The sequence below is a fragment of the Bidens hawaiensis genome, unplaced genomic scaffold (assembly GCF_021521415.1).
Source record: "Bidens hawaiensis isolate Kalapana, Puna unplaced genomic scaffold, B.hawaiensis_p1.1 tig00013980_1, whole genome shotgun sequence".
Lineage (NCBI taxonomy): Eukaryota > Viridiplantae > Streptophyta > Magnoliopsida > Asterales > Asteraceae > Bidens > Bidens hawaiensis.
Window position 1 is genome coordinate 389,309 of NW_027492196.1, and position 144,179 is coordinate 533,487.

The window sequence follows — 144,179 nt, forward strand, 5'->3', positions numbered from 1 at the left end:
GTGCGCATGACTCATTTCGAGTTCATGTGCAAATCACAGCGCGAGGAGCCCACTCCTCGGCGCTTTCAATTTTTTTACAAGCCCAAGATCCAAGATTCTTGGATCTCCTTTATTCCTCGCAGTCAGAAGGTTAAGTGCAGCACCGTGTCATTCAAGAGCCTTCATGACTGGTCTGAGAGGTTCTTCTACATCAGGGCTGGTGTAATCCCCATCCGCATGACGATGCGCGCGATCGATTCTGCGCCCGCGGATGCGGATGTTATTAAGAACCCAACCGGCGCCTGGGTTAAGAAATTGACCGCCGAACCATCCCCCGCCAAGAAAATTCGCGAGGAGGCGCTGGTGGGGGTCGGCATGTATGTTTTGGGCTAAGGCCCTGACGTTTTAGAGTTAAGACTCGTTAACGCGTTTGAGCTAAGGCTTGCGCATGTATGTTTTACTTCGTTTTATTTTGTTTTGAAGTCAATATAGTGTTGTCATATTGCTCCAAATTAATAAAGGAAGTGTGAAACATGTATGCAAAGGTAATAGAACAAATATTGAAAGATAGCGCGAATCATCATTCATGATGGCTTAAAAGCCTTGATTACATATTTGAATTTTTACATGAAGCATTTTCTAAGCTGTGCTGCGTTCCACGCGCGCGGTATCTTTTTTCCATTCAAATCTTTTAAAGTGTACGCGCATTTCCCCAATTCTTCTGAGATTTGATAAGGTCCTTCCCAATTGGGGGACATTTTTCCTTGGGGTATTGCGCGGCTAGCTTCATTGTTTCGAATGTCAAAATCATTTTTCTTGAAGTGGCATTCTTTAACGCGCTGATTATAATATTTTTCCAGCTTTTTCTTGTATTTGGCTTCATTGATGATAGCCGCTTCTCTGCGCCCTTCAAGCAAGTTGAGGTCCAATCTTTTTTCGCGCTCGTTATCAGTCTTGCTCATCATGAGTACCCTATGGGATGGGCATCCAATTTCTGCTGGGATCATAGCCTCTGTCCCATAGGTTATGCTGAACGGGGATTCCCCATTGCTAGTTTTGCTTAATGTCCTGTGCGCCCACAGGACATTAGGTAACTCTTCGACCCAAGAATGGGATTCTCCCTCCAACCTTTTCTTCAGCCCATTTAACAAACTTTGATTCGCGCGCTCCACTTGGCCATTCCCCTGAGGGTGGTAAACCGAAGTGAAGATTTGGTTGATGTGCAATTCTTTGAGCCAGCTGGATATCTTCCTGTCAGTGAATTGTTTGCCATTGTCGCTCACAATTTCCATAGGAAGGCCAAAACGGCAAATGATGTGGCTCCAGATAAATTGCTTCATCGCCTCAGCTGTGATTTTTGCTAGTGGCTTGGCCTCAACCCATTTTGTGAAATAGTCTACCGCCACTACCAAAAATTTCACTCGCCCTTGCGCTTGCGGCAGGGGCCCCACAATATCAATGGCCCATTTGCGGAAAGGCCATGCGGAGGTCACTGGAATCAAGTTGTTCTTTGGCCGCATGGTGTTTGGCGCGTAGCTCTGACATGCCTTGCATTTTTGGATTTCTTTTAGCGCATCCAAGTACTGGCCAATAGTAGCCTGGGCTCATTGCCTTGGCAACCACCATGCGCGGGCCAGCGTGTATTCCGCAGATTCCTTCGTGAATCTCCCTAATCACATAGCTTGCTTCTTCAGCATCCAGGCATTTCATGAGCGATCCAAGATAAGAGCGTCGATATAATATACCATCAAGTAGTTCATAGTTCTGCGCCTTGTGTCTTATCTTTCTCGCCTGTGCGCGATCGTCCGGTAACTTCCCCTCCTTCAGGAATTCCATTATTGGAGTTATCCAGGATGAAGGGGTTGTATGAATTACAAGGACAGATTGCGTTTGCACTGACGGGTTGCTCATCACTTCCACCCTGACATCTTTGCCAAAGTGATCAAAATTAGTTGATGCCATCTTACTCAACGCGTCAGCGGACTTGTTTTCGCTGCGCGAGATGTGTATGATTTTGAAGAAGTCAAACTGCTCAACGAGCTTTTTTGCCTGCTCTAGATATAGAGGCATGGTGTTCTCCTTGGCATCATAAAGGCCATTGACCTGTGCAGCTACCAAGTAAGAATCAACATGGGCCTCTAGCCTTTTAACTCCAAACTTGCGCGCAATGCGCAGACCAGCCAGCAGGGCTTCATACTCAGCCTCATTGTTGGTACTCTTGAAGTCCAACCTAATAGCATAAGTATATTCATGATTATCAGGGTCCACCAGTTTGAGGCCTGCGCCGGACCCTTCGCTGTTGGAGGCTCCATCAGTGAATAGCCTCCAAACATCTTCTTCATCATTTGCTCGCGGAGGGTCTACCTCGCGCTGAGCTTCTTCAATCTTTCCCTCTGGGATTTCCGTGATGAAATCCGCTAAAACTTGACCCTTTATTGCTGGACGTGGCTTATAGGTGATCGTGTGTTCACCTAATTCCAGCGCCCACTTTGTCAGCCTTCCGGAGAGCGCGGGGCGTCGCAAGACTTGCTGGATGTTGTAACCTGTCAGAACTTCAATAGGATGACCATTGAAGTATCTATGAAGCTTGCGCGACGCGTGTGTTAGTGACAAAACTAACTTTTCCATGATGGAATAGCGCGTCTCAGGGTCTGTCAGCACCCGACTCACATAGTATATTGGCGTTTGGATCCCCTTGCGATCCACCAATAATACTGCGCCGATGGCGCGGTCTCCAGCTGACAAGTACAATGTAAGGGTTTCGCCAGGAAGTGGAGCTGTGAGCGCGGGCAGCTTTATGAGACATTCTTTTATCTCACTGAAAGCTTGCTCAGCCTCAGGCGTCCACTTGAATTGGCTCTTCTTCAAGCAGTTCCTCAAAGTGTTAACGAATGGAGTAGATTTGCTGGCGTGGTTCGCTAGGAACCTATTGATTGACACCAATCTACCATTCAGCTTCTGAACCTCTTTCATGGTGGATGGTGAAGGCATGTCAAGGATGGCTTCCACCTTTTCAGGGTTCACCTTGAAACCATCCTTAGTGACCATTACACCAAGAAATTTCCCCTCTTCCGCGCCGAAAGTACATTTGCTTGGGTTGAGCTTCATGTTGACTTCCGTTAAGCGCTGAAGAGTTTCCTCGATGTCTTTGAGCATTTGTCTCTCCTCCCTGCTCTTGATCACCAAATCATCAACGTAGACTTCTAGATTTCTTCCGATTTGTTCACTGAAAACCGAATCCATAAGTCTCTGATAAGTGGCGCCCGCATTCTTTAAACCAAAGGGCATTTTTGTGTAACAAAAAACACCCTTGTCGGTTCTGAAGGCAGTCTTGTCTTCGTCTTGTGGTGCCATTTGAATCTGGTGATAGCCTTTGTAGGCATCCAGGAAACATTTGAGCTTGAATGGCGCCACGGAGTCCACCTTTGCGTCGATGTTTGGGAGGGGGTAACAGTCTTTCGGACATGCTTTGTTGAGGTCCTTGAAGTCAATACACATCCTCCATGACCCGTTGCTTTTCTTTACCATCACAGGATTGGCTACCCACGTCTGGTATCGAATCGGGCGGATGATGTTTGCGCGCAACAGGTCCTCAACTTGCTCATTCATGGCCTTCGCCTTTTCATCCCCCATGATTCTCTTTTTCTGAGCAATTGGCTCCACCGACTTGAACGTGTTAAGAGAATGTTGCGCCAAGTCTCGAGGGACCCCAGTCATATCGGAGTGTTGCCACGCGAAGACCGACGTGTATTTTGTGAGCAACCTTTTCATTCTCAATCTCGTTTCGTCTGAAATGGTAGGGCCAATTGTGACCGTTTGCTCTGGGAATTTTGGGTTTAAAATCCACTTCTCTGGCGCATTGTCCGCCATTGGAAGTTTCATTCTCCCTTCCCGCGGCGTACTTGTCACTGCGCACAAATGATCGCGGTAAACAAATGTTACGCCTGTTGGTGTAGAAAACCCCAATGCGCCGTGCGCTGGCGACGGTATAGCATTAAATTGGGCAATCGTTCCCCTACCCAGGATCATATTGTGGCATGACGTGGTGGGCAAGACCAAGAAGTTGACAACTTCGGCTCGCTTGTGCTCATCATCCCCTATAGTTAGTTCAAACTGAATTTGACCTAGGGGATGGATGATTTCATTTGAAACACCACAGATTGGTGCGTTCACCATCTCGAGCCGCGCTTGGTCTGCCGGGTCTAACTTTCTGAAACATTGCTCATACATAATGTCAGATTCGCTTCCAGTGTCCACCAGGACCTTTGACACTTCGTAATGAGCAATGTGTGTGGTGATGACGAGAGGGCTGCTGATTGAAGGGCATCCCCTGATTCTTGGGAAGATAACTTGCTGCTCGCGCCAATCTCCGTGGATTTGCGCGCTTCTCTTTTTTGACGTCTGCCCTTGTCGTCCCCCCTCAGCCACACAGATTCTTTTGTATTTCTTGCTGGCAGAGGCTCCTTCCGGTTGCTCATCTTTTATTCTTGGGTTTTTCACCAAGTGAGCCAGCCTGCCTGATTTTACATCCTTCTCGATCGCATCCTTTAAATGATGGCATGCGTCGGTGTTGTGGCCCGGGGACCTGTGAAATTCATAATATTTGCCACTGTTTTGCGGTCCCTTGTAGTGTAGTTGCTTGGGGGGCTTGAATTGGACATTCTCAGTACTTAACACCTGTGAAGGTGTTTTAGTGAGGGGAGTCCATATTCTTGGCAGAGGTCTGCTAGGATCTCTGCCGCCCTCCCTCTTGTCACCCTCCCCGCGATTACAAACATCTTTTTGGGGCTGGGGTGAGCTTGGTTGCGTTTGCTTTTCTGCGGAAGAAAAACTTGTTGGTTGCAACCTGGACCATACAGAGTTCTGTTTGGCCCTCTTCTCTTTGCTGCGCGGTGATTCAGCCTGATGCGCTCTTTCTCTTGCCCTATCTTGGGCAATCTGTTTTTCATTTCTCGCGAAGACTCGCGATGCTTCCATTAGTTTTGCCCAAGTGGTGGGCATACCATCTCTGCTTACGAGAGCTCGGCGGAGTTGTTCACTGCGCGCGCCTTGTATAAAAGCCACGCGCAGGAGTTGCTCAGTTATACCCCCGATTGCCAGAGACTCCTGATTGAAACGAGTGATGTAGTCCTCAATCGTTTCATCATTCCTGCGCACGCAGTGCATGATGTCATCAGGATCGCGCGTGTGTCTGCGCTGCTGTACGAAGTGGGCTTGGAACTTTTCCAATAGTTCCTCGAACCCATCAATTTGCCCAGTCGGCAAGCTCTCGAACCAGACACGCGCCGCGCCCGTAAGGCAGCGGGCAAACATGTGACACCATGTTGGCATCGTCCAGCTCTCTAGGTTTCCCGTGTTATAGAAACCTTGCAAAAAGTCATCTGGATCTGTTGTGCCATCATATTTGCCCAGACCACTTGGCATCTTGGTCTTGTGCTGGATGGGGGCCTTAGCGATGCGCTCAGTAAATTTTGAGTGCTTCACTAAGATGGCCGGCCTGTACGGCGTGGTTACGTCCACTTGCCCCCTCACTGGCGGGCTGTACGGCATGTGCAGATCCAGATCTGCTCTGGCTCCAGGCGCCATGTTCACAGGCGCGCGGAGTTGTGAGCCTCCTGCATGAGTATCTCGCGTCTTCCTCATGCTATGCACTTCTTCATCACTGAACTCAGTGTGTGCAGTGTGAACAGAAAGTCCGTCTTCCGGCGCGCGCGGCCTTTTTGTAGTCTGCTTATCAAACGCTTGCCTTTGTGTTTGGTCGGCTAGCTTTTTCTGTTTGACCATTTCATTGTACTTTTCCATTAGACGCCGCTGCTCGTTTATGAGCCATTCATTCGGATCATTTGTTTCTTCTTCTGGACCCATTGGTCCTTTCAGTTTCGCGCCGGCAAGATTTTGTAACGTGAGATCGTTTGGAGGAGTTTCAGTCTGGCCGTGAGGGGTTGTGATGAAGGGACGGTTACTGGTGGTGCGCGTAGAATCACGCGGCACCCTCAGAAACTGCTGTCCCTCATTGACACCCTCACGTTCAATATCCTCCAGAGCTTGATCAGCGTTACGAACGCCAGAAACCATAGTGATTGATTTTTTTTATGTAGATCTGATGAGATCTGATTGCCGTTTGTATCAGTGGATGGCGCCAATGAAGAAACGTGGATCTACTCACTGGTAGCAGATCTACTTCCCTCGGGTTTTGATTGTACTATTTCACCGATGGTTCTTCTGGATCTGTGTTCTTCCACCTACAAAATGAACAACGCCGTTAACTTACCCCTCAGAAAGGGACAGAGGGGTCCTCTTTGGGGTAACCCTCCGGCGTGAGAATAAGTATATGTAGGAGAAGATAATAATGTGAGAGTAAGGGAATCTGGAGAGTATTGCTTAATAGCTGAATACTGTATGATTGTGTGACTGTGTTTTTGTATATCTTTCCTTGTGGAGTTGATGGTGTATTTATAGTGCTAGGGTTTCCACTGATTGAGCTGAGACCAAATTAGGGTTTTGTTGGCCTCCTTCAATCGATTTGCGCCACGTGTCCTTGGAGACACCTGGTGCTTTTTCATTGGTTATAATCACGTGGTAACCCATGAGTCATGCTGAGCTGTCCACCTTTCATTTAGCAGCTGTCAACATCAGCATATCCTTATTCCTTAAAAAGATGCCTTCTGGAAGGTTGTCTGACGTGCACAATCAAGGTTGCCCTAATCCTGATTTGGATAAGGACGAGGTTGATTATGTGCATGTGTGATATGCGCCCATCCTGAGGATGCGCGAGGTCTTCTCTTTATTCTCACGCGCAGATATTTCATGCGCAGATGTGATACGCACAAGCATGTAATACACGTCACGCGCGGATGCCCCACGCGCAGCTGCGATATGGGTGGGCATGTATGATGCGCGAGTATGTGATATGCGCCGCGCGCGGATGCGCCACGCACGATGTGATATGCATAAGCATATATGATGCGTGAGCATGTGATACGCGCGAGCATATGTGATGCATGAGCATATGTGATGCGTGAGCATATGTGATGCTTGAGCATATGTGATATGTGCAAGCATGTGATGCTTGAGCATATGCGATATGCGCTGTGCGCATAAGTTTTGGCTTTGTGCCTTGATAATATCTTTGATTTCTAATGTCTTGTATATATCTTGTGGGTTGACCCGCCCCGCTCGATGTTGAGGCGGGTACATACCTCTTCATGCTCTTTTCTCCCTCTTTGTATATAGGTACATATTTTATTTTCTTTATTCAATGAATATTTGTGCATTAAAATTCTATGTTTGTGTAACACCAGAGGTTAAAACCATTGTATCCAACTAATTCATGATAATATTCATGTTTCATTTATTACTCATAGATATTGTTTTGCCTCAAACTCGAATTGACATCTTCAACGGTGGATATAAGTGTTGTAAAAATTATGAATGTATATTGTGGAAACATTTTACAGGTTAATTGGTGAAAAGAAGCACCGTATTCTCAAGGCTAAACATCATTCTGGTTTATCTGCTCATAGAGGATTCTTAGGCTGCCGGTTTTGTTTTTTGCTGTCTGTTTTATTTTATAAAACCATGTAATGCAGCATAGTTATTATTTTTTACCTATACGTGCAACTTGAAACTTCTAATACAATATACTTAATATATATTTTTCGTAATATATAAACTAGAGACCATGGTGAGTCAACCGTTAGACTATTTTAATATGTGCTTTGATTCTGTTCACTCCGGGTTGCATTTACCAACGGGTCATAATTATGAATTCTTAACTGGCCAAGTTAAGTTTTAACTAACGGACCAAAACAAGTTATTTATTTATTTATTTATTTTGTAATGGGTCACATCAGTTTTTTATTAACAGGTTTTTATAAGTTTTTTTGTTATTTTTATATGATTTATTTTACTAACGGGTCAAATTAGGTTTTTAACTAACGTGTTTTTTTTCTTTTTTATAATTGGCCATATTAGTTTTTTTTTAAAATATTAACAGATAGTTTAATGTTAATGGGTCAAAGTTTAGTAATTAAAACAGGATACAGGTTATAATCTGGTAAAATAATATGAATATTAATCGATGGTTTCCTGTTAACGGCCTACAGGTTAAAAACTTAGTTATGGTATCCTCTTTAACAGGTTAATGGTTAAAAACTTATACGGATGGTCCTCTGTTAACAGAGTATGGGTTACGTGTTTTAATCTGATAAAGTTAATGGATGGTTTCCGTTAACGGATTGATGCAACTTCAAACTATGTTCTTACTAAACTTAAACTGGACCATTTTACCCCTGTGACAGCAAATGACCAAAAAGATTTGTATGTTGCTAAGATCTACATATATGGAACTTGAAACGGATTCTTCATTAGCTCTGACATCACCCATTCAATGGTTATTGCAGAACTATCCGAGCATGCTGCAAACATATCACATGCATAAGTTTTCAAGATCATCGCAAAAATGTTATCAAGTCCTTGTGGTTTGTTGTTAATTATTTGTAAGTGTTATAAGTTCTTACAATATTACTCAGTTCAGTTTATAAGCATCCAACCGTTCTGTAACTTCAACCATATTGCAAACTACAAAGAGCACACTGCATTACTATTTAGTTTAATAGAAACATTGGTTACTTTTAACGAGTCAAAATTAGTTTAGATTAACAATTCAACTATTTCAAAGAATACCAAAAAAGAAATCACAATGAACTTATTATATACATAAATTGCATCATGTTGGAACCACATATGTCAAACATTGATATGCTAAGAACTATCTGATGGAAATTGAATCCTACATTTGGTTGGTGTAGTAGGTCAGTTCACATATTAAATGTGTTGTGCTTTTATCTTTAACAAATACTAATTTGATTTAGAATGCAAATTGCTTTCGTTTGCTGCATTGAAACATGCAATTTATTGTTTAATTTATGACGGTTAGGGTTTAAAGTTTAGGAAAACCTTTCGGGGATGTATCATGAGATAAACCCTCGAAAGTAGTCTTTACAAAGTGATCTATGCCGGGTTTGTGATCTTTATAAAATTTCCTTAAATAAAAAGAAGATTTATTTGCTAAACCCCTCTTAATGTCTTTTTGAGCAAGAGCTAAAGTAGCTCCGAAAAAAACTGTTATTATCCCTATCAAAGAGATAAAATTCATTATGTGGGGTATGACTATGAAAAGAGGCATAAGTCGAGCTACAAGAAAAATTCCCGCAGCTACCATCGTAGCAGCATGTATAAGGGCCGAAATAGGAGTCGGCCCTTCCATTGCATCAGGTAACCATACATGAAGGGGACGCTTTATATTTCCAGTCAATGCACATGGCAATGATGTTGGATGAGATTATCAATTATGTTTAATATTTGCAGACCAAGTGGAGGACCGCAAGCATCGCATATTCACTCTTATGTAATGCATACAGGGTTAGTGGTATAGTCAAGTTCTAGATGTTTTTTATTTATTTTTCTCTCATTTTTAGTGTTAATTTAAATGTTCTCTTGCATGGTGAAGCTATTGTCTTAAAAAAGACTGTTAAAGCATCATATTATGCCTTAAAATTTCATCCGCAGGGTTCGTCATATGTTGTCAGTTGTTCGTCATATTCTTGGGAGGGGGAGTCTGCAAGTTTTTTTGATTTCTCAATTTCGTTCGAGTTCAATGTATCCAGATTTGACTTCATGACTCAAAATCTAATTTTGATTGTAAACAATCTTATGGTTTTAGGGGAAAAAACTTATAGAAAGTGTATAATTTGACTTCTGAGTTGTGTTTCAACTTCAGGTAGGGCAAGGCGTGAACTCTTCAATTTTGATCATATCTATGATAAATTTGTTGTCATACCTAAAATGCGTGTACAATACACTTCACAACTTAAATTGTTCAATTGGTGGATCATTTTCCAACCATATTTGATGATTTACCTTTATGAATGCATGTCAAACATAATTAATAATTAATGATGTTAAGTTGAGTTTTTTTACCCAGTCCCGTGTAGTACACGGGTTTATAACCTAGTTTAAAAAATAAAATAATAAAGTAAACAATAACGATACTCTCGTTAGTAATGGGAAACATTCTAGTACGATACCGTTTACAAAACTAAACAAATACAAACTTTTATATTCAAAATTGATATGATCCAAAGTCTTTAGCAGGCAGTTTAACAGGTCTTCATGTAGTATCTTTGTCTTGTGTCTTCATCACATTTGGTCTTCGACTAAGCGCCTTGACTACAACAAAAAGCAAACAAAATGTTGACAGTTGAGGCTGAGGCACGTGTTCAACACGCCTCCCTTAAAAACGGATTTCACGCCTCTACATAAGAGAACGCGTCTGTTTCCCAGGGTACAAAAGCCGAAGCAGTATGTACTGCCGGGAAAGGCCACACGCCCGATGTTGCACCGATAGTTTAGTGTGTGAGAACTTGGAAGTATGAAGATGAACTTTAAAGAGTAATCCTTTGCAATATGTTTGGGAAAAGAAATATACTAAGGTTTCTTTTGGATGATCATCCTTTTGTTTAGGACTTCCCTTCTTTTTCTTGTATCTAACCAAGGCACAAAGCCTCTATTTATACATAACCATTAGGACTCATGAAGAGTCTAACAATAAGTACATTCATTGTAACTTAATTCTCATTATGGCATAGTTAAGAAAAGTTTCACAAGATGTACATGAAGAGCCTTACATTGATCTCACATTCATTAAAATTTTTCCAACAGTTAGTAGAGTTATTGAAGACGGATATTGTGTACGGAAACGAAATACCCTGTGATAGGAGAACGTCAACCGCTAGCCTGCTAGGGACGGACGGGCCTCCTAGGCAGTTAACTGGTCAACAACCAACATATCTGTCTAAAACTAACACACAGAGTGATAAAGCGTGTGTTGCATAATGTTTAAGTTGATATGTTCCACCTCAATCTTCAAGAACTATCAAAAGCCAACATATATAAGTTTTTAATCCAACAAAAATATATTTCTAAAACTAACACATATACGAGTGAAAGCGAGTGTAGTTCTTGAGTGACCATAGAGAGATTGGGAGTTTAGCTTTGATTTTCGGATGAAATCGAGAAAAAGTCTTCCTCAACTAAAAAGTCTTCAGCGTACAGTACGTGACCAATACTTTCAAGGTAATCATGAACATTGTCGTGAACAGTAATCGATGTAGTGTGTTCTAGAACAGGAACAACACCACGGCGATGACTCGGCAAGATTTGTGTTTGCCTAGCAAGAGCCCTAGCTCTAATGCCATGAAAGATTGAAGGTGAGATCCAATGTATTCCAATAGAGGAATTCAGGAAACCATCAATACACAAAAGAAACCCTAGAGAAGCCTAACTTAGGCTATGGGCTATATTCAAATAAATAGAGTATATACAATTAACAATATGCAAAATTATATTTGAGAGAGAAACATATAAGAAATGAACGACGCAGTCACGCGGGTACATAGATTACAACTTACAAGCAAATGGGCATGCACAAAAATTTGAACACCTTTTTAAACAAACATCTTTGATGATGATTTGTTGCTAAAAAGTTATGCCATTGAATTCTTGTCAGCTTACTATGCAGTAACAGCATTTTGTAGTACCTCTTCCAAGTCTTTTAATCTGAATAAGGAAACAAGTTAATTGCATAAAACAAACTAAACAAAAACTAGTTTAGACAGAAATGAGTCAAGGTGTACTTTTTACGCATAAAACCTTCTAAAATCATTGTATTCAAATTACTGAATTGTTATTGAGACCATACCTTACGTCACTTAAATCAGGGAATTTCGCTATTGCATCTGTAAAGTCCTGGTTTGCGGTTGAAGATGTGTAGGTAATCACACAAGACATTCCAGCTTTTGTTGCCGCCTATAGAGTTTATTCGGTTTGGTTTGATTCCATTATCAACTGACATAATTAATAAATGAAAAGATTAAATAAAACAGAGGTCAACCTGTAGACCAATAACACTATCCTCCACCACCAAACAAGCTTTCTCTGAAACACCTAGTATCTGCAAAGGTAAGAAAAATATCCAATCACATGAAAGCACAAATATTTGTAATTATATTTCAAATATGTCCCTACAAACTTGGAAAATATATATATACCCATGCAACACTAAAAATAATATATGCCCTTACATAGAAATTAAAATATCAAATATAATTATATATCCAATTCATTAAAAACAATTTAAGAAATGACCATTTTACCCTTATTTTTCTAAAACATAAAAATTTCATATATGCCATTTTTATATAGATGCGGTATACCGTAATAATAGTCCCTAATACAATAATACAACGTGATAAATAGATGGAGATAGATACGATGATACCTAGTTCGACCATGAGATTCGAGTTAGATTGCTTATCATTCGAGTATCATGTGAAAATACCTGATTCGAACATACAAATTCGATTCTTCGATTATCTGCCGTCAAGAGAACAAAAGAGCAGAGATGACAGTTTGGTTTGCTTACTTATCGTCGATGTCGATCAAAATTTATTTCCAAAATAGAGTTTAAACAAATATAGTGGAAAGGGGTAGAATGGTCATTAAGTAAAAACTCATTAGAGTCAGGTATATATGATTTTTTTTTTTAATTTTTGGTTGGGTATATATGAAATTAAACCAATTATTACCTTAGAGGCGGTGATATATATCGAAGGGTCAGGTTTCTTTTCCTTTACATCATCACCTACAAAATGTTATGTTCTTAAAACAAAATTAACAAATGCGTTTATACGCATTATATATATTCAATTAGTCAATTGCTTATATATATTAGTATTAATTATGATATATAGTTACCAGCAAGAAAGCAATCAAGGCTTTGGAAACGGTCCTGAATGAATAAAAAATGTTGTTGTTGTGTGAATACTAAATACATTGAAATAATGTAGTATAGAGGGTTTACCAGTCCAATAAGGTTTTCTAGACAGAGGATAACTGAGCTTTTAGTTGCTGCAGAACATACAGCAAGTTTTTTACCCTGTGATTAAATAAAACAATAAATGACCTACAAGGTGTAGATAATGAGTTATGTGTTATAAAATGGATATCTTACAGAAGCTTTTGCTTCATCCATCAATCTTAGTACCCCTGGTCTGGGCTCAACCTGTCAAATACGCACCAACCAAACCACATATACAAAACACGTCTCAGTAAGTTACTGAAAAGTTAGGGTTCTGTTATCTATATTCCACCCTTGAAAGTGTCGACTAGCTAGCCTATCACGCCACACGGGTTGTACGACTTTCTTTGCCCTATTACATGGGCTGGATGATGTCATAGGGCCATATGACCTTTTTCCGACCTATTATACGGGTGCATGATGTTATGCAGGCTGTATCTTAGGGCCAGAAAATGGACCTTATGGCTATGTCAGTGAGTCAAATCAGTAAATTTTTTAAGTCAAACACATCATACGGGGCCGTTGACCATTTTCACCCAATCATACAACCCGCATGACAAACAAAATGGCCCGTTTGACCACTTTTCATCCTATCACACGGGACATATGATAGGCCAAAAAATGTCATACAGGCCATATGATCTTCTCCCCTCATCATACAGGCTGTAAGATAATACAGGTCATATGATACAGTGCAAAAATTCCGTACTGGCCGTATGATCTTTTTAGCCGTAAGGCTATATCAGTGCTCATATCCGTCATTTATTTTTCATTCAAACGCATAATACGAGTCGTATGATTTGGCCTACATACGTCCCTTATGACTAATTTCGCCCTGTTATACAGCCCATATTAATATTAAAAAAAATAGCCAGTCTGACCATAGTATATCATAGTAGTGGTTTGTAAAAGTTACTTCTTACAGTTCCTGACTTGATTATATCCTTGTACTTCTCAGTCTTCCAATCCTAACAACATCAACATTACAACTTATTCACCTTAAATTCATCAACCATTTAACCAATTTCAACCTCAATTCCTTATCAATCTCAATTACAATACCTGAAGAACATCAATCAGTTTCGCCCTATCTTCATCACTCTCCGGAGGCGTTTCAAACAATGTCGAAGTCGGCCATCCATTCTCCTTAAAATACCTAAAACAACCACATTCAACCAAACTCCAATCACAATTCCACAACAAACAATCACAAAACAAGCATCTATAAAAACGAACTGAACCGAACCGAACCATCGCATTTTAGGTTTACCGCCACCGACTTGATTCTGAAGCACCTCGTAGAACTCAATTCCCCAATCCAGAGGCTCAGAGAACGGGGGACACCTAACATTGAAGTGAGCGAAGGCCAGGTTGTAAGCTTGCCGGTGTAAGTCTTCGGATTCGAGAATGACTCCGTCGCAGTCGAATATTAAGGCTTCCATTGCTCGGGAAGTAGCTGAAACGGAAATTGAGCATGATGAGGATGGTGATCGGGTTGAGAAGGTGTATGAGGGGACTTGAGGGATACGATGGAGAGTGGTGGTGGTGGTTTTGAACAGAGGGGTGTGGTGGCGAGTGGCGGTGGGAGGATAGAGGAACATGGTGGTAGATGCCATTGAATTGATGCAGCAGAGGTTATGTTTTGGGTGGACTGGAGAAGAAGAAGAAGAAGAAGAAGAAGAAGAAAAGTTTGTTATCCAATATTCAGTTTATTGTGGCGGGTTACGTTCTTGTGGTTCCCATCTAATCTAACGGATTTAATTTAAAACGTCATCAGTAAAACCAATATGATAATCCGGTAAGTAGATGCGAATTCGATACGTGACGTACGTTATTGCATTGAAATTAAAACCAAATATAAAACAAAATAAAACTATAAAATTTTAGGTGGACCAATGGGTGGTGGCGTCGGTCGGTTAAAATCGAGCGTTGGTAAAACCCAGCTGTTGTCGATCACGGACGTTGAAACAGTGAGTCTATGAGAATTCGGTCGGTTTTCGTCTCGTTCGTTATAATACTGAAACTTAACTTGCTAGTTGAGGCATTATCTATTTTAATTACAATGCAATTAGAAAACATGTTGTAATTAGGAAACATAACCAACTATGATCAACTCGTCAATATTGGTCCTTTAAATTCACCGACCGGTGACTTAGAATCCGAAATTACCATGTATCACGTTGAGGGACTCCTCTTTTAATCAAGAACTCTTTGTTGGGGAGCCATTGACCAGGACCAAAGTTCTAGTTGATTTTAGAATCCCCAACATCCAATCGCACCATAAGGTCGGGAAATCGTGTCGTGCAAAGGTCACAATTTAATGTGTTGAAAGGCTTTTCAGAGTCTAAAAATTATACACCTTTTTTGTTGTTGTTCAAGAGATGATTTCATTATTAATTAGGGGACCATATACATAATACTTCTCCAAGGAGTGTATGTCGACTGGGGACTCGACATGATTCCCGTCACAACCAAGCTTAAGTTTGTTGGCTAAGAGTTTAGATATTACATATGAAATGCAACGAATTAGGCTAATTGGTATAAAGTTATTGAGGGCCGCATAGTGTTTTTTTGCTTCTGAATAAGTGTGTAATATAAAGAAAGAATTGCAACCTCGGTTCATGGTACCTTTCAAGTGCAATCAATCCATAATAACCACAAAGTCAGTTTGAAGGTCTCAATACTTTTTGAAGAAAATCAAAGACGCTTGGACAATAAATTATTTATTATGATAACATTAAGAACATGTGATGGGAATGTTATATAAAAGGTATTGTAATATGATTATTCTTGATGTCAACTACAAAGGGTTACATGTCTTTATAAAGGCTAATTTACAATATGGAAGGAGTAATTCCCGAAGTAATACAAGCCTCTAAGTTAGGTAAGACATTGAATATATTAAATTAAAATACACATTCTAATTATATAGATGATTAAGTTCCTTGATTGTTGTTATTCCTTATACGCCCCCGCAAGATGGAGGATCCATCGGATACACCAATCTTGGAGCGGTTACGTAGAAACGATGCTCTTGACAACGGTTTAGTGAGCATGTCGGCTAGTTGATCTTGAGAACTAATGTGAAGAACACGTAGATGACCAGCAGATAGTTGTTCCCGTACGAAGTGATAGTCAAAAGCAACATGCTTCATGCGTGAATGGTACACTGGGTTAGCACATTAATACGTGGCACCCGTATTGTCACAAAATAGTGTTGGCACCTGTTGTATATGAATGCCTAGTTCTTTGAGTAAGTTCTTGAGCCACGTGATTTCTGCTGAAGCATTTGCCAATGCCTTGTACTCGGCCTCTGTAGAAGACCGAGAGACTGACTTCTGGCGTGCAGATTTCCATGAGACAATGTTGGTGCCAAGATAAAGTATGTAAGCAGTAGTGGACCGACCGGCATCATTGACGCCACCCCAATCAGAGTCAGAAAAGGCCGACATGGTGAGAGGAGAGTTACGGTTTAGACAAAGGCCATGATGAATGGTTCCTTTGAGGTAGCGAAGGACCCGTTTAAGAGCTTGCCAATGGGCTTGTCTCGGAGCATGCATGAATTGGGAGAGTTTGTTAATAGCGAACGAAATATCTGGACGAGTGAAGGCCAGATATTGTAGTGAGCCGACTAGTTTGCGGTAAGGAGTGGCATCTACCGATGGAGACGGGTCAGTAGTGTTGGGTTTTATACAAGATTATCAAAGTTCAAGTTAACCATATTTAACTAGAAAACGCAACGGAAGCTTAGATTTTATAACTTGTTATGAACATACCATTATGTTAAAACTAAAACCCAAAGAACAAGGATCAATATTACAAGAACAAGATGCTCACAAAAGTAAATTGTACCTTCTTATACCTTATGAGAAGATGTAGGTGGATGAAGAAGATAATGTCTTCAAATGGCAAGGTTGCAAAGGAGAAACCCTCAAGCTTTGTATACCCCAAGCTTTGAATCAACAACACCAATTGATGCTAGGATTTGAACACTTTAATCAAGCTCACAAAAAACCCAAAATGGCCAAAGTGGCCGTGAGTTTTTTGAGAGAGAGAAAGAGAGGATGTTTTGTTTACTTGAAATTCAAAAAAAAGACAAGAACCAAATTGCATGTGTTGTGAATGGAGAAGTATAAAGGAGGTCAACACTAGAAGACAAAACCTTGATTGGACAAACCTTCCACCCACATGGGGTGGCCGGTTTTGTTATTGTTTTTTTTTTTTTTTTTTTTTTTTTTTTTTTTTTTTTTTAACCATTTAAAACATCTCCAATTATTTTATAAAACTCATTTTTATAAAATGCACATACATTTATGTAATTATTTAACCAATTAAATAATTAATTTATATAAACAAATTATCCAGATAATTTATTTAAATCCTCAAGTGTGTTTGTTTAGAAAACCAATTTTCTAAACACGTAGTGTTCGGTATTCGTTTAAATGATCAAATCATTAAAAGAATACATTTGGTGTCGTCTAGCTTGTTATTGGGTATGACCCGACTTGGATCAAACACAGTTAGCCACATTAGTATAAGTATGTGTCTCGGGCATACGTAATTCCAACAATCTCCCACTTGCACGAGATACATAGAAAATTAATGCAAGTGGTGAATACCGCCTAACAACAGTTCACCACCCCTAACGTGTTTGACGAAGTGCCATTCAATAACATCATCCCTTCAAGTTCCTTACTTGATATGATTTAGGTGAATCTATCATTATATCCCTTTGTTACTAGATGTCATGTTGGATCTAAGAGACATAGGCGATCATTCTCTTTACAATTCAACTTTATCAGGCCTTAGACATCTAAACTCTCAACACATAAGAGGAACAAATTCCGTCTTGACTGTATATGCCTCTCACTATCACTTTATACTCCACCCGAGCTCATCCTTATGTACCATCTTTTACGAATAGCGAAGGGGAGAGTCAAAGTGTAATACTCGGTGAAAATCAAGGCCCAGTATACATCTCAGGTCTAAGGATAATATGAAATTCTCCTTTACTCAAAATTACTAATGATCAGGTCCATCGACTCCATGTAGTAATATTGAGAGCGGGTCAGTCCAATATTTGTATCCCGCAAATATCTATGAACCTTGGCAGCAAACCTATTCTCCATATTCATTCCTTATGAATATCCACCAATCCTAGTTCATAATAGTCTTGCTTCATATTTGTTCCCACAAATGTGATCGACTACGGACTTTTAGAATAAGATAACTTATTCATGGATTAAACATGCAAAATTAGAATTTAACTCAAGATTCCATAATCATATAAAAGTTAAATTACAAAAGTCTTTTAAACGTAAATACAAAATAGATCAAATCCAATTACTAGAATATCGAAGTCCTAAGCCACTCGCATGACGCTCATGTTTCGGTCTTTCTAGGAGCTTCGTGAATGGATCCGCAAGATTTTGATCAGTTCCAACTTTGCGAATACATATCTTTCCTTTTTCAACTTCATCCCTTATGTAGTTGAATCTCCGCTCTATGTGCCTTGTCTTTTGGTGCGAACGAGGTTCCTTGATTTGTGCAATCGCACCCTCGTTGTCACAAAAGATTTCTAGGGGGTCTTGAATGGAAGAGACCACCCCTAGATCAGTAATGAATTTCTTCAACCATGCAGCTTCCTGAGCTGCCAATGAAGCGGCGATGTATTCTGATTCTGTAGTGGACAATGCTACCACTTCCTGTTTTGAGCTCTTCCAAGAGACAGCTCCTCCATTAAGAGTGAACACATACCCAGACTGTGATCGAGAATCATCTCGATCAGTTTGGAAGCTCGCATCCGTGTAACCTTTTATAGCGAGTTCCTCCTCACCAGATCCATATATTAGAAACATATCCTTAGTTCTCCTAAGGTATTTCAATATGCTCTTAATAGCCATCCAATGACTGTTTCCTGGATTCTGTTGGTATCTGCTTGTCATGCTCAAAGCGCATGACACATCCGGTCTAGTACATATCATCGCATACATAATGGATCCTATAGCAGAAGCATATGGGATTTGTTTCATCATCTCTTGCTCATCCTTTGAGCTTGGACATTGAGCTAAACTCAATATGGTCCCTCTTTGAATAGGTACAAAACCTTTCTTGGAGTTTTCCATCTTGAACCTTTTCAAGATCTTATCAATGTATGTACTTTGGTTCAAACCTATCAAGCGCCTTGACCTATCCCTATAGATCTTTATTCCCAAAATATAGGCAGCTTCACCAAGATCCTTGATGGAAAATCTACTTCCAAGCCAAGCCTTAACGCTTTCCATGGTTGGAATGTCATTTCCAAATAGTAGAATGTCATCGACATACAATACTAAGAAGGTAATTATACTCCCACTAGCTTTCTTATACACACAAGCCTCATCAGCATTCTTGATGAATCCAAAATTTTTGATTTCTTCATCAAAACGATGATTCCAAGTTCTAGATGCTTGTTTCAATCCATAGATTGATTTCTTTAACTTGCATACTTTATTAGGATGTTTCGGATCGACAAAACCTTCAGGCTGAACCATATAGACATCTTCCTCAAGATATCCATTTAGGAAAGCGGTCTTGACATCCATTTGCCAAATTTCATAATCATAATGTGCAGCTATGGCAAATAATATCCTAATAGACTTTAGCATTGCCACAGGCGAAAAAGTTTCATCATAATCAACCCCTTGAGTTTGAGTGAAACCCTTAGCTACAAATCTTGCTTTATAAGTATCCAAGTTTCCATGCATATCAGTTTTTCTTTTGAAAACCCACTTACTTCCAACAGCTTTGGAGTTGAGTGGTAGTTCAACCAATTCCCAAACTTGGTTGTCATACATGGATTGCATCTCAACGTTCATGGCTTCAAGCCATTTGTCACAATCATTCTTGGACATTGCATCACGGTATGTGGTTGGTTCATCCGAATCTACCACGTAGCAACCTTCTATAAAAAATCCATATCTTTCAGGTGGATTGCTAACTCTACCAGATCTGCGAACGTTTTGTGTGTTTTGATCAACCACTTGATCACTTTCAACAACCTCTTGTTGAGTGCTAGTATCAACCAATTGTGTATCATCTTGTGGTTCTTGATCCTCATCAAGTTTCACTGTTCTACTATTAGTTCCTTCCTTAAGGAACTTAGTTTCCAAGAACTTACCCTTTCGAGCAATAATAACATTTTGCTCACTAGGATCATAAAAGTAATATCCTAAATCATCTTTAGGATAACCTATAAAGATACACTTAGTGGATCGGACTTCTAATTTGTTTGGGGTGTATTGCTTTACATAAGCTACACAACCCCAAACTCTTAAGATTGATAGCGATGGAGCCTTTCCATGCCATATTTCAAAAGGTGTCTTCTCCACTTTCTTGGTTGGAGCCATATTCAATATGCGAACAGCGGAAAGTAAAGCATAGCCCCAAAATGATAGAGGTAAAGTGCTTCTAGCCATCATCGATCGAACCATATCTAATAGGGTACGATTTCTCCTTTCAGACACACCATTATGTTGTGGTGTTCCAGGTGGAGTAAGTTGTGAAATAATTCCACAACTCTTAAGATGATCTTGAAAAACACCACTTAGGTATTCACCTCCTCTATCACTACGAAGTACTTTGATTGTGGTCTTGAGTTGTCTTTCTACTTCAGTTTTGAAGTCTTTGAACATTTCAAAAGCTTCATCTTTGTGTTTCATTAAGTACACATAACCATATCGACTATAATCGTCAATAAAGGTAATGAAGTATCTTTCACCATTCCTAGTCATTGGTCTAAAAGGACCACATACATCCGAATGTATGATACCCAATAATTCTTTTGACCTTTCAAAAGTTTTATTAAAGGGTTGCTTTGTCATTTTGCCTTGTAAACAAGATTCACATACATCAAATGAATCATACTCATTTGTTTCTAGAATACCACTCTTGCGAAGAGTTTGCATGCGATTCTTGCTTATATGTCCAAGGCGACAATGCCAAAGATAGGAATCACCCAAGTCCTTCTTGAGTTTCTTGGTGCTGACATTGTACATTGAACTACTATGTGACATACCACTTTGATCTATTTCATATATACCATTCATGGGTATAGCTTTAAAATAAAACATGCCATTCATCAAAACATGAATATCATAATCTATAAATTTAAGATCAAAGCCACATTGTTTTAAAAGGGACACGGAAATAATGTTTCTCCTTAACTTAGGAGCATACAAAACATTCTTCAAAATTACTTCCAAACCACTTGGAAGCTTTAACAAGTAGTCTCCTTGGGCTTGGACTTCAACTCTTGCTCCATTGCCCATAAAGAGACTAATGTCCCCTTTGTTGAGTTGTTTACTTCTTTTGAACCCCTGCAACAAATTGCAAATGTGAGTTCCACATCCGGTATCAAGTACCCATGTATTTGAAGAAATAACATTTAGTTCAATATGTATAGTAAAGATAATACCTGAGGTATGCCCCGCATCCCTCTTATCTTTTAACGCATTGAGATAGGTCGGACAATTCCTTTTCCAATGACCTATCTCTCCACACTCAAAGCATGGATCTTGCGCCGCAACCTTTTGCTTCTTTTCCTTCGGTTTGGTGGGCGTGATGGCTTTCCTCTTTCCCTTTCCTTGGACGTGGCCCTTGCCCTTAGCAACACTTGCTTTGGGGTTGGAGTTATGTCCCCTTTTTCCTTCATTGAATGTTAGAACGGGTAAAACCTTTTTACCCATTCCCGCTTCGGCCGTTCTTAGCATTGCGTGAAGCTCACCAATGCTTTTGTCCCATCCATTCATGTTATAATTCATGACAAAGGTTTCAAACCTTTTGGTCAAAGAGTTGAGGATCAAATCCGTAGCCAACTCATTAGATACGGGACAATTCAACCTACGAAGCTTTTCGATGTAGCTTTTCATCTTTAGGACATAAGATGAGACGCTTTGGGTTTCCTCCATACGACATGCATGAAACGCTCGAACCGTTTCGAAACGTTCCGCTCTAGCTTGTTGAAGGAACATTTCCTTCAATTGAGTTATCATGTCGTATGCCCCATGATGCTCGAAATCCTTTTGGATTTCGGGAATCATAGTCCCTAACATGAGGCAAGAGGCTTGCACCGAATCTTTGGTGTACTTGACCCAATAGTTATAAGCCTCCTCATCTTCCACGTTAGGCTCATCGGGAATGGGATCGTCTAAGACATATGATATCTCTTCTTGTTTGAGAACTATTCTCAAGTTGCGATACCAATCCATAAAGTTATTATGGTTTAGACGATCCTTTTCAAGGATGGTTCTTAAGGATAGGTTACGGGTGTTATGGGTAGAGGTGTTTGCATTGTTAGCGGCCATCTACAAAATTTAACAAAGTTCTATTTAGTATTATAATCAATTTAATTATTAATACCCTTTTTTTTTCAGATTTTAAAATAATAATTAAATTCTAGAATCCAATGATAAATCAAATTTCGGTTAGGTGACCTTTATCCCGTTATTTGATTTAACAAGGTAGTCAATCTTTGACAATTGCAACCCTTTGCAACTTCTAGAGGTATGGGACCATTCGAAATCCTTATTTCGTGTTGGCATGTTTATCCCATCAACACCATTAGATCCCATGCTTAGGTGACCTTTATCACATGGTTTCTAATTCAAGTCGTCCTACTTGTATAAACATGTAAGATTAACATACAAGTGGTTAGGTGACCTTTATCCCACAAATATGTTAATATTACCCTAAGTATATTAGTTTGCTCAAAATGGTTAGGTGACCTTTATCCCATTAAAAGTTTCCTAATACGTTAAGTGTCATACAAAAGGATGGTGTTAGACTTGTTTCTTTGGTAATTATGAAAAAAGGGATTTTAAATTTTTCAAATATTCTAGTTGAAAAACATTATGCCATATCCTAACATGCATTTAGAAATATGGCGATTTTGAAAACCAATTTTCAAGGTTCTAGTTATAATAAAACCAATTTTATTATAGGTGAGTGATCGCTTAGTTTTAATAAACCCATTTAATTAAACTAATTGACGCGATATTACCAAATATATATTAGAACCCGTTTTATGCTTGTTGTCGTTCCTATGTGACGGTTTGGATATCCTAATATCTATCAACCACACATTACATTAAGTAAAACAAACAACCAAGCATACACATGCAAAATATAGTCATAACCGAAAACCGCTAAATTTGACCATACTTGTTAGCCGAAACAAGTATAGGTCATAAGTCACACCTAAGGGACAAAACATGACACAAGGATGGAATGTTGACTCCCACTTGACCTTGCATCCAAATGCTTCAAGTATCCTCTCCAAGTTGTTGTGTTCTTGTTGGGCTTGTTAATGGGCTCCAAACTTCCAAAAGTCTTCTTGGGCCCAAGAGTGAAATTTATGGGCCTAATGGGCTTGAATCCCATGATGGGCCGGTGAGGCCCAACAAGCCCAAAATTTCGGTCCAAGGCCCAAATCCACCAATTCTTGCATCTTCAATTTTTACAAAATGTATCCTAATACATATTTTTCTAAAAAAAGGAAAATGCAACTAATCTATTTATTACATACCAATTTATGAATAAATAAATTACACAAGCCTAAGATTATGAATTATTACAACCATATTGAATAATAAACATAATCAACATACACAAACAACAATCAACACATCCAAGGTCTAGGTTTCGGTTATGACACAATCAAACATACCAAATGTTCTAAGCATGCAACCTAAGCAACCAATGCCCAAATACCCCCAAAAAAGAATCGGCCCCCCCCCCAAAAGGCTACGGCCAATTTTTTTTTTTTTTTTTATATTCAACATCCAAATGTTAATAATGGTTTCCTAAGATCTTTCCATGCATGTCAAGATCTTACAAAACCATGAGGGGTAAAATCCACCAAATTTTCGGACTTCCCTTTTCACCCATGAAAAAAAAATCCGAAATTTATGAATACAAAAGAAGCATAAGTCCTTGTAACCGGCTCTTGATGCCATTGTTGGGTTTTATACAAGATTATCAAAGTTCAAGTTAACCATATTTAACTAGAAAACGCAACGGAAGCTTAGATTTTATAACTTGTTATGAACATACCATTATGTTAAAACTAAAACCCAAAGAACAAGGATCAATATTACAAGAACAAGATGCTCACAAAAGTAAATTGTACCTTCTTATACCTTATGAGAAGATGTAGGTGGATGAAGAAGATAATGTCTTCAAATGGCAAGGTTGCAAAGGAGAAACCCTCAAGCTTTGTATACCCCAAGCTTTGAATCAACAACACCAATTGATGCTAGGATTTGAACACTTTAATCAAGCTCACAAAAAACCCAAAATGGCCAAAGTGGCCGTGAGTTTTTTGAGAGAGAGAAAGAGAGGATGTTTTGTTTACTTGAAATTCAAAAAAAAGACAAGAACCAAATTGCATGTGTTGTGAATGGAGAAGTATAAAGGAGGTCAACACTAGAAGACAAAACCTTGATTGGACAAACCTTCCACCCACATGGGGTGGCCGGTTTTGTTATTGTTTTTTTTTTTTTTTTTTTTTTTTTTTTTTTTTTTTGTTTTAACCATTTAAAACATCTCCAATTATTTTATAAAACTCATTTTTATAAAATGCACATACATTTATGTAATTATTTAACCAATTAAATAATTAATTTATATAAACAAATTATCCAGATAATTTATTTAAATCCTCAAGTGTGTTTGTTTAGAAAACCAATTTTCTAAACACGTAGTGTTCGGTATTCGTTTAAATGATCAAATCATTAAAAGAATACATTTGGTGTCGTCTAGCTTGTTATTGGGTATGACCCGACTTGGATCAAACACAGTTAGCCACATTAGTATAAGTATGTGTCTCGGGCATACGTAATTCCAACAAGTAGGAGATAGAGGATCAATGGCACTAAGTGGAGTAACCACATCTTTTGCACCGTCCATGTGAAATTGATTTAGTATGTCTTGTATGTGACGGTGTTGAGATAAGAAGAGACCAGTTGTGGTTAGTATTACTTCAACACCTAGGAAGTGATGAAGCATGCCAAGATCCTTGACAGAGAATTTGTTGCTTAAGGCTTTGATGAAGTTTTCAAGGAATTGGGTATTGTTGCCTGTGAGAACAATATCATCAACATAGACCATAAAGTAACAATTCACGTTTTTTTGTTGGTAAATGAATAGGGAAGCATCAGCTAAGGACTTGGTGAATCCAAAACTGAGGAGGAAGTTGGTGAGCTCATTGTACCAAGCTCGAGGAGCTTGTTTGAGACCTTATAATGACTTTTTGAGTTTGCAAACATGATTAGGGAATTGAGAATTGACATAACCTGGTGGTTGAGTCATAAACACATCCTCGTGAAGGGTGCCGTGAAGGAATGCGTTGTTAACATCGAGTTGCCGTAGCGGCCAATTTTTGGAAAGAGCTACCTAAAGAATTGTGCGGATGGTGATGGGTTTTGTTATGGGGCTGAATGTATCAAAGTAATCTTTCCCATATTGTTGGAGATACCCTTTTGCCACAAGACGGGCCTTGTACTTGTCAATGGAGCCATTAGGATTACGTTTGATCCGAAAGACCCATTTGCAACCAATTGGCGTGTGAGAGGTGGAAGGCACAAGGTCCCACGTTTGATTTTTGAGTAGGGCGTTAAACTCGAGATCCATAGCATGCCGCCATTTAGGATCTTTGGAAGCTTGAGAATGAGTTGTGGGTTCAAGAGTGGGAGGTAGGGGGTGGAGGGTGGTTGTGTTGACGAGGTTTTGGTTAAAGTATTTCTTATTTGGTTTTCGTGTTCGTTGTGGTCGAGCGGTTGGGTTAGCGGTGGAGGGGGTTGTAGGCGGTGTTATTTCGGGTGTTGTTATGGTAGTATGTTGGGTTGGAGAGGAAGTAGGGGAATGTGGTGAAGAGTTATTAGAAGTAGTGGAAGTGTTCGGTGAAGGCGGGACAGAAGAGTTTGTATAAATGGATTGTGATGTGATTAGAGAAGTGAGGTTTGGATGTTGATGTCTGTTGGTATTAATTGGGGATGTGGGTGGAGGAATAGGTATTGGGTGGGGTTGTATGAGAGTTGTGAGAGACGTAGGTTTTACGGATGCATGGGTGGAAAGGTTGTGAGTATGAGTAATGGAAGGTGGGGTAGGTTGCATAGTTGATGTGAAGATAAAGTCATGGGCAGTGGGTAGGGGAGAAATGGACATATTATCCATTTTGAGGGGAAAAATGTGTTCCACAAATTCAACGTGTCTAGAGTAATAGAGTCGGTGAGACACGGGATCGTAACATTTATATGCGGCTTTTTAGGAGGAGTAGCCGAGGAAGATGCATTTGACGGATCGAGGGTGAAGTTTTGATGAGGCATACGGACGTAGCCATGGGAAACACAAGCAACCAAAAGGTTTTAGTTTTGTGTAACTTGGCGTTGTATTGTATAACCGGTAAAAAGGTGATTTGAAGTCAAGAATTTGTGTTGGAAGACGATTTATGAGATGGACCGCAGTTTGAAAAGCATGAGTCCAAAAGGTGATTGGTAAGTTAGCATGATGTAGGAGGGTTAAACCAGTTTCAACAATATGTCTATGGCGTCTTTCGGCGACACCATTTTGCTCCGGGGTGTGAGGGGGAGTGGTAAAATGAGATATTCCATTTTGTTGAAGGTATGGAATAAGACCGACATATTCACCCCCATTGTCGGAAAAAAGTGAGACGAGTGGAGTGTTAAATAATTTTTCAACCAACTTTTTAAACTGTGGAAATAGAATGGAGACATCCGACTTTTTTTTCATTGGATAGAGCCATGTGTATTTTGAGTAAAAGTCAACAAAAATGACATAGTAAGTATATCCATCGTTTGAGGTTTGAACGGGCCCCCAAACATCTGAATAAACGAGTTCCAATGATTTAGACACTTTAAAAGAGTTTTCACCGAAAGGTTATTTATGACTTTTATTTATTGAGCACGCATCACAATGAAATAAAGTATTGGACATTTTATTGTAATCACGTCCTAAATCCTTAAGTAAAAATTTCAAGACTTTGATTGATGGGTGTCCAAGCTTGTGATGCCATGCGAGAAGCGACTCTTTAGATCTGGTGATAAAGTTGATTTGGGAAAGACGACGAAGCGAGTTGGTTGCTGCATAGTAGACATCGTTAACGTTCACTCCCCGCATTAGATGCGCCCCCATGCGAAGATCCTTAACAATAAAATGATAAGGAAAAAATTCCACCGAAACATGGTTAGATTTACAAAGTTTAGCAACAGAAATAAGATTATTACGTAAGTGAGGAACGAGAAAAACATTTTGTAAGTTTAAAGAACGAGAAGAGGTAGGAAGAGATGTGTGACAAGTATGAGAAATGGGAAGACTTTTACCATTTCCTAACACAATCTCATCGGGCCCGCCATATTCTGATAGGGTGTGCAAGGATGATCGGTCAGATGTCACATGATGAGATGCCCCACTATCAAACATCCATGGTGGGGTGGGTACTGACGAGCTTGCCATCGATGAGTTCACCACCGGATTGTTTGATGGTGTCGAGGATATAGCAATGTTGTTTTCCTGTAAAAGGCGTGCTAACTTCCTGCAATCTTTGATGTCATGACCTGGAATATTACAAAATTGGCAAAAAAGAGAGTTACGGTTAACACGTGAATTGTTTTGAGGCCCACTGTTGTGATTCGGAAATTTAGGCCTATTATGATTGGGCTTGTTATGATTTCGGCCATCATATCCATTCCGTGAGGAAAACCGCCCCCCTTGTCTCTGCGTGTTATTCACAGTAGCAATTACGGCTGGAGTTTGTGTTTCTTATATCGATCGCTCGTAGTCCACTAGCTTGTTGAACACATCAGAGAAAGTAAGCTGGTTGTCACGAAATTGCAGAGCAACAGAGACATATTTGTAATCGTCACCTAATTGGGTGAGAATGTGGACTATTAGGTCCTCTTCTTTAATTGGTTCTTGCGCCAAGGCTAAGTCATCAGCAATTGCTTTTATCTCATGGAGGAATTCGGTCATTGTTTTTGTACCCTTGGTGGTTCTGGCAAGTCTTGATTTCAGCGAGATAATTCTAGATCTGGAATCACTTGCATAGCTTTCGGTCAAGCGTTGAAACAGTTGACGGGATGTTTCAGCCGAGGAAACGATTGGTTGAATAGTGTCAGAGCAGCTTCCGAGGAGAGCTCCGAGAAGAATTTGGTCTTGTCGGTACCAGGGGCGATAGGCTGGATTTGGCTTACCTTCAAGAATGCGGGGTGGTGGTTCGGTAATGCCATCGACATATTGATCCAGATCAAGCCCAATTAGAGTAGCCATGACTTGTTTCCTCCAAGATGGAAAGTTACTGGTTGTGAGCTTGGTAGGAAAATGGGTGTGGGTGGTGACTTCAACTATGGTGTTGTTCATATTGGGAGATAGAAAGGTGAGGGAAAGAAAAAAAAAGATGAAGGGAAGGTGGTTTGGATCGCGGATGCTCAATGGAGCTATAGTGCTCTGATTACCATATAAAAGGTTTTGTAATATGATTATTCTTGATGTCAATTACAAAGGGTTACATGCCTTTATAAAGGCTAATTTACAATATGGAAGGAGTAATTCCTGGAGTAATACAAGCCTCTAGGTTAGGTAAGAAATTGAATATATTGAATTAAAATACACATTCTAATTATACAGATGATTGAGTTCCTTGATTGTTGTTATTCCTTATATGTTATTCGCATATTATTGTTCACAATATAACCTCGAGGCTTAAAGTCATATGAAAACAACTAAGAGATTGATAAATAGTTACACATGAAGTCTTTGTTCAATTCACAAATTAATTAATCATCGATATATCATCGTTTGAACTTAAAATTATCATAATTATGCTTAGTAAAGAAGCATTGTTGATAGATAGTTCTATCGTGAATTGACCGTTCATGACACACAATCAATGAGCTTAAAAGAAGATCTCATGAAAGTTGGCATAATCCCCATGACCGATAAGTTGTTCGACCTCATTGTGTATAGCTGTTTAGATGACTAACATGGATTTTACGATTTTCCTAATAGCAATTCAAGAATCATGATGTCATTATTAACTCATTAAGTAAATTGTTTAATATTAAGAAAGTTAATTTATTAAGTAAAATAAATTACTGTACTATTCTACGAGATATTCCCTAAAATAAACTTATTTATTAAAAAAACTACTTATTTATGATTAAATTTATTATTAATTATTTACTATTTCTTACAATTTACAAAATGTTTAGCACAATATGTGAGTACGTTACCACCCTCCAAAACCTATTCACGCGGTGGAAACTTCATGCACGTGAACCATGTCATAGGAGCAACGTGTATGTACCACGTCACCACCACACCACACAATCTTACAAAGGAGTACCGAAGAAGAATGGACTCACATTAACCAATGGGCCCTTTAAATCTGCATTGTTATACGTACTTTTTTAATGCTGTGTGAAGGCAGCCCCAGCCAATTTGTCACGTGTGGCACAAAAGGTGAGATCTAGCAATTTATTTAAGGAATTAAGGCGCTGTTTTCTTGTGTGTGTATGGGGAGCAAAACCAGACGAGGTGAGGTGGTGTTTTACGAAAATAGCCTTTTGAATACCTTTTGAAATAATTCAACCATCCATCACTTAAAAGTTTTTCCAAGTGGTGATATGTATTTAAAACAGAATTACTACTTTTAGACTTCATGAGGCCAAAAAGAGAAATTATGTCACATATTTATAAAATTCACATCTTTAAGACTTTTTGACACACACAATAAAGAAAGAAGAAAAAAAGTACTGCACGGCCAAGGAATCAAGGATGGATAATGGATTGTGAAGTATTTTAACACAACACAAAAATTTGGTATTGGTAAATTTGAAAAGGACAAAATAAAAGTTCAACAAAAGTTAATGATGAATTGATAGGTGAGGAGTAATAAATCAATGGGGTATATTTACTGAGAATGGATGACGCTAAACGTATTGAATGCAACCTTTGTGACTAAAACTAGAGAAATGATGTGACGGATGAGGTCCATTCAATAAAAACTATAAGAAGGATATTTTTAACACATAACTCTTTAAATTCTCTTGATATATAATTATATAATATTATGTTTTCTCTCTTTATTATATATGTTTGAACCCTCAGGTGGGCAAAAGTGAAATTGCACTAATTTTGACGTTATTTTACTAATCTCGTTAAAATAACGTTAAAAGTGGCGGAAGGTTAATCAGGCATCATGTGATGGCGTTGATAGCAGAAAGACAATGGTACATGCACCAATCGGCCGGTGTCCTGATGGTTGAGTGTTATGTGTCTTATGTCCAAGACTTGATGCAAAACTACTATCGAGCCGGGGGTCTCACCGGAAGCAGCCTCTCTATCCCTATGGGGTAGAGGTAAAGCTGTCTACATCTTACCCTCCTCGGACCCTATCATAGCTTTGCTATTGATGGGATATACTGAGTACGATGATGATGTTGTTTTCTCCCTTTATAGTATTAGCTCAATAATATTCACACATGTAAAGGAAGTATAGAATGTGATTAATTTAGGGGAAATATACAACATTCACTAAAGATGGGCGCCTATCATTTATTTCATTGTAAACCAACAGTTAAATCAAAATAAAAATCTCTCACATAAACTAAATGCAAAATGGAAGGTAACATTACAAAGAAAATAAATATGTACTTCCAATCACTTCAACTAAACTTGAAATAAAAATTAATTATTTAGGTAATCGAACAACTAATTAATCAAGGATTATACAAGTGCCCCCCACATCTGCATTTCCAACCAAGTGGTTTATAATTTGAGTACCTGTTACTACCTTCTGCCGGCGGTTGCTCGTAATACTCTGTCAGCTTGACTCGGTCCTCACCCGGTTTCACTCGGTTGTGACCCGGCATTGTCGGCACCTGCACGGCCATGCATGGGTGGCAGAGGTTACACTTGTTGTGGCAGCTCGGTAGCGTTGAACCCAGTCTTGTTTTCTCTTCATATAATAAACCCTAACGACCAAAAAAACCAAACACATTAAGTAGCATTCCACCTAGAAAACCAAAATAACCAAATTGTAAGCTAGCTAGCTAACCAAACCCAACTAGAAAACCAGTTATTCGGCTTTCTTTTCAATCTAGAAAATGCCGATTTCTCAGATCAGTTTAGGTTTTGCTACCACCATAAAAGAAAAAAAGAAAAAACCGAAACGAACCAAACCAAAACAAAAAATCAAATATTAGATACAATAATTAAATAACATTAACAATTATTTTTCTTTTTTTTTTGAACAGCCTTAGTGAGGGGCACCTTCCCCGAGTTCGAATCCTAAACAGTGTTCTACGCTATTAGGGGACCCGGGGTGGTTCATTTCTCATCACACACCACCACCGATGTTGATGTGTCACCAACCCCAAATCCATCACATGCATGTGATGGATTTTACAAGGGGTGGTGTTCATTTCTCATCACACACCTCCCAACGGCTCCCTCCCATTTCCAAAGGATACATTTCCTCGATAAACACCCATCACTTGCGTGATGGCCATCACGCAACACTCCCCCTCACGCTTGACAAAAGGACTGGCGGCGGTGTGCTAAGAGCCATCACGCAGTGCCCCGTCCCCCTTAGTGACATACACTTGTTAAAATCTAACCAGGATCCCAGAAGTTCCCACAAAATTCTTACAACTAACCCCAAAGTTTCAAATCCAATTTATTATCGTATGTTCAAATTCAATTTATTATCTTAAGCCTAAATATGACCCATAAAAAATGGATTTTTAAGTCAAATGTGTAAAATTTAATGAATAACTAATTAAGAAAAAAAGTTAACCCAAAGTTTTAAGCCCAAATTTATTATTTTGAGATTAAAGCCATCAAAATTGACTCATATGAAAAAACAAATTCTAAGTCAAATGTGTAATAATTAAATAATAACTAAATAAAAAGAATTAAAACCAAAGTTTGAGGCCAAATTCATTACTATTTGAAATCTAAGACTGACTCATGCATGCACCAACAACCAAATTTCACAAATAATAATAATAATAATAATAATTACCCGGAAGCTGGTGGTTGTTGACGGAATGTTGGGAAGATGTAAGCAATAACAAGTTAGAGAGAGAAAGTGAAGAACAATGAGAAGAGAGAGAGTGAATGACTGCTGCAGTGAATTCATGGCCATGGAAGCATTTTATAAGGTGTGTGTGTGTCACCACCACCGGCGGCGGCGGCGCCAGTGAATTATATATAAAGAAAAAGAAAAGTAGATTGTTAGTTGTTACAAACACCAAATATAGGTAATCAGAGTGAACATAGAATGAGTTCTTGCTTTCTTTCTCTCTCTCTCTCTCTTTCTACAGAAAGTTTTAATTGTAATTGTATACTTGTATGTATATGTAAATAAGAGAGAGAGAGAGAGAGAGAGAGAGAGAGAGAGGTTGATAATAACAAGACAGGAAGGGAAAGAGGAAGAAGTTAGAAGATATATGGTCCTGATATATGGTCCTGCTTTTGCTCAGTCGTCTTTTTCTTATTTGTACAACCTATACCATTTTCTTTCATTTTTTTTTATCTTTTTATGTAAAAAATAAAAACTTAGATTTAAATAATAATTTAATTAAATTGATGTAACATTTGAAAGTTTGACTATTTGGAACTAAAGAAAAGCAGTAATTTTTTTAGTGTAATCTGTAAGTAAATTTATACTACATAAATTATGTAAGAAATGATTTGTAGAACTTTAGTGTCTTTATAATTTTAAAAAATTTAATATGTCAAAATTGAAGTAACAAACTTTTTTGTTGAGAATAAAAAGTATTTTGGATTTTATGATATTTAAGAATGTTTTTTTAACGCACAGGTAAGGGATCCGTAGATGAGGTGGCAAATTTGTGGGAAGGGCATGAGTTGGTGATATATATAACCATTGCCCGTGGGGAGAAGGCCCTTTTACAAGGTTGACATGCTCAAGTGGAGCTAGTTGGATGGATTTATTTATTTTTATTTTTATTTTTTATATGTATGCAAAGTGTATTAGTAAGTCGTAAATTAGAGCACCCACAACGCAAATGTTGTGGGTGTAGTATGTCCTAGGAGGCAGCTCATAAACAGGGATGCAACAAACTTCATGCGTTGTGGGCACAAATTCCATGCCCACAGACTGTGACGGACGAAGAGGTAGGCCACCCTACTTGCACACACATATATTTATTAGTTTTAATAATTTTTAATGAGATTTATGGATGATTTGTGTTATGAAAGAAAATAAGGATTTTTAAGAAAAAAATAAAATTTAATGTGGCGGTTTATTAACATCCAACATTATGAATTATGAATGCTCTCTTAGACCATATGTAATGGGCGTCACCCACTACTATAGTACTATATCACCTTGTATCAGCGCCACACACCACTACGCGGAGAGGGAGAGAGCGACGCAAAATAACTTTAAAACTCAGTCAATTAGTTAGTGACCTATACAATATATTCATTTAAAGTTTAAAACATTATACCTATGGTAATCGAGAAAATAACACATATATATGTAATGCGTTATTTTAAACGATTATTTTATAATAGTTTATTGCTCTATTTTTTATGTCTTTTATATAATACTTTAACTTGTATATACATATTATTGTACTAACAAATACATATTTTTTTGAAATTTTAATTGGAATCTGAGTTGGCAATCGATAAAACACGTTTATTGGTGTGACGCAACTATTGATATAATATTTCTAGAAATAAAAGAAAGAATAGCAAATATACTGGTTTTGTATGGTATGTTTATTATTAAATAAGGTTAAAATAAGTTAAAAGTTCATACTCTATAAAACACAAAAATATAGTTATCAAAAATATAATAATAAGGTTAAAACACATATATATGGCATGTAGGTGGTATTTAATTAAATAGGCGTAGGTGTTGATCTATATTTTGACTGATGTAGCTAGTGATGGGAGAGTAGTAGGTGTAGTAGATGTGGGTTGGTGCATTCATGTCAGCATAGACATCATAATGAGGCAACGTAGATTGACATTGTAGTACGTACAACTTCACACACCATATCCATATGGGTAAAGTGTAACCCCTGTTGTACTCTCATTTCCTTACTATTGTGTATTCAAGGTAGAGGTGCACAAACCGGTTTTTTTAAGAAAACCGGTTCGGTTATTAACCGGACCGGTTTTTTTGGCCTGAAAAAAAACCGGTTCGGTTAATAACCGGACCGGTTAATAACCGGTTTTTTGCTGTCAAAACCCTACCCGGTCTAACCGGTTAGAACCGGTTAATAAACCGGTTTTTTTTATTAACCGGTTTTTTTATTAACCGGTTTTTTTTTTTTTTTAAATTTCGCAGTTTCAAATACGAATATTTGTTTTTTATATTTTGTACTTAATGAAGACCATTATTTTTTCACAGTATAAACAAACCGGTATCTACAAGGCAAAACGGACCGACCGAAAACTAACAATAACGAAATAATTAAAACACCAAATCAAGTGTAAAACGAGCACCAACGGCTCAGATACCACTTGTTGGACCCCGTATCAATAATCACGAACAATAACAAATCTCAGATCTATGAATATCCGATTAGTACTATTAAGGATCTCGCTCATAATTAACCGATTCAGTGTTATAAGTACGTGTATATATTATCAATATATTAGATGAATAATGTTAAGGTGAAGCTTCAGAGAGAGCAATTGGTTAATTAGCACTCAAAAGCTCTTTTTCAAAGACTTACATTAAAGTGAACAGGTATTCACTCTATATTGAAGGGGATCTGGTTCGCAAACATCCCCTAGCGAACCAGCTTCCCCTTCGTTACATAAATTAACATAACGAACCATCCCCTGATTCGTTAACATCCCCAAACGAATCAGGAGGGAATACATTATAATGTTTTAGTTCGCTAACATCCCTAGCGAACTAGACTTAACATTAACGAACTAGTTAATAATAAACATTAATTATTACATTAAGTAATAAATAAAACATTAACGATAAATACAAAGACTTTAGACGCAAAACCGTGCACTAACAAATGAGAATATTGAAAGTAGCTTAAACGATCCGATTCTCCTTATTACATACATACTAAGTAAACAATGAAATAACCAACTATATACACCACTAACTTTTTTTTCACTCAATACATAATAATTAGAACATTGAATCTCTAACTTCTTTGCGTTTCGATCACGTTTAACCCATCTTGCATGGCCAAGTTGATAATATGTGCAATGCATCGGCTATGAAAAAACGCTCAATCACAAATAGGTTTATACTTTAATTTTAAATGGCCAACCGCGGCCGTATTGTTGGACGCGTTATCAAACGAAATTGAAAAGATTTTATGTTCAATCTTGTATTGTCGAATGACTTTATCCAAGATTTGAAAAATATTTCTACCCGTGTGCGGGTAATCAAACAATTGAAACGCAACGGTTCGTTTCATCATTTGCCACGACTCGGGGTCAACCCAATGAGCCGTCACACAAATGTATGAGTCGGGCGAACCATGAGGTACCGACCACACATCCGTTGTTAAGTTTACACCAGTTTGTAAGTTTGAAAAGTATGAAATTAGTTCGGATTTAGCGTTTTTCCATGCTTTAAGACAATCTCTTCTAAGGGTCGAACGACTTACGTGTTGGTAGCGTGGTTGAACATAGTTTTGCATCATCTCAGTGAATTGAGGGTTGTCGAAGTGGTTGAAAGGAAGTGTTTGTTGAATCACAAAGTTTGAAAACTGTTGACGTACCGCTTCAACGTCGTACGTAAACACCGCTCCTTGATTCGTCATCTCCGGCTGCGAACTACTTCCCGATTCGTCCTTCAAAGCCTTGCAAAAGGGCCTTTGTACATGCGCTTTTAAAGTGGAGTTTGCATCTTTGCCATAAAACTTCAAACAATGTTTGCATCGAGCTTTTTGGCTACCGTTAGACATTTCGCATAGGTCGAAATGTTGCCAAACATCATGGTTTCGTTTCGTGGGGATGACCCGAACGACCGTTTCTCCCGTGTTCGAGGCACCCATGTTGACGGATGAAGCAACACTTTGGGAGGCCATGATAATCGACTACGAAATAAGAGTGGTATACTCGAGTATGAAATAAACGACTACGAAATAAGAGCGTATGGAGTGGTAATGTGGTATAATTGAGCATGAGATAACAAAATAATCGCGTATGAAATAAACGTTTAGAGCGTTTGGAGTTGTATAATCGAGTGTGATCTAACCAATACCCAACCTAAACTATATATAGATGTTTATGGGGGTAAAATGGTAAAAAAAAAAAAACGGTCCAAAAACAAAAAAAACGGTCATATAGCCGTTATAAACCGGTTTTTTTATAAACCGGTTAACCGGTTTTTCCATAACCGGTTAATAAAAAAACCGGTTTTTCCATTAACCGGTTCGTTAACCGGTTTTGGATCTAGAACTTGTAACCGAAAGACGAACCGGCGGTTTCTAACCGGTCAAACCGGTTTTTAAAAAACCGGTTTTCGTAAAAACCGGTTTCCGGTTTAAACCGGTAAACCAACCGGTTTTTTTGGCCATCTCTAATTCAAGGTATATTTAAATAAAAGTTGTGTAAGGGGTGATGGTAGTCTCGGGTAAACCCATGCATGTACCCTCGGTAACTCGAGCACACTATTGTCGCCCTCTGTTCTTTTGAATTTGGGTAGCTGGAACCAGTTTGAGATTGAAACATGATTGTTTGTGATGAAAGTTATATAAGTGATTAAAAGATTTGGGTAATTCGGGCTTTCCGAGTTATACCCCCACCTCCATAACATATCATGTGTTAGGGTATATTTACTTTTTACACAATTATAAGAGTAATGTTAATAGAATAAATTTATAAAAACTTTATTTTTAATGTATGTAGTTTATTTTGAATTCTTACAACAACTTTTGGTAAAATTTCTCTTAAACTAAGATCATGCGTAATCAAAACTAGTCACATTCGAACATTTTACGTCATGAGGCGTCTAGTTAGCTTTTGAACATTTGGTAAAAAGTGGGTATAGTGATCAAATGCCCCCAAAACACCTCTCTCTCCTCCCCCTCTCTCTCACAAGATCCTCAAAATTCGTGTCTTCCTAGCATTTTTTACAAAATGCTTTGTCGAAAACGCCGAAGGAAAAAAGCCGGGGGGGGGGGGGGGTACCCCGGGCGTTTTGGAGCCACAACGACACAATTTGGCAGAGTATGTTTGGTCTAATATAAAATGATTAATATATATTTTCTATATTAAAAATAAAAATAATAAAATCCAAGTTATAATAATTATTTAGAGTGCTAAAAAATTGAAATTTATGTTTTTGTCAACACAAATTTATAAAGATGTTGGATTAAATTACGAAATTTAGTGTCTAGTTATATCGTTAAGAATGACTGATTAATGTATTGTTTAGCATGTAAACCCTAAATAAGTTCAGGACCGCACCAATAATACCCTTGCCAGACCTTGACTAAATGATATATAGTTAAAACCTCAATGAAGCCTGCAAAAGTGATCAACGTATGATTAATAAGAACTTACGTAGTGGTATAGACTCTAGGACGTTAGGAGCATAATTTGTGTTGAAGCTACTGATTATAGATAGAGATTTATGTATCATATTAACCTCAAACTAGTTAATGCAAGTACGATGTCGAACCACGAAGAGTCTATGGTTAGTGGTTGTAATTAACTGATTCTTAGTTACAAAGATTACTAGTTTTGTGTTTTACTTTAATATTTAATGATTAATTGAACTAAGACAAGCTCATATTGCAGTGAAAAAGTAATACACAACTAAAATCGGATTTGTAAGCAAATGATGATGAAATAGTCACACATGGGTTCAAGCAAGTAATCAATCAGATATTACCACGTTAACAGTGGAACTGCCACAAATGTTTGATAAATTAGGTTTTCAATATTATCCTAACAAAAAAAATTCAGCGATAGTCCATCAATCGCAATTGTCATAGAAAGTCATTCACAAATTGATTAACAAGTTTATGTAATACGGACTTAAAACAAGATATTAACCTTACACAAACAAGTATTGACGCAACATTCAAACAAATGGATGCAAAACAACCTTCAACCGAATGATTAGAGGACAATACTAAAAATCACATTCATGTAGATGATTAGATAATTACAAAAAGTATTGTTTCAAATAGTCAACATGAATAAAATCCCTAAAATATTACAAACGTTACATCGGGAATTACCACAGGTGGATTTGCCTCTCATGGTTATGGATTGCATCTTCGGTTTTTCATTTTTCGGGTTAAGATCTTTAATCAGATGATCAGACTAGTTCCTCTTAGGTCTAGGATGCTCCAAAATCATCCAAATATTTAGTGTATCGATGGATCATTTCTTTATGATGGGCAACTTCAATTCATACAAGATTTTTGCTGATGTGTTGTCTCAAAACTATTCTCTTAGGACACATGCTTACATAGAGTGTCAATCTTATGGAGATCAAATTCTTGGCCCATTTCTTACTAAATATATGATGCCATTTTGGAACGGAACTAAACTTTAGTAGCACCTCCACCCATAATAGGATGGTCAAACGTACATGATTAATAGTATACCAGGTTATATGATCCATTATTTGTGAGGGCGCAAGCCAAATATGTTGGACACAATACTTGCACAAGCCGATTTTTCCTATAAAATTGTGACATTCGTCAAATTCAGGTTTCAATTGTATTTGATTTTGTATTCGTTTAACATGTAACCCGACCTGTTTTGTAAACCGAAACTTATGATATAATCAAAATAATGGTTTTTATGTTACAATATTGTTTTATAATTGTTGGGTCTTGAAAACATCATTTTCGGTCCTTAAAACGCGTTAAAATCACTTAAAACGAACTCCGGGGGCAAAACTGTCATTTTTGAAACTTGAAAAATCATCCAGCCACCACTCCATCGCGCCACGCAATGGGGGAGACCCATTAGGGTCGCGGATCGCGATGCACAGCAGACCAAAACCTGCATGTTGTGTTTTCTTGTTTGTGTTATTATTCAAAATCCGGTTTTTACCCTCTAAATCACTTGTTTAACCCCATTTAAGCATTTCATATAAATACAAGACCCTTTCCTTCATAAATCCCTGCTCATAAACTCTTTCCTCACTCAAATTCAAAAATCATTCAAGGTTATTTTCATGTTTATGTCGAGTTTGACTTTCAAAGTCAAACTGATGTAGTTTATTATTTTTATGAAGTTTACTTAGTCCAAATTAATACTTGAAGCATATGGCACAACATATATAATATACACCCCTTGTTACCTTTGGTGGTTACTTATCCGGCCCCGGTTGGTTATGTTTCGGGCCTCGTAAGGCAAGGCTACATGAAGGACTTCGTGTCCTTGATATATATATATATATATATATATATATATATATATATATATATATATATATATTATATAACTTGTTTATACATACTAATCATGACTGACTTCTTCTCATTTAGTTTGTTTATCATATTTATGAAGTTTCATGGTTATGTGTTTGAAGAGACTAGCCTCAGTTTAACCTTAAATAGCTCCAAACCGTAAACCGAACTTGTTTACTAGTTTTGTTAAATAATTGTTTAAACATGTTTTATGTTAGATTTAAGTTTCTAAAATCATTTTTATAAGTTCTATGGTTATGGGTTTGTGAAATCTAACCTCGGTTTTAACCCAAAACAAGATCCGAACCGAAAACCGAACTTTCATTTAAAGACTTTATTGTTAACTTTTTGGTTGTAAAACTTAAGCATCTTCATTTATAAATTATCATACAAGTCCTTTGATATTGGGCATGTGGAAACCATCTATGAACTATATGTGAGATGGAAACCGAACCAAACCGAACTAAACCGATTTTCACTCGCTTAAGACACACAAATGTGTTTTTAGCTATCAAGACTTGTATAAATATTTAAAAATACTTTATAAATTGATTTGAAAGTACTTGTAATGTTAAATCCAACTTGATCTTATAACAAAGTTGGACCGACAAAACCGAACACTCGCTTAACATACGTTGTTAGTTCTAAAGCAATAGAACTACATACTTGGTTAAGTCTTACTAGATTTTTATGAGTTATCTCATAACATTTAATATTTTGGAATGTTGACTTTGGGTTTGACCAATTATCAAGACCCGAACCAATAACCCGAACACTCGTTAAAACCCGTTTTAGTATCTTTATTATAAAGGGACCTGCATTCTTGCATTTTTACCCACCTTATTACTTAACATATGCTGAGTAAATATTAAGGTTAGATACTTTAACCCGGTTTCGAGCAAACTTACATTTTTAAGGGGTATTATTATAATTTCTTAAATAGTTACTTTTTAAACCTTAAACTTTAAATGCTTACATTTCTTATCTTTATTTTAAAGTTTTTACAAAACAACCTTTCTAATTCAAGGCTTTTCCTTTTATTTAGGCTTTGCTCGTTAAACTCCGCTCGTCCGATTTCTCGTCTTTTTCCGATCAAGTTTTATACTTGAACGTGAGTACTTTCATACCCTGTTTCCATCTTTCATTTTGGGGGTGATATTGCATACTTATTCAAACTAAATGTTTTATACTTGAGTCTTAAACCACAAACTTTATTGTATACTTTACTTAAATAAATGCTCGATTTGGTGTTCTATGCTTACATGCTTAATTGCTAATGTGTTTACCGCTTTTGGTTGGTTGATTCATAAATCCTAGTATATTTGGCAACCCCTTATAGCAAGGTGTCGTTAATGTATTCTTATTAACGGTTTCTCATAAATCTTAGTCTATTTGGCATCCCCTTATAGCAAGGTGTCGTTAATGTATTCTTATTAAACGATTTCATTATCCAAATTATTTCTATTATTTATTGTTTCGTATACAAGTTGTGGAATTTCCTATTATATACATATTTGTTCAAAACTATGAATTGCTCACTAACCTTTGTGTTGATAAACTTTATTTTATGCAATGTTACATGTTTAACTTTTGGTTGACTCGAGACTTGGAGAAAACGCTATCAAAGACCGCTAGGATATTAGTGAAAATGAACAATATATATTATTTGCTATTTTTTGTTATGATTATCTATGAATATTGTTATGTGACATTTTGATGTTGTGAAATTAAATGAGTTGTTAAATATTGTCGCTTTAAATAGTGTCATGTGCTTATGGGCAATCTGTCGCATCCCGGCATGTTCCGCCTCCTTTGGTCGGGATGTGACATTAAGTTTTTTTTTTTCTTATTACAAATTTTGAACTCATGACCTATACTTTAGTAACAACCAAGCTACCACCACTGACCACACCAATACATTACTTTGAGTTTCATTACCCATTATAATATATCTATATCACTGACGAAGGTTAGTTACCGGTTTTTTGTGTAGTTGTGTAAATTTACCCGTTTTCGTCAGAAAGTGTTTATATGTAGTGTAAATTTAGCCGTTTTTGGCCGAAAATTTGAGTCCGCCCCCTCCGTTTGTGAAATTATGTATACAAGGGGTATATATTATATATATGTTGCAACAACAAGCTTTAATTACTAAGAAGTTAGTTAGAATGTAAGAAAGATTAAAGTTAGTTTGACTTTAGAAAGTCAAACTGCCAAGAACTTAAATAATAACCTTAGAAATCTTAGATTGAGAGAGAGGGATTTGATTAAATGAGTAGGGAAAAATGAAGGGAATAAGCTTGTATTTATAAGGTAAGTTGAATGAGTCATTATAGGGTTTAATTCAAGTGTTTGCATGCAAATGAGTGGAGAAAAAGGAGTCAAACAAACACAAAACAACAAAAATCGTCACTGGTGCTGCAGAGCCCTTTAGCACGGCGCTAAGTGTCACAAAGGGAAATCTGATTTTTCAACTTTAGCAGTTTTAGTCCATGAAGTTCGTTTTGAGCGTTTTAGGGGCATTTTAAGGGTTGTAAAAGATGTTTTTAAGATCCGACAACCATAAAACAAATATGTAACATAAAATTCATCATTTTTATATTACTGAAAGGTTCGGGATACAAAACGGGTCGGATTTATCGTACAAAAACAAATACAAATTAAACCAAAAATGACGAATGTCTCACTTAACAATTGTCATAAAAATGTCACAAAATCTTATTTCGATTTAGGTCTCCACATTTGTTGAGCCGACCCTGATGATAACTTATGAGAAGCTGTTCAAAGAGTTAGCAACTCTTACCTGGACAGTTTGATATGAGAAGCCCACACTTTAAAATGCATAATTTGGCTTACGAGTAAAATTATAGGACCCAATGCACGGAATGGTCTCCACTAGCAATATCATTCGATTATCTCACAACCAGTCTTTGGTGGTGTCTCAACTGTAAGACTCAATTTTCAGTAATAAGAATTCTGATTTACGCCAATAGTAAAGAAAAATTCTCTTGAATTTTACAATCTTCAAATCTTCCTGATGTATGTTGCTTCCGCTCTACTGTATGATAAATTTAAAAAAAAAAACATAATGCCTTTAAACTATGCCACAATGTAAGTATTATATTTTAATTTCAATTTTCAAAAATAGTATTCCCTAACTCGAATTATGATCTAAAAGTAGCTTTTAAGAAGTAGTGTCTATTTTTAGACTATGCTACTTATATAAAACTTTGTATGTGGTAATAACATTGTTTTGAAGAACTGAACATATCAATTCATTCTTAAAATTACGTCATAAATTATAATTAATTTAAAAATGATTAAAAGTATATAATAGGTCGAACAAAGTGAGAAAAAAAAACCTTTTCATAATTCATACAAAAAGAAAAAAAAACGTTATTCCTAAACCCTTGAACTCATTAAAAAGGTTTCGAGCTAAGAATCCAATTCTGCCATTGAACTTCGTTTCCTGGTTCGATCAACCAGAACCAATTAAAACCGCGTGAAGCAAAATCCACCCGGGCACGAAATGGCGATGTGTGGCTCCGGATCTCCAGTTGCTGTGGTCCGATTATGAAAATATTGGCAAGAAGTAATTTCTTATTTTCTTATTAAACATTAATGGCGAGTAAATAATACTTTTCATAAAAAAACAATTGCATATTAGATTGTTAATTAGTTTAATAAATTGGTGGTTGAAAAAGTCAAAATTAATTAAAAGCCGTATCCTATGGCGGTGTAGGAGATTATTGATAATTGTGCGGTTGAAAAACATCTCTGGGATAATGTGGTAAGTGATGAATGGATTGATGATTTTCAGGGTGTTGTTAAGGAGTGTCATACGTCAGGTGACAACACAAAGGAGATTGAAGCTACGATTAAGTTGGCTCGTGATTTGGGACGAATTTCGAGGGCATAGAAGTTAGAAGATCTTGTTTGTAAGGTTATAGAAGAAGAAATATATAAATCCCTAGATTGAGTTTTAGTTAACAAAGTCACTTTGTTTTGATGGTTTTTTAAGGTATTCCCTATTAAGTTTCTTAAAGGTTTATTATGGTCTTTAGTCTATCTTATTTTTCTTTTGTTGGTTGTTTGTTTTTTGGGTTTTTTTTTGCTAGTTTCCTGCTAGCTTTTTTTGTTTTTTATATAAAATTTTCGTTTAAAATAAAAATTTGTCTAATAGAACATTTAATTTAATGATTGACATCGCTTTATATTGTGGTGGTTGAAGAGTTTATAAGGATGGGTGTAGATTTTCTTTTTGGCCGACACACATCTTAACTTAAGGGGAGGTCATATGGTGAATGGAAGATCAAATGATTGGAAATCAATAACTCGACCCTATGTGTTAACTGTTAAGTGGGTACATTTTCCTTTTCAAACCTATATTTTATATTTTATTTTTCATGAATATGGGATAATCCCTAGTAATTCAGTAGACCGGAAGGCCAGACCAGGCAAGGTCCGACTCAAAACGGAAGCCGGCCACCAACACAAACATATCAAACCAAAGTTTGCATAAATGCTCAAGGTCTTGCGTCGTGTCAAACAGTAGTGTCTGTCATGTGAACTAAATAAATATGAAAGTTATAGATATCATTCCAGATTAAACATTTTCATTATATTTGGACTATAAAGTCCAGAATAGTAAAGAAAGTTTCCGAGTATGAAAGTTCAGGTTACGAAAGGGAACTCCTTGCACTTGTAAAGGTGCCAACGGTAATCCTGCACGCAATAAATGGTTGACACATAGTATCCGTTAGGTATATAGACCAACTTATTAAACATCGCCTCAGAGTTTTTTCCCAAAAGAGTGTTGGTGGAAAAAGTATTTACAAAAATAGTGTTAGTTGAGAAATATTTACTAAACTAGTGTTTTACTTAAATGCTAGCTTGTCACTCCTAATCTCATTAAATTACTTCAATAGATTAAATAGTTATTGACTTAATAATATTAAGTACCATACTAAAAATATATTTTATTTATTTATTTATTTACAATACAAAATATATATCAAATTATGATTTATAAAATAACTTTTATCTTATCTTCATATTAAAGATAATCTTGACTGAAAGAATATTTACATTCATAAATCAGTATTATTTATTCCATTTTCATATACTTCTTTACATGCACTTGTAATTAAAAAACTAAATAAAAGTCTAAAACGAGTTATAAGTTATTAAATAAATAAAAACTATGAATTAAACCATTATTACGTTCTAGTTTTACTTGTGTGATGGTTATTAAAGAATTTTTTTATCCAATTACCATGTACAATAAAAGTTTAGATTTAAGTTTATTATATTTTAATTTTTTTTGCGTAACTGCATCTTCGACAGATATTCAAACTACAACAATGGATGACACAAGTGACAATTTAGATATCAAATTTGAAAGCCTGATAATTAGAAGGGAACACCTTATTAGAAGTATGTATTTCTAACACGATATAAATTTTATATGATTTTTTCAGGTTTGTTTAAGTATTAGCCGATTGTTAGTTTAAAATCAAGCTCATACACGTGGGTTTATATTTATAACCTGACGGGGACCCATTTAACCAGTTAAGTTTATGTTAAAAAAAGGATTTTTTTTTCCTAGTTAAGCCCAAAAGAAGAATTCGAATCGTATATTGTAGTTTAAACATAATTACTTAGACTTATTTATATAGAATTTAGGTTCAATCTAAAAAATACTAATAAATTTAAGAAACTGAAAAAGTTATAATGATTTAGTAATCTGTTAGCATATTTAAGAATTTTATTTTAGTTGTTAAAATTATATGGGTAAAAACATCGAACTGTATGAAATAATAAACCACTTAAATAAATAAAATTTCTTTTTTTTAAATATAAAGAAAGAACAGCGACAAAAAAAATTTTAATTGTATTATATATAATAATCTTTTTTTAATATATATAAATTACTAGAAATGGTTTGATCACCATTAAATAAAAGAAACTAAAATGGCTGGAAATTTATATGGTAATTAATATGATCAAGTCAATAACTATTTAATCTATTGTTTTTACCATATAAATAAAAGTCAATAACTAAAATGGCTGGAAATTTATATGGTAATTAATTTATATGGTTTAATTCATAGTTTTTATTTATTTAATAACTTATAACTCGTTTTAGACTTTTATTTAGTTTTTTAATTACAAGTGCATGTAAAGAAGTATATGAAAATGGAATAAATAATACTGATTTATGAATATAAATATTCTTTCAGTCAAGATTATCTTTAATATGAAGATAAGATAAGAGTTATTTTATAAATCACAATTTGATATATATTTTGTATTGTAAATAAATAAATAAATAAAATATATTTTTAGTATGGTACTTAATATTATTAAGTCAATAACTATTTAATCTATTGAAGTAATTTAATGAGATTAGGAGTGACAAGCTAGCATTTAAGTAAAACACTAGTTTAGTAAATATTTCTCAACTAACACTATTTTGGTAAATACTTTTTCCACCAACACTCTTTTGGGAAAAAACTCCATCGCCTCACATATTATTATGTCACGAAGGAACTTCATGATGAAAAACATGAAATGCTTCGAAGTCTCAAAGACATCTCTTGAAAAGTATTTAACTTTATGTTAAACAAGAACAAACTATTAAAGTTAAACAAAATATTAGTTATATTATAAACTATAGGGGTCTATATTTATTAGTTTAAAGTATGTTTAGGTTAAAAAGTGTCATTGTAAATAGGTTAGGGTCAGTATTGTAAATAGATTAAAACAGTTTCTAATGAAACGTTGCGTCGATTGGTAGGGTTTATATACCCACACCATCGATAACTTTGTTGTGTTAGACAAAATCATCTATTCCATATATTATTCTGTTTGCATATCAATTCTTGTTCTTATTCATATCAATTTGGATATTCAATTGAATTGTTTGATCACCAATATTCCAACACAAACATTCAATCCACTCTCAACTAATCACTATATTTCTCAGTAAGTAGTACTCTCCTCTTAACGAAAACCCCCCGCCACTACATGTATCGAGACTAATGAGCGTGAATTTTTTTTGGATAAACTCGACTTTTGGAAACGAAGTATATAAGTACCCTGCATAATGGTGGTTCAAATATAAATTTTAAGATACATAACCGTAATATTCTTTTGCACATATTACATATGATAAATTAACTTCACCAGAATATTAAGAGCATTTTATTGCGTCACCTAAACGTTATACACCACCAACATGACAAAAAATCATGACATTTGCTAAAATAATAACATAAAATGTAACACAACCACATACACCTTCCACGTATTAATCCCACACCTACCCCACTAACATCCTCCTTTCACACCTCTTTTCATTCTCTTATTTAAGTGCACCAATAACCTTTGTTTTATATATTCAACCAAAAAACAACAATTCTATAACTAATCCAACAACATACACTCCAATGGCATTCAAGACATCTTTTCTCTTTGCACATTTGATGATTGTTTACTTGTTGGCTACAAGAACCTTGATCACAAATGTTAATGCCGCTGGCGAATGTGGTAAAACGCCCATTCGCTCAGCCGCCCTTAGCTTGAGCCCCTGTTTGGGTGCTGGCGGGAATGCTAAAGCTAAGGTACCGCCCATGTGTTGTACCAAAGTTAACGCGTTAATCACTACCGCACCTAAGTGTCTATGCGCGGTATTGCTTTCACCGTTGGCTATTAAGGCAGGAATAAAGCCTGCGATCGCAATAACAATCCCTAAGCGATGCAACATCAAAAAGAGGCCAGTTGGAAAGAAGTGTGGGAGTAAGTTGTTCATTTTAAAAAAAGTACAATAAAATTTCGGAACGCAAAGATATCGAACTATTTATTATGAAAGTTTAACCGAGTTTATAATGTTCGACTTGCATTATTCATAACTTATTGTAATCTCGTTGCATGCAGGATACATTGTGCCGTGAATATGATACCTTGGAGGAAAACTATAGAGCTATGGATGTTAAGATGGCATACTACGAATAAGTTATATGAATAATAGTTTTTATATACTTATATGTACTTTTCATAGCATATATATATATATATATACATGTGCTTTCTGATATACTGGAGTGCCCTTGTGGAATTTGAATAAAATGTTTCATGTTTTGTTTTAATTCTTCATCTTTTTTTAAGAAATTTTAGTCAAGTGAAGAACGATAATATTTAGTGTCTTTTGATATATTCTTTTCTGGCATGATTCAGTCACCCATGCATGTCTAACTAATTAAAGTTGTTCCCACGTAAGAACGATCTATGCTATCTTGATGTGCACTTTTTGAGAAAAGTCAACTCGAAGTTCGTTATGATTTTTTTTGTTAGTTGCCCCCCCCCCCCAATTAAAAGACTGAAATACCATTAACTTAATGTAGAAATTTAACGGAGTTAGTAAAATAGATTTAGAAATGTTAAAACACTGAAATGGTAACTTTGTATCAGAAACCTCAAGGATTTAGCTGCCAAAAAAATAAAAAAATTTTGTACTAAAGTTATTTAATTAATCAAATCTTATGAACGAAAATGACACTTGCTTGCCTTTTATTGATCTTCAGCATCAACAATACAAATATGTTATAGTGGGAATACATGCACCCCCCACATATAATTTGTTATGATATATATATATATATATAAGACAAGTCCTACTTATTTGTTAGTATTTTGATTCGTAGGCATTAGTTTTATAATCTTTACCTGTAAAATTTCAGTCGAAATTAGCAACATTTTTTCGAGTGACCATCTTTTCATCATTTACCATTTGTTGATCTTGTAATTCATTGCTTAATATTTACCAACACACACCTACCAATCGAACCTTAACTAGTCATATAGTTGAATGAAGCATCAGCTTAAAGCATTGATACCAAAATCTTTCTAATCCACTTCAAACGCCACGAGTGGATCCTTGGGACGTGTTGTGACAAACTGACAATAGGTTGTCGGTCGTTGGCAAGGGTTAGGGCAGGATAGGGATTGAGGCGACTAGATTTGACATTTACACACTAAACAATTTTTTTAACAGGCACCCACGTCAGGAAGAGAAAATCATAAAATTAGCTTTCTTCTGGCCTCTTACATGATCAAAACTTTAACTAATTTTTCTATGTTGGTTATTATTAGTACTCCACCGGTGTCAAATCTAAAAATGTACTAAGAATATATTTTCAAGTCAACTAGACTCTAGTACCAACCAGGCACATCTTACCCGATGGCGCATTGTCATTCTTTTAAAAGTTTCGTGAATCACTTGTTTGATACATAAATAACACATAAAACAAGTGCCGGATACTATATAACATAAATAAGTGTTCTATATGTGGGTCCCCCTCTAATTCTAGCTACTTGTTGCATGGGTATAGTAGAATACACGGGACCATATATATTACAATGCTTCACTTTTAACCACACTGCAAATCACTTTATTGCACAACAAACAAACAGTGGAAAGAAACCCCAACATGTGATCGTCCGGTTATGGAGCTCGGGCAAAAGAGAGCGTACTAGGTGAGTCGATTCTAACAATATGTTCATCCTCACCACCAGACTCATCACTTGAGTAATCCATTTCATGACTATCATTTGTGTCATCTGGACCTATAAGAGATTCACTTCCCACGTTCACTTTTTTTCTAACGCTAGTGGATCCTTCCGATCTCACAGAAATCAGGCCCCGCCTCTCGGTTGGTGGTACCCATGGATAAGACTTACTATGTGATGACTTTGTAGACGGCTTCGCTTCATCGAGTGGACTATGCCGTTCTTTGGATATCTAATCATTTATAAAAGGATTAGTTTCATACTTACCATTACAAACTTGAAAATTTCCTCATATACCCAACTTTGTTAAATTTTTACTTAATGGTCATTCTACTCATTTCCATTATATTTGTTTAAACCATGTTCTTTTAGTTTAATTTTTATCTACATCAACGATAAGCAAGATGGGCATATATCAAAATTTTAAGTTTCAGAAAGAACGTGGTAAAAAGAAGAAAATTTAAGCTAAAAATAGGTAAATAAAAAAATTTAAGTTTAAGATGGGCATATATGAAAGTTTAAAGTTTCAGAAAAATAAGGATAAGATAGTCATTTATTAAATGTTTTTAATGATTAGGGTATATTTGATATTTTAACTACTTTGTTAGGGTATATATGATATTTTTAGTTTTACATTGGTATATATGATATTTTCCAAGTCTATACTGGTATATATGAAAGGGGAGATGATGTAGTTTCAGTCCCGTTCTCAATTATAAAAACCGTGCCCTGTAATCGTCAGGTACCAGTCACTCATTACTCATCGGGTTTGCAGATATCCGGTACACTGTTATGGTCTTTTGTACTTAAAGTTTACCCGTTACCCAGAATCTTAAACTCGTTTCAAAAACTAATTAACGTGACATAAACTTCAGTTACAAGAATTTTATAATTTTAACAAGAACGAGTTACATGAATGGTCGATGTGGTTTACATGCATTATGCATATACATACAAACTACACTTAAATTATAAAAGAGGTGGGTCTCAAGATGAATTTTTGTTAACCTAGGAGATTTTTGTTATTTTTAGAAAAACTAACTGGAAAATTAACCTCGTCCAAAGAGCCAGGGCTAATTTTTAAATATCAATGGATTAAAGGTGCGTTTTTTTTTCCGAAAATAATGTATCGAATCCGTTAAATAGGTAAACCATAGGGACCATCCGTGTAATTCCTTCTTTTAATAACTCCAATTTCTAAACCATTTCAGCATTGTACTAATTATATTCCTTTTAAGATTATATAATATACGGGTAAACGGGTTCAGGTAATCGAGCGGGTAATTTTAAAGATGAAGAATATTGAACTTACCATACTACCATACATGCTTAGTTGCATTGCTCGTGCAGAAAAGTTGTTACCGTGGTGATCAAGTGCACTAGAATGTTTCCTCGATTTAAAAGAACCCTGAGGCCAACTCATTAGACCACTATGTTCTCTGGTCGGGGAAGGGTTATCCCCGGGCCCACCATGTGATATTAACGAAGATGTCCTCCTTTGAAGGCTTCCGCTTCCTTCAAATCCACTAATCTCATACATAATCACTCGTGTCCTCGTTTCAGCTATGTACGAGGATGCATGGTGACAAAAGCTTCCGCCTTGTTATAAAAAAAGCAATAATCACATTATGCTTTGTTTTTATGTTGTTACAAACAAAAGTTAGGGGTCTCAGCGGGAGCAGACTCTCTATATTCTGAGATAGAGGAAAGATTTGCCCCCTAGGATTTTAAACAAATCATATGTCAATAAACTGTACAAGAGCCTTTTGGCAAAAAGTAGGGGTGTGCATTGGCTGGTTTTGGGCTAAAACCAAAATTTCGGTTTTCGAGTTTTTTGAAAACCGTTCAGTTTCTTTTTTTTCGGTTTTGTCATTTCAGCTTGATTTTTTTTTTCGGTTTGGTCGTCTGGGCTTTAAATTTTTTAACCGAATTTTTTTTTGGCCAATTGATGCATTTAGGCCTAAATGTTTTTGTAATGTAATAATTAATGATTATTATACACTTGAGCTAAAATATTTGGTTATACTCTTTATTATATTTCTAAAAATTATTTAAAATTTATATAAATAATAAAAATTATATAAATTCGGTTCTAAAAAAGGTTTTTATTACATGCAAAACCAAAACCAGACTAAAAGTAATATATAACCAAACCATCGGTTTTTCAGTTTGGTTTATTCGGTTGCATGCACACCCCTAGCAGAAAGTTCGTTTATTTAATTAATGAACAGAAACGAACAACTTTGTTCATTTAGTTAAACAAACAGAAATGTATGTTCGTGAGCGTTCGCTCATTTTAATTTGTTTATGTTTGTTCATTTACATATTTTTACAAAAATTTTAGGTCCATTACATTTTAGTCTAGTTTTACAAAATTAATAAATTAGCACGTCACAATTTAGTCTGGATTAATTAATTTTTAGGCCGTTGATTGATGCGCACCTGTACGTTAAATTGGTTATTGTTCAGTTACGTTTGGTCAACTATGTTCGTTCGGTTACGTTCGTGAACCACGTTTATACTGTTAATGCACAAACATAAACGAACACGAACGTGTTTGATTAAGTTCGTGAACCACGTTTGTCCTGTTCGGTCATCTATGTTCAATTATTTCCGTTAATTTACATTCGTGAACCGTTTGCTTATATTGAACACGAACATGTTCATTTTCTTAACTAAAAGAGAACCCATTCATTCAATTGTTCTTGTTTGTTCAGTTTGTTTTAACTGGGTACATATTGTTTTTTATTGTTTAAAACAAAAAAGGTGATTATATATGTACCTGTGGTTACTTCCGACACACGGAAACTGCGATCACTGTAAGAAGGGAATAATGCAGCGGGTGCAGTGATAAGTTCTAAAGTACCCTGAGTTTTTATAAATCCTTCTAATAATAAACCAATCATATTTGGCGGCAACTCGAAACTCTCTCCGCTTATATACGTGCTCATAGTTGACCTTTCTGTCACAAGCGTCCGTAAGTCATGCATCGTCATTTTCTCAAAGATTTGTGGGACCAACAGTTTTGAGAGTATGATTGAGCTTTCCTTTTAAAACAATATTGAAATAGTATCATATACACATATCAAATATATAGGTATAGTAATCATATTTAAAAAGTGTGCTTTTAACTTACTTGCCACAAAAAGTCATCAACTGCATCATTGGTTCCTAGCACCGAGAGTATCTTTTCGGCTTCGATGAAGAAACCGAGAACCACGGAATCAGTAATGATGTCACATATGTAACGTTTTCCCGTTAGTACCTCGTATAAGCCTAGAGTGCTTCCATGTGCAAATGTTGGATGCAATGAGTACCTTTTCTTAATTTTCTTGCTATCCCACTGCGGAAAGAATAGATAATCTGTTAAACCTGAACCCTGCAACTAGGACTCATATGAGCCGGGCCTAGTCCGGGTTGGCCCACACTAGGCTCTTTTATCTTAACGGTCTGAAATGTTGAACTCATGCTAGCTCGTTTACTTTTATACTTTTTTTATATATAATCGATATTTTTTTTCTCTTTTGCACATGAAAATATATGTTTATAATGATGGCTCGTTTGTTTGTATATTTTTGTTAAAAATCATATATATTTTTTTATCTTTTGCACATTAAATACACAATGCAGAAGTTACAAACTAGAAAACTCATGAATTATATATATAAAATTTTGGGGTGTAATTTAAATATATATTAAATTGGGTATTTAATTTAAAATGAGCCAACTAGATTTAACAAATTTCATCCGGATTTAAGTTACAAACACACACACACACATACATACATATATTAGGGTGTGATCCAGAACAAATAAAATTAAGCGTGCGAAGTGTAAGAATTACTAGAGTAATTATTACTCTAGTGTTAGCATAAATACTCTAGTGCTTCACACTTTTGCAGGTTAAAAGCTGTTTATATATAGGGGAAGGTCAACGTACAAATGAAATTAACGTGCTAAACGTGAGAATCAAGTAGAGTAATTATATATACAAGTAGAGTAATCATGTAATTACTCTATGATAATTACACTACGATGTAATTACATAATTACAGTATTACTCTACTTGATTCTCACGTTTAGCACGTTAATTTCATTTGTATTTGATCCAAACCCTATATATATATATATATATATATAAGCAAGCCACGAGCTGAGCCGACCTTGGTTCGGCTCGCATACTAAAGAGCCGATTTCGAGGGAGCTTTCTGAACTGTTAAACTTAACACAATAAAGTACCTTGACCACACCATTAGAAATTAACCAAACACCATTTGCTTTGGATTCTTCCCGATAAAGAGTCACAGCGCGTAGTTTCATTGTCTCCTTGGTGGACCCCGCAATTTTCTCACGCACAGCAGATGGAAGAGCCCCCAATAACGGATTGGCACTTATCAGATCATGTGCTTTAGGAATCTTAACTAAAGGAGGATTTCTTAAAAGTTTCTTCAAGTCAGTCTGCATTAAATTTAAAATCAATATTATTTATCACCAAAGGGTAAACTATAAGATATATATGTGACAAATACCTGAACAGCATCATGAAGATGAACCAATTCCTTCTCTTCTAATAATCCAGATTTCTCAAGACCTTGAACATATTCAATTAGATGATTGAGCACCGAATAAGTCACTTGCCTTGTTTTCAAAACACGCAAAACCTATACAAAACCAGTCATTATAATATACAAATTTAACTGCTCTTGCAAATAGCAAGTCATTTCATAGATAAATGCTGGATTGGATGTACCATGTACTAATGCTGTAAATGAGACGAGCTGAGCCAAGGTCAGCGAGGGCTCAACACGTTTACACCGAGTAGAGCTGGTTCGGCTCATTCATCTTAACGAGCAGAAATATTGAGCTCAATCTTGGCCCGTTCGGCTCGATAACATCGAGCCGCCTCGTTTATTTTTTAAATTTTAAACTTGTTATATTTTACACATATTAATATATATATAAAGTAAACATAATATTTGTAACATACACCATAATGCAGATTTTATAAACTATAGAATTCATAATTTATATATATTATAATATAGCGTGGGCTTTACTAGTAAACAAACAAAATGGCAATTTTCATTATCTTTATTTGTTTCATTAAAAAATGACATAAGGCTTTTAAGTCACACGCAAGTGCACGCGGACACACACATATCTATATATATAAATTTGGACACTAAATTTAATGATCCAGCCACATGGTGAGCCAACCTTGGCTCAGGTTCGGCTTGTTTACAAACTGAGCCGGCTCGGGCTCATCTCATTTACAAATTGATCCAAAATTATAATGGTACTTGTAGAAGCTTAATACATTAATGATGAAATATAAATATAACCAACCTAAACAAATTTTTTAACTAACCTGTGGAAAAGTAGTGCGAACGTCTTCCAGGAACTTTTTTGCTTCCTCTCCTTCTGTCTCACTCTCATTAATAATTGCCAAAGCAATTTCACTATCCCCTATGTACTTGTGAAGTTTAATATTTATGATGATGATGATGCAAATACATATAATTAATCCAAACATGTTTTTTCTCATTAAATTATATGCATTATAATTTATTTATTTCTTCTTAAACATCTAGGCCTGTAAAACGAACCAAATGTTCAGCGAACCATTTGTGAACCGTTCGGCTGGAATTTCGTTTATGTAATAAATAAACAAGCATGAACAAAATTTTTGTCCATTTAGTTAGACGAACGAACATGAACACGTCTCGCTCGTGATTCATTTATTTTCATCCGTTACGTTCATTTGTTTACCTTCATTTATGTATGTTAGTTTATGTTTGTTTACTTTTGTTCCTTTATATATACATTTAAATTGTTAGGTCCATTGGACCATTACACTTTAGTCTAGTTTGATTAAATTAAAATATCACGCTTACAATTTAGTCTAGTTTTATTAATTTTTTTAGGCCCAACAGATTGATATTCACGTTTACTTTATTGGTGTTTGCTCAGTTATGTTCGTTTATCTACACTCAGCTATATCCGTTCGTTTATGTTCGTCACGTTCGTTTATACTATTAACAAACGAACATAAATAAACATGAACACGTTCAGTTTCTTAACGAACAGGCACGAACAAGATGACCACGTTAGTTTAACTCTTCGTGTTCAATCGTCTGTTCCGTTAAAGTTAAACAAACTAATACGAACATGCCATGCTCGTATACGTTCAATTGATTTACAGAACTATAAACATCTATAGAAACACTAATTTCTTTACAAATATACTGTATTTAAATGAAAGCCGATCTTTGTACATAGATATATGATATGCATTATAACATATATGATGAAAAGTGAATGTTACCTATAAAGTCATGTAATTGTTGTCGCGCGATCCTATGTGCACGAAGAAATGCAGCCGATATGTAACACGCAGATTCCAACCGTTCAACTGTAAAGTAGGTTACAAGCTTGCGTGGAAACTTGGTTGCTTGCAGAAACTTATAATAATTAGGGAAATGTACATTAGCTTTCAACCCGTTCCAATCGCATAACGGCCATGATGACACGAAATCGAGTGCTTCATCCACCGATTGCATCAGAATGTTTGCTGTGAACTGAGTAATCCTACCTTCTTCTAACATCACCCAATAAGCAGCTTGCACACCTAATAGCATCATAGAACATAATCCAGTATTCAAAATGGGAGCATAGAGAAATTACCGCAACTAGTTCCTTTGGTTTGACCAAATTGCAAGTTTGGTCCCCAGATCTTTATAAATTGCAAACTTGGTTCAAACATCTATGAGAGGGTTGCCGTTTACTCCCCACCGTTAATCCCAGGTAGATTTTAACAAAAATGTTCGTTGAATGTGATGGTCAGCGCCAAATCGAAGGTATTGTTTATAAAATCGAAGGTGATGAATTCGACTCGGGAGTTCTGAAGTTTGAAAGACAATTTAATTAAAGTTTTAAATTTGAAAAGACACAAATGAATGGAACATAAAATCACTTTTCCGTTAAAAACATGAATTAAAAAAGTGTACCTCCTTAGGCGCTACGCGCACTAAGTAATTAAGGGCCTCATTGCTTTTGCCTACCTAAGGCACACATTGTCCAAAAAGCGCACTTGAGGTGCGCAAGGCGCACTGAAAAACAGCCTGAGACGCAGGTGAGGGGCATACCTTTAGTGCACCGGGTGTTTTTATGCATCTTAATGTTGTACAACTGGCTTTTTAGGTTGCACATGTATGTTATTTATATATCAAATCATTTATAAAGCATACTTATAGCTAAATTGTGAATAGGAGATGTTAAAAACGTATGAGATATATAACAACAAATTATATAAAAAATTTTGCACCTAACGTATGAATATCGGTGCGCTTTGCACTTTGGTTTTAGACCTTGTCTCTTTCGTGCGCTTCTGTTTTTCAAAACCAAGCGTTAAAAGCTATAACTAGGATTAACGCTGGAGATTAATAGTGCAACCCTCTGACAAATGTTAGGACTAACTGACTAAGTTCACAATTTTAAAAATTTGGGGACCAAGCTTGAAAAACGATATAAAACCAAATGGACCATTGTGCAATTTTCTCTACATTAAAACATAAAATGGCATACCATTTAAGAAACGTATGCGTATATCAGAAAGATGCATGTGCTCCACATTATTATCCTCAGAACCGGTATGAGGGTGGATACGCTCGCCTTCTGAATCTTGTAAGCTTGTGATGTATTTCTTGACAGTCGGCCAATCAGCAGGTCCCAATTCTTCATCATCTGCAAGATCACCAAATGCTTCTAGTGCTTTGCTCATCATTTCATATTTGGTGTACTCGAGTATGCGCGTCTAACACAAAGGTTAAAAGTTCACTTAACCACAGAAACCCTAATTGTGATGTTGAAATAAAAGAACACTAATTTATATATGGTTTATAAATGTACCTTAGCTGCTGATAGCTTATCCATTTGTAGCATCCGCAGAACGAACTGAGTAGTTGATCCGTTTATAATAAGTGTTAGAAACACAGTTCCGCCCGTGAAGAACACAAACTGCACCAGTGAAGAAACAATGAGATAAATCATACTATTTATTATTTTGTTACAGTGCATATAATTTATTTGAGAAGGTAAAATGTAGCACAAATGATATTACAATGTCAAGAAGCTAAAGAAGAGTACCAGGGTTCCTGTTTCGCGAGTAATGTATGATGATGTGTCACTTGATTGCTGAAAGAATATTAATGGAATTAGTTAGTAAAAATAAGAGACATGGCACTTCAGGGTAGGACTGTTCAAAGAGCTTGTGCCTCGCTTGAAGCTTGTGGCTTGTGGCTCGCTTGAAGCTCCCTCGAAAAGAGCTCACTCAAAGTCAGCTTGTTTGTAAACACGCTGAGCCGAGCTGACTCGGTTTGTAAACGAGCCAAGCCCGAGCCAAGGTAAGCTCGGCTCATTGGGTTGCTTGTTAGGCCCGTTTATCAGGCCTGTTTGCTCGTTTAACTTAATGCCCAAATTTTAATGTATAAAAATTATAACCTCAAAATTTTAATGCCAAGTTTTTATACACACACGCACACATGTATATATATAAATTTTGTAGTTTATTAACTATGGATTATGTGTATGTTTAAAAGATTTTTTTATATTTTTATGTGTGTCAATTTGTGTAAATATATACAACTCAGTATTTGTTTTTTTTTAAATAAACGAGTTGGCTCGAAAAGCCAGGAGCCAGCTCGAGCTTTTTACAAGCCAGGCGCGGGCCCAGCATTTCAGCTAGTTAAGAATTAAGATAAACAAGCTGTCAGCCGAAGAAAGCCGAAACCCAACCTAGATCGGCTCGGCTCGTTTACAGACCTATTCAGGGCTCATATCATAATTTCTTCTATATGCATGAAGAATAACTTGCCTTAACTGACAGAGAAAGAGACAACGCCACAGCACCTCTCAAACCAGACCACACAAGCACAATAGCTTCTTTCCAATCCAAACCATAACCAAAATAACGCAGTAACGGATATAATGATCCAACCACTATGGCCCGTGAGAGTTGTAGAAATACGTATAGGAGGATGAGATACCCCCACACATTTTCTGTAAAAGACATAAAATATGGTACTCCGTATAAGATAAAATAGAAAAAATGACATGAGAGAAGAGAGCTTACCCTCGTGTTTAAGAATACTATCACCTCCGAGTATACCTTCAGCTATCACTACTCCACTGCAAAAATATATAGATTTAATAAATTAAAATGAACATTAGTTTTAGAGTGAAATATAGTATCAATTGAAACCAAACCCACTAACCCCCATCCAAATAACTCTTTTAGTTTATTAGTTTTAGTTTGAATTTTTTTAGTCCACCAGTTTCACTTTTGTATTAAAGTCCAACCCACTAACCACCCATCCAAAATTTCTGTTAACTTTTTATTAAAGATCCAAAACACCCTTGGAATATTTGGGACTCGTTTAAAAATAAAATATATTCAATTATTCATACCATACGTACAGTCTAAGTCAAAATAAAAAAAATATATATTTTTTATTGTTTCTACTTTTTTATACAGAATTTGTACACTCTGCCTAATAGATTGTACCTATAGTATTATTAATATACTTTAAATTATATAATATATTGTTTCCCTAAGTGTAACCAACTTAGCCATTAAAGTCTTCAAGATTAAATCTCAGCCATTTAAACTCCTAAAAATCCTTCAAGAAGCAGCAGTTTACAGAAGTTACACTCTGTCTCACATACGCTCCTGCAGTTACCATATTTATCGGTTAAAATCTTGGCCTAAAGTCTTTTATATCTATAACCTTCAACCTCAACCCCAAATCACCATCAAAATCTCTATACTTCCTCTATTAATCTGCTTTGGTAGGTTTCATCTATCTAATATGAAATGATAAAAAGGACAGAGTTGAGAAGAGGATCGAAGAATCGCCCTTGAAGTTCAGCCTGTTCGGGCGTCAAATGAGTGCAGGCTGAAGGTGGAGTATAGCCCGCGAACTGCTCCGACATGGTCGGCCTTGCACTCCGTCATCACCGGTGACTCCGTCAACGGTTAGGCAGTTCGGGATAAACTGATTTGCTTCTTTTTTTGCTAGACTTAAGTTTCTCTGCCAGATTAAGCTTCGCTTTGTTCTGTTTGTTCAATTTTATCACGTTTGTTAAAAAGGAATTCTAACTGAACTTGACATGGCTACTGATATTATGTAACAATCTACAGGGAGTGCAATATTCAATCACGCACACAACGTGTTTGACAAAATGTCTATGAGTTTTCGCCTCCTATTTAAGATTTAATCGGTCACCGCTGCTGCAACCACATAAGTCGTCAATCAAGTGTAGTACGAGTACAACATATAGAAGAGGTTGTAGCAGTTCACACCTCTCATAAAACTTTGCAGATTCAAGAGACCATGATGGAAGACTTATGTTGATTCATTTTTAACATTTTTCTTTTAATATCGATGCAGGGAATGAACTCCTGGATGAAGCAATCAATATATTTGGTCTAATAAAAATCTACCCAAGGTAATTTCAAATAGAGTTTCGTGTTCATTTCTCTATGCCTTATTCTTATTGTTAATTGTTATTATTATTAATTTTTAAAATTTGTGCCATCTGTAATTCATTCTTGAGTGAGATGATTCCAGCATTTGGATCTTTTAGTTTGCTCTATTGAATTAGGCTTATAACTATACCATGTCTTTTGCCATTCATTCATATTGATTTCTTTTAACAAGGTTTTTTTATTCTTCAAGATTTAGTTTCATTGTTTTATATTCTTTTTATACTGTTGTTGCACTTATTCATGCTGCATAATTATTTTGGTGTATTTGCTCCTTCTATAGAAGACACAACTCTTTCAAGATTTTGCTTCATTATTGTGAAACTCCTTACTCTGTTACAGCCTTACAGGTATGCCCCATGTTATGCACACTTCAAGCCCACTTTATGTCATTATGTAACATTTTCAAACTAAAACTGTTATACATGCTGAAAATCTATAACTATGCAACTGCTAAATAGTTGCACAAACTTTTTTGGATTTTTTTAGGTTACTATTTAGTGATTACTTGGTTTGATTCATTAATTCTCAATTTTTTTATTTATGAAAGGGTCAAAATTACTATTACAATAACGGTTTAATTATGTATAGTTTCGATCATTGACAAAAATAGCCCGGTAACGGGTCAAAAATATTTTTTTATTGACATTGTACTAAAAAATGACACAGCCGGCTAACCCGTAGTAATTTTTATTTATTAATTGTTTTTATTGTTTCTTCCTTCTACTTTACCACAATTATATAATATAACTTATATGTGTCTTACTAACACAGTTTTTGATTTTATCCTTTTCGTTGTAGAGGTAAATTATCAAATTTATCATGGTTGGGGGAATTATGAGATAATCAGCTTACATAATCCATTTAAGTTTCTAACGCAACATCACCTGGCTTCAACTCACATTCGTCAGTTTTCCAACTATTAGTTTGATTAATTGTACTTCTGCATTCTCAATATCTGTCATTATGCAGCCATTTGACAAGTAATCGTTTATTTGGTCCCATTTAGCATGTTTTGACCCGTACTACTGGTCAACGTTTTATCTATTAACTGTTCGGTTTTGTCACCTACAATTTACTGTTTCACCTGGTAAAGTCAAACTATACATTTTCATTTTATTTTTTGACCGACTTTGATCAGTTAATTGTGTAAATGTGCGCTCACGGTAGTTGAGAGTTTTTAAAGAAAGTGCCAAATTTGAACCAAGTTTTTCTAGAAAGTTAACTGTATTCTACATGGATATTGGGAAAGCTTTGGTGCAAAAGCATGCGATAGTCCCATGGTATTGTTGAAGTCAATCAATAGTTTAGTAATTACTTTATGTTTCATTATATGTTTTTGAACATTTGCAGGATAATGAAGCGGAGTCAAATATGGCAATTATCTGAACGCTTCACGTAGCAAAAAAAAATCATTATGGTGGGCTATCGATCCTTTATTTATGTCTCTTTTCTCTTTGCATCTTTTATTTGATGCAAAAATCAACAATTTCGTTTTTTTATTATTTACTAATTAACACCACCTAAGTGTTTTTATATATGAAAATTTCAGGTTTTCTTAGAAGAATATCCTGATGAGACTATGGGTGTGTGATAGGTCAACATAGAAATGTTGGATGCTGCTGATACACAAGGTTATTCAAGAAATTGAGAAACTGGCGAATTGGGCTTAAAGGCGCTAGATAGCATTAGTGTTTCCGTTTAGAATTTATAGGAAATTAGTTTTGACATTAAAACTACCCGTCCACCGGACGGGTATAAAACTAGTTTAAGTGGGTCCCAAAGATTTATAAATTTGACAAAGTAAAACAAATAATCTACGGGTATTTTGTTCATTTAATAAAAAGTTAACAAAATATTTAAATGAGTTTAGCGAGAGCTGGACTTTTAACAGATACAAAAATGAAACTGTTGGACTACAAATGTCAAATTTAAACTAATGGACTAAAAAGGGGCATCCAGATCAAACCACATGGACTAAAATCGTATTTAACTGTTAGTTTTATTATAGGAACACATACATACCTCAAGATGAAGATGAGTGTATTAGCAATATATGCCACCATTTCCCTGCAGTTTAATGTGAGAAAGAGCTAAAATAGTATTAAAAAGAAATGGTATTTTAATGCATGTTGTACTAAGAGGGGTTAAACATATTGTGTTTTTTATTTCCTTTCTTTTGCATATTAATACTTTAAAATTACAATTTGACAACAAAATACGAATGTGTATAAAACAATTACATTTTTGTTATAAAACCTTATGTCAATTTCTGCTTTTTAAGTTTTAAATTCTGCCATAAATTATTACCCAACCAATTTCACTTATGGCATAAAAACTTATAAAAAGAAAATAAGTTTCATTTGTTCGCATATTAATACTTAAAATTACAATATTAGAACAAAAATACAAATGTATATAAAACAATTACCAACTTAATTATAGAAACTATTGTCAATTTCTGTTTTTAAGTTTTAAACCAGACATAAAGTACCCAACCAATTTAATTTATCACTATATAAAATTTTAATAAACAAATAAATGGTTTAAACCGGTCAACCCGTGAACCCGCCAGGTTAACATGTACACAACCCGAACCCGCAATTTTCATCTCAAGTTCATACTGTGTTTTCGTGTTGCGTCAGAAATTCACACTACTACAAGGAATGAGTATCCTTTTACACTTCAACTGTAAAGATAATAAGAGACTGAATGCAAGATATCGCTAAACTTCATTTGACTTAATAACTTGAAACCCTTTGAATCAAATCAAAGAGCTCTAAAATCAACAATGCCGTGTTGTCCTTTTGAGTTCATTATCATCATTATAGCAAATAACAAGAGAAGAAAGTAAAAAGATACCAGAAATGATGCAAGCTTTGTTGCCCTTCACCTTTAAAAGCCGTTCTAGCAACCGCAGCATAAAACCTGCTCAAATGTTTTGCCTAATCAGATTACTATATATTCAGTTATTGCTTACACTAATTATATTTTTAATCGCTTAAGGTAAGCGTTGCCCAAAGGTAAATGTTACACTCTTCATACACATCCCCAATAGCTCTTGGGATTAAAATCAGGTATTGGTGATTAATATTTTATGGCGCGTATAACTATTATGTTGGGTTTCTGGTAATAACCAGTTACTTATATATGAAACACATTATAGTACCGCCTGCAGTTATAATCCGCAATATTATATTGAATTTCATCACTTATCATCTTGGACTACGTAATTATTTATTAAACAAAGTTTAGTAGCTCGTTTTGGATTGTAAGTATATATTGGGCCTTAGTTGGGCCTTTAACGGGCCTAGTCATCTGTTAAGCATTGGGCCAATCCTGTTGGACCCGAATCCGTTGATCCATTATGTTATGAATTAATTTGAACTTACATTCCCAATGTCATCACTGTTAATACTCCAGAAATATCAGCACCTTCTTGTGCCTATCACAAGAAAAACAAAAATTAGCTTATACAAGTTACAAAATGCATATAAAGAACAAAAAGCACTTCTCCCACTACATGCATTCTTAATACATTCTATTAGACTAAATGTCTACACAGTTGTAATTATTTAATTAACATACCACGAAGTAAGCAAGATAGCTCACAGCAAGAGTCAATGTAATTTCTATAACCGTATCATTGAAAATACACCCGAGCCACAAATAAGAAGCCAGACCAAATGCAATACCCATTCCTACACTGGACAAGAAATTTATATTATGAAACCAACAATAGCCACCATATACAAATGGAAAGTAAAACACTTACGCGCCAAGAGATACTTGTGATAAAAACTTGATAATGGTACCCCAACTAAACGTTGATCCCGTTACCATTCGGAAAAAAAGTGTATACACAACAATTGCAGTCCTATTATACAGAACCAAAACTTAATTATCATGTGAATATATAAAATAATAGTATATTTGGATAAGAAGTTCAAAGAAAACTGATACCCGTCATTCATCAATGATTCTCCTTCAATAATGGTACTGAGTTTTTTGCTTGCACCAAGCTCTTTTAACAAAGCAACAACCGCAACGGGATCAGTTGCACTTAAAAGTCCTCCAAGAAGCAATGATGTTTTCCAACTCCAGTCATATGGAAAAAGTAGCTGTGGTTAAGTGTTTTAGATATTATTAGAAAACAGATCGCAATAGGGCTGTGCATGAAACCGAAATAACCGAACCCAGTAAAAGAATTGACGGTTTGGTTTTATGTTTTTTAAAATCCGACAAATCCCGGTTCGGTTTGCTTTGGTTTTGCAATCAACCAAAAACCAAACCAAAATAACCAAACCCAATAAAAAAACTGAGTCGTTTTTATGTTTTCTAAAAATCTGATTTTTTTTATTCGTTTTGCTTCCAGCTTTGCTATCAACCAAAAACCGAACCGAAATAATCGAACCCATATAAAACCGATGGTTTGGTTTTATGTTGTTTTTCAAAAAAACTGATTTTTCGGTTCGGTTTCGGATTTGTTAGATATGATAAATGGCGTAGCCCAAAAATTTAGGTCCGAATGTGTAATAATCAATTAAATACTGATTTAAAAAAAGTTTAGGTCCAAATTCATTATTTTGGGATACTTTTTTTGACCCAAAATTTTCAAGCCCAAGTGGTAAAACTGAAAATAATGAACCTAACCCATTGTGAAAACTGGACGCTGAAAAAACCGCAAAAACCCAAAAAAGACAACTTTAAGCAAACCTTTAACGCCGCGCCAAGAATGAATGTGGATATTAAAACCCCAGGCCCAGCAAGAATAATCATTTGTGCCATACATTTCTGCAAAGAGATGAAAGTGAATTCATTTATTATTTTCCTTATGAGCATAAAAAAAATTAATATTAAGTAACAATACATATTTTCAGTCATTCACATGCCTTTTGCAAATAGCTGTTTCCACAACTTAAATTTGCAAGGAAAAAATGCATTGAAATCAAAATATCAAATTCTATATGGTAACAAAATGAAGTCTAGAAATCAACCTTTATTTGGTGCACCTCCATCGAAAATGAACTTTCAAAAAGAAGAGCAGGAAGAAAAACAGCTAATAGAAGATCAGGATCAATATTTGCCCCTACACATGAAAATAATAAGTAAATCATAAGAAAAACAGAAAAAAATGTGCATAACTTCTAGTTTGTTTTAAAAAAAGTAGTTATTCAACTTACAAATCCGAATTCCATCACCAACCTTTCCTAATCGATGATCTGTTCCGTATTCTGCAGAAAATAATAGAAAACTATTTTGTTGGAGTAAGGCCCTTAAATAAAACAGGCACGTGTGTGTTTGTCAAATATATTAACACTCAATGACAGTTCCACAACTAGAAAAATTATAAAAGCATGCTTATTCTTTGCTAGAATTCAAATTTTCATTCCTCTATTAAATGCCAAAGCAGCATGATTAATTTATCTTGAGTTGTAAACTCACATTGACTCAAAAACCTTTTCTTCGTTAAATGATTTCTGATTATTTCAAATTGGTATATGCTCGGCCAGTGATGTGTACAAGGCTAACCCCAACTATGTTAAAGAGATGCCCGTCTAGTTTGCAAGGAACATATTAGAAGATTATTATTTAAGGTACAATAGACTCATTTTTTAAGGAATAAGAGATTTTTGTTGATACAAGCATATTATGCTTTTACAATACGTAAATTCCACACAAAAATCAGTTTCTTAAACACTGTGTAACTATGTTGCTGGGTAGCAGAAACTTAAAAACTGTGTACTTTAAACAAAATTGAAAGTTCATAGGATTAACAATTTAACAATTGAAACAATATGAATTAAAAATAGCCTACTGATGACTGGAGCATTTTGAGCCACCAAAAAGCTGAAAGAATATGGCATTTCATCCTGCTAAGTGCTTTGAAAAAATCAACCACCTAAGTAATACCAATTACAATGTTTCTTTTTGTAAGCTTGCAACAATTTTCCATTCAGGTATTGATAACAACATTTCCTTTGGAATAATCTTTAAGCAAAAGTTACCTACTTCGACACTTACATTAACGCACTTGTCGTCCATTATTAACACTGTATATTTCTATACTTAACATAAAATAATTTCATTTGTATTGTTTATATATTAAAAAAAAAAGAGGAGAATTTTTGTATTCTCTCTCTCTCTCTCTCTCTCTCTCTCTCTCTCTCTCCATTAGTAGTTTGGAGCCTTACGAGTATTCAACTCCTTGTAGAAAGTGGTCTCCTTTAACTATAGAGACAACTTGACCCTTGGCTCAACTTAAAGTACTAGTATTAATACTACCATCACTAAGTACTACATCTAGATCCACTTCATTTAAATCTGGTACTAGATCACAAATATTAGGGAACTGTTTTAAGTATATATTCTTTACATTCAATGTAGTCAAACCAGATTCCGAGCACATTCCGGTCAGATTCCGACCAGATTCTACAAATTATTCCAGCCTGAACTGCTAAAAGTAAACTGAAAATCCAGCTAAACTAGCCCTAAAACATGTAGAAAACCCTAAAAAGCTATAGAAACGGTCAACGAAATTCTAATTCAGCTTAAAAAGCTTCCAAAAAGCCAATTATCATATCCTAATAATAATAATTCAACTGGACCACACAAACAAGCATAATAATAATAATAATACAGAGTAGACGTACCTAATGATCCCAAGCCGATACCGAGAACGAGCAGAGCAACAGTGTACGGAACTCTGGTTCCTCTAAGCACGTGCCTGGACGCAATCCCTAACACCAGCGATATCCCAACGAACAACACCGCGTCCGTCGGATTCGAACTTGACTCCGATTCGCCGTCCATTGTCGAAGAAAAATGCAGAGCAGACACGCAATCAGAGTGAAATAAGTATAAGGACCGCAAATCTAGAGATTCAGGAGAATTGGGAATAAATATATCAAGCAATTTGACGGATCAGATTGAAAGATGAGAATCCAGTCATCGATTGGCTTCACTAGAATAATAATAATAATAAGTTCAGTGTGATTACATACACAAATCAGTAATGATGATATTAATTATTGTATTTATCATTATAATAAGATGAATAGTCATAATCCATTGTTTATAATAGTCACGTACGTATTAAATAAATTCATGATGATGATAATGATTTATTAATTATGGGCTTTGATCAAATACAAATGAAATTAACGTGCTAAACGTGAGAATCAAGTAGAGTAATTATGTAATTACTCTATGATAATTACTTTACTTGTATATATAATTACTCTACTTGATTCTCACGTTAATTTCATTTGTACGTTAACCTTCCCCTTATTATTATTATTATTATTATTAGGAAAATTGGTTTTTATTGGTCCCAACAATTTTTTTGGATAAACTCGACTTTTGGAAACGAAGTATATAAGTACCCTGCATAATGGTGGTTCAAATATAAATTTTAAGATACATAACCGTAATATTCTTTTGCACATATTACATATGATAAATTAACTTCACCAGAATATTAAGAGCATTTTATTGCGTCACCTAAACGTTATACACCACCAACATGACAAAAAATCATGACATTTGCTAAAATAATAACATAAAATGTAACACAACCACATACACCTTCCACGTATTAATCCCACACCTACCCCACTAACATCCTCCTTTCACACCTCTTTTCATTCTCTTATTTAAGTGCACCAATAACCTTTGTTTTATATATTCAACCAAAAAACAACAATTCTATAATTAATCCAACAACATACACTCCAATGGCATTCAAGACATCTTTTCTCTTTGCACATTTGATGATTGTTTACTTGTTGGCTACAAGAACCTTGATCACAAATGTTAATGCCGCTGGCGAATGTGGTAAAACGCCCATTCGCTCAGCCGCCCTTAGCTTGAGCCCCTGTTTGGGTGCTGGCGGGAATGCTAAAGCTAAGGTACCGCCCATGTGTTGTACCAAAGTTAACGCGTTAATCACTACCGCACCTAAGTGTCTATGCGCGGTATTGCTTTCACCGTTGGCTATTAAGGCAGGAATAAAGCCTGCGATCGCAATAACAATCCCTAAGCGATGCAACATCAAAAAGAGGCCAGTTGGAAAGAAGTGTGGGAGTACGTTGTTCATTTTAAAAAAAATACAATAAAATTTCGGAACGCAAAGATATCGAACTATTTATTATGAAAGTTTAACCGAGTTTATAATGTTCGACTTGCATTATTCATAACTTATTGTAATCTCGTTGCATGCAGGATACATTGTGCCGTGAATATGATACCTTGGAGGAAAACTATAGAGCTATGGATGTTAAGATGGCATACTACGAATAAGTTATATGAATAATAGTTTTTATATACTTATATGTACTTTTCATAGCATATATATATATATGTGTGCTTTCTGATGTACTGGAGTGCCCTTGTGGAATTTGAATAAAATGTTTCATGTTTTGTTTTAATTCTTCATCTTTTTTTAAGAAATTTTAGTCAAGTGAAGAACGATAATATTTAGTGTCTTTTGATATATTCTTTTCTGGCATGATTCAGTCACCCATGCATGTCTAACTAATTAAAGTTGTTCCCACGTAAGAACGATCTATGCTATCTTGATGTCCACTTTTTGAGAAAAGTCAACTCGAAGTTCGTTATGATTTTTTTTGTTAGTTGCCCCCTCCCCCCCAATTAAAAGACTGAAATACCATTAACTTAATGTAGAAATTTAACGGAGTTAGTAAAATAGATTTATAATAGTCACGTACGTATTAAATAAATTCATGATGATGATAATGATTTATTAATTATGGGCTTGGATCAAATACAAATGAAAATAACGTGCTAAACGTGGGAATCAAGTAGAGTAATTATGTAATTACTCTATGATAATTACTTTACTTGTATATATAATTACTCTACTTGATTCTCACGTTAATTTCATTTGTACGTTAACCTTCCCCTTATTATTATTATTATTATTATTATTATTATTATTATTATTATTAGGAAAATTGGTTTTTATTGGTCCCAACAATTTTATTTTTGTCGGCGATGGTCCCAACTATCATTTTGGCTGGCAACGGTCCCAACTTTCACATACGTTGAATCCACCAGTCCGCGACTAACGGAGTACTAACTCCGTTAGGTAAAATCTGATGTGTCATCCTAGTTGTCAAAATCAGATGACATGGGCATCCTACGTGGACCGGCTGTGTATTATAACTAACATTTTATACTTAAACATTATACAAACATAAATTCCCAAATTATACAACCCTAAATCCCCAAATTCTCTCTAACTCAAGAACCCTAATTCCCTCTTCAGTTGATTGATGGAAATGTGGTTCGGTTAAAGCTGTAAGGAGCTTGTGGTTCGATTAAAGCTGCAAGGAGCTTGTGGTTCATGTCCAAGTGCTGTAACCACCATGAAACTGGGAATTGAACGACATTTGATGGAAAAAGTTCCTGAAATTGTTGTCGTTGAACCAATACCAGATGAAGAAACTGGCCTTGAACTGAATGAAGAAAACATAGAGAAGGTATAATACACACTGAACATCTAATTTTCGATAATTGAAGTCATGATAATAAGTTTTTAATGCACATGTATGCAAGCATGCAGCGTTTTCTTTACCATTTGTTTAAATATTTTAGGTTCTTGAAGAAATAAGACCATATCTTGTTGGGGCAGCAGGTGGAACACTAGAATTTGTGTCGATAGAAGAGCCAATTGTGAAAGAATTTGGGGATTTAGGGTTGTATAATTTGAGAATTTATGTTTGTATAATGTTTAAGTATAAAACTTTAGTTATAATACACAGCCGGTCCACGTAGGATGCCCATGTCATCTGATTTTGACAACTAGGACGACACATCAGATTTTACCTAACGGAGTTAGTATTCCGTTAGTCGCGGACTGGTGGATTCAACGTATGTGAAAATTGGGACCATTTCCAGCTAAAATGATAGTTGGGACTAGCGCCGACAAAAATAAAATAGTTGAGACTAATAAAAATCAATTTTCCTTATTATTATTATTATTATTATTATTATTATTATTATATCATGCCAAATCAGGATCTGTACGACATACAGGATTGAAAATATATACATATTTTTTTTAAAACGACGACTTTAACACTTTAAGTGTTAGGTCATTACCTAGAGAGAGTCCAATTGTCTCACTTTGGTTAAACAATTTTTTTAATCGGGTTCACGCTAGCTTCAGAGTTTAGATTGAGGGTTTCCCCGGAAAACCATACCGCCGGTTGCCACTTGACAGTCACTGTGTCCCCACAAATAGCATAACTCTCTAGTGTAACACACGGTGGAAGAAAACACGAGTGGGCTCGGGATTCAAACCGACAACCTCGCAAGGCCTAGTTCAAATTCCTCATTGTCAATATTCACCTAAAGTGCTACAAGTGAAAATCGAACTTTGGGTTTCCATTGTAGAACTCAAGTCTCCTACCACGATACCACAATCGAGTATAATTGAATATATATATTAAATTAACTAGATCACTTTATATGTTATGCCTTGTGGTGTTGGCGTAAAACCATAAAAAAAGGTAATATTAGAAGTTGAAGTGTTTTACACCCGTGTTTTGCGGTGGGACTATTAAACATAACGAATGTAGACGTATAAAAATGTTCAACAACAAACGCCCGTTGTGACGTGTTAACATGTAAAATTAGACTGAAACATAAATCTTAGAAAGTAATAACTAAGTCGATTTATAACCGTAATTTTTGAACGTTAGAAAATAGACATTGTTATGATGAGAGTGAGATTTAGGGGAATCAGATTCCGTAATTGAATATTATTTCGATCAAATAGGACCGTTGAAATTGAAGACCATATTGAACCCAAAATCCAGAGAATTTGTTTTACACGTCTATATTTATTCGTGAATTGTGATTACATACACACCAATAAAAAAATGATGATACTAAATTAGTTTAAGTTATCATGTAGTAATAAGACAATAAGTCATAACTCATAAACCATTATTTATGCTCGCATACGTATTATAATGACAAAATTATAATTTTATCATACCAAATCTCTATACAACCTAAAAGATTGGAAATTAAATTTTTAAGATTAACTAGATCACTTTATATTTTGTATCAATTTAGTTTTTCCAAAGAATCAAAATCGTTAGTTGAGGTCTCTCTGAAAGCAACATTTCTGTTATTTAGGATAGATGAAAGTTTGTCTACATCCCACCATCCCTAGACCATGTTAATAAATTTGCTTTATTGAGATTTTTTTTAAATACGGTTGTATTTATTTGTTATGTACTCTGCATTATCTAGCATGATATTACTTGTAGAAAAGAATCCTTTTATATTATGTGTTAAGCAGGTAATCATATTCAATTTTTGTGAAGTTGACACTAAAAGATGCCAAAAGACAACGTTTTACATGAAAGTATGTCTTAAGTGTTCTATTTTTACATAAAGTAATGACTAGGTTTGAATAAACAAACATGGATGGATGAAAATTATGGACAAAGAGCATTCATATCTAAAACATCATTTCATCATATTCTCTATGATATCAAATCCAAGCCTCAATAATTTATCTTTCAGTTTTTCACAAAGATGTTCAAATTTTCCTATGTTTTAGTCAGTGATTTGTTAGTATCATACTTCCACGTACATGTAAAAACCATAGCGTAAATGTGTCTTTCCATGACTATTTGGGTGATATCCAGTGACGGATCCAAAAAAAATTTCACAGGGATCAAAAAAGGATCGGTGTCATAATTTAAGAAGCTTCAGTAAGGATTTTAAGATATATATACTTTAAAAAAAATTCACATGAGTCAGCCAACCCCACTCTCAAAGTATGGGTCCACCAATAATGAAATCAAAACCGGAAAAAAAAAAGAAAAGAAAAGAAAACAAGATTACTTTTACATTGACAAACCAATTGACAAGATAACCTATTTGGCAATATAAAGTTTTTATTTATTTATTTGATTTTAGTTAGATGTAAGACAACTTTGTTAAGTATGTTCAGGCATTGTCACTCTTATCTCGAAGCTTGTTTAAAAAAACTTGAAATCAACTTGGTTTATTCAATGCTCAAGCTAACTTGGCTTGATTTGTAAGTGAGATGAGCTCAAGCCAAAGTTGGCTTGAGCTCGTTAGCTCCTTATATTGTTTGTCTCACTTAATTTAACCCCAACTTTTGATATTTTATAGCTTAAAGACATTCAATCTTTTAAGCCTAAATGATCTCCATCATTGTTTGCTCCATTTCACGTCAAGACCTTTTTTTTTGTTTAAAACAAATCTAACCGAGCCAAATCAAGCCAAAACCGAGTTGAGCCAATTTTTTAATGAGCCAAACTCGTGCTCAAGTTTTCAAGTTTGTTTAATATTCAAGTCGAGCTTGAGTTCAAGTTTTCAGCTCTGTCTAAAATTCAAGTTAACCCGAGCCAGCGCAGTTTAAATTAACTTTGAGCTGAAATCGAGCTCGACTCATTAACAACCTTATGATTATTCCCCTCCATCCATTATACTGTAATTGTTTACCTTTCTTCAATCTCTTCACGGATGATGCTAACTTTTATATTAAATAAAAATTAGTCGAAAATTGTTAAAAATGTTACTTTAAAAAGGTGGTTAGAAAACTAGGGGCAACGTCTATAAGAATAAAGAATTGAACCAGTGAAGTGACTAAGTGGGTATAACTTTTTAATTAAATGGTTAACTTATTAATATGTTCCGTTTTACTGTAAAAATCAATTAAAACATATAAACAAATATAACCTACATTCAAATTAACCTTGTTTACCTGTAAAAAAAGCAAAAACAGATAAATGCACTAATTACTCCATTCTAAGTTATGTATTTTGGATCTACTTTTGACCCAAGGTTTTAGGTTTATATTCATGACGTGTCGTGAAAAATGTTTATTTTATGAAAATTTAAAAAACAAAGTAGATTAGAACTTTTTTGTTGAAACCAAAACTAACTTCAAATTTATAGTTTCTCCTACCACCCAAAATTTATTCTTGTCATATGTCCATTTTTTTTATCTTTACCCGACAGTGAAAACCATTAAATTTCTCAGTCGATTTTACCTTTTGGTTTTTACCTATAGTTACCAATAGTTTTTCACTTTGGTGGGTGATAAGGTGGTTAATGTGTAAAATAGAAGGTTAAGGGTTCAATCCCTAAAGCCCAACATGCTTTGGTGAGTGGCCTTTATAGTGGAATCATCAAGAGTTTAGAATGATGTTTGATTTATCCCCTCGTCAGAAAGTGGTGTTTGAGTGTCTTCGGGCTCCTCGGGCTCAAGATTTCTTAAGTGTTCTCCCTATTGAAGGATTGGGCCAACATATGTCGGCTTTGGAGTACCGGGCCATCCTGAAGTATCGGTTAATGATCCCTTTGTTTCCGGTAGATGAGCCGTGCCCGGTTTTCCGTAAGGTTTGTTTGGATTCTTTTGACGAGCATGCGGTTCATTGCAAAGAGTTGCCTGGGTTTAAGTACAGACATGATTTTGGTGAGGGATGTTCTATGCGATGTTCTTAAACGAGCCGGAATTTCGGCTAAAAAGGAAGCCCCCGTAAACTTTCTTACGGATCCTCAAGAAGGAAGATCTACATTACAACCGGCCGATATTCTTGTTTTTGGGTGGGCCGGAGGAAAACACGCTTGTGTCGACCTCACAGGAGTGTCCCCTCTTGTTGGGATTAGGGACAATGGGTTTGTAGCAGGCCAGGCAGCATTGAAGGCGGCATCGGGCAAGGTTGCTAAACACGAGAGAGCTTGTTTGGAGAATCAACACGTGTTTATCCCCTTCGCCTTTGACACTTTTGGTTTCTTAGCTCCGGATGCCGTGGACCCTTTGAATATGATTCAGAAAGTTGCGCATAGTAACGTATCAGCCCATAAGAATCGAAACTTTGTTTTTAGTAGGATTGGGTTTGCTATCCAAAAGGGGGTTGCGGCGCAGCTTGTTGCCCGCTTACCTGCCACTTCATTGTAAATCGTTTGGATGTTTCTATAAATTTTAATGACATAGATGTCCATCCCTTTATTTGTGAGAAAAAAACCGTGTAACATTTACCCGTTAAAAAAAAATTAAATCAATAATATCAATGGTCCAAATTTTAAAACATAGCATTAATCATACCATCATCTTAATATTATAGATAAGAGACCTCTAGAGTCATGTTATTCAAAACATACGGACTACATCTAGCTATTACACCTCTTTAATTTCAAGTTTTTGGTCTTCCTCGATTTGAAATGCCGACACTGGAAAAGTCCGAAAGAACCCTGAGTGAGCTTTGAAGGTGATCTTTCCCGTGGGCGGATCATCAACACTGATCTCACTCAGATTTATCCACATCATCAATTCTTTGGTCTTCACACCGGTTAGTTTCTTGATTTTGGATTTCTCAACATACGCGGTCACCTCATTTGCATAGCTGGCAAGCCGCCCTATCTTTTCGAACTTGTGATCCTTCTTCTTTTTTTGTTTGAGCCAAACAAAACCCGTGTCTTTGACGTACCCACATTCTTCAATATCCTCCAACGGTAACAGACCGTTCGGTAACCCGACTTCTGTTAGCAAAACCTGCGTTTTCTCTTTGCAGATTTTGTCACCATGGTACAACTCACTGGCACTGGCTCGTATCTCATCTGTAACAATAGACATTTTGTTATTTCTTGTAAATGAGAGGTGGGGTACAATAATATATATAGTCCAATGGTTTCGACTTTGCCCTTCAAGTTAGTAGCATTTGCATATATACCCTTATAGGCTAGGGGTGTTCATGGTTCGGTTTCAAACCGTGAAACCGCCCAAACCGGTCATCGGTTCGGTTTCACGGTTGGTTTTGTATTCTAGTTTTTGGTCGTTCGGTTTCAAAATTTTCAAACCGTAATGAATGGTTCGGTTGGTTTATACCAAAAACCGGTCGTATAAAACCGGACCGGACCGTTAGTTTATAATTATGTTTTTTAATTGAATATAGTTATACACACACATGTTAGGCTTAATGCAAAGTGGTCTAAATAACATGTGGTAATTATGCTTTGATATAAAAGAGTAGATTACATGTAGCCTTAAAACTGAATCCTATCCGAGTAGCATATTTTTGCTTTCTAACAAACCAAATTCTATTAGCAAGTTCACAAATATTTCATTGCAAAGTAATACTTTTTTTCTGGTTCTAAAATGTCTAAAATAATTTGCATAGTAGTAAATATCTCATATACTTACACTCTTGTTTATCAAGGTAAAAGTGTGCTGAAGAGTTCACTAAAGCTACGATGAAGGAATGGGTCAGATTAATAACACAACATAACTTGCATAACGTTTACAACTTGTACAAGGTTGAAAAAGTTCAAACCGTGAAACCAAACCGGAACCAACCGTTAGTAGTGGTTCGATTTGGTTTGGTTTCGATTTATAACGGTTCGGTTTCGGTTTTCAATTATGAAAACCGTAACTAACGGTTTGGTTCATGGTTTGACACAAAAACCGTTAAAACCGGACCGTGAACACCTCTATTATAGGCTATTTAACAGTTTCCTCCCTACAAACCATTATAAAACATGTAATACAAACCGGTCTAAATGTGTAATTATATCATGTCGTGTTTAACTTGTTTAATTTAAAATAACTTTAAATGTTTTAAAATTTGCAAAATTTCCTACAAAATTCATGGGATATGTATATGTTAAGAGGTAGTGTTTATATATTTTATAAATTAAATTAATAAATTTTAAAGTCTATGGTATTTTATAAATTAAATTAATAAATTTTAAAGTCTACGGGTGAAGTAAAATAAATGTTATTTATTATAAATAGCATAAATAACCAATCCCTTTTTATTGTTGGGTGCACTTCTCCAACAACTTTCAACCTACCATATCAAAATATGATTTAAACCTCTTTAAGTTCTATAACTGCCCACATGGGTCATTTATTTCTACAAAATAATAATAAAATAATAATTAATAATTCAAGAAAATATAATGTACCATTTTGAGACAATAAACTTCTATTTGTTGGAAAAGCATATAGTACCTAAGTATTACATAGCTTTTATACATAAAATGCATATGTAACTGAATTAGGTATCCGTAATATATAAAACAAAAGAGTTTATATTACAAGATCATTACAGAAGTTTAAAAACTGGTAATACATTAATACTTATATTGTAGATCTTTATCAAATTTCTAACTCGGTGCTTCAAACTAGGATTGGTTGCTTTTTTCATTGATTTCACCCGAGTTTCCTGTAAACATGTTGGGAAGAAGGAATACGTGGCTGATCAATAAGTTCATGGAAAATCATAGCAAGCACAAGGGATTAAAATGTTACAACTATCGATAAACAAGAATTCGGATAAAAATGCTACAACTACCGTAATCACATGCAGCTTGAGTGTTGTTCGCCCCTTCTACATGTTAGGCAACTATTTTAGTTAAAAGAAAGAAAAAAAAACACTACTCACAAGGTTTAGCGTCATGGGTTTATAATAACATCCTAAGTTTGTTAATGTTTTTATCTCATAGCAAACAGGTAAGAAGATTCAAGAGTTCTTGTTTAATACACTCTTCACCAAGTACTCCTAACAATCCTAAACACGCGACGACACCAATCCACAAACGTGTAATAAAGAATGAGACTTGCCCACAATTAAATTGTACACAAATAAATAGGATATTAGCAAGGGCTTATTGTGTAGTGGATGAGCTTGAAGATGAGTCATCTTTTGATATCAAAGGAAGTGATTAAATATTCAGAACAAATTCAAATATTCAAACTATAAAATACTAAACACGAGCCTAAATGAACTTCAAATTAATAGAAACAACCTTTATTTGAATTGGAAAATGTTTTTGCTTTGCTCGTTATGTCTGATCATAATATTCTACGCGAACACAAGAAAAGAAAAAAAAATTAAATACACTAACAAATACAAACGAACACAAGTGAATGAACACTAATTAAGTAACATGAATAAATTTTATTTGTTCGGTTAGATGCTCAGTTTTCGGGTCAGTTTCGGGGAGCTCTCTCCTTAAAACTTCGAGATCTGAGTCAATTTGCTTCGCTTTAAGGACACCAACGACTTCCTTTTGAAGTTGAAGACGTTCATCCCCAAGTTCTTGCATTTCTTGGAAACGACGGTTCACTTTTTTGAACTGATTGTCATCTCGACACTTGCACCCGACGACAACAGCAAACAAAAATGAAAGAAAAAACTTGTAACAACAAACAAGAAAAAAGTTAACAGGAAACAAGAAACAAAGAATAATAAATATTTAAAAAATCTATCAAGTATAATAATTGTGAACGATGATTTCAAATAAGTGATAAAGATAAGACATGCGTAGTCAAGACTTTACATCACTGGGCGTTTTATGTCACGTGACGTCCAATCAGATTTTCATAGTTTTAAAAAAAAAGTGTAGTAAAAATCTACACACAATTCTCTAGCAATTATTACTTAATTGTTACTCAATTATTTTCTTTTTCTATTTTTAATTTATAATTTTTTTAATAATAGTTAAACAAATTGTTTCATCGAATAAAAAAAGTACATTAAAAAAACTATATTTAATAATAATAATAATAATAAAACTACATTAAAATAAAAAAATGCTAAGGAAAAACATAAAGCTACTTAAAACAAATAAAAACTATTTTAAGGCTGTATTTTATTGTGAGTTTTATTTATTTGGTATTCGGTTGGACGTTTGATTTTCGGGTCTTTTCAGGGAGCTCTCTTCTTGAAACTTTGAGACCCGAGTCAATTTACTTCGTTTTAGGAGTTTAAGGACACTAACAGTGTTGTTGAGACCGGACCGGACTGGTCGGTTGAACCAGCTCGACCGGGATTCTGTCTACCGATCGGTCCGGTTCTATATAGTTCGTTGCGCTCTCGGGAACCAGTCGGTTCGAATTGGTTCAACCGGTCGGACCGGAAAATTGGATTGGCTGAACCGGTTTTCTATGCAAAAAATTAATTTTTTTTGAAAATTCCTTTTTCTAGCCTGAACCGACGACCCGTCATTTTTTACCAAGTTGTTTGACCGGTTCGACCGGTTGGACATGTTGAACCGATGAACCGGTGCGCCGTCCGGTTCGGTTATGAAAATATTGGATACAATGACTTATGGAATTGAAGACGTTCATACCCAAGTTCTTGCATGCCTTGGAGTCGACGACTCATTTTCTTGAATTGATTTGCCATGTTGGCACTCGCACCCTCCGCCGACGACAACCCCGCCCCTTTCCATTGCTCCTTCTACCTCCCGGTCGAGACATCTTTAAAATGTCCTCATCGACATGCTGGAATTCATAATCGTTTAAGCGGATGCATGTCTGGATCAACGAAGACGAGGTTTGAACCTTTTCGGCTTATGACTTCTGGGCTGAACGTGGGTTACAAGGCCCCACTTAGGGTGATCCTTCATATGATTCCAACAACTCATGTAAAAGAAGTTCCCCATGATGGATTGAAACTTTATCAATATCTTTTCAATGGCCTCCGCATCAGTGGCCCCACTACCCATACTCTTTTTTATCTCGAGGGTAAACCATTTGAAAAAGTTAGCATTTGCTGTTTATATCGATCCATTTTGACAATATTGAATCTTTTCAAGCTACCCTCCCTTGCCCGTAGGATTATAAAAGGCTTCCATAATTTTGACCCAAAAAATACCGGTCGTTTAAAAGTTCGCTAAAAAAAATTAAAAAAATATTACTATGAATTTAATATTATTATTAAAACTAAAAAAAGAATAAAAATAATATTAAACACTTACCACATTCGGGCACCGTCTCTTCTTCCTCGGGTTGAGACCAGCCATCATACTCGTTTCATGAACACCGGCCATCACGCTCGGATTATAGGGGTCGGCCATCATGCTCGATTATGAAAATCGACGCCTAACATATGCATGTATGTCATTATGTTGGTGTTAAAATAGTACATGCAGGGTATGGGTGCTGAAGGTTCAGTTGCATCGGTTGGGTGGTGTTCAGTTGAAGAGGTAGGTCCCAGCAGAGCCCAGCTGGACCCGCAAGACTCACCTTGAACAGGGACGTCTGCGCAGAAACCAACTGGATCCGCAGGACCAACCATGCTCAGAGACGTGACGTCCTTACGCGCAGTACGCAAGCTGTTCCCGCATGAAATGCCTCCCAATGGTGAAGGACTCCGCCTGTCCCCGCAGCCTCGGATACAAGCCATCAGGGAAGGCCACCCGCGCAGCAAGGCTACACGCACAAGGCACTTAGCTCTCAATCATTCAGTGTCACCTGAAGGAATGAGCGAAGCCGGGAACAATCCCGCACAAGGGCGGGAGGGGGAATACTCCCGCCCAAATAAGCCAGTCCGTACGATACGGGAAGATCTTCTGTACTGTACCTGACGAGGTATGGGAAAAAGATCTGACTAAAGATACGACAGCTTATGGACAACAGTATGGCGAGCAGCATGCTCCTACACTGTATGTCACTATTAGCCGCTGCCTACTCACCAACTCTTGTCATACCACGTGCGTAGCCGGCAGTTGGTGGAAAAGGAATAGTATACAGCAGGCCTGGTCGCTATCAGCCGCTGCCTACCCACCAACTACCAGCAGGGCACGTGCGTAGGCTACTGTTGGTGGAACAGGAATACTGTTGCAGCCGGCCACACCTCCTTGGAAACCTACCTTCGGCTATAAATACCACAAATGGTATGACCATCTCATCTTATCTTGTATCATCATATTATACCTGATATCTACTCTAGCAATCTCTTAATATACATTTATATTTAAAGAGCAATCTAGTCTGATTCTCACGCCGGAGGGTGGTCACAAGGAGGAACCCCCCCTTCTCAGTGAAAAGCTCACGGTGTCTGTTTTGCAGGTTATCAGAAGAACCATCTTCTCTGGGTCTAACCCCTCGTGGGAAACATCTATCTAACCCCCAGGTTATCCGTAATCTGCCCGGGGTCCGGTTAGTGTATCTTCATTGGCGCCATCCGTGCATAAAGCTAGAACTTTATTTCTCTCCAGTTTTTTCAAACTTCTACAAAGATGGTTAAAGAAACTCCGGTAACCACAACCCCAGCTACTGGGGGGAATACCGGCAACACAGTTTTTACAAACACTACCCCGGTTACCCAAGCCGGGGCAAGTGAAGTAAATTTTACGAACACTACCCCAGTTACCCAAGCTGGGGCAAGTGCAGTAAATAATCGCTCACTGGGATTCACCGATACCCAGGTTGAGAAACGAAGACTCCCCCGCCAAACTCTCGATGAAGTTAAGGCATGGGCGGAGGCGCGACAAAAGGAATTCCAAGCTGAGTTGGACGAACGCTTGCGTTCCGTCCAACAGGCCGACGAATTCGAATACTTGGACGATGACTCGGAGGAATCCGACTCCGACGCGAACCCTCGCCATAGGGCAAAAGGGAAGCGTAAGGAAACGGACTCCCAACCGAGAAGGCATTTTGGACAAGCCTTCAAACCAAAAAGCACAGGAGGAAGTCCACGAGACTTCTCCAAAACATTCAGACCAAACGTTGCAAATGCGGGAACGTCCAAATTTGCAAGGGACATTGCGGAAGCAATCGCCCCAAAAAGTGCCAAACAGATGTCCAACATCGGCACTTATGATGGTATATCTGATCCAGACGATCATTTGAACAGATTCATAGCGGGGGCAACCGTCAGTAGTTGGACGGAACCTACGTGGTGTTACATGTTCCAAATGACGCTTGTGGGGGCTGCTAGAGCGTGGTTCGATCGTCTACCGGTCAACCACATCTACGACTGGGCAGACTTCCAACAGAAGTTTAGCCAGCACTTCAGCCAGCAAAGAAAGTATACCGAGGAGCAATGGACAATCCTCAAATGCATTCGAGAGAAAGATGAATCTTTGCTGGACTTCATCACTCGCTTCAACTCGAAGAAGCTTAGTCTGGGTAACATCAGCGAAGATCTTGTTCGCGCTGCTTTCATCCAGGGCGCGAACGACCCAGAGCTCATCCGCACCTTAACGGGTAAAGATGGCATGCCATCCACATGGGATGCCATCATGACAGCAGCTAAACGCTTTTCGGAAACTGAGAAGCAACTGGGTAGAGATCTCCCACAGAGCACAAACCTCTACACCCAGAAGACAAGGGAAGACAACGTCCTTACCGCCCGATTAAACAAAAAACGAAAGCTAGGCATTTGGCAGTCAAGGGTAAACTTTGACACCTCATCCGGCTTGCAACATCGGTTAGGCGGAAGGGATAACGTACGATCGACCCAGAACTCCAGATGGACGCCGCTCACCAAAAGCGTCACCGAGATATTCGCCACCGAGGAGCTCCCATGGCCAAAGCCTCAAATAATCCGACATCGTCACAATGCTGATCGGAGTAAATACTGTGACTTTCACAGGACAAAAGGCCACAACACCGAAGAATGCATAGACGTAAAGGACATGGTCGAAGCATTTGTCAGAGATGGGACGCTCGCGCACCTCGTGGCGCAATGAACGCTGAGCAGCCTGACGCGTGTAGAACCCCAGCTGGGGAAAACACGAATAAAATTCCAGCTTCGATATGGAGACTACATGCTGCGTAAAGAACGAGATCCCGAACCAGGTGCGTATCGGCTCGATGGCACTCCCATCCCAACAACATGGAAGGGAGCTCATTTACACAGTTTGCATGTAAATCAATTCCAAATTTGTAAAGAAAAGGCCAAGAGCCACTTTTAATGGAAATGATTCTCCTTAAAACATCGATGCTGATGATTTTACATTTATGATTTATTCAACACTAATATGCCGGTTTTCACCGCATAATTACGTGGAAAGTCGTTGCATGGGGAAGGCGGCAAAACCCGCATAAACCCAAAAAACGACAAACCTTCACGCATGTCAGTTGAAGGGGAAAAGTTCAGTCATCCCACTAAATGAAAGTGCCGGTCTATCCGCATGAATCATGAGAGGAAACTGAACACTAACCTATCAACAACCAAGCGTCGAACGGTTAAGTTATTAAACACTAATATGCCGGTTTTCACCGCATAATTACGTAAAAAGACGTTGGCTGGGGAAGGCGGCAAAACCCGCATAAACCCAAAAAACGACAAACCTTCACGCAGGTCAGTTGAAGGGGAAAAGTTCAGTTATCCCATTAAATGAAAGTGCCGGTCTATCCGCATGAATCATGAAAGGAAACTGAACACTAACCTATTGACAACCGCGCGTCGAACGGTTCAAAACAAAATTCCTAAAAAAGGATGAGGAAAACCTACACGCAGGTCAGATATGGGTAAAGTTTAGCCATCCTACTAGGTGCAAGTGACGGTCCTACCCGCACAATCACGAAAGAGGAAGCAAAACTTCACACCTATTATCTACCACGTTCAAAGGTTAACTTATCCTCAGAAAGGATGAGGAAAACCTACACGCAGGTCAGATATGGGTAAAGTTTAGCCATCCTACTAAGTGCAAGTGACGGTCCTACCCGCACAATCACGAAAGAGGAAGCAAAACTTCACACCTATTATCTACCACGTTCAAAGGTTAACTTATTCTAAACACTTGGAAAATTGCTAATTTAAACTAAAGTATGCAAGTCATATAACGTTTATAAAGCAAGGAATCCAAAGAAAATAGCGGTCTTACCCGCACAAAGATTTATATTTCACAATGAATCATTACAAGAATGGCCGGGTAACTACCCGCCTACAAGAAAATAAATCTGTACAAGCTAAATCTATCCTAGCAGTGGGAAGGGATCTTCAGGATCAGGCTTCAGGGCCACTTCCACTTGGACCAGCCCCATCAGTAGAGCGTGGCAGTTCAAGGAAAGCTTTGAGGATAGCTAGCCCATCATCAGCAGCAGCGACTTCGTTCACCTTCTCCACCACCGGATGCGGGAAGGCGGCGTACCGATTCACTGCTTGGTCGTAAACAGCTTCAGTATCAACATTGTACAAAGGGAAGTTGGAAGGCGGGATGCCTTTCTCAACGAACCCTAGACCAAGCAGGAAGCCGACCTTTTCCCCATCCTCGTGAGAAGCGTTGAGGGCTGCGCTCATAGCATCATCATAAGAGGTCTCTGAGAAGACCCGATGCACAACCTACAAAAGAAAATATACAAGTGTCAAACCTTTTCTATTTACAAAGAAAAGCGTGAAGACATGAAAACATACCTGAGACAACGCTTCTCGAAGAAGCCATTCCTTGGCAACCAGAGCTTCTTGGAGGGCAGCTTGAGCTTCGTTACGGGCGCGTTCGGCTTCACTCTTGTTGAGGTTGGCAAGCAACACTTCTTTAGCCGCAGCCTCTTCGACGCCCTTTAGCTTACGCTCGGTATGGTCAAGCACCCCCCTCTGGTCCAGGATTTCTTGAAGCTTCTTAGCGTCCTCCATCGCCAAGGCATCATGAGCCTACTGAAGAGCCTCTAATTTGGCTTTAAGCTCTTCATTCTCCACGCGTAGAGGCTCAGCAACAGCTTCAGCCTTGGTGGCCCTCTCGGTTGCGTTCCTCGCAGTTTCCTTAGCCAGCCGAAGCTGTTCATTAACAGCTTGGGCAGCCTTGGAACGGGCCTCGAGTCGAGCCTGAACTTCAACCTCGAGGGCCTTGAAGGCCTTCTCCTTCTCCGCAGCCACTGCGGAAAGTTTTTGGTTCTCCTACCGGATAGCCCGCGCCTGAGCTACTTCTTTAGCGCGAGCTGCCTTTAACTTGTCGTTTTCACGACAAAGCAGCTCGACGCGCGGCTGCATCCGGGCCAGGAGAACCCGAAGCTCATTGCTTAGCCTACCCTCCTGGTAGCTAGCCATGGCTTCCCCCAATGCACCACTGGGAGCAGCGTGACGAGCCCATTCCACGCACTCCACAGGGGTGCGAAGGGTTGTTCCTCGGCGAATGTTCCATCGTGGAACATACACTTCATTGGAATCCGACACTGCAAAAAACAAAAGGCAGTTAGGAAAAGATGATAAAAAATATATATAAAAAAAGGGCCAAAGGAACCCTACGCACCTGTAGGGTCAATAACAGGCCGATAGCCGCCGAACCCATCACCTGAACCCAAAGGAAATCCATCCAAGAGGTCAGGCAGATGGGAAGGTGGCAAAGATTGGCGAGAAGCCCCATGCGTACCTGATGGACCGGCCGTCGTTGCCGATGGCGGGGGCATGGTAGCAGCCGTCGCGGTCGTCGTCGCGGTCGCCGCCGCGGAATCCGCAGCAATAGTAACCGCCGGCTCGGTGAAGGATGCTGTAAAAATCGCACTCACAGCCGGCGGTGACGTCATCTCAGCTGGAACAGTCGGCTCAAAGGAGTGAGCAACTGAACCAGCGGAAGCAGGCGCAGGCGCCTGGGTCGACGCCTCAGGTAGGCTGACCAAGCCTACCGTCATTGGCGGAGAGGTACTCCTCTGCGCTCCACCCTGGAATGCGTCAACATCCACGCCTGCGTAAAGAAGAAAAGTGTTAATGATATTAAGCTATGAAGATAAAAGCTAAAGGAAGTTGTACTTACGGATTTTCTTGAGCCTGAAAGTACGGACGGGCGGGGATGAACCCGATGGAGCCGGCCTCTTCACGCCGGTCACCGTCGTCATCCTGGGCTCTTCGGTGACAGTTGTCACAGCCTCCGGAATGGTGATCTTATCACCACCGGGATTCCCCGCCACCTTTTCGCTCTCGGTCTCCGAGTCAGACCGAGGCACCGGATCGGCAGTGGAGGCCACCTTCTCCTTTCCCTTCCCGCCGGCAGCCTTCTTCTTCCGCACCAATGGAGGACCATCTGCGGATTCCTCATCAGAACATACGATTAGAGGAATTCCAGCAGAGGTTTCAACATTGAGGGGTCGAGGGTTGAAGAGCGCCTTACCTGGCCGCCTGGCACTCAGGATCTCGTGGCCTAGCGGGTAGACCTCCACGAACCGATCCGCCGTTTGTTCTAGGATGGGCAACTCGTTCTCGTCTAGAGCGCGAGTACCCATCCGAGCGGGACCATCAGCCTCCCGCGGGTTAAGAAGCGACTGCAGGTCGTTCCCCTCTGAAATAAACAGGAAAAAAGTTAGAAGAAATTCAGAATCAACAAAAAGAAACAAAGCATACCGTAAGGAACAGAGTTCGAACCATATTCGAGGACGATCGGAACCTTTTGCGCATCCGCCGCCTTCCACACCCGGCTCATCCCCAACATCACCATCCCGGACTCCGCAAACCGGTAAACCGGAGATTGGACCCGTGAAATCCTCGAAAACCATTCCGCCTCCTCGTAGTTGGAGGCGTGAAGGCTGGGAAGAGCTTGCCCGTTCTTAAACTTCATGGCAAGGGGGATGGCGCGAGCGGATATGAAGAAGAACTCCCGCTTCCACGCGCGAAGACTGCGCTCGGTTGCGCAAATCTTCAAACCCTTAACCCGGGTTATCAACGTGTACCACCCCTGGATGCACCTCCAAGTGTAGAAGGTCATCAGGCGGTCAACATAGGGCTCAATGCCCAGAATCCGGCACACCCACTCGAAGTGGCGAATCTTGGCGATCGCCATGGGGTGCAACTCGGTCAAATGAACACCGTGCCTCTCAAGGACACGGTAAACAAACTTTGTCAATGGGAACCTAAGATTCCCATAGACAAAGAATGCTGCATAAACCCCGATCTTGCCTCTGGGGGCATCGTACACAGTCTGATGGGGTTCAGGAAACTCAGGCTCGAGAGGCTCGAGCATGAACTTCCTGACAACATACCGGTACAGATCGCCAGGCAGAGCACACTGGCACTCGCCAGCAGTACTCTTGTCATCGGCTGTGGATTCAACATCACGAGACGACATCTTGTGAAGGAAAGAAGAAAGCGATTTCGAGAGAATGCTTGCCTGAAAAGGGGAGTATTCGCCGGAAATCGCTTAAAAGATGAAGAGAAGAGTGAAAGTATGGATTACAAAGAACCCTCTCCCCCTTTATATACTAATCGCAATTAATGCGATGAAATTAATGCGGAAGAGAGAGAAAACGAAGGTGCAATGAAACTATGACACGTGGCAAAAAGCAAGCTGGCAACAGCTGTTGACAAGACGCATACCATTAATTTCGCGGCCACGCGCCCGAAAAATCGCGCCCACGCGCCTGAAAAAGCGTCTGGAATGACCATGTACTGTCACGTCACCATAACTTCCTGCACGTCCTGACACAGTCAGAAGAAACCGTCGCACGACGTTTCAGTGTTTTGGACTGTTCTTATCTTTCCACCAACTCTTCGAATTTCAAAATTCAAAATTCAAAAAGATTCAAAAGTAAGCGGGAAAATACCCCTTACCTTGGCAAACAAGTAACCGTAAGACGGATGCGGGTACAGTGTTAAGGCAAAACCCTTCACATACCTAGCACCCGCAGGGAATTGAAGCCAAGTAAACCTTGGCAAACAAGTAACCGTAAGACGGATGCGTGTACAGTGTTAAGGCAAAACCCTTCACATACCTAGCACCCGCAGGGAATTGAAGCCAAGTAAACCTCGGCAACCAAGTAACTATAAGACGGGTGCGGGTACAGTGTAAAGGCAAAACCCTTCACATACCTAGCACCCGCAGGGAATTGAAGCCAGGAATACCTTGGAAGTAAAGTAACCGTAAGACGAGCGCAGGTACAGTGTTAAGGCAAAACCCTTCACATACCTAGCGCTCCGCTGGGAATTGAAACCAAGAAGGATCTTCTGGGCAATGCTTGCGGAAACGGAAATAACATCCCCGCATAGCGGGAACGTCGAGAACTACGTTGTTTGAAGCTCTAGGATGAAATTGGTGGTTTTAACATAATTGATCACTATGTTCAAAACTACCAAAACCTCATGGAGAATCCACACAAGTGGGACTCAACGCTCCTGACTTGCGAGGAGGTTACAGACCTACCCGCATCATACCCAAAGACCAAGCAGGAAACTCGGGAATTTCTGCAAGTGACAAGGACTTCCGCGGGAAGAATCCCCATGGAAAACCTTAAAAAACCCTTTTCAAAACCCTTTGCTTAAGTCCAAAAGTTCACCTCACTTTATTAAACACGCATGAGAAGAACATTGGACTGGGGGGACTTGAAGAGGTAGGTCCCAGCAGAGCCCAGTTGGACCCGCAAGACTCACCTTGAACAGGGACGTCTGCGCAGAAACCAACTGGATCCGCAGGACCAACCATGCTCAGAGACGTGACGTCCTTACGCGCAGTACGCAAGCTGTTCCCGCAGGAAATGCCTCCCAATGGTTAAGGACTCCGCCTGTCCCCGCAGCCTCGGATACAAGCCATCAGGGAAGGCCACCCGCGCAGCAAGGCTACACGCACAAGGCACTTAGCTCTCAATCATTCAGTGTCACTTGAAGGAATGAGCGAAGCCGGGAACAATCCCGCACAAGGGCGGGAGGGGGAATACTCCCGCCCAAATAAGCCAGTCCGTACGATACGGGAAGATCTTCTGTACTGTACCTGACGAGGTATGGGAAAAAGATCTGACTAAAGATACGACAGCTTATGGACAACAGTATGGCGAGCAGCATGCTCCTACACTGTATGTCACTATTAGCCGCTGCCTACTCACCAACTCTTGTCATACCACGTGCGTAGCCGGCAGTTGGTGGAAAAGGAATAGTATACAGCAGGCCTGGTCGCTATCAGCCGCTGCCTACCCACTAACTACCAGCAGGGCACGTGCGTAGACTACTGTTGGTGGAACAGGAATACTGTTGCAGCCGGCCACACCTCCTTGGAAACCTACCTTCGGCTATAAATACCACAAATGGTATGACCATCTCATCTTATCTTGTATCATCATATTATACCTGATATCTGCTCTAGCAATCTCTTAATATACATTTATATTTAAAGAGCAATCTAGTCTGATTCTCACGCCGGAGGGTGGTCACAAGGAGGAACCCCCCCTTCTCAGTGACAAGCTCACGGTGTCTGTTTTGCAGGTTATCAGAAGAACCATCTTCTCTGGGTCTAACCCCTCGTGGGAAACATCTATCTAACCCCCAGGTTATCCGTAATCTGCCCGGGGTCCGGTTAGTGTTTCTTCAGGTGGTGTTCGGTTATGGATTATTCGAATCGGTTTATTCGGGGAATTGGGCAAACCGAAACCTGAAGGGTTGTATGGATGCATCTTGGTTGGTTAATTTGATAAAAGTTTCGTGAATATTTGTTGGTGTGTTTAAAAAAATTGGTTGGATGGTGTTTTAATATATATATATGTAATACTTTTTTTAATAATCTAGCCGTTGAATAACATCATTTTTTTTAAACAAGTGCACAAAGAAACATTGTCTATATAATGTTTCCAACCACACCATTAACCAAAAGGGGGTGGCCGGGTGGGGGGTGTTGGAGTGACGTTCTCTGATGTTTTTGGACCCAAAACTCTACCTGGCTATGCTCGGTCTAATAAAAGAAGGTTTAAGAAAATATACATGTGCGTAATTTATGATTGCCCATTTTAAATTAAAGTGTAAATCACCAAATTATCCTTCCATTAAAATTTGTTAACTTACATGTGTTTTCATTTTATTGGTTTCTAGCTTTCCCATCCATGATTATATGATCAATAAATCAAACAATTTGGATTTTGTTATGAATACAGACATTTAGGCCCATAGCCCGGGCTCGACATAATGTTAATGGGCTTCAGGACTTCAGTTTTCATTGTATTTGAATATATACATTGTATGTAGTCAGTGACGGATCTAGAAAATTTTTTCACAGGGGTCAGGAATTTTTATGGTCGGTACTAATACAACTGTCGGGTCGAATTGGGTCGGGTCGGGTTGAGTCGGGTCATATATATAAAAAAGGACTACCAAACAAAATATTAGATAACAAATATATTAAAGTTGTTCTCTACGAGTTTTCACCTGCTGCTTAAATTTTCATCACCCATTCGATTACGCAAATCGGACTTCACATACTTCATCGCCGAAAAGGATCTTTCAACGGTTGCGGTTGCGACGGGTAATACGAGAGCTAAATTTAATAAACGATATACCAATGCAAAGGAATGGTGTTTCTTTGTTTGAACCATTAATTGAACAAGACTTGCTAAACCATTCAAGTTTTTAAATCGTTTATCTTCTTTCAAATTATCGATGTATGTGCGAGTTCAACCGGGAGTCTTCTTTTATCACTTCATCAAAATCATATGGGTACAACTCGACTAATCGTAATATTTTTGGAATAGAAAATGCCCGAAAATTATCACAAGGAGTCAAACAACTCAAAGAAACAAGTAAGTCGGATGTTACCTCGTTAAAACGGTCCCCAAACTCTTGGATTTGCAAATCTAGAACCGCATTAAAGCAATCATACTCATAATAGTGGCGATTTTTCATGTTTGTTTTTTTTACATAGTCTAAATCATAAACCTAAAAATCTAAAAGCCAAACTAAATTAGACATAAATTGAATGTGTTATGTTATACCTGGAAGGCTAGAAACAATTTTAGTGGACGTGAGGATTGTTGCCTGTTGAAAAGTTGAAAACAATTTGTAGTGCAGTACTGGACGTGAGATTGTGTGAGAAGATAAGGTATCAAGGACGACGTGAGATTGGCTGGAATTTCTTATTCCGGTGAGGTGGTGACTTGTGAGATGAAATGACGAAGTGAGGCAGCAGAGGCGGTCAAAAAAATAAATTTTAGAAGTTAGAATGAGATTGGGTTTTGAGCTAAAAATTGAGTAGGGTTTGAATTGGGTTTTGGGCTTAAAAATTGGATTGGATATTGGACTAATGGACTTGTTGATATTAAAGTCAAATTTAATAAGAAAAATTGTTTATATAATTATATTTATAAAAATGTCATTGTATTTTTTGTTAGGGTTAGTCTCAAAATCTCATGGGGGTCGTCTCGAAATTATACAGGGTACGGCTTCAAAGTTTAACAGGGGTCGGTGCCAAAATTTACAGAGGTCGGTCGGGAATTTTTCGGCATATTAACAATAAAAAAAATTTCACAGGGAACGGGGGGACACCCCTTGCTAACAAGTGGCTACGCCAATGTATGTAGTAAAGATTAAAAAAAATCATTAAGATTTAAAAGTTACAGATTTCAAAATCATCCATAAATTGTGATGTAACAAAGATTAAAAATTACATAGCTCCGAGTAACTTTCAAAGCTTTTTTACACCACACTGTTTCTATATTAAAAAAGAAAGCAACTGGTCTTTTCGTTTTGGACCCGAGAAACTTTGTATTTAAAAAAAACCCAGATAAATTAACTATTTTCTCTTCTTTTAGATTGTCTTTATATCATTCCTTTTTACTTGTCTTACGGCATGTAACACGGGTTCTAAGAGCATCCATATCTCTTCTCCTAAGTCCTATCTTGAAACCTAAAATTACACCATCAATCCTCTCTCATTTTATATTATAACTTTTATCTTTATCATTACATTTTCTCTTCTTTATTTACAACCATTTTCAAAAAAGAGTGAAAATATAATTGTTCAAATCTTTACATACTATTAAAGCAATACAATTTGTACACATGTCATTCAAGTAGCCTCTCCACATCAATTGTCCACATGTCATTCAACTAGCCTCTCCACATCAATGCCACATCATTGCCAAGTAATCTATTTCCTTTCCTATCATGTATATTATTAATGATGGGAATAGAACCCTGACAAACTTAACAAATGCAACAATGGCCAACCAACCAACGACTATTGATGTTCAATTAGTTGAAAAACAAATCCTACATATATTGAAAGAACCATTGTAAATGGAAGGTTTTTGTAATTATGGCAATGGCTGAATTTCTCAACTATGATATAATTAAATTGTCATCTCACGCACTATATTTAAACCTTGGAATTTTCCACCCTAATCATTTTAATCTCTCTCTTTTTCTCTCTCTCTCTCTCGGCTTACTAACTCCACCATCCATCATATTCTATATTCCGGTAATGTAGATCGAGATTAATCGTTTTCCGGTAAGGTTATATATTATACTCTAATGGTTGTTTTATATTTATTTGAAGTTTTATATTTTTCACGTTTTTTTTCTTTTACATGTTGTTATTCTAGGTTCTAAATAAAAATCAGTTTCATCCATGGACATTATCATTATTCTTTTTCCGGTAAGGCCAATTTAAATTTTCCGGTTACAAATTATAATTCAAATCTTCCATAATATCAATGTTATAACAAAACTTAATTAGTTCAGGTTATTGTCCCGATTGATGTACGGAATATTTCATTTTACCTTCTAAATAAAAATCGGAGATACCATCGTCATTATCACTATTTCGTTTTTCCGATAAGACCATTTAAATTTTCCGGTTATAAAATTATAATTAAAATATTCCATATATGACTATTAATATTTGACTTTATCATTTCAGGTTATTGTTTCGACTCATAGAAGCTAATTGCATGGATTGAACATTAGTTAATAAGATATATTTTTTAATTTCAGGTTACTGGATTGAATTATATGTCATAATCAACTGTTCAACTTTTTGAGCCGACCCCCAAACAGATTTCCACCACCACCACCGTTGCTACACCTTCGCCTAAAGAACAACCTGCCGTCACACATCAGTAACCAGCATCATCTCCTCGTCATATCATCGTCATCTCCTCACCACCACCCCTACTACTATTTCAATTTTGCCTTTAATCCTCGGTTTTGGGTCTGCCCGCTAGGTGTTCGATAAAATGTCTCAATGAGTTAATCGGTTTTTTTGGGTTTACGGAGGGGAGAGCAACTGGCGGTTGCTCTCCTTTCTCCTCTTAGTTCGGGTTTTTACTCCCAAAACTCAGCTCGAGTTTGTTTGTTGGCCTTTTTGTCGTGAGGGGTTATGACAAGGGCTCGGATTGTCAAAGGAGCCCCATCGGGGGAGGTGGGCACGGGAGGTGGACATGGTTGTCGGTTCGACATTATTTCTCGTGGTGGATTAATTGATGAGGGTGCTATGTCTAATACCCTAGAAAATAGTGTGGGTTTGGTGGGTGTTTGGCTATGTCCTTTTAGGGGATTCCATTGTTGCCCGGATGGACGGGCGGGGTCAAGGGGGATCTCTCGGTTAATGGCGCATATCAAATGACTTCATTTGTCGTCGGATGAGCGGAAAGGGACCCTACGGGACGCCATTTCCACGGATTGTGATTTATTTATTTCGGTTGGGGAGGCTTTTAAGGCCTCGGACCAGTGGCTATGTGGGGTGTGTATGCGTCCAAATGCTCTTAAACGGATGTGTCATCATGCTGATGGAGTCACCAAGTACAACGAGGGTGTGGGAGCTGTGGAGGAGTTTATTGTGGGGATTAAACCACATGTTATGAGGGATGTTGCTCCCTTGGGAGGGATAGTGGTGATGAGGTTCTCCTTGACCGCGTCTTCTCTCTTCCTATCACAACTGTTAAGAGCATCCCTCATAGTTGTCGTATGGCATTTGCTCAAGCGTTAACTGCGGCTCTGGGTAAGGTGGTTGCTATTCCAGACTCTGTTGAGGCATGGGTGAAACTTTTCTTGTTACCGCGGTGCACGCTGCGTGTTTTTAGACCTTCTAAACGTCAGGAGCGCAGGTCCGGTAATAGAAAGTCTTTGCAATGTCAGAATATTCAACACGCACTAGCATGTTGGGGTGCTAAGGATGGTTTTGATGCGCTTATTTTATCCCTTTTTGCCACACCTATAGGGGTGAACTCGAGTCATGGGGAGCCTCTCGCTAAGCACGATGATGTTGCGGTATGCGCCAATGTGAAACAATGTTTACGAAAAGTGGCGGACGGGCATTTTACTACCGCCATTAAAGTATTATGCTCTTCAGGGGTTGCACCTTTCGGCAATGACACTTTGAAAGCGTTAGTGGCTAAGCATCCCAATTTGCCCCCGCCGGTTATGCCTGCTTCATTGGTTTCTGAGCCTCCTCTTGTTGTTGATGAGGATTGTGTGCTTGGATGCATTAAATCCTTCCCTAAAGGGACGTCATGCGGGCGAGATGGATTGAGGGCACAACATATTTTGGATGCATTTTGTGGAGAGGGGTCGCCGATCACTGTTGGGTTACTAAAGGCTACTATTGCGATGGTTAATTTATGTTTGGGGGGAGATGCCCAAGGGTTTTGGCAGAGTTCATTGCGTCGGCTCCTCTCACACCGTTGCTCAAACCGGACAATGGGATTAGACCCATTGCCGTGGGTGCCATTTGGAGAAGATTGATCTCTAAGGTGGCTATGAGGGGTGTTGGGAAAGACATTACTAAATACCTGTGCGACTTTCAGTTTGGGGTGGGAGTCCCTAGTGGTGCAGAGGCCGTTCTTTATAGCGCGAACAGGTTTTTAAGTAAGTTCCATTATGATGGGTCATTGGCTATGCTTACTATTGATTTTTGTAAAGCCTTCAACTTGGTGGATAGGACTGCCCTTCTGAATGAGGTTCGGGCCCGATGTCCATCTATTTCCTTATTGGTGAACTTTTATATGGGCAACCGGCCAGGCTATATGTGGGGGATGACCACATTTGGTCCACCACTGGGGTTCAGCAGGGGGACCCTTTGGGACCTCTTCTTTTCGCCTTAGTTCTGCACCCACTTATTCATCTAGTCCAGAGTTCCTGTAAGCTTCTCTTTCATGCTTGGTACCTAGATGATGGTACAATTATTGGGGACTCTAAAAAGGTTGCCAAAGCTTTAGATATTATCAGGTCGGAGGGTCCCCGCCTGGGCCTTGAACTTAATATTAAGAAAACCGAAGTATTTTGGCCGTCGTGCAATGGGGTTAAGGTGCAGGAGGGGGTGTTTCCCTGTGAGATTGGAAGACCGGTGCTAGGTGTGAAACTCCTCGGGGGAGCCGTTAGCCGGGATGCCGGGTTCATCAGTGAACTTGCTATGAAAAGGGCTTCGCGAGCTGTGGAGTTGATGAGCTATCTCCCGCATTTGCGGGATCCTCAATGCGAGCTCCTTTTGCTCCGATCATGTATGGGCATTGGAAAGTTGTTGTTTGGTTTCAGAACATGCCAACCTGTGTATGTAGGGGAAGCAGTTTCTGTATTTGACAATGGCCTTCGGGGGGCGATTGAGGACATCGTGGTTTGTGGTGGTCCCTTCTTTGGAGATTTTCAATGGAGGTTGGCATCACTTCCGACTCGTTTTGGAGGTTCGGGTTTATGTTCAGCTTCAGACGTTTCTACTTATGCGTTTGTGGCCTCGAGGGCGCAATCTTGGGAATTACAAGACCACATTCTTCGAGGTTGTGGTATTGATGGGTTTGACTCAGATTATGGGAGTGCGATAGATCGGTTGCACATTTCACTTCCCGATTTTGACATTAGCGGTTTCTCTAATAAAGACACCGCCCCCCTAAAGCCCAACATGCTTTGGCGAGTGCCCTTATAGTGGAATCATCAAGAGTTTGGAAATGAAGTTTGATATATCCCCTCGTCAGAAAGCGGTGTTTGAGTGTCTTTGGGCTCCTCGGGCTCAAGATTTCTTAAGTGTTCTCCCTATTGAAGGATTGGGCCAACATATGTCGGCTTTGGAGTACCGGGCCATCCTGAAGTATCGGTTAATGATCCCTTTGTTTCCGGTAGATGAGCCGTGCCCGGTTTGCCGTAAGGTTTGTTTGGATTCTTTTGGCGAGCATGCGGTTCACTACAAAGAGTTGCCTGGGTTTAAGTACAAGCACGATTTGGTGAGGGATGTTCTATGCGATGTTCTTAAACGAGCCGGAATTTCGGCTAAAAAGGAAGCCCTCGTAAACTTTCTTACGGATCCTCAAGAAGGAAAATCTACATTACGACCGGCCGATATACTTGTTTTTGGGTGGGTAGGGGGAAAACACGCTTGTGTCGACCTCACAGGAGTGTCCCCTCTTGTTGGGATTAGGGACACTGGATTTGTAGCAGGCCAGGCAGCGGCATCGAGCAAGGTTGCTAAACACGAGAGAGCTTGTTTGGAGAATCAACACGTGTTTATCCCCTTCGCCTTTGACACTTTTGGTTTCTTAGCTCCGGATGCCGTGGACCTTTTGAATAGGGTTCAGAAAGTTGTGTATAGTAACGTATCAGCCCATAAGAATCAAAACTTTGTTTTTAGTCGGATTGGGTTTGCTATCCAAAAGGGGGTTGCGGCGCAGCTTGTTGCCCGCTTACCTGCCACTTCATTGTAAATCGTTTGGATGTTTCTATGAAATATAAAATGAGCGAATCATAGTGATGTATATTTTTTTTAATATTCCTTATTTGTAATATTATACTATACATTAGATTACCTTTTAATATAATCATTATTCTATTGTTTTTCAACTTCCAATTAAGTGACAAATATTCCGTCTAATTTAAAATCTAATTATAATTTTCAATCTTATATTGGTTTTCATTTTTAGATTTATACACATTGAAGAATCTCATTAATACAATTTATAGAGTTTGACATTCCTTATTTTTTTTAAATACCGAATGAACAACCCTTTGTTTTTAATTTTTTCCATCTTTATAAACTCATTCCTTAGTTTGTGGTTTGACAGAAATAATAACCTAATTATCCCATTATTACAATTTATATTTTTTGACTTTTCTTATTTGTTAAAAAACCGAATTAATAAGTTATAACTTAAATAAATTTCTGATCGATTTAAGTATTTGTCCATTCATATTAAATCGTTTTTGACCATTCATATTAAATTGTTTTTGACCATTCATACTAGTTTACATTTTTGGATTTATACATATTTAAGAATACAATTATGGCACTTTATATAGTTTGACATTCCTTATTTAAAAAAAAAAGAATGAACAACCAATTTTATGGTTTTAATTTTTTCCATCTTTATAAACTCATTCCTTAATTTGTGGTTTGACCGAAATAATATCCTAATTATCCCATTATTACAATTTATATCTTTTGACTTTCCTTATTTGTTAAAAAACGAATATATAAGTTATAACTTAAATAAATTTCCGAGTTTTACTTGCAACAATGTTTAAGTATCCCATTAATACAATTTATTGAGTTTGAATATCGTTATTTGTTTAAATAACTAATAAGGATATTTAAACTCAATAAATTGTATTAATGGTTTTAATGCAATTTAATTAACATATTTAAACTATTTTTAAATTCGGAATTTGACCAATTTTTCAACAAAGTTTAAAAGGTTTTAATACTCTCCATAATTTTAAACTCATTTCAAAATCTTTTCATAATTTTTTGAAGTTTTCAAATTAACGATTTCATTTTCATTTTTGGAATTTTCTAAATTAATTAGTCATATTAGTAAAATTAGAGCAGATTTGATTTTAATTTTTATCATTTGGCATTAACTAGAATAAGTTATCATTTTAATATTCAAAAAACTGATTGTCAAAATAAAATACTTGCCATAATTGTAATGTAATCTTACTTTAAATTACGTGAATATTAATTATTAATTAATACTAAAATAATAACCGCGTTATTTTAGAACACAATATTCAAATTAACATAATTTCTAATAATCAATACTTAATATATCATAAATTAAATAACCGTTTTATCATCATTTATAAATATTTTTCGGCACATATGATTTAGTGAATAATATTAAACATGACAACTTTTCATAATTTATTAATATTATTATTCCCATGAATCAAGATATTTCAAATTATTTCTATCTTTATATGGAAGACCAAATTTAAACTTAAAACTACAAAATTAAATTAACATATTAAAACTCATTTTAAATTAGGAAATTGACCAATCTTTCAACAAAGTTTTACAGGGTTTAATACACTCCATAATTTTAAACTCAATTCAAAATCTTTCCATAATTTTTTGAAGTTTTCAAATTAACCAATTTGATTTTCATTTTTGTAATTATTTCTAAATTAATTAGTCATATTTTTTCAGTTTTAATTATTTTCAAAGTCAACATAAAATTTTTTAATCTTTCCAAAGTTATTTAAGAATTCATTTATTGTAAAACGTTTTTAAGTTTTACAAATTTAACAAATTATTAATGTCAGTGATTTAAAAGTTTGTTGCAAGATTGGTCAAAAATAAAAAACAATTTCATAATTTTTTGAAGTTGACTATATATTTTGTAACTATTTTGAAAATATTTCAAAACAGGTTGTTTTGAAATATTATCAAATTTGTTAGTTATAAAATGACGGCCAAAAAAAGGTTTTTATTGATATATCTTTTTGGTTTAATGGTTTAAGTTAGAAAGATATTTTATTGTCATTTTACTTTGTTTGTTGTTATATGTTATTTTGTTTTAATAAAAACAACAATTTAATAAAAAACAACTTTATTAATGTTCAAATGTTACTCATTATTAACTATGTTATTATGGTATTTTTCATTTGGATGTTATAGTTTTATTATATTTTCAGGTGGTGAAGTAAAATGAGTTTCTTTTGATAGAATGTTTGAAGAAGTTGATAGTGGTTTAATATGAAAGAACATGTTTATGTCTTTTGTTGATGTTTTTTGGTTGTTCGATGTACATTAAGTTACTGTAACTTTTAACATTTAATATTTAGACAATGTAAATGGTTAACGTTTTGGTCCGAAAGTTTGAAGAAGTTTGTGTTGCATGAATTTGTTGTTTAAATTTATTATGTTTGTTAACATGTTTTGGTCCAGACAATTTGGAGTCTGATGATGAACTTTAAGGTAAAATATAAATTCTTTAGATATTGTTGTTAGATTTAATACAAGTAGTAATTGTCAACACCTCTTTACACTTTCTAATAACTATAATTTGGAAGTTAAGATTTATTGGTTCCATATAAAAACTTTTGTAATGTTTATATGTTACTAATTATTATACATGTTGTTTTGTGTGGTTTATATTTTATATAATCTGTTATTGTGTAGTAACAATTTTCAGGTGTGTTAGGAAAAGTGATTTTCTTTTGGTTGAAAGGCGGCGGAACATGCCGGGGTGCAACGTGATTGGACAAATACACAAGACACTATTTAAAGTGACAGTATTTATTTAACTCATTTTATTTCAACAAAGCAATAAACAACACATCTCGTCCACACAAACAAGTTGAAATACAAGTAGCAATTATATTGTTCGTTTTAGTAATATCCTAATAGTCTTGGTAATGTTTCCGTCAAGTCCTCGAGTCAACAAAAGTCAAACCTGTAACATTTCATAAAATAAAGTTTGTCAACACAAAGGTTGGTGAGCAATTCATAAGTTTGAGCATATAAGTATATAGTAATAAAAGCCACAAAACTTGTATACAAAACAATAAATAAAAGCAACAACTTGGATAAATTGGCAATCGCTAATAGAATTACGTTAGCGCCACCTAGCTACAAGGGGTTGCCAAGTAGTCTAGGATTTAATAGAATATCGTTAATTGCATTACGTTAACGACACCGTGCTATAAGAGAATACCAGATAGATCACGGATTTATAGACTTCCCCATGACTGAAAGCGATAAACACATAGGCACATATCATAGAACACCAAATCAAGCAAGTATTTAAGTAATGTATACAATCACGTTTGTGGGTTTAAGATTTAAGTAAATAAAGCATTTAGTTTGATAAGTATGAAATGTCACCCCAAAACGAAAGATGGAAAAAGGGTATGAAAGTACTCACCTCGATTGATGAACCGATAAATAAATAGATAAAAACATGAAGCTCGAAAGGTAAACGAAACAGATCCGACTTGAAACGATAAACACCTTAGCTAAAATAAATAATGTAATATATATAATGAACTTGAAACCATAATGAAACTATATTGGAAACATTGAACGAGGAGGTTCGGTTGTAAATCGGATTACCGGTTAGTTTGTTAACGATTAGGGACTCGTACTTAATTGATAATTTAAATTAAAATCATATTAATTTAGTAGGCTTTTAAATAACTAACAAAATATTAAAAAGAACCAAGACGGGTTTAAATCAATAGTTCGGTTGTTATAAACATGGATAGATAATAAAGTTTACAATAATGTTATAAATGATAATGATAGTAATGATAATAATATTTCTAAAAAAAGATATGTTAGATATATATACATATATATATAGATGTATAAGATAACGATGATAATAATAATAACAATAATTATATTATTAATAATACTAATATTGTATGATACAAATAATAATAGTTAAAAATCCAAGTACTAAGGTAAGCGTCGTTGATAAAAAAATGATAATAATAATAAATAATATTGATAATAAAAAATGATATCATACTCGTTGTTATTCGATTTATAAACGAATTCACAAATAAATATAATATTATTGTTAATGGAAATATGATTTTTTATAAATAATAATATGATCTTTAATAATTATATTAACAACTTTAATGTTTATAATAATAATGAAAATAACAATAACATTAGCAATAATACTGATACTAATTATAATAATAAAACAGTATTAATGACTTTAAAAAATAAGTCTTTTATAATATTGATAGTAATACATAATAGTAATAATATGAACTAGATCTAAAATAACAATATAACATTTATATACATTTATTTATTATATAAATCCAAGACCGAATTTTAAGTGGTTATTAACCGGGTGTTTATCCTTTCTCCAATTCAAACCAACTTCAAACACGTCCAACCCGTATCAAATAAATATAACCGATAACCAATTATTAACAATTTAAACCCGAAAATCAATATATGAAAACTAATAATACCAAAACCCAAATTATATACCTCTTTGATGTTCACGAGTCGTGGCTCGATATCGGAAATGAACCGAGCCGAAATCCACCGGAGATGAGAGAGAGATGGAGAGAGAGAGAGAGGGAGAGAAACCGAGAGAGAAAGAGAGGCAGAAAGAGAGCTGTGGAAACTGTGTAGGCGGCGGCCGGTTTTCCGGTCGCCGGAAAATGAAACCGAAGGGAAAAGGGGGCTGCCGGAAGTTCGGGGTCGCCGGAAAAACGAAACACGAGGGGAAAGGGGCTCGGTGTGGGTGAGGAGGACCGAGGGAGAAGGAGTAGGATGGCCGGAGGTTCGCCGGAACCGATTCCGGTCGCCGGAAACGGCGCCGGAAAAATGGAGAAAGAGATGGGGGTGCGGCTGTGGTTTTTATGAATTAGGGTTAGGTATTTTTTCTATTTATATGTATTATACATATTTTCAAGAATGGCCCCTCTAGTTTGCTATTAAGTTTATAAAGATTTAAAACTTGTATAACTTTAAAGAAATCCACTTTAGTCCCTAACGTTTACTTAATCGAGCTTAAAAATTATATTTAATTGTATTTGACAAACCGACACACGCTAGAGTTATAACATCAATAATTTGATAAAAATGCCGGTTCGGGTTTACAAGCTTAACCACAACTATGATGTATAATTTTATTAAAATAAACGCGAAAAATCGACATGTTACAAAATGGTTACGAAAACGACAATAAAACGAGACCCAAAATTGACGAATGTCATATTAATAGCAAAGAACATTATTAGTTATTTTGTTGATGGGTTTTGGTTGTTATGCTCAAATTAACTTCTTGTAATTTAAAAGTTTTAATATTAAGACAATGTAAATCTATTAATTTTTGGTTGGTATGGTGATGTGTTTAGTGACAATGTAAATCTATCAAGTTTTAATAGTTAAAGAAATATATGTTTGTTTAAATTGATGTTTAAGTTGATTATGTTTAGTGACATGTTATTCCACCCTTGTCACGCGGGCCTATACCCTAGTATACATAAAATCGTTTCATATTCTCAATCCTCCACTCACAACACCCTAAATAAATTTCTACATTATAAAACCCGTTACAAATAAATGAAAGGATAAGACGTGAATATGCTCTAATACTAGACATAGTTTGCTTGATTGTGTGACTTTGCTTATTTTTTTTACCATCGTTTAGGTTAGAAACTACATAGTCCACAACTCCACATAATATGTATCCACCGATATACCAGATAAAAAAAATACATCATCGTTAGTTCATAACAACTAAGATCTCTGGAACAGAACTAGGCGTCAAGATTAAAGACAATAAAATAAGATCGACATGATTAAATATATCTTTCTTCATGTTGTTGGACTATATATCCCCGCTCCTCAAAACCCATCTACCACTTCGCCATTTTTGTGTGAAAGTTGGAACCAGTTACTACTATTTTTTAAACTGGGATTATTATCAGCCTACTGCATTAAGTTGATATTATTAAAATCCAATTCGTTATTTTTATAATTAAAAAAATATTTATTATTTTAGAACCATATACAAACAACTTTTAAGGTGACTGGTGTAAGAAACATTAAAGTAGTTATGATAATAATAGAGTAATTATTAGAGTAACAACCGTTTTTTTTCCATGTGATTTGATTACTTTGTCCAGTTTCATCAAAAAACATTTTTCTCGCATGACTATCCATATGGTTCTATTTTCTTGTCATTCCAGTCAAACTTACTAACACTGTTAGTTTTGTTCATTTAAGTAAGTGTGAAAAGCCCGAAATACATCACTAACAAATAAAATGTAACTATATGTTGTGCTTTCGTTATGCATATGTTGTGCTTATTATGGTTAGGTTTGTGCAGTTAAGGTTTTTGTTGTTACAGTTATATCTTAGAACTACAAAATAGCAAGAGCAAACCATATATACATTGATTTGATGAGTGACAGAGACAAAGTTTATAGAAAAAAGTTGACAGAATTACAAATTTTGTCCTTTAAAATAAGACGAATTACGGTTCGTGTCCTTTTCTAAGTTTCCTTGCAGGCGGTGTACTTAAACTTTTTTTTCCTACAAGTTATGTCATTTACGCTAACTGGGTTAGAAAAACTCTGTTAAATCCCATCACGTGAGAAGCATGTGAGGGTAGTTTTGTCTTTTTGCCTACCCTGCAACTTCTTCTTCTTCTTCTTCTTCTTCTTCTTCTTCTTCTTCTTCTGTTTCTGTATCTATTAACACACACACTTTGGATTCATCAATTAACAATCTAGGGTTTCACTTCTCCATCTTCTTAACCATCTACTCCTCCGCCCACTTCCTCCTCTTCCGCCACTGGACCACCACCCTCCGCCCAATCGCCGCCAGCTGCCTCATCTCACTTCTCTCTCTATGTTCTACCACACCATCACCATAACCACTCCTCAAACACTTCTCTCTCTATGTTCTACTCTGACCTCCTGCTTCTCGAATCTGCTTAACGATGAGTTTCTGGAGGAGGCGCGTGAGGTGTACGCGCCGGAGGTTATGAATCTGAAGAAGGAACGAGATGATGATGTTCAGAAGCAGCAGCAGAAGGATATATTTATCCATGGCCAAATTAGATCCCAAATTAGTCATGGCCACCATATCTCTAGAAAGTAGAAACCGCCGGCAACGATGCACGAAACCGAATCTCTCGATTTATCCGAGGACACCGATTACGCGGGTTCTGAACATTATCATCATCTCGTTCCTTCTTCAGATTCATAACCTCCGGCGCGTACACCTCACGCGCCTCCTCCAGAAACTCATCGTTAAGCAGATTCGAGAAGCAGGACCCATCGTTTTTGTTTTCTATTAACACAAACCCATTGGTGAGGACCCATGTGTTAATAGATCAGACACAAACCCAGACAACCATTAACCCTAGATCGATCAATCGTTTAATCCTGACTATAAACGACCAATTAACCATAGGGTTAATGATCTACGCTCAAAAACGATTTAATGCTTACTTACCTGTATTGATGATTATACGAAGGTTATTAGGAGAATAAGTAGGCCGGCTATATGAGTAGAAGAACACTATAAATCAGAGGCTTATAACATAATTAACTATAGGGTTAATGACGGTGAGGGCTAAAATAAAGTATCTGCAAGATTAATTTGATTATATCATCAGTTTTCGTGTGATGGTGTTTGAGGAGTGGTTATGGTGATGGTGTGGTAGAACAAAGTGTGTCTGATCTATTAACACATTGGTGAAACAGAAGAAGAAGAAGAAGAAGAAGAAGAAGAAGAAGAAGAAGAAGTTGCGGGGTAGGCAAAAAGACAAAACTACCCTCACATGCTTCTCACGTGATGGGATTTAACAGAGTTTTTCTAACCCAGTTAGCGTAAAGGACATAACTTGTAGGAAAAAAAAGTTTAAAGTACACCGCCTGCAAGGAAACTTAGAAAAGGACACGAACCGTAATTCATCTTATTTTAAAGGACAAAATTTGTAATTCAAAAAGAACACGAACCGTAACATAGTTATATTTTAGATAGTTATAGGGTAGCATTTGGCGTCACGACTTTTCCTTGTCATGTCATCGATTACATATGTCTTCAAAAAGAATTTGTGCCGGTTTGCCTTATGTGATCTGATTACGGATCATGCTGCTTGGCTACTTTAGTCCTTTACCAAGCTTGCCCTGCAATATATAGTTATGAGTGGTTTATTATGTTTGTGTGTAAATTATTTGTTTTTACCTTTAGTTGCCCAAAAAGAAGTTTGGTGGGGTGGGATTAGTTCCTGCCCTCCTTTGATGGAGGTGTTTCATGTACTGCACACAAACACACACACACATATGTGTTAGATCATTTCTTTGTTTGTAAATAATATTGACGTTTGTTTGTTTGTTTACCTGCTGTTTCTGGTTGAGGCCTTTTGTTGCATTCTTTTGCTGGTGTTGTTGGTGGTAGTTGTTTAGCTGGTGGAGTGGCTGGTGTGTCTGTTATGCGTGTGACGATTGCGGTGTTTGGTTTCCTGTTGATTTCTTTGTGTTGTTGCAAGCGAAACGTTTTGCGGAATCCTTTGACCTGCTGGAATGGTTCCGGGAAAGTTGTGGGATCAATGTACCCTTCTTTTTGAATGAGGTCTTTGCAGCTTTGACCCATGAGTGATGTCATTGTGTCATCAAAGAAAGTGGCTGTGATTTTTCCAGATTCGTCTTCTATGGTTGCTGATATGCAATACATGTGTTTATAGATGGCTGGTTTGTGAGAAAGTTTATGAGTTGTATATGTTTATTTTCGGTATACCTTAATTTGACATCAGTGATGATTGCATGATCTTCACATTTGTAGAAGTCCTTTCTTTCGCCAACTTGCTTTCCTTTGTCAGTTGTGTCAGCCTCTGTTTTGAATGCTCTATTTTTGCACAGATTGCATGATTTGTAATACCAGGTCTTGTTGTCAGCGGGGTTGATTTCTGTGATTGTTCCGATGCAGTTTACCTGTTGTTTCTGTGAGTTATAGGAAGCGTAGTGTTAGTGTCGTTTTCATCACTTAATTGTTTTGTGAAATCTTTCAAAGTGCGTACCGTGGTCTGCTTGTTGAACAATGCCATTGCTTCAGCTATTGACAGTTCGGGTTCTTGTTCTTGGGCCTGTTGGTTGTGTATAGTTGGAGCGGTTGTGTATCCTAGTTCCCTATACCTGTAATTGGTTGTAATAAAATTAGCAGAAATAATTTTTTGAATGGAATCACTGCTGTTACCAGAATGGATGGACACTAAGGATCTGTCCATCCTAGTTTAGGACTATTGGGTTCTGAAATCATAACTAATTTTTTTATATATAATAAATTTTTTTTTGTAAATATATTATAATATATAAATTTTAAACATTTTTAATTAATCATATCTATATATTTTTTGTATATTTCATGTTAAGATAAAAGTTATTGAAAATTAGTTTTGTATAATGTAGAGGTGATATAACAGTATATGGTGGGGATATTATTTTTCAGATCCTTACTCTTTTAAAAGGAGCGTTCTTATTCAAGTATCCACTGACCCACTCTAGAAAATAAATTAGTGAACACCCATGATACTCGTATAACTTATGATACAAAATAATAACCTATTTAAAAGGATATTTATTCGTTTGGTTCGGTTGTTATGATACTGAAACTAAAACAAAAAAAAACCATAAATAAAAATACTTGAAACACTGGTTTAAAACCGGGAGTTGTGACAGTTACGTTCGTTAAAATGACATTTATTCAGTTGATAAAACATGGGCGTTGTGATGGGGAGTCGATGTGAGTTTAGTCGGTTTCGGTTATAATTGTTATTAAAGCAATGAACACGTGCGAACTCAAAGAACAAACATTAAGTATATCAAAATGAGCAACAAAGTAAAACATAATCTAAATAGTAAGTCATATCGAAACGTGTCTCGGCCTTGTGTACCTGTTTATTATTTGTGCCAGTTCCGGTATAGGAGGATTTATGACTATTGTGGTGGAAGGGGTGGAGCCAAGGTGGATATCACCTGTTGGGGAAAATGAAACTAAACAGTCATATTGAATGATAAATACTTATCCGAAGTTGAAAAAAACGATAAATTTATACTGAAAAAACAGAGCTGAAACAAATAGAGACGGTTTTATTTTATGTTTTTGTAAGAACCAAACTAATGGTTCGGTTTTGTTTTTCCTATCTTTTTAAGTACTCTATAAGAATTTAATAAAATACATTTATTGTTGATTTTTGCCAAATTTTTTTGTTCCAAAAAATTTTAAATCATAATGGCACAAGAGACCGCAACCGAAAAAACCGAAAGCTAACTGAAGAAACACTAAGTGACCCCGGCAGATTACGGATAATCTTAGGGTCAGGTAGATGTTTCCCACGAGGGTTAGGTCCGGCAAAAGATAGTTATTCTTCTGATGACCTGCAAAACAGACACCGTGAGCTCGTCACTGAGAAGGGGGGGGGGGGTACCTCCTTGTGACCACCCTCCGGCGTGAGAATCAGACTAGATTGCTCTGAATATAAGTGTATATTAAGAGAAATAGCTAGATAAGATAGTATCAGATGATATATGAGAGTATATGATGATGATACCGTTCCAAGGTGTTGGAGTATTTATAGCCGAAGGTAGGTTTCCAAGCAGGTACAGCCAGCTGTATAATATTCCTTTTCTACCAACTGTGGGCTACGCACGTGCCATGCTGGTGGTTGGTGGGTAGGCAGCGGCTGATAGTGACATGGCCGGCTGTGTACTATTCCTTTTCCACCAACTGCAGGCTATGTACGTGCCACGATGAGGGTTGGTGAGTAGGCAGCGGCTGATAGTGACATTTTGTACTAGAGCGTGCTCCTCGTCGTACTGTTGTCAGTGAGCTGTCACTGCTTTGGTCAGATCTTGTCCATACCTTGGCAGGTATAGTACAAAAGATCCTCCAGAAGCGTACGGACTGGCTCATTTGGGCGGGAGTATTCCCGCCTTGCTCATTCCTTCTTCAGGTGACATTACTGAATTATTGAGAGTTAGTGCCTTGTGCGTGTAGCCTTACTATTAGTGCGGGTAGCCTTCCCTGATGGCTTGTATCCGCAGCTGCGGGAACAGGCGGGGTACTTCACCATTGGGAGGCTTTTCCTGCGGGAACAGCTGGTCGTACTGCGCGTAAGGTCTTCATCTCTCTAAGCATAGTGGGTCCTGCGGAACCAGTTGGTCTTTGCGCAGACGTCTCTCTTCAAGGTGAGTCTTGCGGGTCCAACTGGGCTCTGCTGGGACCTACTTATGTTTTTCGGTTTCGCATCATGCATACCCCTAGTTTGAAGTTTGGAAATAGATAGTTTGGTTTGTTTGGTATTTGGTAGGATACTTACGGGTTAGATGCTGCACTTTTATTGATGTTACCGCGATAACAACAGGTGGTTCTTGGTTTGTTATTTTTGACTGATCAAAATCATTTGCTATTTCGGGCCACAATGTCGCGATGATTGAGTTGTCACTGGTAATAAGTAAATAGTTGTTAGCTCTAATGGAGTATTTATAGTTGTGTTACCAAGGTTATTTACCTGTCATTTTTTATGGTGAGCAAAGTTTTGAGATCGCCTTGTTTGTCTCGTGTGTTTGTTACGTGCATAAGACATCCTATATAATCTGTCATTCGCCAGCTGTGTTAGTTTATTGTTGCCGTTTAGTATAAGTGTGTTGTGTGTGAATGTTATGTTTGGTACCTGTTAGTAGATCGTGGTTGTTTGTGCGGGTATGAAGCATGTGGTGAGGTAGGAAGTTAAAGTGGTAGCGCGGAATGTCTTCTTTCTCTATAAGAACTGCTGATGTGTATCGCGCCAGTCTGATTGAGGCTTCATGGTTGACTGTCCTCATTGTGTATCGTTTTCCTGTGCAGATGTAGTTTTGTATGCGATAGCATTGATCGATGTGAAGTGAGTTGATCAGGGATTCCATGTTTTTAGCAGCTACTACTGCTTCAATGGCGTCACCCTGAAACCAATTTTAAACATAGGAAGTTGTTAGCAAATGATTTTTGATCTTACGGAATCCAGTGCTAATATGATCAAGTAGTGGTGAAACGGAATTACTTCGTATAGAATTTATCTTACATTCATATCTGTTAGCAGGAAACATGTTTCTGGGCGCTTGAATGGCTGCCATTTTTTGATGATTCTTATCTCAAGTGGTGCGCCGTTGCTGCCGTCATAGATGTCACGTATTTTCTGGAACCTCATCTTTTCGTGGAGTCTTTGTCAATCCTATGCTACATATGAACAACAAATGTCAGAAAATACACAAAGTGGTTTTAGTAAATGCATGGTAATTATGAATGTTTTGTTGTCTTATCTAACACACACACACACACACACATATATATATTATGTAAACATATGATAAAAAAATTAATAATATATATTATATATTAAAATTTATTGTTATAAGTATATATGTATATAATCATAAAAGTATATAATATAACAGTTAAATAATTAATAAATCACAAACAACCCGATCCTAAGCCCGAGGTTGACTATAGGAGTTTGCTATTACCTAGGTTTTATCGATTTCATCAAGAAAGTCAGAGTATACAATGTTTTTCGTTTCGTTATTGTTATTGATTTCTTGGGGTTCGATTAGTATTTTTAGCGCGTCGGGGGATGTTGCTCTTGAGAGTGCGACGTATAATTGGCCATGGCTAAAAACCGGTTGCGGTAGGTAGATACCGATTCTGTTCAACGATTGATGTTCAACGATTGACCTTGGCTTTTATTAATAGTTATTGCATAACATAGCTTGATTGGGAATTGTTTTCTTTTGAAGATGAAAGGTTTTTCTTTGTCATTGTGGGAAATGCATATTCTAGGTATATAGAGTTTGTGGCCTACTGCTGTGCTCGTTATTACTCGAGCTTCGATCAGTCTAGGTAGGAGCTGTGTTATTAGAAGTCTGGTTCCATTGCATAATCCTTTTTTTTTGGTTGATGTTTCTTAGCAGAATTATGGGAACATTAACTTTAAGTTTCAATTCATGTGGTGGGAAGCCGGAAATGTTAAGTGTATTAAGATACTCAGATGGGTATAGTGTTTCGAGATCTGAATGGTTTTTGGTGTGTGGAACTGCCAGATCAGTGCTGCGATACGTGGTTGGTGTGCCTGGCAGCATATTAAGAATGACATCATTGATTAAATCGGCTGTTCTATTTTTCGGGCAAACTATTGCTTTCTGTGCGAGTTCTGAAGGGGTTGGTGATTGAAGGGTATCGTTATCGTATATGAACTGCACAAGTTTCAGTATGGAATCTTTGTCATGCGGAATGATGTATCTTTCTGGTATGTGAACAACTTTTGAATCATTATTCATTTGATCGTCAGGAAAGCCATATAAGCCGTTGCCTATGTCCAACAACCAATTAGAGAAATCGGTGATTTCGGCTTCTTCTTCGGGGCTCATATTTTGACGGAGAACACGCATGTTTTGCGTAAGCCTAAATATCTTGAATCTGGACCATAAGTATGACCGAGCTAACGAAGACGATATAATTTCTGACTTTGAAGCATTTTTTCTAATAGGAAGTGTTTGTCTGAAATCGCCGCCTAAAAGAATTGATTTTCCACCGAATGGATCGTTGTTGTTATCAAGTATATCTTTAAGTGACCTATCTAACGCTTCGAAGCACTTTCTATTGCTCATAGGTGCTTCGTCCCATATAATGAGTGCAGCCTCCACTAAAAGCTTAGACAGTTGAGTGTTTTTGCTGATATTGCAATTCGAGTTATCTGTTAGGTCGATCGGTATTTTGAATCGCGAATGTGCTGTCCGACCTGATGGGAGGAGTAGTGAGGCAATACCAGATGCTGCAACTGTTAGCACAACTTTTCCTTGGGATCGTAGATAACTGGTTATTGTAGTCCACAAAAACGTCTTTCCGGTACCTCCATGTCCATAGACAAAAGCAAGCACTTGATTGTTTGCCTCTAAAGACGTCGTTACATGGTCGTAGACTTCTTGTTGTTGTGGGTGCAAACTTTGTATGTAAAGATTGTGCTGTTGTGCGAGTTCTTCTCGATCATAATTCTTTTCCTCCATAAGTAGCCTGTTTTGTAGGCTACGAATTAAATTTGAATTAGGCATTGGAAGACCATATTTCTTAAGAGATGAATCAGTTGCATAAGAATTTAGCAGAAATTCCTGCTCATACAAGACGTATTGGTGCAATGTTTCATCTGGAACACAGTCGTGTGCTTCAACAGCAAAGATTTCGGTATTTCTTGTGAAGTCTTTAGCCATTGACCTCCACTGATTCTCCCACAGTCTAACCGGATTCGACACCTCACAATGAAGTAATATGTGGGCGAAAAGGTTGCGTAACTCTTTAGCTGTTGCCCAGGACTTAGCTTCAGCAAAAGCTAGCGACCATTCATTGTCGTCCATAAGCAAGCCCAAATTTTCACATGCCGTACGATAAGTGTCGTATACGGTCCCATTGACGGTTCGAACATCGGCAAAGGATGTACATCCGACTTGGTGACTCAACAACATGCGAAGGTAAAAACTTTCACCACAAGAAGGATGTATGTATACAAGTCTACCGAGGGTTGTAACTGATTCGTGTAAGCGCTGAATCCAACATTTCCCATTTTCGTACCATCTATATTCAGATAGGTAGTCGATGTACCTCAGATGACGACCGCTAGCATCATGTTCATTATTCGCGAACCATTCGGTTAGTGTAGTGCACCTTGCTGGTAGGTAGTTGACAATGTTTTCTAGCTGTTGTTGGTCTCTGAAACTAATAGTTTGCATGTTTTCAAGGTGCACGGCTAAAGTTTGAACCGCAGGGTATCTATGGTGTATAGGAAAATTTAGTATTCTCCAAGCAGCTTCATGAGGGCATATGTATCTCCCATCAACAAAATTATCTATTTCGTTGACGGTAGGTAACGTGGAGCTCTGCGTGGATTGAACAGATGGATCACTTTGACTTACTTTAAAACGAACACGATCGGTACCTTTAGATATATATTTGAATAAGTATTTAATCAACATGTTCCCCCCACAATATTCTACATTAATATGCGCATTAAAATGCATGCAAAGTTTTTTGTTGTAAGGGACAACATATGCGTTATCAAGATCTACACCATTTTTCTTTACACAAAACCCATTGGCAGGCCTCTTATAGTGTACATAACCGTTTTTGTCGAACGTGGTCCGGGGCTGATAACGCTTTGGGAAGCTTTTAGAACATGTGCCCTCCTTCATACACACTGCATTAGGTTTTGCTAACCCACAAGGCCCATGCATCATTGATTCAGTAAATATTTTGTACAACTCAGGTTCAGTGTTAGGATCTGGTACAACTGCAGAAATGTGACGATCATGATCCTCGGGTATAATAATCTTGTGCGCTGCGGAAACCCAAATAAGTATGTGGCAGTGTGGCAACCCTCGTTTTTGAAACTCTATCGTGTATAGATCTAGATGAGAACACAGATCTAAGTGTGAGTATGCGTCTTAGTATACATGTAGTACTGTATGACATAAGACGGTATAATAAATAACAAAATCTTACCAGCAATTACAGACCCGAAAGGTTGTTTATGTTTGAGATACTTACGAAACGCCTCAACCTTTAGCTGGAAGATCCTGCTAATAATGTCAGGTCGGTCTTGAGCCTTCAGACAAGGAAACTGACTCATAAAGCGAACAATTTCTGGCCACTTGACGTTGCACGTAAAGGTTATGAAGTACTGAGGATTTCCGTACACACGACATATCGCCAACGCGTCGTGATAGTGTTTGTACATGTATCTTGGACCTCCGGTAAAAGACGATGGCAAAATAACACGTCTACCAACACTATGCCCTTCAGTGTCTCCTTTAGACATAGCATCATATATTCCTTGCAAAAACTCGCTTCTAAACAATTCTGATTTGAACGGATGTAGTCAAGCCGGCTTTGCTCAATACAAATATAAGCATCTACTAAACACTGCTGAAAAAGACGGCCGCCTCTCAATATTACTGAATAATGGGAATGCCTATCGTGTATCATAAAGCTATAATACTTGTTGATTGTCAGATTCTTATTTGTATTATTACCATCAGATCTAAGACGCATGTTAGGAGACCAGCCACGCTGACCATAAATAAACAAAAGCGGATATTGTAACGGCATGTACAAACTGTTTAGCTTATTTATATGCTGTGGATGGTCGTCTTTTTGGTGTACAACTATATCAAAATTATTAGCACCCGATACGGTTTTATGTACAATCGCCCCTATAGTTTTAGGTACAGGGATATCGTATGACATTTCCCTAACAGAATTGTACAGACATACATGAAATTCGGGAACATTGTTCGAGGAACATAGATCCCGAGCAGTACGAAACAACTTCACTAACTCATTATGATCATCCAAAATACAAACTATAGATCGTACTATGTCCTCCTTGAGGTCACCGTCCTCTCCTTGATTAAATTGCGTAAGCCTATTGCGTATCTCATTGGCCGTATCGTAAACATACATCTGTAAAAACCTTGGGGGCTGACCACTAACCGGACACATACTACCAAGCCAATGAGAAATTTGACCCTGAACCTTAAACACATACGGGGCCGAACCATTATTAACTGAATGGTCAACTTTCGCACCAAATGAAGTCATCGCGAACATCGAATTATATGCACGAATGCTGTTAAGATAATCTTGTCGCTCAATAAGGTTTTTCATTCGCATCAGCGGATCAGGATGAAGTGGCAAACGAACACGACCACCTTTACAGCACGCTGTTATTTAGTCGTTCAGCGTTCCAGAATAGAGCACCACAAAACTCGCACGACAAAGTACAGTCTCCCAGATCGTTAAAGCACGAACTGGCTGAAGTCGAGCCAGACAAAGAAATGCAAGGGTTAGGCTGGTCCCACGGATTGTTACACGCATAAGTAAACAAAGACGTACTAAGGCTGGCTGCACCCAAACCCAAAACACAAGTTATATGACCACTGATTGTGTCATTAACGGGTGTCGGATCAGACAAGTTAGTCGAATGCACATCAGAAACTAATGCCGAGTGCCGTCTTTTTGGAGACAATAGAGGTTGGTTAATATTGCTAGATGAAGACGACATTAATAACTTAAAAGTTCGCTCAATAATATTACGCTAAGACGGATTTATAAAAGCTTTCGATAAATTACTATTGTTTAAGCACTACATTTAATTAACATAATATCTATAAAAGTAAAAACTTTCAGTAGTCTAAATTAATTATATCACAACCACAAACATACCTTTACATGTAGGGAGTGAAAACTACAGCAAATCCAAACTGAAATTAAAGCCTACAAAAAAGCAAAAGTGAATTAAAAGAATGAAAGTTAACTCACAAGTTGAACAACCCATTAAACTAACAATCATGCTACTGGTAAACATACAACATAATTCACCACACTTTTACCACAACTTTGAGCAGACTAAGACAGGAATTTATAGGATAATTTTTAAGCAAAAATACAGCATCAATTCACGCCATAATATAGCACCAATATACAACACAATTTCAGCACTAAATAACAGCACATTTCTGAACTACATACAGCATTTCACATAAGCAAATTCCAGCATATTTCATGACCTGTTAACAGCTTACTATAGTAAATTACCATACCACATTAACAGTAATGATCAACAAATTTCAGCACTTAATACAACAGGTAACATCACCATTTTTTACATACGTTCGTTAACATTCATAAACGTAAAGAACGAACATGAGTACAAATATATTCAGTTTCTTAATTAGCGAATACAAACATGGAAGCCAAGTTTCTTAGATATTTAACTCGTCAATTTTATCAGTTTAAACTTTGTTTACATCGGACCTCCTACTCCATCAAAATTGTTCATTTAGACATTTTAACAAACACTCGGCGTGCATTGATTCGTTTGTCATATTCTACACTCAGTTAAACATAAAGAAGAAACATAGGTACAAACATATTCACTTTCTTAATGAGCGAATACAAACACGGAAACCATGTTCGTTTAAGTGTTCGTGCTCGATTGATTTTTCGGTTAAGGTCAAATGAATTAACAGGACATAAAGATACTTGCATTAAAATGCATTACTTCAAATTAGTTGTTTTCTTTATTTGTCATGAGCTTTGGTCTTTTATATGTTTGTATCATAGCCCATTTTTGAGCAAAGTATGTTTTGTTTTTTGAGTTTGTTGTTCATATTCGGTCAATGAAAAAGACTTTTGTTTTGTATCTTCATGTAATGCATATAATCCCAAGTACAGATAAGCCTTAATAATTGAAACCCCCCAAAAAAGAACTCAGAAATAAAATCATAAAAGAAAATCGCAGTGAACCAAAAGAAACCCTAACCTGACACCATAAACCAACAATCAAAACTTGAAGGATCAACAGGAGTAAGCAAAATGTAGTGGAAAAGAGAGAAAAAATTTATGTTATAAACCCAAAGAACCAGGTGTCATGGACACATGCAAGAAAACCTGGACAACATCTGTCCCACACAAAAAAAGAACAAAAATTATTACTAATTAATTGCTTAATAGTTACAAAAAAACGTAAGTGAGATTCGAACCCTCGCATGTACCAACACAAGATGCCATCGGGAAATGACAAAGACCATCTAAACTTCAGCACAAGTACTGAATATATCCAAAAAACAAATATTATATCCTATAACAAAAGCAGACAAACAGCTTTGTGGCACCAAAATTGGATATTTATCTAATTAGATAATTAGATAATAGATAATACTAGGTCAAAGGTTTACTTTTTTTTTAAGTGACAGATGTGACAAAGCTAAATAAACAAAAATAACGGTTTACTTTAACTATTATTACGTATAGTTTTAAACTTAAATAATAATTACCTTGGTTCATTTTTGTAGCATAATAGTTGTTATATTACAAATATTACAACAAAATGAACTAGAGAAATTATTAACGCAATAATAATTACGCTAGTTTTAACATAATTATTCACATGTTTTTTGTGTTTCTCATGTTTAAAATTATAGTTTTGAAGGATTAAGATCATGTGAGAACTGCTTGAGGAATTGAGAATTAATGTGATTACTCAGTCTCTTTATGTAAAACTTTTTTTGTTTTTTTTCCAAACCACCTCTCCCCATTAAGTTTTTTTTTCTTAAATTGTACATATATGCATAAGAGGATGATCGGTTATGATTCCGAACATGTTTTATTAATATATGTATATACATACGTGTTTCAAATGAGAAAATAAGTATCGTTACATATATGTTTAATAATGTACATATATGTTCAAAATAACAAATTATGTAACTGTAAAGGTAAATGATCATTGTCGTACAACTTATGTAACCACATCGGGAAAGAATAATATACATATATGTACAAATTAAGAGCATTCCCGATTCAATCTCTATCACCATCTCTATAATTATACTAAAAACATCATCTTTTCTCTCTTATTTTTAATTAAATAATATTTTTTTATACTTTTATCATTATCTTTTATCTCTCATTCACTCACAACCACTTTCAAAAACATTAAAAAATTATAGAGGTGAATAGTGTGCTTTTTCCATATTTAACAATGAACAGTAACATTTTCTTTCTTCTCATCTCACAACCACTTTTAATCATCTCTAAAAAATGGATACTCCCGTTACAAAATATGGAGAATGAGTTGGGAATGCTCTAAAAAAATTTACATAGTTTTATATTTTAGATAGTTATAGGGTAGCATTTGGCGTCACGGCTTTTCCTTGTCATGTCATCGATTACATGTCTTCAAAAAGAATTTGTGCCGGTTTGCCTTATGTGATCTGATTACGGATCATGCTGCTTGGCTACTTTAGTCCTTTACCAAGCTTGCCCTGCAATATATAGTTATGAGTGGTTTATTATGTTTGTGTGTAAATTATTTGTTTTTACCTTTAGTTGCCCAAAAAGAAGTTTGGTGGGGTGGGATTAGTTCCTGCCCTCCTTTGATGGAGGTGTTTCATGTACTGCACACAAACACACACACACATATGTGTTAGATCATTTCTTTGTTTGTAAATAATATTGAAGTTTGTTTGTTTGTTTACCTGCTGTTTCTGGTTGAGGCCTTTTGTTGCATTCTTTTGCTGGTGTTGTTGGTGGTAGTTGTTTAGCTGGTGGAGTGGCTGGTGTGTCTGTTATGCGTGTGACGATTGCGGTGTTTGGTTTCCTGTTGATTTCTTTGTGTTGTTGCAAGCGAAACGTTTTGCGGAATCCTTTGACCTGCTGGAATGGTTCCGGGAAAGTTGTGGGATCAGTGTACCCTTCTTTTTGAATGAGGTCTTTGCAGCTTTGACCCATGAGTGATGTCATTGTGTCATCGAAGAAAGTGGCTGTGATTTTTCCAGATTCGTCTTCTATGGTTGCTGATATGCAATACATGTGTTTATAGATGGCTGGTTTGTGAGAAAGTTTATGAGTTGTATATGTTTATTTTCGGTATACCTTAATTTGACATCAGTGATGATTGCATGATCTTCACATTTGTAGAAGTCCTTTCTTTCGCCAACTTGCTTTCCTTTGTCAGTTGTGTCAGCCTCTGTTTTGAATGCTCTATTTTTGCACAGATTGCATGATTTGTAATACCAGGTCTTGTTGTCAGCGGGGTTGATTTCTGTGATTGTTCCGATGCAGTTTACCTGTTGTTTCTGTGTGAGTTATAGGAAGCGTAGTGTTAGTGTCGTTTTCATCACTTAATTGTTTTGTGAAATCTTTCAAAGTGCGTACTGTGGTCTGCTTGTTGAACAATGCCATTGCTTCAGCTATTGACAGTTCGGGTTCTTGTTCTTGGGCCTGTTGGTTGTGTATAGTTGGAGCGGTTGTGTATCCTAGTTCCCTATACCTGTAATTGGTTGTAATAAAATTAGCAGAAATAATTTTTTGAATGGAATCACTGCTGTTACCAGAATGGATGGACACTAAGGATCTGTCCATCCTAGTTTAGGACTATTGGGTTCTGAAATCATAACTAATTTTTTTATATATAATAAATTTTTTTTTGTAAATATATTATAATATATAAATTTTAAACATTTTTAATTAATCATATCTATATATTTTTTGTATATTTCATGTTAAGATAAAAGTTATTGAAAATTAGTTTTGTATAATGTAGAGGTGATATAACAGTATATGGTGGGGATATTATTTTTCAGATCCTTACTCTTTTAAAAGGAGCGTTCTTATTCAAGTATCCACTGACCCACTCTAGAAAATAAATTAGTGAACGCCCATGATACTCGTATAACTTATGATACAAAATAATAACCTATTTAAAAGGATATTTATTCGTTTGGTTCGGTTGTTATGATACTGAAACTAAAACAAAAAAAACCATAAATAAAAATACTTGAAACACTGGTTTAAAACCGGGAGTTGTGACAGTTACGTTCGTTAAAATGACATTTATTCAGTTGATAAAACATGGGCGTTGTGATGGGGAGTCGACGCGAGTTTAGTCGGTTTCGGTTATAATTGTTATTAAAGCAATGAACACGTGCGAACTCAAAGAACAAACATTAAGTATATCAAAATGAGCAACAAAGTAAAACATAATCTAAATAGTAAGTCATATCGAAACGTGTCTCGGCCTTGTGTACCTGTTTATTATTTGTGCCAGTTCCGGTATAGGAGGATTTATGACTATTGTGGTGGAAGGGGTGGAGCCAAGGTGGATATCACCTGTTGGGGAAAATGAAACTAAACAGTCATATTGAATGATAAATACTTATCCGAAGTTGAAAAAAACGATAAATTTATACTGAAAAAACAGAGCTGAAACAAATAGAGACGGTTTTATTTTATGTTTTTGTAAGAACCAAACTAACGGTTCGGTTTTGTTTTTCCTATCTTTTTAAGTACTCTATAAGAATTTAATAAAATACATTTATTGTTGATTTTTGCCAAATTTTTTTGTTCCAAAAAATTTTAAATCATAATGGCACAAGAGACCGCAACCGAAAAAACCGAAAGCTAACGGTTTTTAAAAATCCAAAAACTGAATTTATGTTTTTCGGTTTCGCATCATGCATACCCCTAGTTTGAAGTTTGGAAATAGATAGTTTGGTTTGTTTGGTATTTGGTAGGTTACTTACGGGTTAGATGCTGCACTTTTATTGATGTTACCGCGATAACAACAGGTGGTTCTTGGTTTGTTATTTTTGACTGATCAAAATCATTTGCTATTTCGGGCCACAATGTCGCGATGATTGAGTTGTCACTGGTAATAAGTAAATAGTTGTTAGCTCTAATGGAGTATTTATAGTTGTGTTACCAAGGTTATTTACCTGTCATTTTTTATGGTGAGCAAAGTTTTGAGATCGCCTTGTTTGTCTCGTGTGTTTGTTACGTGCATAAGACATCCTATATAATCTGTCATTCGCCAGCTGTGTTAGTTTATTGTTGCCGTTTAGTATAAGTGTGTTGTGTGTGAATGTTATGTTTGGTACCTGTTAGTAGATCGTGGTTGTTTGTGCGGGTATGAAGCATGTGGTGAGGTAGGAAGTTAAAGTGGTAGCGCGGAATGTCTTCTTTCTCTATCAGAACTGCTGATGTGTATCGCGCCAGTCTGATTGAGGCTTCATGGTTGACTGTCCTCATTGTGTATCGTTTTCCTGTGCAGATGTAGTTTTGTATGCGATAGCATTGATCGATGTGAAGTGAGTTGATCAGGGATTCCATGTTTTTAGCAGCTACTACTGCTTCAATGGCGTCACCCAGAAACCAATTTTAAACATAGGAAGTTGTTAGCAAATGATTTTTGATCTTACGGAATCCAGTGCTAATATGATCAAGTAGTGGTGAAACGGAATTACTTCGTATAGAATTTATCTTACATTCATATCTGTTAGCAGGAAACATGTTTCTGGGCGCTTGAATGGCTGCCATTTTTTGATGATTCTTATCTCAAGTGGTGCGCCGTTGCTGCCGTCATAGATGTCACGTATTTTCTGGAACCTCATCTTTTCGTGGAGTCTTTGTCAATCCTATGCTACATATGAACAACAAATGTCAGAAAATACACAAAGTGGTTTTAGTAAATGCATGGTAATTATGAATGTTTTGTTGTCTTATCTAATACACACACACACACACACATATATATATATATATTATGTAAACATATGATAAAAAAATTAATAATATATATTATATATTAAAATTTATTGTTATAAGTATATATGTATATAATCATAAAAGTATATAATATAACAGTTAAATAATTAATAAATCACAAACAACCCGATCCTAAGCTCGAGGTTGACTATAGGAGTTTGCTATTACCTAGGTTTTATCGATTTCATCAAGAAAGTCAGAGTATACAATGTTTTTCGTTTCGTTATTGTTATTGATTTCTTGGGGTTCGATTAGTATTTTTAGCGCGTCGGGGGATGTTGCTCTTGAGAGTGCGACGTATAATTGGCCATGGCTAAAAACCGGTTGCGGTAGGTAGATACCGATTCTGTTCAACGATTGATGTTCAACGATTGACCTTGGCTTTTATTAATAGTTATTGCATAACATAGCTTGATTGGAAACTGTTTTCTTTTGAAGATGAAAGGTTTTTCTTTGTCATTGTGGGAAATGCATATTCTAGGTATATAGAGTTTGTGGCCTACTGCTGTGCCCGTTATTACTCGAGCTTCGATCAGTCTAGGTAGGAGCTGTGTTATTAGAAGTCTGGTTCCATTGCATAATCCTTTTTTTTGGTTGATGTTTCTTAGCAGAATTATGGGAACATTAACTTTAAGTTTCAATTCATGTGGTGGGAAGCCGGAAATGTTAAGTGTATTAAGATACTCAGATGGGTATAGTGTTTCGAGATCTGAATGGTTTTTGGTGTGTGGAACTGCCAGATCAGTGCTGCGATACGTGGTTGGTGTGCCTGGCAACATATTAAGAATGACATCATTGATTAAATCGGCTGTTCTATTTTTCGGGCAAACTATTGCTTTCTGTGCGAGTTCTGAAGGGGTTGGTGATTGAAGGGTATCGTTATCGTATATGAACTGCACAAGTTTCAGTATGGAATCTTTGTCATGCGGAATGATGTATCTTTTTGGTATGTGAACAACTTTTGAATCATTATTCATTTGATCGTCAGGAAAGCCGCATAAGCCGTTGCCTATGTCCAACAACCAATTAGAGAAATCGGTGATTTCGGCTTCTTCTTCGGGGCTCATATTTTGACGGAGAACACGCATGTTTTGCGTAAGCCTAAATATCTTGAATCTGGACCATAAGTATGACCGAGCTAACGAAGACGATATAATTTCTGACTTTGAAGCATTTTTTCTAATAGGAAGTGTTTGTCTGAAATCGCCGCCTAAAAGAATTGATTTTCCACCGAATGGATCGTTGTTGTTATCAAGTATATCTTTAAGTGACCTATCTAACGCTTCGAAGCACTTTCTATTGCTCATAGGTGCTTCGTCCCATATAATGAGTGCAGCCTCCACTAAAAGCTTAGACAGTTGAGTGTTTTTGCTGATATTGCAATTCGAGTTATCTGTTAGGTCGATCGGTATTTTGAATCGCGAATGTGCTGTCCGACCTGATGGGAGGAGTAGTGAGGCAATACCAGATGCTGCAACTGTTAGCACAACTTTTCCTTGGGATCGTAGATAACTGGTTATTGTAGTCCACAAAAATGTCTTTCCGGTACCTCCATGTCCATAGACAAAAGCAAGCACTTGATTGTTTGCCTCTAAAGACGTCGTTACATGGTCGTAGACTTCTTGTTGTTGTGGGTGCAAACTTTGTATGTAAAGATTGTGCTGTTGTGCGAGTTCTTCTCGATCATAATTCTTTTCCTCCATAAGTAGCCTGTTTTGTAGGCTACGAATTAAATTTGAATTAGGCATTGGAAGACCATATTTCTTAAGAGATGAATCAGTTGCATAAGAATTTAGCAGAAATTCCTGCTCATACAAGACGAATTGGTGCAATGTTTCATCTGGAACACAGTCGTGTGCTTCAACAGCAAAGATTTCGGTATTTCTTGTGAAGTCTTCAGCCATTGACCTCCACTGATTCTCCCACAGTCTAACCGGATTCGACACCTCACAATGAAGTAATATGTGGGCGAAAAGTTTGCGTAACTCTTTAGCTGTTGCCCAGGACTTAGCTTCAGCAAAAGCTAGCGACCATTCATTGTCGTCCATAAGCAAGCCCAAATTTTCACATGCCGCACGATAAGTGTCGTATACGGTCCCATTGACGGTTCGAACATCGGCAAAGGATGTACATCCGACTTGGTGACTCAACAACATGCGAAGGTAAAAACTTTCACCACAAGAAGGATGTATGTATACAAGTCTACCGAGGGTTGTAACTGATTCGTGTAAGCGCTGAATCCAACATTTCCCATTTTCGTACCATCTATATTCAGATAGGTAGTCGATGTACCTCAGATGACGACCGCTAGCATCATGTTCATTATTCGCAAACCATTCGGTTAGTGTAGTGCACCTTGCTGGTGGGTAGTTGACAATGTTTTCTAGCTGTTGTTGGTCTCTGAAACTAATAGTTTGCATGTTTTCAAGGTGCACGGCTAAAGTTTGAACCGCAGGGTATCTATGGTGTATAGGAAAATTTAGTATTCTCCAAGCAGCTTCATGAGGGCATATGTATCTCCCATCAACAAAATTATCTATTTCGTTGACGGTAGGTAACGTGGAGCTCTGCGTGGATTGAACAGATGGATCACTTTGACTTACTTTAAAACGAACACGATCGGTACCTTTAGATATATATTTGAATAAGTATTTAATCAACATGTTCCCCCCACAATATTCTACATTAATATGCGCATTAAAATGCATGCAAAGTTTTTTGTTGTAAGGGACAACATATGCGTTATCAAGATCTACACCATTTTTCTTTACACAAAACCCATTGGCAGGCCTCTTATAGTGTACATAACCGTTTTTGTCGAACGTGGTCCGGGGCTGATAACGCTTTGGGAAGCTTTTAGAACATGTGCCCTCCTTCATACACACTGCATTAGGTTTTGCTAACCCACAAGGCCCATGCATCATTGATTCAGTAACTATTTTGTACAACTCAGGTTCAGTGTTAGGATCTGGTACAACTGCAGAAATGTGACGATCAAGATCCTCGGGTATAATAATCTTGTGCGCTGCGGAAACCCAAATAAGTATGTGGCAGTGTGGCAACCCTCGTTTTTGAAACTCTATCGTGTATAGATCTAGATGAGAACACAGATCTAAGTGTGAGTATGCGTCTTAGTATACATGTAGTACTGTATGACATAAGACGGTATAATAAATAACAAAATCTTACCAGCAATTACAGGCCCGAAAGGTTGTTTATGTTTGAGATACTTACGAAACGCCTCAACCTTTAGCTGGAAGATCCTGCTAATAATGTCAGGTCGGTCCTGAGCCTTCAGACAAGGAAACTGACTCATAAAGCGAACAATTTCTGGCCACTTGACGTTGCACGTAAAGGTTATGAAGTACTGAGGATTTCCGTACACACGACATATCGCCAACGCGTCGTGATAGTGTTTGTACATGTATCTTGGACCTCCGGTAAAAGACGATGGCAAAATAACACGTCTACCAACACTATGCCCTTCAGTGTCTCCTTTAGACATAGCATCATATATTCCTTGCAAAAACTCGCTTCTAAACAAATTCTGATTTGAACGGATGTAGTCAAGCCGGCTTTGCTCAATACAAATATAAGCATCTACTAAACACTGCTGAAAAAGACGGCCGCCTCTCAATATTACTGAATAATGGGAATGCCTGTCGTGTATCATAAAGCTATAATACTTGTTGATTGTCAGATTCTTATTTGTATTATTACCATCAGATCTAAGACGCATGTTAGGAGACCAGCCACGCTGACCATAAATAAACAAAAGCGGATATTGTAACGGCATGTACAAACTGTTTAGCTTATTTATACGCTGTGGATGGTCGTCTTTTTGGTGTACAACTATATCAAAATTATTAGCACCCGATACGGTTTTATGTACAATCGCCCCTATAGTTTTAGGTGCAGGGATATCGTATGACATTTCCCTAACAGAATTGTACAGACATACATGAAATTCGGGAACATTGTTCGAGGAACATAGATCCCGAGCAGTACGAAACAACTTCACTAACTCATTATGATCATCCAAAATACAAACTATAGATTGTACTATGTCCTCCTTGAGGTCACCGTCCTCTCCTTGATTAAATTGCGTAAGCCTATTGCGTATCTCATTGGCCGTATCGTAAACATACATCTGTAAAAACCTTGGGGGCTGACCACTAACCGGACACATACTACCAAGCCAATGAGAAATTTGACCCTGAACCTTAAACACATACGGGGCCGAACCATTATTAACTGAATGGTCAACTTTCGCACCAAATGAAGTCATCGCGAACATCGAATTTTATGCACGAATGCCGTTAAGATAATCTTGTCGCTCAATAAGGTTTTTCATTCGCATCGGCGGATCAGGATGAAGTGGCAAACGAACACGACCACCTTTACAGCACTGGTTATATCTAGCCCTTCTACTAAGCGGGACCGAAGTTAGTCGTTCAGCGTTCCAGAATAGAGCACCACAAAACTCGCACGACAAAGTACAGTCTCCCAGATCGTTAAAGCACGAACTGGCTGAAGTCGAGCCAGACAAAGAAATGCAAGGGTTAGGCTGGTCCCACGGATTGTTACGCGCATAAGTAAACAAAAACGTACTAAGGCTGGCTGCACCCAAACCCAAAACACAAGTTATATGACCACTGATTGTGTCATTAACGGGTGTCGGATCAGACACGTTAGTCGAATGCACATCAGAAACTAATGCCGAGTGCCGTCTTTTTGGAGACAATAGAGGTTGGTTAATATTGCTAGATGAAGACGACATTAATAACTTAAAAGTTCGCTCAATAATATTACGCTAAGACGGATTTATAAAAGCTTTCGATAAATTACTATTGTTTAAGCACTACATTTAATTAACATAATATCTATAAAAGTAAAAACTTTCAGTAGTCTAAATTAATTATATCACAACCACAAACATACCTTTACATGTAGGGAGTGAAAACTACAGCAAATCCAAACTGAAATTAAAGCCTACAAAAAAGCAAAAGTGAATTAAAAGAATGAAAGTTAACTCACAAGTTGAACAACCCATTAAACTAACAATCATGCTACTGGTAAACATACAACATAATTCACCACACTTTTACCACAACTTTGAGCAGACTAAGACAGGAATTTATAGGATAATTTTTAAGCAAAAATACAGCATCAATTCACGCCATAATATAGCACCAATATACAACACAATTTCAGCACTAAATAACAGCACATTTCTGAACTACATACAGCATTTCACATAAGCAAATTCCAGCATATTTCATGACCTGTTAACAGCTTACTATAGTAAATTACCATACCACATTAACAGTAATGATCAACAAATTTCAGCACTTAATACAACAGGTAACATCACCATTTTTTACATACGTTCGTTAACATTCATAAACGTAAAGAACGAACATGAGTACAAATATATTCAGTTTCTTAATTAGCGAATACAAACATGGAAGCCAAGTTTCTTAGATATTTAACTCGTCAATTTTATCAGTTTAAACTTTGTTTACATCGGACCTCCTACTCCATCAAAATTGTTCATTTAGACATTTTAACAAACACTCGGCGTGCATTGATTCGTTTGTCATATTCTACACTCAGTTAAACATAAAGAAGAAACATAGGTACAAACATATTCACTTTCTTAATGAGCGAATACAAACACGGAAACCATGTTCGTTTAAGTGTTCGTGCTCGATTGATTTTTCGGTTAAGGTCAAATGAATTAACAGGACATAAAGATACTTGCATTAAAATGCATTACTTCAAATTAGTTGTTTTCTTTATTTGTCATGAGCTTTGGTCTTTTATATGTTTGTATCATAGCCCATTTTTGAGCAAAGTATGTTTTGTTTTTTGAGTTTGTTGTTCATATTCGGTCAATGAAAAAGACTTTTGTTTTGTATCTTCATGTAATGCATATAATCCCAAGTACAGATAAGCCTTAATAATTGAAACCCCCCAAAAAAGAACTCAGAAATAAAATCATAAAAGAAAATCGCAGTGAACCAAAAGAAACCCTAACCTGACACCATAAACCAACAATCAAAACTTGAAGGATCAACAGGAGTAAGCAAAATGTAGTGGAAAAGAGAGAAAAAATTTATGTTATAAACCCAAAGAACCAGGTGTCATGGACACATGCAAGAAAACCTGGACAACATCTGTCCCACACAAAAAAAGAACAAAAATTATTACTAATTAATTGCTTAATAGTTACAAAAAAACGTAAGTGAGATTCGAACCCTCGCATGTACCAACACAAGATGCCATCGGGAAATGACAAAGACCATCTAAACTTCAGCACAAGTACTGAATATATCCAAAAAACAAATATTATATCCTATAACAAAAGCAGACAAACAGCTTTGTGGCACCAAAATTGGATATTTATCTAATTAGATAATTAGATAATAGATAATACTAGGTCAAAGGTTTACTTTTTTTTTAAGTGACAGATGTGACAAAGCTAAATAAACAAAAATAACGGTTTACTTTAACTATTATTACGTATAGTTTTAAACTTAAATAATAATTACCTTGGTTCATTTTTGTAGCATAATAGTTGTTATATTACAAATATTACAACAAAATGAACTAGAGAAATTATTAACGCAATAATAATTACGCTAGTTTTAACATAATTATTCACATGTTTTTTGTGTTTCTCATGTTTAAAATTATAGTTTTGAAGGATTAAGATCATGTGAGAACTGCTTGAGGAATTGAGAATTAATGTGATTACTCAGTCTCTTTATGTAAAACTTTTTTTGTTTTTTTTCCAAACCACCTCTCCCCATTAAGTTTTTTTTTCTTAAATTGTACATATATGCATAAGAGGATGATCGGTTATGATTCCGAACATGTTTTATTAATATATGTATATACATACGTGTTTCAAATGAGAAAATAAGTATCGTTACATATATGTTTAATAATGTACATATATGTTCAAAATAACAAATTATGTAACTGTAAAGGTAAATGATCATTGTCGTACAACTTATGTAACCACATCGGGAAAGAATAATATACATATATGTACAAATTAAGAGCATTCCCGATTCAATCTCTATCACCATCTCTATAATTATACTAAAAACATCATCTTTTCTCTCTTATTTTTAATTAAATAATATTTTTTTATACTTTTATCATTATCTTTTATCTCTCATTCACTCACAACCACTTTCAAAAACATTAAAAAATTATAGAGGTGAATAGTGTGCTTTTTCCATATTTAACAATGAACAGTAACATTTTCTTTCTTCTCATCTCACAACCACTTTTAATCATCTCTAAAAAATGGATACTCCCGTTACAAAATATGGAGAATGAGTTGGGAATGCTCTAAGAGCATTCTCAACCCATCCTCTAAAACTGTGTGAGGGGGGTTGCAAATTATAAGTTGGGGTTTGAGTGATTGTGACTTATGAGTGTAAATTATAGGGTAAAGAGAGAAAAATAATGATTTTTTATAAATTTAGGGAAACTTTGTTTGCTCTTATTTATTGTTTAATATTTGTTGATTTTGTTGCGAGTAGATGAGAGAGAAAACTGTAATGATAAATGTATAAAAAAAATATTATTTAATTAAACAGGAGAAATAAATGTAGTGATTTTTAGTGTAATTATAGAGATGGGGATAGAAAACGAGATATGAATGCTCTAACACATTATATAATTGGAAAAACAAATGAGGAATTTTATTAACAAGAAATAAGTGGTACGTACATATTAGTTCCTATTGTTATCAAATTTCATTCATCCTCAAATCCATATAATTAATTTGAAAGTGAACGGCTTTTAGAGTTGTCTCCTACTTCTCTAGTTTTTGTTTAGAAAAAAACAAAGAAGAAAACAAGAATTAAAAGAAATTTATCATTAAAAAAGCAGAAGAAAACAAAAAGAATATATAAACGAAAGCGTTAAAAATAACTACCGGGGTACAAAATGCCCTTTGTTAACTAAATGCTGCTCCAACCATAGCAATAAAAACCAAATTACTTTTTTATATCGCACATTTGCCCAGCTAATATCTTACTTTTTTCATGCAATATTTTGCACATCTTTTATATTAAAGGTCAATCAAATGAATGCCAACTGTGATGTGAATGAAAACAAAACTGTTTTTGTTTTTTTTCTTTTGAACGACCAAAAAGAATTTATTAACCCTCAAATGATATAGCAAGTTATCAACAAAATTGTTTTGTTTAAATAAAGTACATATAGCTCCTTTGTAAAAATGTCTTAAATTCGTCAAAATTTTAAAAAGTTAATTAGCTTTTTTTTAAATGGGTCCAAAAAAACAAATGGTTTGAAATAGCTCCTTTGTAAAAATTCCTGAAATTCGGAAAAAACTGAAGAAGTTAACTTTATTTTTAACGGGGTCCAAAAAACAAATAGTTTGAAAGGAATAATTTCTGAGTTGAGATTATTATTGGCAAACTTGTAAAAAAATGGGAATTAATTAAATCCAATTTTTCAATTAAAAATTGTAACGTGTGAACATAAATCAATGACTTAATGGTTTAGTGGTATAATGTCAAAGCTTTTAAAATGAAAGTGGTGTGTTCAAATCATTATAATTGAAAGGTTTGAAGGATTTTATGTAGAAAATTTTGTTAAAAAAATGTGTGAACAGAAAGTCCTTAAAATAAGTTGTAATGTAGAAAGTCAAAAAGAAATAATATTTGGCATAAAACATGTTGCAAAGTAACATATGAAGCATTGACCGTGGTTCTCTTACTTGGCTCACGCAACATATGATGTCCGTATGCGGCGATGCTTTTGACTAGATTATGTGTTTGTTTGGTCATATAATTAATGAATCTGGAACATGTTTTATGCAGCTCATTTTCATGTATCTTAGTATTATGTTAAATTGGAGCATTTAATGCTAAATTACAAAGTTAAATAGATGGCATTTAAGAGTTGGTTCAGCAAATCATATTCAACAATCATTATATAAGAAGAAAGCCATTCTAACATTTTTGCTCCTCAACTTATATTTCATCATAATAAATAATAAATGACGAAATATCGGCAAATCTTTATGTTCGAGTTATAAATTCGATCAAGAGTTCCTTTGATTGATTGTTTGTCGCTAGCTAGCACCGAAATCAAAAATCTTAAAAGGATGACTATTGGATCGTCATCTTCTTCATCAATGTTGCGAAAGAAGGAAGAAGAACATGATGCCCTTGCTTCTCTTCCTCCCAAGAAGCGAAGAAACCCTAAACACTCACGTGAGTTTTAATTTGTCGAATTTTTAAAACTTCTATTTCAATTAATTTATGAAATCCGAATTCGAATACATTGTTCAATTGATTAAAAAAATCCAAAAATTAGTTCTAAATTGAAATCGAAATCAAAATTCAAATTTAAATCGAATTTTCAATTTATCAAATCTGGTTGTAATATTGAAAACTCCTGTTCTTGTACATATTTTTCTTAAGAGGCATATAAAACCCAAGAATTGAATATATAAAACAAAATTAAATAAGTTAATGTAAAAAAACATGTCTTTTTCAACAAGAGTAATTTCATAGAAACCATTAATTTATTGAACTTTTTAGTGTATAAATAAATAATTAATTAATTTTTATTTGGATTGTTCCTGGACAGGTCCAGATGGAGACATGATAATAGCACTATCTCCTACCACCTTAATGGCAAAAAATAGGTTTATTTGTGAGATATGTTTTAAAGGGTTCCCAAGGGAGCAAAACTTGCAACTTCACAAAAGGGGTCATAATCTGCCGTTTAATCTTAAGCAAAGTACTCCAAAGATTGATGTAAAAAGAAAGGTGTATATATGCCCCGATCCGTCATGCATTCACCACAGTCCTTCTCATGCTCTCGGCGACCTTACCGGTATCAAGAAACACTATTCACGAAAGCATTGTGTAAAGAGATTCAAGTGCGCAAAGTGCCCAAAGATGTATGCTGTTGAAGCTGACTTAAAGGCTCACACAAAAACGTGTGGTAAAAAAGAGTATCATTGCCATTGCGGCACTGTCTTCTCAAGGTATATAACTTGTTATTCATCCTACTTAGAATTTTGCATACTTAAAAATAAAATAATTAATTAATGCAGTAAAATTAAACATACTTTACTTTGATTTGTCATTTAATGTAAGATGCATGCATTCATTATATATTTGACTACAATTACTTCAAAATATAGTATATTTTTTAAAAGCAAAATATAGTATATTAAACAATAAAAAATATAGCTATTTTAAATACAATTACTTAATAAAAATATAAGTATATTACACGGTAAAAAGTATAGATGCTTAAACTATTTTAAAACAATTACTAAAAGTTATAAGCTTATTGAATGGTAATTAAAAAATATGTGTTAAAGTATTTTAAATACGATTACTTCCAATTATAAGTGCATTAGTTGGTAAAAATGTAAATGCTCTATTTAAAATATGTGTAGATAAAAATATAATTATCGTAAATGCGAAAGCAATATAAATGTTTAAACTTTTTTAATAACAATTACTTAAAAGTATATAAGTATATTAAATGGTAAAAGTATAAAGGTACGTTAAAACTATTTTAAATACAATTCCATACAAATATAGGCAGATACATTAAATATTAATAAAGTAATAAATTGCATACGACGTAGTTATAAATGATTTCTTTGGTTTTATTTCTCTAAAACAAACTTTGAGCAATAATTTGTTCAGTTAACAATCAAATGGCAGTTTTAGTCTTACTTCAGACATGGAGTAAGTAAAAGGTGGAATAACAAAAAAAAATAGTTGGTATAAAAAAACAAATTTTGTTTAAGAAAATGACTTTTTTTGTTTCTATACTATGATTTCTTTGGTTTTATTTGATTAAAAACTATTCAATCATCTCTCAAGTGGTCAACATTGTTTCTAGGATTTTTTTTAATATAAATTATTACAATACAAGGTATCAACGAACAACCACTTGGTTAAGAAACTTGTTAATTACAACTTCTAAAAATAGTTTCTAAGGCTGGCCGAATTAATTTTGCCAAAGCGGTCCAATAGTTTTTATATTAATTATTATACGAAAGATTGTATCATATATATCTACTTTTGATCATCATAATATATGTTATTGTTATTCATAGGGAGGTGATTTAATTGTAGATACACACCCAAAAATTTTTGTGATTAATTTCTAGCTTAATATTTTTCTTACAATACATGAAAAAAATATATTAATAATAAAGAGAAAAATTGTAATTTGCACGATTCGTGCTTAAAAAAAATACTTTTATATATACGATGACACCCCCCCTGGCACGATTGCGGTATTAAAATAATTTTAATACTTTTATATTAAAATAAGTTTTATTTAAATAAAAATACGACAAAATATAACTAATTTGACACACAATTCAGTTCTTTTAAATATTTATACAAAGGTAATGTTTAATTTTTTGTAAAAGTTGAGGCTTTTGAAAAGAATTTAAAAAGTAGTGAAAATAAACTTTTTTTTTCTCAACACAATAAAAGGAATTACAAAACCGGAAGTTTCAAATAATAAACTAACTAATTTAGTTAAAACTTTATCTTCATTTTTAAGTATATTCTTTTTCGTTGGTCTTTGTCCTCTTATCACATACCAATTCAAAATTACTCCAACAGATTTCCTCCATCTAGGATTCTAGGGGTTTGTCGTTCTGTTTGGATTGGCTTTAGGCTAAAACCAAATGAAAAACATAAAGTTAGGTTTTTGGATTTTTGAAAACCGTTTGTTTTTGGTTTTGTCATCTGAGTTTAAAAATCTTTTAGCGAAAAATATTAGCTGTAATTAATGAATTTGGGCCTCAATCATTTTGTTAATTAGTAAATAATTGATTATTATACATTTTAGCTAAAATATTTAAGTTACATATTTAATAAATTCTTATAAATTAGTTAAATAAAAAATAAAATATTAAAGTTTATAATTTTGGTTCGGTTATTTTCGGTTTTATTACATGCAAAACCATAACCGGATTGTAAGTTTGATTTTTTATAGAACACATAAAATGAAATCGTATGTTTTTGTTTCTATTAAGTTTTCTGGTTTCATATCGGTTTTTTTTAGACAAATAATAATCCGAAAGCATGCATTGGGGATCGATGCACTAACAACTTACAAATACTTTTTAAAAACTTCACTATCTTTCGGTATAATTTTTTCATTTCCCGTCCATAGTGTGATGGTGTCATTTCTTACTTGACTAACTTCCCTTAACTTTTTATTTAAACAATTTAATTCACTTCTATAATGATAAATTGAATTTATATGATGATTATATAGAATGCATTTCACTAATATAATAGTAATAACAAATTAGTAAAACATAAAACCACTGTATTAAAACTAGACTCAATTGTATGTTGGCTAGTGTTAGTATCTCTCATCGTATTTTTCCAGTTCGAATTTGGTGGATTGTATGATGCTGTAGCTCACTTCCTTGCATAAAATAACCGAACACTCTGTCCAATATTCAAATGTTATATCTAGAGGTATATAAAATGGTACATTTGTTGCGAGATATTAGTCAAGTAATCAACAATATTCAATATCTTAAGGAGCTTTTATTATTCTGTACATGTAATCTATACATACGCGTTATTTTGCAGGCATGACAGCTTCATCACGCACAGGGCGTTCTGTGAGGCACCGGCTGGTGGTGGTCTATTACTCGGGGGTCCAACAGCCGGAGCCGGCTCATCCACAAACACTCAAATGAGCTTAAGTTTGACTGATAACAATACCGGTACCAATGCTCCCGCTATCCTAAACCTTACTCACACCAACACCAACACCAACACCAGCCGAGCAATCAGCATGTCCCAGTCAAGCCAAAACAACACCATGGGATTCAACTGTTACAGGCCCTCTATGCCATCTTTTGATACAAACTTTTTCAACATGAATAACTTTAGGAATACCGGAATCAATGGTGAGGGGTCAACTTTGTTCTCACATACTGATAGTGCAGCAGCTGCAGCGTTGCCACAGCTTTCTGCAGCAGCATTGCTTCGGAAGGCGTCCTTACTTGGTTCAAACTGGTCAAACTACAACAGTGCTAACTACAACTTTGTAAGAGGTTATGATCCAACTTGTTTCGCTAACAAGGGATATGCGAACAATATCCCGAACTATGTTAGCAGCAGTGCTGGTCATGCTGGACCCTCTATGGTGAATCTGAACGCGGGTGCGGCTTATGAACAACAGGATTGCCATTATAGTGGTGCGACAGTTACAATAGACTTTCTCGGAGTTGGAGAGGGGATAAGCGTAAGCAGGGACGAACCGGAAAGCATTTAGAGAGCATCATACCAATAAAATATATATGTAGTGTTGCTTTTAGTTTGGGAAGAAGTGTTGTTCTACAATGACTTTATATATGTAGGATTTCTTTAATTTGGTGTAGTTTTTGGATTTCTTGTTTCATAAAGTCTGAATTTAAAGAAGCAATGACTTCTCTTTTATGTTTTATTCTCCTAGCCTGCTCCTAGTTTTTCTATTTTCATTTTACTTTGTTTTGCAGCAATATTATTATTTTATGATTAAATAAATGGTTTCACAATCTTGTTTTTATGCATGCAGTTCTTCTTTAAAACAGATAATTTGAAATTAGCTATTTGTGTAATCCATGATACACTTTTGAATACAATCTTAATATAAGAAAATGGTTTTTAAAGCAACTATGTTTGAGCATAAATGAACACTAAAAAGGTTCATTATCCTACACATTAAAAACATATATACTGAAGACACATATTGGGAGAAACATTTGTTCCTTGTAATCTTAGAGAAGTCTCTAACTAGTTCCACCACTATCTTCTCTTTTCTTTTCAAAAAAATCAAGAACATTGGGTTGTTATATCATAGGAGACATACAAATTCTTCAAGGGGAGACGTGAAGTCTGTTTTAAGAGACCTGTGTTGAATACGAATCCCCATTCACAGCCTTCAACATATTTGCTCGTTTTGCAATCAAGTATGAAGTCGAAGAAATTGTTGAACTTTTGCCAAGACAACGTTTCGAATAATCTCGATTATAAAAACTTTTTAAGTTTTATATTATTTATTGTTCGTTTTGGATATGGTTTTGCATCAGTCTATTTTCCACGACTAACAGGTAAATAGTTGTTAGTGATTTTTTATTATTTATTTTAACAAAATCGGAACCAACTTTATTAGCACACCCGGAAAGAGACACTACATAACAAGCGTCTTTCACTGATGGACATATATCCCTTGGTAATCCGCAAGGTGGTTCCCGTCGATGATACTTCGCCGGAGAAAAGGCTACGGGTACTACATTTATCAACTAATTTTACTAAGGGGAGAATGCTAACTAACTGTTCACCGATGTATTTTGCTAATGGTATGTACCCCTGATGTACTTACAATCTGTCTTATGAGACAAGGGTGAGCCAAGAAAGAAACTCACATGTAGTAGAATCAAAAAATTGTAAATGCCTTTTAGGAAGCATGTAAAAGCTATCTTTTGGAAAAGTGGATGACTCATGTGCCAAAGCTTGAGCTATTATAAAAGAGTTTGGAACGAGCCGAGCCCAAGCTTGAAATTAATTGATGCAGAGCTCAACTAGGCTCGAGTTCAGCCCGTGAGTTGCGTTTTCGAGCTCGGCTCGTTTATTATTTATTAATAACTTTATATACGGCTTTTTTAATTATTTTTATATATTTTGAGAAATACCTTAAACAAGCCTTAGCTCGAGCTCAGCAGTGCGGTGTGAAATTAATAGATAAAAATCCAAAGGAAATAAAACTTAAAAAATACACAAGGCTCGAGCTCGATAACAAAATGAGCTTTATTTGAGGCTCAGACTCACCTCGACCCCGAAAAAGCTCAGCTCGTTTCGAGTTTTTAATCGATCAGAGCTCGAGTAGCTCGCGAGCATCTCGACTCGTTTGCACCCAAGGCCTTTGCAAGTCAAAACAAGCCTAGTCGAGCTTGGGCTTGGCTCGTTTACATCCTTGGCGGGATGTTAAGGAAAAACCAACAAACATACCCAGTAACACTCAATCAACTCCTATTCCACTAGCTCCAAAAACAAAATCCTTTGTGAAGGAAAAAGATGTGTACTAACTACTAGCTTTCTGTAAATATCAAAATTCTAAGAAAAACAACTGAAGAGGTGACACTATGGGTTTTCTAGCTGCTATAACTGACTAACTGTATACTATAACTGAACAAACTCAACTTGTGGTTGATGGGTCATCATTTCCTGTAGCTGTACAAGAACCTTTCATTGCTTCCGCTGCCATTAAAACGGCGGCAGCCTTTTGAACCGCCTCGTCCGCACTCATCATCAGTTTCCGAGCTCTCTCTCTCATCAGCTTAGCCTTAACACGAGCATGCTTTAAAGTAGTTAAAGCTTCCCGCGCCCTTAAGTCATCAAGATCCAACCCACCTGCTGCTAGTTTATTTAGAGCAACACTCTTTCTACCCTTCTTTTGCTTCCCTGAAATGGATAGAAACACAACCCGAATTAATTGGATATAAACCCTAAACAGAGATGGTGAGCCTAAACCCTAATGACTGCTAACTAGGGTCGACTCAACCATTTTGGTGGCCCAGAATAAATAAAAAAAATCTGGGACCCGTTTCCAAATTCCATTGTTGGAAAACCCTCATGTAGGCTTCCGATTTTCGGTGTCTTTAAGTTTACCAACTTTGTTAATGGTTCCATAAATCTCACTTATTCAGATAAGCTTATCCGAATTAAATCGAATAAACCGAATAATAACTCGTTTAATATCATAACCCAACCGAATAAACCGGCTGAATTCAGTTTGGTTAAATTCATTTCCAAATTTTCAGATTGGTTCGGTTTTCCAAAAAATTGGATGTAAAACCACTAAAACCGCGTAGTTTTATTAAAATCAATTAAAAACAATTATTTGGGTATTTTATTTAATATCTATAATTCTCCATCAATATTGCTACCCTCTATTCAATGTTTCCAAAACGTTTTATGTAAAGCCACTAACTAAAACTACGTCGTCTTGATTAAAACCAAGTATGATTATTTGGGTAGCAAGCGCTCTATAATTCTCCATCAACTTATTCCAAAACAGAATGTTGATAATTTTTAAAAGATCTATAAAAAAATATGTAATCAAAAAAGATCAACAAAATACATACCGGCATGTTCTCTGCGATTTTAAGTACAATAAACATGCAAATCAGATTTTTCGTTATGGCCCAAGTGTTACAGAATTCTTCCCAGAAAAGGTTTATTTAATTCACGAACAAATCAATAAGCTTTTTACTTTATTAGGTAGGTTAATTAATTAAATAAATTGAATTACCTTGAAATTTATATTGAGAAAAAAAAACGACTGTCAGAATCGAACCTCCGCAAAATAAACCAAAAAATTAGCAGACACATGCTTCGACCACCCAGGCAACATACGGTATTTGTCAATCAATTATATATCTAATAACCTATTTACATACACACACTAGTTTAAAAACCCGTGTATTACAAAGGAAAGTTTCCTTAGCTTTGCAAGTTGTAAATTTATTACGAAGGGGTGAAAGGTGAAAAAAGTTGGTTGGGATCATAGAAATGTGACTGGCGGTGGATAGTTACTTATTAGGTATAGATAGGGTGGGGTTATACTAAAAAAACACATTATTTCTAAAAGATGCAGTAAGCGCCACGTGTCTTAAGTGGTAAGGGTAAATGCGTAAAAACACCTTGGGCGAAAATAAAACACTATTTGTAATAACTGAAACACCTTTTGAAATAAATTAACACATCTGAGCACAAATAAAACATCATGTTGTAATAGTTTTAAAACCATTTGAAATAAATTGAAACATTTTGGCAGAAACAAAACACCTTAACAAAAATAAAACTCCATGTTAAAAATTTAAACATTTAAAAAATCACACCCACTTCAACACTCTTAAATAAAAAATAATAATTATATATAACAATATTATAGTCAAAATAAAGATAAAAAGATGCTCGATTTTATGGTGCAACTTTTTAATATTAATGTATAAGCACCAACAGATTGTTGATAACTAAAAAAGATTGGTACAAAAAAATATACCAGCATGTTCTCCATGATTTTAAGTTTTTAAGATATAATTAGATACGAAAGCCTATGCAGATTAGAGTTTGGGTTTTGGCCTAAGAGTAAAGAGAACTCCCATAAAAGTTTTTCTTTACTTAACCTTCAAATCAATAAACTTGTTGATATATTAGGTAGTTTATATAATTAAAAAATGTTAAATTCCCACGAACTCGATATTAAGAAAAATGACAGCTGTGAGATTTGAACCTCCGCGAAAAATACCAAAACATTAACAGACACATACTTCAACCACTCAGCCAACGTGTAGTATTTATCTGTAAATCAATTATAATTATAATAACCTATTGATGCAATTCAGAAAGGGGTGGCGGCGCAGCTTGTTGCCCGCCTACCTGCTATATTGATGTAATATCTATGTTTCATCAGTAGAAATAAATAAAATATAAGATTTATAAACTAAAAAAAAAAAAAAAAAAAAAAATAACCTATTTATGTGTGTGTGTACAGGGAGAAAATAATGAGAGAACTCATTATTTGTGAGAGAACTAACGAGAACTTCATTTATCTATATTAAAACACCATGTGTGATAAAATTAAAACATCTTGGCAAAAAATAAATAACAATGTGATAATAAATTAAAACACCAAAATCACCATGCATAAAATTAAAACAGCATGCTATAATTTAAAATAACCAGTCAAAAACAGAACACGATGTGAACAAAAATTAAAACACCAGGTTGAAAATTAAAGCAACATATGTAAAATTAAGACACCGTTTAAAAAATCGCACCAATCATTTTTTTTATATATATAACAATATTATACTCAAATTAAAGATTAAAAAAATGCTTAAATATATGGTACTATTTAAAATAATAACAATAATAACAATAATAATAATAATAATAATGCTGCATAAAAAAGCTATTTACATTTTCTTAAAATGGTGGAACTCCAAAAGGTTAACAAATGGTGACTAGTACCTTTTTACCCCTTATCAAAATTGACATGAAATTGATATGAAATTGGAGTTCCACCATTTTAAGAAAATGTAGATAGATTCTATCTACACTTTTTAGGTATAATTTTCTTTTTTCCCAAACCGTTACAACTTACATACATATATACAGATAGATATTCTAAGAAAGACTAGATGGGTCGAAAATGACACAGCCCAAATCGACCCGTTCAAGACTAAACGAGTCAAATATAACAATTATATATATAACAATGCAAATGAGGTAAGAGTGAAACTGTTAGCTTACCAGAAGAGTGATGACCTCCCGAATTGTCTACAGACACATCCTTTTGACTAGAAAGTGAAATTTTCTTTTGTGGCCTGTGTCTAGAACCCTTGTTAAGCAATTCCAGCCAGCGTGGCTTCAAACAGAAAGCAAACATAGGCGGTTTATCTTCTGCTGTTGACACCTTCTCCCGGGACCCACTGAGTGGACTCATTGTCGATTGGAGATTTTGCTTTTCCCATTCTCGGCAACGTTTCTGATATATTTCCCACAATGGAGGCTGATTGATAGAAGCAAATTTCATTAGATTAGAATTGTTTCCAAACAAAGTAGAATATATTATCAACCAAATCAAAACAAAACACTGGCTCGAAAGATATTTTCTGTTTTTGAAAATATAAAATATACCATTATGAATAACAGATATCATATAGTGTGGCTAAGTATAACAAAGCAAAAAACTACTATATTTACTAATATACTACAGATAACTTACAGCAAAGATGTATCACTCAAAATCTGAAGTGCAAACTTAATTGAACACATTAAAGAAAAAGATAAAAGATTAGCACATGTTACGAATGAAGATCTAACATGTAAATGCAGTTATGCAACTATTCATATCTAATGAAATGGTTTCACAAAGATTATTCTTAGCATAATATCAGAGAAATTGCAAGGCGGCTCAATATGACTTGATAATAAGTTACTAAAACAAGTTTTGCAATCACAGTTTCGAAGAAACAAGATAGAGCTCTTTTCTTTGAAAATAAAGGACAACTTATTTCCATATTGGCATATTGTGTTCAAATTATGATCCAAAAATATAGCATTAACAAACAGACCGAGCTAAATTCCGTCTAAGACTATATACCGCTGGGGACCTACAGCAAAGAAGTACCGCGAGCATAAGCACCAAACTTTCAATAATATTACTTATAAATCAAGTAAACTATTTTTTATTTCACATGATAAAGGAATACAAAAAAAGCTAAACGGGCGGGGAGGGCTATTTGGGCCTGATGCACTTATCCTTACCTGCCTTTATGAAAAAGGTTTTTTCCACGACTCGAACCCGTGACCTCTAGGTCACATGGCATCAACCTTACTGTTGCTCCAAGGCTCTCCCCAGACACGGATTTAAAAAGAAAATTAAATAAATTGACAAACTTAGCGTCCTGTTCAAATTATTTCTATTTTCTCTCTTTTGAATTATGTTGAGTTTGCTTTCACGAAATAAGAATGCAAGAGATTTGTTAAAGAGTTTTCTTCCATAATTGCAAACGATGGTCAAATACCCAATCAAGGATCCTAGAATAATCTGTTGCATAATTAGTTCATCACAAAAAAATTTAAGCACGTTCCTTTTTGAGAGGCTTTGCATAATTATGCAAACCCATTTCATGATCGATGGAATTAATTAGGTAAGATCAGAATTCACGAGGTGGGTGGTGTTCGAAATGAATTTGTGATGTCCGCGTATGTACATATAAGTATGTATTTCTTTATATAGATGAGTTTTGATGCATATTTCTTTATATTTATAGTTGTGTACTATATATATAGCTGAACAAATTCTTATTATGCAAGTACTAATGCAATATAGAAGTAAAATAACTAATTTAGAGGTGTATAATACTATAAATGGTTAAATATTGCATGTGAACTAAGACGCGAGCACTAGTTCGCATATGAACGAGCAACTATCACACATTACCAGAGTTTTAATTACGTAAGAAAAAATTGTGAAAAATCAACAAAAGTATATCAAATGGGGTGTCAACCTTACAATGAAAAAGAAACGCTTGTTTTTATGGTTCATTTAGTTTGACTTAATTACTATGTATTCTTTGTTGTTTTAATATTACCTTCAATGAAAAAATGAGTTTGCGTACGTATTTTATTTATAGTAGTGAATTACTTTAGCAATTTGCATATAGTTGAACTGATTCTTATTATGTGATTAATATAGAGGTGAAATAACTATTTTAAAGGTGTATAGTTGGTTAAATACCAACAAATTAACACTAGTTCACGTGTGAACTAGCACCCATTAAACATAACCAGATATTTAGTTACCTAAAAAATAATGTTAAAAAATCAAACAAAAGTATATCAAGTAGGGTGTCTACTTAAGAAAGCTCGGTGTTTTATTGAATAGATATGTATTGTTAAGGTATTTAAATTTTGAAAAGAAAAGAAAATATTTCGCTAACCTTTTACGCAAATATGTGTGTGTTAACATCTCTCACAGGATTTCATTGGTATTCGGTGTTGAGTTCACACACTTAATACATTATCACCGAATAGCTAATTAGTTATTGGCAATTTGGCATTACAGTCTGAATTAGGCTTCTAGGGTACGAGCAAAACATTTTATTTCCCCTCCTTGAAGCTATATACCAAATGGCTAATGCTTTTTGGATATTGCTTTAGACCTCTTTTACTTTTATGAATTTCATGTGTATCTTTGTTAATATAATGGTTGAATTTTCATTACACTGTTCACTTACTTTGACTCATTATTTCTTGATTCAACTTTTGTCTTTGTGGAGATCAACCCAAAGGAACTACACACTTTGTATTGTAGTTTGTCATTGAGGTTGACCGCTTTTGTTTGACAAGAAATCAAACATTGTAAATTTGTATTTTGGTCATTGTAGTTTGTAACATTTTTGTTTGTTAGGTGTTTTTTTTCTTTTGTGGTGGAGTAGTGTGGGATGGTGAGTTGTGTTCATCGGTTCCTAGCTCCTCGTTTTGTTAAAGATTTCACACAAAGCGCATCATAACCTCACTTTGTTAGTTAGCAATCATATGTTATATTTTGGTTCATACTTTTCTTAGCTTGAATGTGTAGTCTTTTGGTTATACTCTTACTAATCACCTACTTCGTTAGTACGCATATAGAGTCATGAAGCAATCGGTATATGACACAAAGTTCATATGTCAAGTGGAGAAAGCGGAACACGACGCATATAGGCGAGGCAACTAATACAAAGAAAGAAGATAATTGATCTACACTAAGACTCCTTCGCTATCATAACAATTGGTAAGTCATTATTTTATTACTTCATTAGAAGAACTATATTTGGTTCATTACTTGTTGGTTGTTTACTTCATTAATTAGCGTACATTTTTCTAATACTTTATGTCTACTTCTTATTACGTACTATACGTTGTTTAAAAAGTGTGAGGTGCTCCGAGCCGAAGGCACACGCACCACATACTTTTGGGATTCTTGTTTTGAAGAAACACTTAATTGTTTATAGATCATATTTCATAAAGAAACACACTGATATACACAAAAACTACAACACTAACATATATATTATGACATACGACAAGTCAACAAGCAGTATAAAACCTAGAAAACAAGTCAATACAATCCCAACACATAGAGGGTATACGATATAAACAGGTCTATTTGTAAAGTTCATATCCTATATAAATAATACTTGAGATACTCTATGCCATATGGTAACACTCTCCGTTAGTGTGTATGATATATATATATATAGGGTTTGGATCAAATACAAATAAAATTAACATACTAAACATACAGATAACTAGAGTAATTATTATTACACTGTAACTTTTGAACTAGAGTAATTATTATTACACTATTTTATTTTTTATTGCATAATCTAGTTTAAAAGTGTAATTACTCTAGTTATTTGTATGTTTAGTATGTTAATTTTATTTGTACCGGATCTCACCCCTATATATATATATATATATATATATATATAAACAGCAAGAGAGAGGGCAAGGAGAGGATATGCATATAAGAGAGAACTAAAGCAGGAAAAGGGAGCAACTGGCTAAGGAATATAGCAATCTTAGTTACAAAGCTTTAAAACAAAATCTCCTAACTTAAAACATAAAAAGAGCACCTGATAAGAGCTTGAATCAACTAATATCATATAACGCAGGCAATAAATCCCATTTACAAATCACAAAGATGATCCTAGGAATCAATCACGTTTAGAGACAATATTAAAAGCGAAACAAGAAACACAAGTAATATGTCATGTGTGAATTATTTATTGAGGAGATACTCGATTCATAGATCATTCCCAGAGACAAACACGATGTTCCTGATAAATCATAGCCCTGTTCCAACAAAATTTTAGTCACAGAGAATAAGCATATGCGATATTCTTATCCACTTTAACTGTAATCAGTGCATGAATACTTCTAAATCCAAATCATGTAAAAGCAAGATTGATAAAATAACAATAATAAGAATAATAATAAGGCATCAAGGTGAAAAGGTGTATATCGAGTGTGGCATACCTGGAGTTGCCTGATTAACGGGATGCCCTTTCGTTGCCTCTTTTCCCACCAATAATCATAGACCGATTTTGCATCTTGCACAGGACTTACACTTGCAATCAGCTCCTCAATCTCCTCAGAGGTAAACTGGTCCCGCTTTTGAGCATAAGAATGCTTCTCAAACAGATCCATAACCTTCTCAAACACTTCATCTGATATTGAATCCTCTCTACCAACCCACTGCTCATCCTCACTATCCCTTTGTTGCACCACTTTTGATTGATCATGTTATAGAACTCTTTTTAAGAATTAAAATGCAAACTAAAACTAATTGATTTCTTCTTAAGAATTGATTTATAACCGTTGATATTAGCTACACAATATTATAACTACTTTTTTCACTTTAAAATTTGATCAGCATTCATACACGTTTGACGTGCTCAGATCTCAAACCGTCATCATAGCAAATGATCGAGTTACAATAAAACAAAGGCTCAGATCTCTGTTACGGTTGCAACATACGTTGCCATTCCAAATAACGGAGCTTCATCATAGCGAAACGCGCAGGCCAATTATAACCACTAAAGTATGCTCGAATTTGTCATAAGGAGTCGCACCGAACCGAAATCATATGTGCTCAAATTTGTTTAAAACCATCATCATAGCACAAATGAGTTAAAATAAATCATACAAAGGTAAAAAAAACGAATCCGATCACAACCTTGAAACCCATGAACACTCAAAAACAACCGGCACTAACATGATAACAGTCTCATCATTTCAACCCGTAATCAGTTCATCACATCAAAGTTGTATAAACATAATCATCATAACCTTGAACCCCACGCGTTGCAAATATACAGTTGCCATAGACAACCCAAAATTCGCCGACAACATAGCAACCACAAAGCCAAACTAAACACCACCAACAATGAACAACAGTGGATGGACTCTTAAGACATGTGACTGCAATAATGCCGTCATAGCCCAACGAATCTTTATCTTGGATTTATCATTATTTAAACAAACAAAATTGTAACCATACATTTGGTTTCTTCTTTAATCCAACGTAACTGAGGTTAAATTGTTTTAACAAATCTGATAAACCCAAAATCAATGGCCAGACAACCGAAATTAGGGGTGGAAGTGAGGAGCAGTGACACACACCGATTAAAGCTAGATTTTTGTTTATGCGGCATTTCAATGAACAGTTATTTATAGTGTGTTACCAAAACTGAAAAATATAATATACATATACAATTAGCCATGTACAGCCGCCGTAAAACACCACAGGTCCACCACCACCGCCTAGGGTTTCCAAAGAGAATCCAAAAACAGTAGATAGGACGGTCGCGTACAGCCGTCGGAAAACACCACCGGACCACCACTGCCACCTAAGGTTTCGAAATAAAACCCGACACAGTAGGTTAGCCGGAATACACCACCGGCAAACCACCGCGACCTAGGATATCTAAATAGAACCCGGCAGCTGTAGGGTGGCCGCATAAACCCGCCAGAATAAACCACTGGATCACCACCGCCACTTGGGGTTACCATATAGAACCGGGCAGCAATCGATTAGCCGTAGGTTAGCCGGAAAACACAACCGGACCACCACCTCCACCTAGAGTTTCTAGATTGAACCTGGTATTTTATTAAGAAGAGAGAGAGACACCATCAAGGATGAAGGAAGGACACATACTACAGCCTGCACCACGTGTGAAGATATAATCAAACAGCAAATGTACAACGTTTATAGCAAAAAGTACATCTTTTGATGCAATAATTTCAATGAACAGTATTTTAATGTGTGTTAGCAAAGTTGCAAAATATAATATATAATAATAACGATTTTTTTTTAAAACTATGAATTTTATTATGATTCTAAAAATATACATTTAATTTGATTTTATTTGAATATAATAAAGTTGTCCAAATGCTACAACTACAACTTTAAATTAAATTTTAAAAAAGATTAATTTTTGTAAGATGACATACAACATGAATGGTTTGTTGTAAAAAAAATTTGCATGAATATTTATAATTAATATTATGCATACTTTTATCCAATAATTTAAAACTTCAAACATTTGTTGACATTATATAATAAAATGTATGATATAAACAGGATATTTATTTTAAATATAAATAAAAGAATATTGACAATTTTATGTCTTTTTTTATAGTTATATAAATATTAAATTATATTTTGGTTTAATGTTAATAATTAAAAATGATCAAATTGACATAATTAATATTATAACAAATATATGAAAAAGTAGTAACTGATTATTTGAAGACTTTAATCAAACAATCAATGAAATAAACTATGAGGGTCATGTTATTTTATACAAAGGGACAAAAATGAAAATGATGATAAAGATTTGTAACAAAAATAAATTTTAAAAATTAATAAAAAATCATAACTTAAAATTAAAAACACATAAATGTTTCCACCGTATTCCTCATTCTAAAAAAAATCACAATGTTAAGGAAAAAAAATCACTTTGTCTTTTTATTTATCATTGTGTTTTTTTGTTTATTGATCTCATCATTTATTATAAATTTTTTCTTAACATTGTGTTTTTTTTCTTGAGAATGTGTCATATTACTCAACATTGTATTATGTTTTGTCTGGCATTGTGTTATATTTTGTCAGATATTGTGTTACATTTTGCGATCTATTGTGTCTTTTCCAAGTTATCGTTGGTCTTTGCGTTTATTTTCGTTATTGTGTCTTTTTTCTCAGCATTGTGTTATGATTTTTTATTTTTATTTTATTGAATTTTGTCAAGGTTTTTTTTTAACAAAAATCATTCTCACACTTCTCATTTTTATCTCTCTTTGCATTTTAACTTTTCCCTAAACTATGATTGAGAAGCATCGTGAGATCGCGGCACATAAGGAAAAAGTGTTATTATTTTGTATAGATTACCAGAATTAAAATAAACAATTAATATGTGTGCCACTTTAATTGTATTTTCTTCTCAAATTAGCAGTTAAAATTCGAAATCAACATATACGTGATAGGGAGAAATCAACAGTGCAATAACTAGACCGTGTGGCAAATTCTTTAAAACGATTTCGTTAATCCCGAGAAAGAATATAAGGTCGGAATTTGTCTTTTACCGGCATAAAAAAAAAGGAATGACCAGGGTAATTTATTTATTTTTGTTTTTAAAATAAAGGGTAGAGTGATCTTAATTCCTAAAACATATATTCCAACAATATATAATAAGTATTGTATACGAAATGACTATTTATACTAAGTTTAAGAAGTAATTTAGATTGTTTATCAAATATGTTCAATAATTAAAATAATACAAAATACAAATAGTTGAAAGGGCAAAAGAAGAATTAGTCTTTAGTGTTGATTTTTTTTATTTAAATCTAGTCATATTTGAAGTGTTTGTTAAAAAAATTAAAAACTTTTATTCTTCTAAATTTATTTAGACAATTGAAGTTTTACTAATTTAAAGTTAATTTAAAAAAAATAAGTTTCAATAACTTTAAGTATTTAAATATTTCAAAAAATTAAGTTTTTATGTAATTCTTTAAAATACAAGTTTTTACATATTTTAATATTGTACTAGTACAACTATATAGTACACCATTCAAATGAGTAGCTCAAATCTAAGTTTTTAAAAGTAGAAACAAGTGTATTTAATACAATTAAATTACACAAAATAAAAATAAGTAGGCAAGTCTATACGATTGAGTAGTATAAATGTACATGTGTGGATTTAAAACATTTAAAATTTAAATGACCATTGACTGAGTGTTCGAGGCCGAAG

The 144,179-nt window shown here is 36.1% G+C and overlaps 8 protein-coding genes and 2 long non-coding RNA genes across 11 annotated transcripts; 3 read left to right on the plus strand and 7 right to left on the minus strand.

Moving 5' to 3' along the window:
• Positions 1–11,341: 11,341 nt before the first annotated feature.
• LOC143545551 (haloacid dehalogenase-like hydrolase domain-containing protein At4g39970) lies at positions 11,342–14,567 on the minus strand. 2 transcript variants are annotated; one of them, XM_077037423.1, is made up of 11 exons: positions 14,150–14,567; positions 13,961–14,054; positions 13,822–13,866; positions 13,052–13,102; positions 12,902–12,976; positions 12,796–12,829; positions 12,627–12,682; positions 11,933–11,992; positions 11,741–11,847; positions 11,540–11,598; positions 11,342–11,497 (listed from the first exon to the last, which is right to left on the minus strand). In XM_077037423.1, exons 1-10 carry the CDS (start codon positions 14,512–14,514, stop codon positions 11,553–11,555), a joined length of 933 nt encoding a protein of 310 aa, XP_076893538.1. In that variant the 5' UTR covers positions 14,515–14,567; the 3' UTR covers positions 11,342–11,497; positions 11,540–11,552. The 2 variants fall into 2 exon arrangements, with proteins under 2 accessions (XP_076893538.1, XP_076893537.1); XM_077037422.1 differs by having other exon boundaries at positions 11,342–11,598.
• Positions 14,568–30,537: 15,970 nt separating this feature from the next.
• LOC143545552 (uncharacterized) lies at positions 30,538–32,262 on the minus strand. The gene is made up of 2 exons (XR_013137448.1): positions 31,980–32,262; positions 30,538–30,927 (listed from the first exon to the last, which is right to left on the minus strand). It is a non-coding gene; the product is annotated as an uncharacterized LOC143545552 (long non-coding RNA).
• Positions 32,263–46,523: 14,261 nt separating this feature from the next.
• On the plus strand, positions 46,524–47,438 carry LOC143545553 (uncharacterized). Its single transcript, XM_077037424.1, has 2 exons — positions 46,524–47,148; positions 47,287–47,438. Exons 1-2 carry the CDS (start codon positions 46,800–46,802, stop codon positions 47,301–47,303), a joined length of 366 nt encoding a protein of 121 aa, XP_076893539.1. The 5' UTR covers positions 46,524–46,799; the 3' UTR covers positions 47,304–47,438.
• A 1,240-nt stretch (positions 47,439–48,678) lies between these two features.
• LOC143545571 (sodium/hydrogen exchanger 8-like) lies at positions 48,679–66,478 on the minus strand. Its single transcript, XM_077037437.1, has 23 exons — positions 66,115–66,478; positions 64,645–64,695; positions 64,459–64,550; positions 64,178–64,255; positions 63,425–63,582; positions 63,237–63,338; positions 63,050–63,167; positions 62,854–62,906; positions 62,324–62,389; positions 61,487–61,531; positions 58,049–58,104; positions 57,791–57,975; positions 57,064–57,111; positions 56,827–56,934; positions 56,503–56,731; positions 55,244–55,546; positions 54,287–54,384; positions 53,448–53,579; positions 53,158–53,376; positions 52,055–52,261; positions 51,701–51,965; positions 50,231–50,517; positions 48,679–49,150 (listed from the first exon to the last, which is right to left on the minus strand). The coding sequence occupies exons 1-23, from the start codon at positions 66,272–66,274 to the stop codon at positions 48,854–48,856; spliced, it is 3,357 nt and encodes a 1,118-aa protein (XP_076893552.1). The 5' UTR covers positions 66,275–66,478; the 3' UTR covers positions 48,679–48,853.
• Positions 58,702–61,224, plus strand: LOC143545554 (uncharacterized). Its single transcript, XR_013137449.1, has 3 exons — positions 58,702–60,367; positions 60,815–60,881; positions 61,014–61,224. It is a non-coding gene; the product is annotated as an uncharacterized LOC143545554 (long non-coding RNA).
• A 719-nt stretch (positions 66,479–67,197) lies between the features above and the next one.
• LOC143545529 (uncharacterized) lies at positions 67,198–67,701 on the plus strand. Its single transcript, XM_077037408.1, has 2 exons — positions 67,198–67,546; positions 67,685–67,701. Exons 1-2 carry the CDS (start codon positions 67,198–67,200, stop codon positions 67,699–67,701), a joined length of 366 nt encoding a protein of 121 aa, XP_076893523.1.
• A 5,954-nt stretch (positions 67,702–73,655) lies between these two features.
• On the minus strand, positions 73,656–74,111 carry LOC143545530 (uncharacterized). Its single transcript, XM_077037409.1, has one exon. It carries the CDS (start codon positions 74,109–74,111, stop codon positions 73,656–73,658), a length of 456 nt encoding a protein of 151 aa, XP_076893524.1.
• A 33,403-nt stretch (positions 74,112–107,514) lies between these two features.
• LOC143545531 (uncharacterized) lies at positions 107,515–111,337 on the minus strand. Its single transcript, XM_077037410.1, has 3 exons — positions 110,698–111,337; positions 110,168–110,524; positions 107,515–110,072 (listed from the first exon to the last, which is right to left on the minus strand). Exons 1-3 carry the CDS (start codon positions 111,335–111,337, stop codon positions 107,515–107,517), a joined length of 3,555 nt encoding a protein of 1,184 aa, XP_076893525.1.
• A 6,785-nt stretch (positions 111,338–118,122) lies between these two features.
• On the minus strand, positions 118,123–122,060 carry LOC143545532 (uncharacterized). The gene is made up of 2 exons (XM_077037411.1): positions 120,962–122,060; positions 118,123–120,866 (listed from the first exon to the last, which is right to left on the minus strand). Exons 1-2 carry the CDS (start codon positions 122,058–122,060, stop codon positions 118,123–118,125), a joined length of 3,843 nt encoding a protein of 1,280 aa, XP_076893526.1.
• Positions 122,061–132,754: 10,694 nt separating this feature from the next.
• Positions 132,755–141,942, minus strand: LOC143545533 (uncharacterized). The gene is made up of 4 exons (XM_077037412.1): positions 141,744–141,942; positions 140,407–140,657; positions 136,132–136,390; positions 132,755–133,275 (listed from the first exon to the last, which is right to left on the minus strand). The coding sequence occupies exons 1-4, from the start codon at positions 141,940–141,942 to the stop codon at positions 133,010–133,012; spliced, it is 975 nt and encodes a 324-aa protein (XP_076893527.1). The 3' UTR covers positions 132,755–133,009.
• Between the last annotated feature and the right edge of the window lie 2,237 nt (positions 141,943–144,179).

What these genes read in the sequence shown, in the direction of transcription:
- LOC143545551 (XM_077037423.1), bottom strand. Translation starts at nt 14,514, where the DNA reads ATGGCATCTACCACCATGTTCCTCTATCCTCCCACCGCCACTCGCCAC. An exon ending in TATATATCACCGCCTCTAAG is followed by an intron (nt 11,993 to 12,626) that starts GTAATAATTGGT and finishes TTACCTTTGCAG; the next exon opens with ATACTAGGTGTTTCAGAGAA. An exon ending in CCTGATTTAAGTGACGTAAG is followed by an intron (nt 11,599 to 11,740) that starts GTATGGTCTCAA and finishes TTCCTTATTCAG; the next exon opens with ATTAAAAGACTTGGAAGAGG.
- LOC143545553 (XM_077037424.1), top strand. Translation starts at nt 46,800, where the DNA reads ATGGCATTCAAGACATCTTTTCTCTTTGCACATTTGATGATTGTTTAC.
- LOC143545571 (XM_077037437.1), bottom strand. Translation starts at nt 66,274, where the DNA reads ATGGACGGCGAATCGGAGTCAAGTTCGAATCCGACGGACGCGGTGTTG. An exon ending in TATCGGCTTGGGATCATTAG is followed by an intron (nt 64,696 to 66,114) that starts GTACGTCTACTC and finishes TATTTTCTGCAG; the next exon opens with AATACGGAACAGATCATCGA. An exon ending in GAATCATTGATGAATGACGG is followed by an intron (nt 63,339 to 63,424) that starts GTATCAGTTTTC and finishes TCTGTATAATAG; the next exon opens with GACTGCAATTGTTGTGTATA.
- LOC143545529 (XM_077037408.1), top strand. Translation starts at nt 67,198, where the DNA reads ATGGCATTCAAGACATCTTTTCTCTTTGCACATTTGATGATTGTTTAC.
- LOC143545530 (XM_077037409.1), bottom strand. Translation starts at nt 74,111, where the DNA reads ATGTCTATTGTTACAGATGAGATACGAGCCAGTGCCAGTGAGTTGTAC.
- LOC143545531 (XM_077037410.1), bottom strand. Translation starts at nt 111,337, where the DNA reads ATGCGAATGAAAAACCTTATTGAGCGACAAGATTATCTTAACAGCATT. An exon ending in CATGCGTCTTAGATCTGATG is followed by an intron (nt 110,525 to 110,697) that starts GTAATAATACAA and finishes CGTTCAAATCAG; the next exon opens with AATTGTTTAGAAGCGAGTTT. An exon ending in TTTCGGGTCTGTAATTGCTG is followed by an intron (nt 110,073 to 110,167) that starts GTAAGATTTTGT and finishes GTTCTCATCTAG; the next exon opens with ATCTATACACGATAGAGTTT.
- LOC143545532 (XM_077037411.1), bottom strand. Translation starts at nt 122,060, where the DNA reads ATGACTTCATTTGGTGCGAAAGTTGACCATTCAGTTAATAATGGTTCG. An exon ending in TTTCGGGCCTGTAATTGCTG is followed by an intron (nt 120,867 to 120,961) that starts GTAAGATTTTGT and finishes GTTCTCATCTAG; the next exon opens with ATCTATACACGATAGAGTTT.
- LOC143545533 (XM_077037412.1), bottom strand. Translation starts at nt 141,942, where the DNA reads ATGGTAACCCCAAGTGGCGGTGGTGATCCAGTGGTTTATTCTGGCGGG. An exon ending in CGTTAATCAGGCAACTCCAG is followed by an intron (nt 136,391 to 140,406) that starts GTATGCCACACT and finishes TCTATCAATCAG; the next exon opens with CCTCCATTGTGGGAAATATA. An exon ending in GGGAGGTCATCACTCTTCTG is followed by an intron (nt 133,276 to 136,131) that starts GTAAGCTAACAG and finishes TATCCATTTCAG; the next exon opens with GGAAGCAAAAGAAGGGTAGA.